Source organism: Limanda limanda, chromosome 2 (genome assembly GCF_963576545.1).
Source record: "Limanda limanda chromosome 2, fLimLim1.1, whole genome shotgun sequence".
Taxonomy (NCBI): domain Eukaryota; kingdom Metazoa; phylum Chordata; class Actinopteri; order Pleuronectiformes; family Pleuronectidae; genus Limanda; species Limanda limanda.
This window is the reverse complement of record NC_083637.1, coordinates 9713343-9816430: the sequence shown is the minus strand read 5'-3', so window position 1 is coordinate 9816430 and position 103088 is coordinate 9713343. Positions and strand designations below refer to the sequence as shown.

The 103088-nt window shown below is 42.5% G+C and overlaps 5 protein-coding genes across 7 annotated transcripts; 1 reads left to right on the top strand and 4 right to left on the bottom strand.

Moving 5' to 3' along the window:
* Positions 1 to 16792: 16792 nt before the first annotated feature.
* Positions 16793 to 25848, bottom strand: tmem154 (transmembrane protein 154). The gene is made up of 11 exons (XM_061093548.1): positions 25752 to 25848; positions 24623 to 24735; positions 24367 to 24519; positions 23592 to 23684; positions 22511 to 22573; positions 22001 to 22033; positions 21641 to 21823; positions 21307 to 21361; positions 21105 to 21181; positions 20660 to 20702; positions 16793 to 17797 (listed from the first exon to the last, which is right to left on the bottom strand). Exons 3-10 carry the CDS (start codon positions 24458 to 24460, stop codon positions 20665 to 20667), a joined length of 636 nt encoding a protein of 211 aa, XP_060949531.1. The 5' UTR covers positions 24461 to 24519; positions 24623 to 24735; positions 25752 to 25848; the 3' UTR covers positions 16793 to 17797; positions 20660 to 20664.
* Positions 25849 to 28402: 2554 nt separating this feature from the next.
* tma16 (translation machinery associated 16 homolog) lies at positions 28403 to 31214 on the top strand. The gene is made up of 7 exons (XM_061089284.1): positions 28403 to 28459; positions 28578 to 28690; positions 29183 to 29220; positions 29947 to 30031; positions 30114 to 30262; positions 30364 to 30406; positions 30767 to 31214. The coding sequence occupies exons 1-7, from the start codon at positions 28457 to 28459 to the stop codon at positions 30948 to 30950; spliced, it is 615 nt and encodes a 204-aa protein (XP_060945267.1). The 5' UTR covers positions 28403 to 28456; the 3' UTR covers positions 30951 to 31214.
* Positions 31215 to 32430: 1216 nt separating this feature from the next.
* Positions 32431 to 44408, bottom strand: LOC133016154 (E3 ubiquitin-protein ligase MARCHF8-like). The gene is made up of 6 exons (XM_061083483.1): positions 44322 to 44408; positions 38676 to 38790; positions 36908 to 36998; positions 34688 to 34868; positions 34450 to 34594; positions 32431 to 32753 (listed from the first exon to the last, which is right to left on the bottom strand). Exons 1-6 carry the CDS (start codon positions 44406 to 44408, stop codon positions 32431 to 32433), a joined length of 942 nt encoding a protein of 313 aa, XP_060939466.1.
* A 15706-nt stretch (positions 44409 to 60114) lies between these two features.
* Positions 60115 to 70791, bottom strand: tmem192 (transmembrane protein 192). Of its 3 annotated transcripts, none has more exons than XM_061089741.1 (6): positions 70737 to 70791; positions 69525 to 69677; positions 68529 to 68790; positions 68323 to 68445; positions 61899 to 62004; positions 60115 to 60758 (listed from the first exon to the last, which is right to left on the bottom strand). In XM_061089741.1, the coding sequence occupies exons 2-6, from the start codon at positions 69657 to 69659 to the stop codon at positions 60644 to 60646; spliced, it is 741 nt and encodes a 246-aa protein (XP_060945724.1). In that variant the 5' UTR covers positions 69660 to 69677; positions 70737 to 70791; the 3' UTR covers positions 60115 to 60643. The 3 variants fall into 3 exon arrangements, with proteins under 3 accessions (XP_060945724.1, XP_060945719.1, XP_060945713.1); XM_061089736.1 differs by having other exon boundaries at positions 70638 to 70772; XM_061089730.1 differs by having other exon boundaries at positions 70642 to 70772.
* Positions 70792 to 71416: 625 nt separating this feature from the next.
* On the bottom strand, positions 71417 to 94475 carry limch1a (LIM and calponin homology domains 1a). Its single transcript, XM_061083473.1, has 22 exons — positions 94308 to 94475; positions 88711 to 88781; positions 88522 to 88591; positions 88310 to 88416; positions 88187 to 88217; positions 87979 to 88089; positions 87142 to 87269; positions 86883 to 86953; positions 85635 to 85830; positions 78163 to 78292; positions 77888 to 78045; positions 77158 to 77788; positions 76247 to 76603; positions 75309 to 75411; positions 75123 to 75148; positions 74518 to 74610; positions 74215 to 74416; positions 74026 to 74125; positions 73787 to 73879; positions 73581 to 73689; positions 73238 to 73340; positions 71417 to 72704 (listed from the first exon to the last, which is right to left on the bottom strand). Exons 1-22 carry the CDS (start codon positions 94473 to 94475, stop codon positions 72679 to 72681), a joined length of 3084 nt encoding a protein of 1027 aa, XP_060939456.1. The 3' UTR covers positions 71417 to 72678.
* Positions 94476 to 103088: the final 8613 nt, after the last annotated feature.

The following is a 103088-nucleotide window of genomic DNA, read 5'->3' as shown; positions in this document are numbered from 1 at the left end:
ATATGCAGGCTGAGATGGTTAAAGCTCCACAACAGTCAGCAAACTGTCTGGAGCAGCTGCGAACTAGCAAGCGGCACAGAGAGTGTGAAAGACACTTCATAAATCAGTGCTGGAATGTAGCCTCATTTCCTCCGTGACCCCACCTACTCAACAGCTTCTTCCTCAGAGTCCTGGACCTTTCTGCGGCAAGCAGCCGAGACCTGAACATCACAATCGTGACACAATCCACAGCTGCGAGTCCCAGAAGTTTAAAAAGAAAAAAAGAATTATTTCCCCTTCAGAACACTAGCTCACATCTCAATCACGCAGAGCAGGCTTTACAAAACAAAACAGCAACTAATGAGAGGAGGCAGAATTAATGAGACGGCCAGTTTCGGGGACATTGTTGATTCAGAGCTGATTAATGTTATTACAACAAAGAAAATCCTGTTCATGCTTTTGCAGATATTTTGATATCAAGCCAATTTCCCTCCCCCCCTTCCGTCATCAAGATAGATGCATAGTGATCTAAATAGGTCGGTTAACATCCAACTATTTTGTGGAACTGAAACCCTGAATGGAAACGCTGATATCAAATTTCACCAAAACTTGGCCGAGGAGGAAAAGTTGGTGCATCAAATAAAAGATGCAACAAAGCTCAATGGAACCAGACAGTGACTCAATTGTGACGTTCATGAACCTCACCTTATTCTGATGCTCTAAGATTAACTGTGGCAGATACAAAGCATCACATGTGTGGAGCCACGTCGAGAAACAAACATTTATATAATATTCCCGTCATTAAGAGTTTGACTCCAAAGAGTTTACTCAAATCATGGAAGTGGACGCAAAAACAATAATTCTAACCTTTTGCCAATTTTCGGGAAAATCTGTTGACATTTTCACAACCTTACAACCTTTAGAACTCGGGTTCAGGATTTTATTTGGTGTGAACTAGCCGAAACAAATGGGGGTCACAAGTATCTGCCACTGTTATTTTAGGGGTCTATGGCTCAAGATTTTGAGAGCCCCTGCCTTCAAAGTAAATGTGGCCTAATGAATTGTTTGGTCATCTTTGCAAAGTAAAAGTAAACTTTTGTGTCTCACAGTAAACTGGTTAGAATGGGATGTGCGTGACTGACTGAACTCAAAACCTCCAAAACAGACACACAAATACGACACACATAGATTTGGACACTAAATATGTTTGTTTGATATATTAATAAATAAAACACTGTAGGGATAGTTTTCTATGTAAAGCATTGCATATTTGATTTGATATTTGGCCTGGGGCCTGATTTGCATCTCATCAACATTCAGCCGGCAGATACGAGGTCACATTAATGCTCCAAGACTAATGCTCAGAAGAAAAACCTCTGAGTGGGAACCGGATATCTGGATCTGACCTTTGGTTTATTTCACAGGAAATTGAGGCAGAATTAAATGTATTTCAAATGCAGCTGATAATAAAGCAGTGGTGGGTAGTTTTTTGTAAATATCTATGAGTAAATTGGCTTCTCCAGGACACAGAGGTCTTTAGAGAGCAGAGCAAGGCCCCGAACAGAAAGAAAGCCGTTCTTGCAGTGAGGTGTCCTTTTTCCAGATGTTTTTGCAGGAGTGCTTCCAGCGCTTCCAGTTGAAGATAGTGTTTGTAAAGAGAAGAAACCAATTTCTGCTTCATATCAGATCAGTCAGATGCAATAACATAAGGTCCCACTCCGATGTCTTAAACATGACATCAGTCCTGAAAGTATTTTTGATACATATAATTATTAAAACAATGTTGAAATGAGGAAGCATCCCATTGATCAACATGCTTCACCGTTTATGTAATTTTCACATAATCTTTTTGCAGCAACTTTAATGTGATGTACCACAGTGCTACAGCCAACTAAATACCAACAAGTGGCTCATTCTGTTCATCGTTTCTACTGTTTGCCAACTGCATTTAAATCCTTATTCAATTTAAGTGCACATTTAGGGCTGGGGTCCAACCACACAATGGAAATTGAAGCCAGATATTACCCCTGAAGAAGAAAGAAATATATTTGAAAACTACCAACATCAGCAAACTGTTTCGTATAAAACAAAGAAGGAGCCAAACCTGTCACCCACAGGGCAGCGTGGGGGCTCCAGGAAAGCTTGCCGATGCTTGGGGGGGGTGCACTTTGTTATCTGCAGTGCCGCAGACCTTCTCCTTTGAAGTGTCGCCGAGCCTCCGACTGAACCGGGGGCAGTGAAAGGTGGACGGTGGCAGTCTAGAGAAAAAATGAAGAGAAAGCAACAAAAGTTAGAAAAGCCACGGCGAGCTATAAAAGACAGCGACATCAGCAGCGGAGAAATAAACAAGACATGCCTGTTAACTTTCATTCTGACAGGCAGAAATAAAAATACACCTCAGAGACCATTGACAGTAACTTTGTTTGGAGGAGAGTGAAAACTTTTGAGGTTACAGCACACACACACAGTCATTTTTTGTCTCCATCTTTGTACATCTTGTTTACAGAGGCCGGGTAATGGGGAAAGCATATGGCGACCATGTGTTGCTGAACGAGCCGCTGCACGGGGAGCGGTTGTACGAGACGCACAATCTGATGGCGAAAGTGAAGAAAGTGAACTGACAGATTGTTCTGCCGGCTCCCTCCGTTCACTGCAACTCTCCCTCAAGGATAATCCTCTCTAATAGACTTAACGGCACTTTAACTGAGCTGCCAGCTGCCTGCAGCCTGCTGCCTGCGTCCCCGGTGGAAAGCCGACCAGGTCAAGTCCGAGGGAGGATATCCTACCATGACAATGCAACACATTCCTATGAACACCTTCAGTTGTTTATCACACTTACTGTATTCATTTCCAAATGATCATCCGTCCTACTCACTGCCAACTTTCATCTAAATATAGACCAGGCAAAAGAAAACAATAGTCCTGTAGATATCAGTATTGAATTTGCCTTCAACCAGGTAAAGAAATCGGATCCAAATCAGCCTCAATGTATTTTGGATGCATTCATATCAGATCTAAAACAAGAAATGAATTAGTAAAAATATGTGTTTATCGAATATTAAAAGCATGATAAAGAATTCATTAATTTCTAAGTCACTCTTTTAGCAAACACTGTTTAGGAATAACTGAATAGCTTTAGGTTATTGACTGTTGGTTGAACAAAACAAAATATGTGATGCCTGGATTGCAGTCACTTCACATTATTGATTTAGCCGAGAAAATAAGTGGCAGATTAAAGGAGAATGATATCAACCACTTGGAGGCAGTGGAAAGTACATCATCACGTATCATCACCTTTGTGTTTGGAGACGGTTGCTCACGTACAATAGTGAGGGAGCAACGTTTCCATTCATTTGAAGTAATGGTTCCAGTTTGTCTCACTGACAAAAGCTGTCTGCTGTGAACTAAACTGACAGCGTGAACAATAAGAGAACCAGACCAGTGAAGTTGAAGGCAGAGAGTTAAACAATGAACCTGTTACAAATGTCAGTGAAGTCAAGGGGAAGCAGAAGAAGCAGTTGATGATTATCTGACTGTCAACACTACTAGTGTCACCTTTCTCCTTCAAATTCAATATAACTACTACCAACAAACACGTGTTTTGTGAAGCCAAGGTGACCTTGACCTTTGACCACCCAAATCTTAGTTAATCCAAGTGAATAGTTCGGCCAAATTTGAAATAATTCTCGAGGCATTGTAGTTTTGTGAAGCTGTTGTGTCCTTTGAACTTCAACCACCAATTCAGTTTCTTTAAATTCAAAAAGGAATTCCCTCAAGATGTTTGTGTTCACAAGAAAGGGACGGAGACATAATGCCTCTGACCACTGGCTTCTGCAGAGATAGAAATACAGATTATTCCCACTTTTAAACTGCCAACTTGATCACTTCCCACAAGATGCATCTTTAAGTAACAGTAAATGTGAACAGAGCTACAGCAGTATCACCAGGCACACACACACACACTACCTACTATAATTTTTTGATAAACTGTAAATAATTCATCTAGAGGGATGAGAATGTGGGCCAGAGAACCGTGATCCACATATCTCTCGGAATTAGCAAACGCAAGAACATTTCTGTGCCGTGATAGAGTTTCACAGAAAAGCTACAAAACATTTCACTTAATAGAACGTATTCAATCTTCAAAGAGACTAATTACAGAGTTTAAGACTTAATTGCCAAAAATTGTTAGGTTGGTTTTGCTCTGTAAACTGTGTTATTATACATTCCCATCAAAAGAAGGACCTATCATTATTTCAGTCACTGGCACCATTAATCACATTTAGTCATCTCGACAAATTTTTGGAAACAATATGAAAGGGCCAGACAATGAGGTGCTTTGCCTGCGTGACAAGGACCAGACAAGGACAGCATGCTACAGGGACTTTAACTTGAATTTGTAAATTAATAATTAGGTCAAGGTCTCTTCATCCTTGTCCACAGAGGACAGAGACTCGAGGTTTTTCTTCAAGGGATCTCATCTGGAACTCATTGAGACCCATGATCTGGTTTATTGCATTGGCAGAATCTGAAATACTAGGACTACAATACGTGTAGCCAAGTGTTGTTTGGTTTTAAGAATTCAAGATATTTTTGATACATCTCTTTCTGTTAAGTTCAACAGATAATCAAATGCAATGCATTATCAGATAGCATGTGTTGCTACCTACAGTGAATTCTGCTTAACTGTGACTCTCCAGCCACAAATCAATCCACTCGTATGAAAGAATCTCTGTTTACAGAAGACAGATTCATATTTGTGGAGAGGATTATCCCAGAGAGATGTGATTAGCATTTTCTAGGATATGGTTAGAAAATATTTTTAGCCTGGAAAACCACAGGTTGGTTGACCAATCAACGAAGAATTCACAGCACTGATTGTTATGAGCTCAACAGTCCCTGGTCGGTACACCGGACAAATATATTCCACACAGTATTTGGTCCAAAGAAATAGGAAAAATATGCTCATCAGAAGAAAGACGCAATGGCTTTTGTCCTCCGATGTAAACTAACGGTGCCGTGTATCCATCATTAACTTGACATGTCACCTCTCGGACCTTAATCAGGCAAATTTCATAAAGACAGAGCGTGAATCTTTGCTTACTTTTCAAGTCATGAGCCTTTGATTGTGTACATAAAACTTTAGTGAAATTGTGATACAGCATTTGGTTAAATATATATATATAAGAAGACAGCCTGGACACGTAGAGGTTTAGTGACCTTTTTTTTTTTTAATCAGCCTCGCCATGGGGCCAGTTCAGGGAACTGCAATGAGAGCTGGTACTGAATGTCCACTTCTCTAAACCGTAGGTCCTCAATGCAGCTATATTCAGTGCGAGAGAGCTGATGAATAAGAGCACTCTAGCAAAAACAAAGTGTGGCAGATAAATTTAAGCTCTGCCGTAACACAAGCACACAATATTGTATTTATTTCAACTAACCTAAGACGAGAACTGGTAAAAAAACAACCTAGGGACTAACCATAAGCATATAAATCCGGGCTTCGTGAACAGACTTGAGGTTCGCTTGTGAGATTTCTAACAATGTCCTCTTGGACCATGAGACAGTGGGAGACCCCTAACCAGGCCTGTTAGAGAAGCCTTCATTCACAAGGACAGCCGTTTCCATGCCAACAGGACCTCTGCTGGGAGAGGCCTCCTTTTTCATCCTGCACCTCCGCTGCAGCCTCAGAGAGGGACTGGTGGGAATCTAAGAGGGAATGAGTTGTGGGTGGCAGTGAACAGATGCATTTGTGTTGAGGCGAGATGGAGACGGTTTGAGCTGAAAGCCGAACACGCAGCCTGTGTGAGGGAAATCTATCCAGTGTCTGGAGATGAATCTGTGTAATTAGGAAGTGTGAAGGTCTAAGGGCAGCAAATAATTATTCTGCTCACTGATATAAGAGAAAACAGAAATGTCAACCACCAGTAATTTTGCTATACCACGGTAGTCTGTGATCACGGAAGAACTAATGAAAATGAATAATAAAGACTGATTTACAGTAGCATTCAATTCACAAGGTTTTAATGAATGTGATGATGCACCTTGCTTCCATTGACAGATATTTAATTAAATAGATTAGCCCAAAGAAGACAGACATTGCCAGCTGTGTCTCATCTAAAAATAACTTCTACGTCATTTAGCTGAATGATCACAAGCAACAACCAAAAATCTAAAATTTGCAATAAGTAATTTCAGTCATTTTCAAGCAAATAGGGAATTTAAGGGGCTATTTTACTGCCTTTGCTTTGACAATTTAATTTTCAAAGTCAAACGGTTATCAGGGGGAAAAAATGGATTGCCAGATGGTTCACATGAAAATGATCATTAGGTACAATCCTTATATATTGCAAAACAAATGCTTAATTAATGCATTAAAACAAACAAAATAAAACATGTTAATTTGTAGTTCAGAGCTAATTCAGTTGGTTTCCAGTCTTTGTGCTAAGTCAAACTAAGCAGCTGTAGCTACTCAGCAAACAGAAGTACAGGTACACGGGGGTCAAACATCCAATTCTTGCTAAGTGAGTGTTTAAGTGCATTCCCCAAAATGTTAGAGAATAATTTGAGGAATCAAGACAAGATCAGAGCATGAAGCCACAATATTTTCATAACTACAAATCTTTGCTCTGAAAAACACAACACAGAGGTTGGATTTTGTCACTTCTAAAAAAAAAACACGTTTGTAAACGATTACATCTCAGAGTCTCTATGCTCTTCGGCCTATAATGGGAGTGTGTGTGTTTGTGTACAACCTACTGTTCTAGTTTAATTACAGGGAAATGAACACGACACGTATTTACAAGGGGTGGAAAGAGAGTGGCTGACAAGGCAAGGTCTGCTCTCTGCAAAAACACCGTCCCATTACATGTCCCCTATAAACATAATGAGCGAAAGGTACTGGAACAGTTATGAGATTGTGCCTGTTCAGCAGCAGAGTAGAACCAAACAAAGAAAGAAAGTGTCCCTCCCAGGACAGGATGAGAAAAAGACTCATCCATTCTACTTTCCGCATCTCTACTCGTATTCCACAATATCATAATTCTGAATTACGACTTATTTTATCACACTTCCCATTGTCCCTGCGCAACGTCTCCAAGCGTTCACCCTATAATTTATGTCACAACGTATCCCTGAGAGATTCCTCTGTGTTCATTAACCAACTCAGAGCTGCACGGCACAGCACTGAATTATTAACATGCTCCTTGTGCCTCACAGATAGAAAGCAGAGGACCATTCACAACAGCACAACCCACCTACGCTCCACTGTACTGTCTGACAGTAAAACCTCTGTGAGAGAATTCTAACTTGTTAAGGGAGAATTTAAAGAGAGGAGGCCAAGAATAGAATCTACTATCATATAATAGTAGATTCTATTCATACGATTGATGATAGCGGAACACATGCAGATTACAGTGTGCAATAAAAAACAAACGTACTCAGTGGAGCATCTTGCAATGTCAAAGAATATGAAAAAAGATCCTGAGTCTGCCCCTTTGTTTGTATACAAAGTTTACTGGGTTCGTTCTTGGCCCAGGTCCCATGCTTCCACCACGTTTCATGGAAATCCATTCAGTAGATTCTGTGTAATCCTGCTGGAAAACTCAAAACGTCTGCTGAAAACATAACCTGCTTGGTGGAGGTAAAAAAATAAAAGCTCGTCCAGTTTTTCCATGAGCATGATTCTACATACAAGTACAATAATGTGTACTCGATAACCACAGGGCATGAAAACTGAATAAATCTAGTATCTTAAGGTCACGTGGACACTATTGAGTTTTGGGAAATTCCAAAAAGTCTAATGATGCTTGTTTTCGCGTTAATTGTTTTGCATGAGCCCGCACCAACACATTGAAATGAATGATTGTGGTAGGTGTTTCACATTTGTCGGTAAAGGAAAGTAAACATTGGAATGGCTTACCGCTTTCAATCAGGGAGTGTCCTACATAAACCAGATCTGTGATCACCTCTAAAACCCAAATCATGCTTCTGTGTCCAAGCAACAGTGCAGGTTCGCAAGTAGCCTCCACACGGAGCCGAGGTTGTGCGTTTGTTTCGAGCTGCAATTACGACGCTGAAGTGGAGGAGGAGGTTCTATGCTGGTGTGGAGCGTCTACTGGTTTCTGGTCTGCTTATTTACAAATTCTCTGGCGTCTCTTTACTTCAGAACAACTGCAGGTGTTTCTAAACAGATCGGGTTGGAGTTGATAAATGTTCAAGAGCAATCTTGGCTAAATTGCACAGTACTTCAGTGATTAGACCACAGGCTCTTTACCGTTGCAATGTTACCTCTATTGAGCCAATTTTAAAATGTCAAATATCTGGACCTCCCTTTAGTTTCATATCGACTGAGGTGAGGTTAAGCCAGAATGCTCATAGAGTGTAAAAGCTAATGTTAGCGTGCCTTACATTCGTGTGGCTTTGTGGCATGCAGCAGCTGCATCATGAAATGTCATGCAGACTGGCACCAGACCACAGATCCCAAACCAGGCCCTGGAAAAGAATAACAGGTATAGAACTGTATTGCATCTCTTAGCCTTGAGAGACAGCTGAGAATCCATGTCACAAGCTTTTCACTTGTGGATGAACCGCGGTGGTTCGGACCAATCAGCTTGGAGGGAGTGATCATCAACAATAACGCTGGCTCTTAGAGAGGATGGTGTAGATCTTGCAATAACATCAGTTTTCTCAGAGCTGAAAAACACTGAAGGCTTTTTTCTCGGCGCTGAAGGTGTTTTTGCTCTGAGACTGGGATCGGTAGATAGTTTAACCAGTCGGCTGCCAAGTATTTTGTGAAAGCGCCTGTCTGTTTCTAAACAGTTTCCACTGAAGGCTATTCAAATAGTGCAGGCTTTGCATCTGACACATCAGGTTACTCTTAAAGGGATAGTTCACCCAGAAAGGAAAATTCACATGTTTCTGTTTACAACACATGGTCACCAGCATCGGAACCTCATCACCAACAGCCCTTTCTGGGTTGACATGTTCATGAGCTTCTTCTATTTCAGTTTTGCGAGGAGATTATCCAGAGATGAGGTTAAGAAAGTTAGTTGAAGAAGTAACAAGGGTCTCTCCTCACAACTCTGTTACGTTCCAAAAAACAGGATGCTGATTCAAACTACTGTAAACGTTCAAAAGGGAAATTAATCAGTACGTCATTACCTGCTTAGCAACTTAATCTGTGTGCTGCTGTTACAAGTCGGCAAAGATCAGTAAAAAAACATAAACAAGGAGAATTTAAGAGAGCTTGAGAAAGGTGAGAAAACAAAAGCCCTATGTATTGTAATGTGTTTGATTTCCTTATAAGGCTTGATAATTATTTCCTCCTTGATGATGTTATCCACTGTTTCCCACAGTTCTACTTAATGATTTTCCTACAACTTTATATTATTCCTGACTTCCTCCTCCTGGTTCAGAATTTTAGCTGCAAGTTCAACTCCAAGGCGTTTCTCTGTCACTTGTTTCAAACAAACCTTCCGCATTCCACACAGTCCAGTAAATAAACATAGTATGTTCCTGATGTAAAAGAAGAGAAGCAACAGAAGAGGTTATAGCTTAACAACATCTTCACAAACATTTGGAGCACCGAACAAAAGTAGGTTGTGCTTTTCTCCATTGAGGTCAATCTTCCATTTCCATCATTTAGTTTTTTTAAGTTTGGAAAAGTTTGGATTAAAACTAGCATTTTAAATCTGAAGAACACAGGAGAAATCCAATATGGTTGCACTTTCCCCAAATCTCTAATAACACAAGATTAAGTGATACGTTTCCTAACAGGGGTAAAATTCAGAGGAATAATGTGGTTGCCCGCAGCGCAATTCCAAAAAATAAGTTTGTGAAATAGTGATCATCAGCAACTATTAGTCTCACTGAAGCAAGATGGTTAAAAAGATACTTTTAAGTGTTACTCCTTAAATAAAGTTCAGTCTTGAGCCACTAAGACGAGTCTTGTCTGTAATGTACACCACCTAGATGCTGCCAACTACTTACGTAGGCGGTGGACTAGTGGCAGAAACTTGGACTATGAGCAGAAAAGGTCTCTGGTTCGTCTCTGGTTCGACTCCACGGAGAAACAACCAAAAGACGAACCTGCTCTGTGTGTCCTGCACCAGATGGGTTTAAAGCAGAGGTTAAATTTCCCTCCTTGCATGAGTGTGCTTGTGCATGTCTGTGCATGTGTTTGGGACAAATAAATGTATCTTAATCTTAACATGCTTAATAACGTGTTTCACTTTGACCTCCTTCATATTTTGTCAATACGAGCTTCAAAGCCAGGAAATCTCAGTGTCCATGTGAGAATGGTTTTGGGAAGGCCCCGGGGTCAGAGAAACAGCAACAGCCAGGACTGTGGGAATGTGAAGCTTTCTGCAAACAAAGTCCAGGATACCCCTCATCTCCCAGTCTCCAAGGCCTTGCAGCAATAATCACAGCCAGAAAAACGGTATTTCATCACACGGATCCATGTGAACAGAAACGGTGCCACGCTCGTCTCAGCGTTGGAGACATCGTTATACTTGTTTTGTCGCACTCGGCCGTTTTATTATGCCTCGACCGTAGAGATTGGAGGAGCAGGTCTCACTCTACATTAAACGCAGCATTAACTGTAGCTGCTCAGTGTGGAGGCGGTAAACTGCCTCGTGTGTTTTTGGAAATCCACACAGTGTCAGACAAACTACCAAGAAGTGTGGTCAATATTAGACACAACAAAGTGAACATCCTCATATACAGAATACCTGCATATTATTGATATGGTTCATGTGTTCTACAGCCTGGCTTTTTAATGGCTGTGGCGTCATGGGTAGCAGCTGAACCCACATCTGTAATCACCAGTCCCTCACCATGTACATCATTCATGCAAGTCCTGTTCAGTCCAGACAACAGACCATGACATTCAGGTTAGTGTCACGTAGGAAATCACGAGGAAATCTGGAACCTTCAAATGTTGGCCTTTTTTAAAAGTGTGTAATCATCAGAGCTGAATCACAGAATCCAGTGGTTGTATAAGTCTGTGACAGGATGCAGGGTTATCAGTGCCTGGCCCCGGTCCAGACCAACAGTGTGACATGTTGACAAGGAGCCCAGATTAATGAATGTGTTAATATGCCACATCAACTCTAAACTTAAACTTGGGTTTACTCCAGACGGTTTTCTTTCAACACGAGTTCCAACAGTTGTGCTCACTTAACAGCCATTACTCCTGCATGATCGTAGTCTGTAGGTTCACAGGCCTTCAAGATGATAGATGGGCTTTGAAAACATCAAAAGCTTTATCAAGCCAACTGTGAAACAAAAAGCTAAACTGAACAAGCTGAGCTCCCAAAGTGGATCTTCTCCAATTACTTTAAATCCAATAAAACAACTCATTTTTCAGGTGCTGAACCAATTCCATTTATTATCTCCTCTTAGAACATGAAATTAATATATTGCACCTTGTAAGACACACAAGTAGAGTTGCAATTAAGCAATAATTAAAGTCGATATTCATTTTGATGAATAGTCAGCACTGGTTTCTTTGTAATCTTTGAGTAAAGTGCATTCTCAGACCTGATAGAAACCATCATTTCAAACTTCAGCAAAGTGCAGGATACATTTCTTGTAAAAGTTACAAACGGCAGAGACAATTTTGCACACAACGGCCAACAAAAGCAATTTTGATACAGCGACGTGTAGTTGCATTTGTAATTTGATAACTAAAGAGAAAGGTATCTGCCTTCTGCCTGTGTGTAAACAGGTGGATTCTGTGGTCAGGCTCTCTGCATTACTCTGACCTTGTGCATTAAAGAAAACCTCCTCTGCAAGTGCACGACTTTCATCTATGTGGTTAAAAACACATGCACAAGTTCTCGGCTTAAAGATGTTGTGTACGAGGCATAACTCATCTTACATCATAATTGAAGACACGGCACAACACACAAAAGACTACTGTTTGTGTTGTTTTTGACTCGTCAAGAGGAACTTCAGGGCCTTGATCTGAGACTCTGGTTTATAGTATCGACTCGGGGAGCAAGAGATGCTCTGTGTTTTTAAATCCTCTCTGTCTGATTTAGAACAAACTTTTAACACGAGAGGTCAAAGGTCATTAACAAGCAACACGATGAAGATAGTTGAGTTCTCCGTGAGAGGAAACGAGCACCACAAGTAGAAAACTCTTTCAAACAGTGATCTAGCTACTGGTGACCAAGTATGTCATCCAACCTGCCTCCACCTTACCTGGGTTTAACACCATGTTAGAGAAATGTGTTAACTCCAACACATTTAGGTCAATGTTTGTGATACTTGTGTTGCATTCAACTGACTTCCAGGCTAAAAAAAAAGACATCATGTAGTCAACTAACACATATAGAGTCACTTAATTCAAATCTATATGGGCAGAATAAACGCGAGACTCTCTCTCAGTAAACCACAATTTAACTCAACCACAGGTAGAAAGCCTTCAATAAGGGAAAGGTGGGATTTAGTTCTGCTGAGCTGTTGCATTAGTTTCAACTGTGTGTACTTATTAAACTGGTCAATCCTTCTTCCACTAGGTTTTGCAGACACGGGAGAACTTTGTTAAATCTTGTCGTCAAGTTTTTCGACAGCACACAAAGGTGTCGGTCATGTTTTCATTCAACCGGATCTACAGAAGTGAGACACACATCAACTTCCCACGGGGTCAACTCGCCTGTGAGCCGCTGAACTTTGGAAACAGAGAACTCACTTTGTAAACTCCCGCCTGGACTTTTATTTTCCCGACTTTTAGCCATTTCAAATAAAAAAAATAGACCTTTGTTGTTGTTTGCATCTAAATGTTTTGTGCACGTTAAACTGCTAACGCTTTGCAGTTTGAAGTCGAGTTTGTGGAGGGAGGAAGTTTTTAAAGGGCTCTGTGTTTGCAAATCCGAGGGATCAGATCCGGGTAAACAAACCCGTGCACGTTCGAATCCACGCAGGCAAACATGAGCCCGGGATGCGATCAGCTACAGGACATTTAAAAAAAGAGCCGACTTCAACTTCTTCACACATCGTGCAGCAGCTCCACATCGGCGTTAGCAATGCTAGCTCGGCTAACCGACGAGCTACGTGCTAGCCGGGGCTAATGCTAGGCCCAATTCCCCCCCAAAGCCCTCTGATCTGTGGTGTTTCATGCTTGAGATGTTCCCCTCTGTGTGTTTACCTTAGAGACGCGAAGCAGCACCGGGGCGGCGGGCCTCCCCCAGGCGAGGGCTCCTCTGGGGGTCGTGTATCCAAAACCTGTACCGGGCTAAAAAGGGGCTGACGCTGGGGGGGTGGGTGGGGGTCTCCGGTGGGATACAACACTGCTCCTGCCTCGTCTCTGGGTTCCCTCACCGGTTTGCACCCAAGCTACCGCGTTAGCACCCCCTGCTAACTAGCCACTCCGGGTAATGCTAACAGGCTAGCAGCTGGAAAACATCCAGTAAAGCGCTAGCGTGAGCCGCTCCGGGAACCTGACGCCGGTGTCCGTGCCTCCTGTGACTGGGATCCTTTACTGGGAAACGTACGGTGACCTCCGACCAGTACCGCAGGGGGGGGGGAAACATCCACAGGGACCAGTGCCGTTCACAGGCTGCTCGACACCCGCCAGCTCCGCTCGGCTCCGGACTCTCCACCGACTCGTGTCGCGGCCGGATGACGTGAAGGTTTTTGTTTGCGAGTGGGCGCTCGAATGTGATGTCACAACATGCGCCCAGGTGTGGTGAGAGAATACAACTGATAAAATACATTTTTAGAGAGATCTAATTTATAGCACAAATTTTTGTTAAGTTATTGTGTATCAATGATTATTATTTGTTATTTTCATGTATTTTTACTTTTTATTTATTTCATTTATCGACCAAAGAAAGCTATTTAAGTTTATTTAGCTGTTTAAGCTTCTGTATAATCTCCATAATATGAATCAAAGAGCATTTTACATTGTGGTAGTTGTGTTCTTACAACAGCCTGGACACTCCCTCTGATCATACAATGCTTATTATTGCATTTACAAGGTTTATGACGAGAAGTCACACAATAATGACAATATAAGGCACAAGAGAGCTGCTTTATCTATATATGTACATTTCAGTTTTTTATATATGGCAAAACATGCCTCACAGATATGGTGCAACATATAAATAATTAATACATACATAATGAATTAAATTAAACCAAACTACGTATTTTTTAGATGTATCCCTTATCGTTGACGTCTTCCATTCACACGTTTGCCTGTTTCTACTGATAAATGGAAACTCCAAATATATTTTAGTCAATGACAATTTTTTAAAAAATTATAAGAATTAGAAGAGGTACACTCCTGAGCAAAAATCTTGCCAGAGGAAAACCTAAACCTGATTCGTCCATACTGAGCCATATTTACTCACAGACAAAAGGAAAAGGAGAGATAAAAAAAGGAAGCAACGGTGGATTAGTGAGCTGCTGCTGCTGCTGCAGAAGTCACTCCTACTGTGCCAGCTATGGTTAGCTTTGGCTCATGGTGATTTTCATGCCCTGTATCTGGATCCTCCAGGGAAAGTCTGAAAGCGTGAGATATCACCAAGCACCACACATATGATCCTGGGAAGTGTGGAATCGAGGCTGGCACCCAGTCAATGAAAACTGAAAAGCAGACCCTGGAAACAAAGGATGACTTTAAACACCTATATTTTGTTATTAAACACAGTCACAGAACGAGTTGAAAGCAGCTGTGGCCGTGCGTGCGTTTATGGAGATTGCTGCTGAAAGTGACGCCGCACAAAAATCCGAACTCTCGTTTGGAATTGGTCTGTAAGTGTGATTTCTCAACCGGCTGTTCCAGTCGTTTTCCCTGTGAAACTGAAGAGTAAAAACATACTGGATATAACTGAGTGTTGTATGTGTTGATGTCAGGGCTGGAGCCAGAGAATCCATATGTTAATAGTTCCCTAAACTCACAGATAGTTTTAATGTGACTTGAACATTAATAATTAATTTGGGCACTTTTTAATGATTCAACTATTTTTTTCATCTTTTTTTAGTTGTTTGTATGTTTGATTCATTTAAAGACTGTTTTATGACCAATGTTTTTGGTAGTTGTGTCTACTTAAGACCCCTTCACACAGGTTACAGCCTCAGTGTCGAACCTGAGTTGTCAGAGGCTTAACACACATTTTTAAGGAGCCTAAATAAAAGAGTGACCTATATTTCATCCGAGTCCCTCCCTTGCTTCTGGGGATTTTAAACCTTCTGTTTGCTAAAAGCTGTTTTGTATCATCCACTCAGGTGGGAATTAAAATATGTTATACAGACAATTGTTGTTTGTTGTATCTCTTGACAGGAAACTAATGAAAGCACCAAGTTTAAAATATACTGGTATTTATACGGTAAAATGGAAAATATTTTATATTATACAGTATCTTATTCATTTAATATCACAAGATAATTAAACTTGTTTTCTCATATTCAGTTCACTTCGGAGAGTTTAAATTCTTCTTCATTATTCAACCCAAATTCTGTTCCATCACATATTTAAAGCATTGCCGTGAAACTCACATTCCTGAGCTGACAGCGTAAAAATGATTTAGAGCGTGTCTTTAAAAATAATAAGAATATATTGTTATTAAATGAACCTCCTCGAAATACAGAGGACATGAACTCCAGTAGCTCTGGTATCAAATGTTGAACAACTGGTGCAAGAGCCAACCTTTCATAAGAGGCAGGGAAAAGTTTCACACGCTTCCAATTGCTCATCACAACTCGGGAGAGAATCCAACTCACAACTATTGTGAAGTCTCTCCTAATGCCACACAGATTCTCACACACACACACACACAGATTCCCTGGTGTATTACGTGTTTCCCTCTCAAAGATTGCCCAAGAACGACTGAGTGTGATGATTGCGACAGACGTACGATGCTCGGAAGGCAAACAAACAGGGTTGCTGGTGTGCCTGTGAAACTGAGCCGATAGTGTGACAGCAATGCCTGCTGGGAAGAGAGCCACTCAGTCAATAGAGCCGGGTGGATTCAGAGAGCGGTCACTGGAAATATGAATGTGTCCGGCGAGGGATAACATCACATCATTTCCGTTCACAGTGGCCAACAGGCCTGTGATGGATTTAACACACGTGTCTCATGTTATAGGCTCAGATTCCATCAGTCTCTGCATTTCCTGCTAGTAAGTGTTTGCCAAAGTTGTTTGTGTCACTGTTTTCATTTGAACCAGTTTGGCTGGAGTCTGTCGCAGTTTGCTGACTTTGCACACATTCAACAAAACCTGGACAGAAAAAAAGATCACCAAGGATTCATCCTATATGAATGTTTCCAGTGTGACGACCCCCTGAGAAGGCCTCTCCCTGCACAAGCCTGATAGGAGGAGCTTGGTCGTCAGGTAGATTCACGTCATGGTCCGGCTGCACGATATTCATAGCGGCATGAGTTCGATTTTCTCCTTTCCTAACTCCTTACGGGTCCTCTCTCCCACACTTTTTTGACCTTGTGACTTTTGCCATCAAGGTCAAGGAACAGTGGTTAGGAAAGGAGATTATTTTAGACTTTTCGACCGCAGCCCTAGTCTCCCTCTCCCCCACGGCTTCCACTGAGTTTGGCTCTGGTTGCAATTTGATGTCTCAATTGAAATTTCCTTTTCATTTCTTTAAAATAAACAAAGTTTTAGCTGAAACTTATGTGTGGTCTTTGTTCAGCTTTGTGAACTCAGTCATCGTCATAGGGTCATGAAGGCCTGAACAAAACCACACAGCAACTAGTCAGGTATCGGTTGGGATATTTCATAAAAGTGGTGGAGTGACAGACCTTAACACATTTTCACTTTGACATTTTATTCAAATGTTCATCAGCAAAGTTAAAAAAAAATACTACAGCCTCATATGAAATATTTACAGAAGGCGCTCCGTGAAAATAATCTCTCCTGGCTTTCTGTATTCCCATATTTACAATGCAACAGTTAGATCAGTGTATCGACTAAATCTGGTGACAAAAAAAAATCTAAGAGCTTTTGTGGAGACACTTCAGTGTTTTCAGTCCGATTCTATGGTGAGATCAAAATCTTATCAGTAACAGCTTCTAGAAAGCTATTTCGGTAACTTATCAAAAAGACTAGGACAGAGAAGGCGTCTGATCTCACACTCTGATATCTCAATCGGCTTCTGACTAAAAACTCCTTCTCGGAACCAGCTCTGCACAGGCATGAAGAAGGAGTGGCCCTCCCTGTCATGCATGCCAACAATCATCAACAGGATATTTCCTCTTAAAAAAACCTGCAGCTGGAGGGAGTCACGCAGTGTAACACAATAAAGAGGCTGTGAGCCGCAGATAAGTCGTCGGCAGCCAGTAGGAGCAGTGGTGTCTGTGTGTGGGGCGGAGAGGAGAGTCGGCCTCATGCGCTCGAAGACGGCCGCTTAGTCTTAAACAGTGTGAATCAGCAGGGGACAGTTCTTTGGAACTGATTCGACGAGACAGAAAATACAGTACATTTCCCTGCTGTAGTACAGTAAACAATAAAAAAACAGGCAAAGCACAGCAGAAGAAATACACAATGGCAACACACCGATCATTGACATTTAAAAAGAGCCAGTGTTTAACACAAGAAAGTCCAGCTGTTGCATGTTGCTCACCACCGCAGAGGATGAGATTAATCTCTCTCGCTGATGGTTTTACTTTAAAAACAAAAGTCATGATTGGGAGTTCCCCCAAAGTCTAATGATGTCGTTTCCAGGCAGTAAAATCCACTCCTGTAGTGAGAAAATGTTGCAGGATTATTGTAGAAAGGTCAAAACGTCCACGTTGTCAACGCTGCTCTGACGAGTGTGTGTCCCCGTGTGGTGGGAGAGCGTCTCTTTGACCTAGAGGTAAACAGAGAAGACAAGGTTTGGGACAGAGAATGAGGGCTGCTCCCTTTAATCGTCAGAAGTTCAAGTATATTTTACTGAAGCTGATCTTCGCCTGTATGTAAAGATGACAATGTGTGTAAAGACAATGTTCGGAGCAAGAGTCTGTCAGCAGATGGAGCCACGTCAGTGAGTTTTAATTGAGGACAATTTAAATGTTTGATTTTTTAGTTTGGCTCACGTCCCGTCCACTTACAGAGGAGGCAGGGTTTAGGACATGTACCGAGCACAGCCACCAGGGGACAATCAAAACCTTAGGGCTTCACTTTTGGGGAGCAGTCATGTCCTCCACCTTCAAACGCAGTCTATGTAACTGACTGACAACCAGTGTTGGGAAGGATACTTTCAAAACGTATTCCGTTACAGAATACAGAATACATGCACAAAAATGTAATCTGTAACGTATTCCATTACATTAACTAATCTGAGTAACGTATTCTGAATACTTGGAATACTTCCGGTTTGTATTGCATTTTTTAAGTGTATGATTGCGGCGTTGTTATAGTCAGGGGAGCAGCAGCAGTTTAAACTCTCTCTCCACCGATGCTGCGGGCCCGCTGGATGTCCGGCTCCCATCCACTCCCACCTCTGTGCCGGTCCCACCGGACGCTGAACCCCCCCTGCGCCAAGGCTGCCTCGCGCCTTGCAGCGATCGTTTCGGCGTCGGGTCTATTTTTTGCGCTTGACCCGAGCGTATCGCTCCAGGAAACACACTGAAAAATGATTTTAAACGATATTGATGACATATTTTATATGATATAAATGATAAAGCATGCATCCCATAGTTTGTATTCCCCTTCTGTTGTCCTGGAGTTTTAAATTTACCAATTTGACCGATCACATTATTAAATGCCCCCCTCCATACAGACACACAAGCAGTCATAAAGATAAAAAGAGAGGGGGGGGGCGGAGAACACGTAATTTACCCTCGACACCCGACATTGAACGGAGCAAACAGCGGAGAAGTTCTTGAAGATGGATGACATTAAATTGGGACGCTGTTGCAGTTAATGTTGGAGCAACAAGTGACTATATGCTTTTATACTTCTGGGTCAACGGGTGATATTATTTTAGCGGCGCTTCAGCGTCCGGTGTGAACCCGGCGTGCCTCGCTGTCCTCCTGCAGAGCCATGACAGCGGAGCTCTGGGAGCGCAGGTCGGTCTTCTCTCACCAGGCGCTGGAAGGGCAGCTTGCGGATCAGCAGCTCCGTAGATTTCTGGTAGCGACGGAACTCTCTCAGAGCCACGGTCCCGGGCCTGTAACGGTCCCGAGCCGGTCGCGGTGAGGCTTCTTCACGCCGCCGGGGTCCGGGCGCTCTTACGGCAGCCCTGGTCTCCAGCTGCTTCCTGGGGGCCTAGCCTCCGGTGGATTTACGAGACAGTGATTAAACTCGTGAAGCAGAGAAGTACCGTCATGTAATCCACTGATTTCAACAATGTAACTGTATTCTGAATACCATCTATTTAATTTGTAACTGTAACGGAATACAGTTACTCATAATTTGTATTCTAAATACGTAACGCCGTTACATGTATTCCGTTACTCCCCAACACTGCTGACAACTAGCTGTGAACATGGTGGCTCTTTTCAGCAAAGCTCATACTTTTTCATATTACAAGGGACTCGTATGTATAAACAGTAATTGTACATGCACGACCTCTTCACTTTCCAAACTAACATTGGGATCTATACCTATGCATGTTAAACACGATATTGTTGCACCTCTCCTGTATGTTACAGAATTTCCTGTTTAACATTTTCAGATGTAGAAGCAAAATTCTGTCACAAAAACCCCTCAAGATGTTGAAGTAGTATAGCATTTAAATAATTGACTTACAAGTTGATTCTCTAGTGTCCCGAACCTGCAAATTACTACTTTTGTTAGATTGGTATTTTAGTTTTTACGCTTTGACCATTTGGTTCATTCCCCTCAACACCCTAAAACAACCAGATTGGTTAAGTTGTGCTTTAAGTTCATTGCAAAGTGACTCACTTTTACGCAGCTTCAAAAAACCTTGTATTCTTTCTGTCTTTCTATAATTTGATGTTGTGATTAAGCTGCTGTGTAACTTCACAACCAGGGAAACACTTGCCGCCGCCGCAGCAGCAGCAGCAGCATCACATGTTGCAACCACAGCTGCAGTAATATCCCTTTGACTTCTGTCCTGACATGTCTTTTGGAACCTCCCTGCTGAATGAAGGTACCGTCTAACCCCTGCACAGCTTTGGAAATAAAACCCAGAGTCTGTGTGTGTGCACGGCGTTGGTCAACAGTTCATGGACCTTGACCTCTCCTTCCCTTCCAGACTATCCCAGGGTTAAGTTTGTTGCGACACACTTCCAATGCGTGCCTGGTGTAATCACTAACAGATGTTAATGTGTATGTGCTTTCAAACAATACCATGTGGGATGACGACAGGGTCACAGTTCATCAGCCACAGCTCTAGTGAAACCAGCTGGAGCATCACAACAAACAGAGAGAGGGCAAACTGTCTTCTTATTACCAAAGTCCACTGTTGGTCCGTGTTGTGTTAGCACTGTTGTGTAATGAGCTGCGTGCAAGAGGTTCACTGTAATACCACGATGTCACCACTATGAAAAACGTATTTTAATCGAAGCAGGCTGTATTCACACCTGCAGGATTGTTTATTCACAAAAAAGCTATTTATCAAGTAAATCCAATAAATATGACTCAGTTTATGTTATTTATCAAACTGTGAATAGAATAGAGTAACATGCAAATGGACTTATAAAGTTAAAAAATATACCTTTCTGGCTGCAAGGATGTTTTTATAAGAAGTGTAAATTATTCTCACCATAATTAGAATCCTGTATGATTAGAGTCCTCTGCAGTTTCACCTAAAACAAGCAAAATCCAGCAAGTAAACCTACAAATCACCAATGGGATTGATCAAATCAGAGAAAGGTTGCAAAGTAATTTTCACAGGAGAGACACAGAATTTATAAAACTGATAAACACTCGGCCCTGCGCTGTATATTGACCTCGTATACAGGAACAGTGACCTCTGCTGGATAAACTCTACCAACTCACGTTATGGCTGAAAAGAACTGACTAATGAAATACAATACAAATGTTGAAAAGGGGTCAAAATAAAACATTACCATTACATTATTAACTATATAAGGTTGCTGGTATAATCCACTGCATGAGTCTCAGCCTAATAAAATGGCTTCTCCCTATTTAATTTCATTCTGATATGTTTTTAAAGGATTATTTTTTTTTTGTTTACAGAAACCTACCATCTTTTTTCATCCATTGGTCCATCTCTTCCATTTCCATCTCCAGTACCGAGGGGACGTCTTCTTCAAACATGGGCCTAACATGCATTTAACAAAAGATCTAATGAGTCAATGAAACTAGGTCGACTAACATGCTTACTTGTTTTCTGACTCAAAATGTAACTGTAAATGGGCCTATATGTTAAATTATCAATACACTTACATTGGCACCTTCTCTGAGCTGGGTCCATCCAGATATGGATCTTCCTTCCTGAGCTCTGTGAGCAGAGAACATGCTTCAGTCACTGTCAAAATATCCTAAAGCTAATTTATTGTATTATAACTATTGTATTGATAACAGATATTCAACAGCTAAGGTTTCTTTTTAATATGACTTAAATAAAACATATATATGAGTTACATGGTTATTGGATCATTTAAGGCATTAACAGAAAATCTGACATATGATAGTTGTCAATTGTCAAATGATAGTATCGTGAAGTTTTCACAAAATGACATTCAAGGCCATATACAAACACACACACATACACACACACCTTGATTTCTCTTGTTTCTGTTCCACTTGCGGTTGAGGAAAATCCCACAAACGATCACGCCGATGATCACGACCACCAGCACCACAAGGACGGGGATGATGATGAGACCCAGAGTGTCGTCTTCCTCTGGTATTGCGGTGGATTCTCCACCACGTGGCTCCCCTGTACCATCTGGTGTGGGTTCTGCAGAGGCAACACACTGGTGATCAGACAGTTATCCTCAACGCAGCTTGAATCCAATGGTAAATGGTGTATGTTCATAAATAATAATGGCAACAATAACACAGTAACGATAATAATAATAATAACAATAGTAACGACTGTCCTGCATTTTATTTTACATTTATAGTCATGGCTCACCTCCTGAGCCTTCTCCGTCATTTCCCTCTGTACCTGGAATAAACAACATGTGAAAGATTTAGATTATAATTATCGAGCGTTTCCAGACTAATGTGCTTGTTTTTCAGAGAGATCTTATTAGTTGTTTTTTAAAGGCTATCTTGTGTTTTTATGTATCAGTATTGTAAGAAGCATATATTGTTCTGTTAAATATACACTTGGAGATGGACCCTTGTAGAGAAGAATGACCCTATAGCACATATCTCCAGTAACACCCAACAGTCCCCTGGAATTCACTCATAGATACTCAACAGATCACAGGTCATAATGAAAGACGGTTCATCATCAGCCATGAGTTTATGTTAAAGAAAGTGACAAAAAAGGTCCTGGCTCCAAACGCATGATCTGGATCCGCACCAACATTGAATAGGTTCTTCCCCACCCCATACCAATCTATTGTTTTAGTGTCATTTTACTCACGAACAAACAAACAGACAGGGGTGAAAACAAAAATCTTACTACAGATCTTACCTGAATCTACTGAGGGATCTGGGTCTGTTGGAGAAGGTTCCTCAGGAGCAGTCGTGGACGACACTATGAACACAGAGAAGCAGATCATCACAATTCACAGTTTATGGATGTAAATCTGGGAAATATCTGACGGCAGAATAAGTCAACTGACCTCAGGCTCTGACCAAGTGTTTGATAATAACTCATATTGATATTTTCAATTCATTAGTTCTCAAGACATATTTCAGCTAGTATCCAGGCTATTAAGTTTTATTTCCCAGCACCAGAACAGAGTCAGTATTTCCTCATTCATCCAGGAAAGGATTTTGACTTATTTCCTTCTGGGGGGGAAGGGGAATTTGGAAAAGATAAATGAACAGTTGACAGGATATAAAAAAAAACATGAAAAATCTGAATGACGAATCCCTGAATGGGACTCATGAATAAAGTGTTTGTAAAAGTTCCACCACAGCCCTGTGGCCTGGGGCAAGTCAGGCAAGTCTCTTTCTGGATCTCAGTGTGAAAACGCCGGCCCTGCCACGTGGAAACAAGAGCACGTCTTCCTCAAACTGTCGCCACAAAGATGGAAGATGTCGAAATCGTGTCTTCACTATCCTCTTTTACAATCAGTTTTAATGGAACAATGTCATTTCCATAATTCATCTTTGCTGCTTTGTTCCTCTATGTTTCTATGTGTGTTCTGGGTGTTTAATCTGTCTGCTGTGTTTTGGTTTGTTTTTTGTTTTGTGTTGTTCGTTCCTGCTTGTATTTGGAAATTACACTTTTTTTTTTTCCACTGTTCAACGAGATGTTGTCTTTCACTATGACCTTCCAGGCTATAATAAAAATAGAACTTAAATAGAGAAGAGAAAGACAGAAAGATTTAAATGTACTGCCCTTTCTTCTTGGAAAGACAGAAAAGGCTGTAACAATCCTTTTTATTCTGCCCTGTTCCCTTCCCAGTTCTACTTTTCTTTGAAACTGGAATTAAAGGGGTCGAACCCGGATCATGAGACATGAACAGACACCTACATGTCTAAAGGCTGTCGGCCACATACACATATTCTGAATTCTTAGATATATCTTAGGATTCACGTCTCACCTGGGGTATCTGGGTCGACATCATCCAGGCTAGAGTCATCTGTTTCTGGAACTTCCTCCTCTGGTGCCTCTTCACCATCGTCTTGACACAGCGCTGCAATGCAAAGTCTCTCATTACTTTATATCCCGTCACTTGGTTTGTTTTAAAGGTGAAACACACAATAACTATTATATTTTTTTCAAAGGTTTCATCTGCCTGATTAAAAAAGATGAAAAATAAACTACAGTGGAGGACAGTAACTCTCAGATCTCACAGGAACTTCCAACTTCCTTCTGCATGATTTCAAACGGTTGCAACAAGAATCTGAACTGTTGGAGTAGTCACACGCTGCATTAAAAAGAGGAGGTGGAGATATTCAACATGTTGAGCAACAGAGTTTTGTCAGGGTTCTCTTGATTCAGTAAAAGATAGTAGATCTTAAACAAGGAGAAGAGGAGTAAACGTCTTCAGTTTTGAGAGTATTGGGTTTAAAGTGAAGTACAGGAAGGTTTTAGCTTCTTAAGAGGTTTGACAACAAGTGGATTGAAGTAAGTTAAAGCTGAACAGGAAAAAAAAAGCGTTGAGCGATTGGGTTGATCGGGCCTTGTTGCTCAAACTTTCAGCTTCTGGTGACATTACAAGATTAGAAGAACTTCCAAACTAAACGTGGTTTCAGTCGAGATGTTAACCTCAAAGCATCAAAGTCAGAAAACCCTGACGACAGCGACAAGGAGGCGAGAAGGGTGTGAGTTTGTTGTGTCTTAATCCAGAAGGTAAAAGAAAGAAAAAGTCCTACCTGTCCCAGTCAGAGCGATCAACACCAGCAGCAGCAGAAGAAGAGGGGTCTTCCCCCGGGAGGCTCTCATGTTGGCAGGTCGAGAGACAGACATAGTGCCATTGTGCGCCTGCTGCGTTCTGTTCTGTCACTGCATCTCACTTCCTGATTTGACTTTACATGTCAAATGGAAGTAGAAGAAGAAAAGAAAAGAAAAAAAACACCCTCACACACACACACACACACACACACCCTGAGATTCACACAGATAACTCACTCGGATGTGATGCAACCGGCTCTGTGCTTGTAGCCACAGGTCGGACGGCTCATCGGCTGCAGCACAGTCACATTCCTGCCGGGGAGGTATGCCGCCCGACAGAGCTGAGCAGACTTAAAGGAAGAAGAAAAACAATTTGAGTTCAGCGAGAGCCAGCTGCTCTGTTATCTCTGGAGAAATGTCTTCTGTGTGTCTGGCTGGTGCCTAAAATAAATCCAAGGCTGTAAAAAAGTGTTGATCTGTGTCTGTTGCTCGGCTCAGGCTTGATCCTACTGTAAGTCAGTGTGTGTGTGTGTGTGTGTGTGTGTGTGTGTGTGTGTGTGTGTGTGTAACGCTGGTGATGAATTGGAGGGTCATGCTGTTGTGATTATCTATGGACAAAGGCTGTTGGCCTACTTTAAAAGACACAACAGTGTTTTCCTTGATCTAACAGAGCGTCTGCAGATAAACTGGCTATTATTCTGTCAGGAAAACATCTCTTAAATCAACCACTCATACACTTATTTTATCAATGGTGGACAGTAACTAAGTAAATGTACACAAATACTATACTTAGGTACACATTAGAGGTAGTTGTACTCTCAGATGGAGATATTGCAGATTTACTCGACTCCATTTGCCTCACAGCTTCAGTCGCGTTTCAGATGAGAGTGTAAACCACGTGTCTCCAGATGTGTTGAAGTTCAGTGTTTGTGATAAACTGAAGAATTAACTGTTTTTCTGATGTGTAGAGAAAATTCTCAATCGACTTTTTAAAACCTCTCTTGCATTGGCTGGAAAATGCCTCATCACAAAGGCTGGAGACTTATAAAATGTGATGGATTGCTTTAGATTAATCTACAACAACAGTGTATAAAGTCCAGAGCTCAACCTCAAACATCTACAGCAGCAATGCAACATACACATTTATGTAGCAGTGATATTTAAACAAAAATATAAGATAGAATAGGCGCTACAGTGATTTTACTTTTCAGCACAGAACAGTGCAGCAAAGTTAAGTAAAGTACAGTAAAGTAAACTACAGTAAAGTAAAGTAAACTACAGTAAATTGTTCATACTTTTACTTGAGTAAGGTTATAAACGCAGGACTTTTACTTGCAGTGGCGAACAGTATTGAAATACTACTTACTCAATACTTCTTCCATTATTGCTTCTTCATTTGAACACAGTTGGCGACCACTTCCCTGAAGAGAGAACATGTTGGCTAACATGTGGTGATTCTTACATGACTCATATACTGACTACAAACTCCTTCAGTTAAAATAAATACAACTTGATTAGTAGTATTAGTATCCCAGGCCTCAGCTCCTCCGTGTTAGCGGATGGGGGCTGAAACATCATGATCGACAAGCCCACTAATGTCAACCTCATGGTGGCGCTAGAGGAAAAACGACAGAGGATAATGAAAATCAGCAGGATACATTCAAACAAGGTCCATTGAGTGGCTGTTCTGGAGCTTTCAATCATTGAATTCCACTGGTTCGTGGGAAGCTTGTCTTCGTATCTGTGTCCATTTATGGTCAAATCCCACATTCCTTTGGTCTTGTGTTTACAGCCCAGCTACGTAAACTTTTAATAAACGCACTGAGGTGTTTGGACTCAAAATGAAGAGTGAACTTGTTGATTCAAGAAAAAAAAGAGCCGGACTGATGACATGTATGTGTTCACACTATCACCCTTGTTTGTTTTTTCGGTGTGATAGTGATCCTGCATTCATTTCAGCACAGGTGGAAAAATAAGTGAATTGTCACGGTTTGGATGAAGGAGATGGACCCAGATGCAGAGATAGTTAAATAAAAGGGTAATTTAATAAAAGTTCTTTAACTAACAAACAAAACCTTAACACTAACACTAAACAGGAAACAAACAAAACAAAAGGAGTAGCACACTGGAAAGACAAGAACAGGAGGAACAAAACACAAGTAAGCTTACACTAGGTTCAGGAGACCAGGACAGCAACCAGAAACACAGCAGGAAAAAAAGCAGGAAAAACAGACAATCCGACAGAGGACAAAGGGAAAACAGAGGCTTAAATACACACAGGGAAGGCAGGGCAATTGAACACAGGTGAAACACATGAGGGCAGGGCTGACAATCACAGACAGGAAGTGAAGACGGAAACACACAAGGAAGAGGGACTACAAAATAAAACAGGAAACAGAAACAGGGTGTGCAAACATGAAAACAACTAGAACAAACACAACAGAGATTTACTAAACAGAAAACACTTTTACAATTAAACTTAAACATAGACTAAAGTGCCAGATCCTGACATGAATATATTTAGTCATGTAAGGACTGTATTTTAAAGGTAAAGTTCCCTACTTTATTTAATGCTACTTTATAATTCTACTCTACTACGTTGCAGAGGAACACTCCCGATCACTCTCTTAATCACACAGGGCTGCTTAGACTGTGGGAAAGAACCAGGGAATCGAATCAGGAGCTCCCTTGCTGTGAGGCGACTCTTCCAACCGCTGCACCACGCGCCGCCCCAATCCAATCCAATAATCCACAACACAGACAAAAGAAGATCAGATGGATTACAAATCCAGACATGAATAAAGATTTGTTTTTTTATTCATTATTCATCACTGTGACCCCTCAGATTCATCTTGTGATCTTCCGGAGTAGCCTAACCCTCAGGTTGGGAACCATCAGGGCTAAACTAACTGTATTGTACTGGTGTTGCCCTTCATCCCGTCTGATCTGTTTAACACATGAACGTAGCGATGCCCGAGGGGCTGGAGGAGACTGGCTGGTCTCACGGAGGCAGTTGGAACTATGAGACTTATCATTATCAATATCTTGTTGTACATGTGAACACAACATCAACTTGTGTTTTACTACTTCACTGTTTGTTCACTTTAAATTCCCCCTTTTCTGTCTTGATCTTGATCATTTCAGTTTTATAAGTCCCTGTTCAATGGCTCATAATGTATCAATTAAGTTTGCATATGTTTATTAATAATGAACCCACATGCAAAAAATATACTTTTTCGGTTTGTTACTGAACCCAAACAATGTGTTGCTGTGCCAATGTTATTCTTTACATGGAGAATAAACAATCAATAAAGACCCTAAATTAATTTAAAAAAAGAAAAATGAAAGCGTTACTGAACTCAATATCAGTCGGAATCTGTAAGGTATTTTTATATGAAAATATAACCATGAGATTAATGTGAATTATCTACTTATTTGATGGTAGTGTAATTTTGGTAAAATGTTTGCAATTACGTTTTTTATTTAAGTCACTGCTAAGTATTATTTTTGAAAGACATGTCAATGTGGTACACCTGTAAACCCAGAGACTTTACATAATAATAATACCATAATGATCATAATCATGTATATACACGTCTATGGTTGTACCTAGTTATAGATAATACACCAAACAGGTTCAAGTTTTGATTCTTGCTGAACAATGGTTTGCAACTAAATTGATAAACCTTACAGACGCACATGTTCGATGCATATTTTTAATAAATTGGTTTTAAGAGAATAATTCAGTTATTATACATTTACATGAATCTGCTTTTAATATGTCTTTTCTGTTTCACTTTACCATAAATCATAAATTATTGTTGAGTCTTATTTGATTTGAATCTTGTATTAATGGCTGATTTAATTTGCCTCTGTTCTGTAATATTTGATCTCGATTTAACGTTGTAACTATGTCTTAAAAGGTTTATTATTCATTATCACGACAAACTGAAATCGGGAACCTTCTTAGTCCTTTCCTGTGCGTACCCGGGCGTCATTTAGTGACGGACCAGCCCACTTCCGGTCCAGTTGTCAACAGAGCAGCACCACGCGTGATCACGAACAGATAAAATGGTAAAACCTCGCGTCTTCCCTCGCTGTGAATCAATTTCTTTCATATTCAACTATTGATACGACGAGTTATGAATGTTTAACGGTGGATTTAAAGTTGGTGACTGTTTGTGTTTCTCAGCCCAAGGCTCAGAAAGGCAAAGTGCAGGCGGTAAAGGAGAAGGCTGTTCACCCGTTCAGCAGGAAGGCGGCCTGGCTCTCCGGAGAGGAGATCCGGCTGAGGAAGAAAGCAAAGTGAGTGAAGATGGAGAAGAGAAGAGAAACATTGGGACAAACGTGAAGGGAACTGGTTTTTTACACCGTTCCCATTGGTGTAAACGTGCCCTTAAAGTTTGACGTCATAACGCTTCAAACCCTGTTAAACCTTTATTTATAATTGGGAACTTTTTTTAACTTGTTGAATTTGGACCAGATCAACAAAGAGATTCAGGATTTTGTTTTTATTGTTTTGACGAAAACACAAAGTAATGCAATTTAGCTGATTACTTTTAGATTTTATAAACAAAATGAAGTGTTCTCTTTAATTAAATGTTATTATTTAACTTAATATTATTCATGTCTAATTTTTAAAAACTGTTGCTTGTTATTTAAACTTTCACTTACTGCCGGGTATGAAATAAATTCAGCGTCTTGCAGCAAATTCCCATTTGCAAAATGAACCTTTCTGAAAATGTTAAAATCCACCGTTTCATGAATTCAAATGATTTGGTGTTTTTTTCTCCACAGGCAGAAAACTGGCAAAGCCTCACGTCTGAGCGACATCGGTAAGCTGGTTCCTTCCTTTCATACTTTGAGCCGTAGATCTTAATACATGTAGCCTTGTTGAAGAGACAGGACCGGGTCTTATGTCCTAGGTCAAACAGTCACAATCCTCCTGCAGACGATATAAAGAAATCTGGGGAGGAGGAAACCGATGTGATGATTTTAACATGTGTTTTCTACGATGGTCTCTAACATCCCAGTTACAGTTCTGTTCACAGCAGTTCAATCATGTGCAATTCTCTGCCACCATCACACATTTAAAACATAGCATTTTACTGCTAGAGTTTCCTTTTACTCGTTTATAATTTTGTTATAAACATTATTTTGCATGTTTTTTAACTTAACAGTTTTTATATCACGTTATTTTAGCTTTGAGAGTTTTTTTGCACGTCTCCATTCCATTTTCAAATTGTGTCTTTTGCACAAATTAAATCTGCCAAACACTGTTTTATCCAATTCAAAACAGACTGCATGACTCTAAAGGCCCAGTTTATCAATTCTTCTCTGATGCTTCACCTGTTTTACACTCTGCACCAAACTACTCATTTTTATACACTTGATAGACATACATGGCTATTTGTTGTGGATAAATCAGACCTTTTTGTGTATTTTTTCCTTCCTTCATTTTTTTTTTTTTTCCTTTTAAAGTATGTTGTGATGATTGTTACGGCTGCATTTGTTCAACCCAGAACAATACTAATAGTGGAACGTCTTCTCTTTTCTCACAGGCGAGAAACTGTTGTGGTTCCAGGAACAGTTGGATCCAGCAAAGACGGAGTACACCAGTAAAGATGCTTGTGACATTATCGAGAGGTCAATAAATATTTTCTATTTGCAAGTTCGAATCGAATCATTTCAATCAGAACATTGCTTGATCGTTTTTTTGTATATTCAGGTACCTGCAAAGATATGATCCTGAGATAGAGCAGATCAAGTTGATTAACGGGATCAAAGGTCGTCAGGGTTGTGTCCATGGAGCCAGAGAGGCCGTCATCAAACAGACCATCGAGCGGGAGCGGGCGCTGTACGATGGGTCGGGATTTGGTGAGTCTTTGCTGTATAAATACACACACACACACACACATATATACACACACACTTATTGTCTGAGGACACGTGACGACGCTGTGCTGTCTCCTTCACAGAGATCCCTGACATCATCAACGCAAAGAATCTGAAAACATTCAGGTGAGTGACATGAACTCAGAATTCTGTGAAATTAGCCTTTTGGTGTCAGTGCCTCCACAGCCGGAAGATTTCAGACCTGAGACCCATGTGTTCTTTTCATTTAACTAAAGGATATATTTCATCTGATTCAGGTTCATTTTAATTTGGGTTATTGCTTAAAAGATTTACCTGCTCTACTGGTTAGAGACCTTAAAGGGACTTTGCTTCTGAGCACGACCTGAATTATTATTTTCCTATGTGTGTTGTATAGATGAGAGATTCTTAACCTTGTGTGATTTAAACTATCAAATCAGCCTTTAAGAATGAAATAACATTTACCTGATGTTAAACTGTTACCTGGTGATTCCCATGTTTTGGCAGAGAGTGGACCGGCAGTCTGAAGAAACTTCCGAACATTAAACTACGAAAGATTTCCAGCAAAAACACGAATAACGAGAAAGCAGAGAAAGCAGAAGAAGAGGATGAAGAAGATGAAGAGGACGAAGGGGATTTGGAAGATGATCAGCAGGAGGACGAGACGAATCAGATGTCGGAATCTGACTAATTCTCTTAACTCAGGACAACAGAATATCCAACACAAAGACTGTTTGTGATGCTCCGCTACTGTCCAGAAGATGGCGCCAGAATCCCACATATTGAAACTTTCCCCCTCAGCTTGTCCTTTCCTAAATCTGCTGGTTGTTTTTAAGGATGTAACTTCAGCCTGTGAGGGTTCTACAGTCAGTGTTTATTACAGAAACAAAATGCATCATATGTAACCTGAATAATTCATTTTATCCAATAAGAGATAGAAAAACATTTTCACAAAGATGTTGAGTTGAGTGCTTTACTGTACAAAGAGAGAATTGTGTTTTTTGTGACATTGTGTGACTCTTGTTAGAAAAACCAAATGAAATTGTAGAAAAATGGACGAGGCCCAGTCACTCAGCGTCAGTTCAAACTCACAAACACTTGCAACCCAGAGTAAAACATGAACCAACGGCAACAGTGAAACTTTAAACTATGTGTAAGTGACAGATGTTGCAAAAGCAAGTGAAACTTCAAACTGTTGGAGGAAAACGTCACTGCGCTACTGGAGACACACAAATTCATAACTTGCATCTGTCAGTCAATAACTTCAAAACATAACTTTTTAAATATTTAGCTTGAACTAAAGATACTGTTAAAATAGGTTCCTCTATTTATAATATATCACTTTGGTGTCTGAAGACCTGATTGTCCAAAGGGAGAGAAGACGTCAGTGCTTCAAACAAAAACCTTTGTTTTTTATCAGCGTCTAAAATCGTCTTTATTCAAAAAGAATGTGTGTGTAGACTTCAAACATCTCAAACTCTTGTTTCTCTTCTTCACTCGTGTGAAAGACGATGAAGAGGAGGCGGCTACATCAGAAAATATCAACATCACGTCTGTATTTCCTGTGCACATGTAACATGAGTGTCAGTTACTGTGCAGCCTGTTAGTCCACTGTCTACATCTGCTCCTACACACAAAGATAAAACCAGATGTAAACGAGGAGAAAGGATTGCAACTGCTTTTTTCTACTACCTATCTTACACATAAATGAGCGGAACACTAAGTGTGGAAAAAGCTTTTTGCATTCGAACAATTCCCTTCATCTCAGCTCTGACGGCTGCTTCTGAGTGTTCAGGACGGATCAGACAACATGTCTGAAACATACTCTGGGAATCAGCCTCCACCTTCAACATGAGTCAGTGCAGTTTTTTTAAAAGTGCGTACAGGAATAAAAAGGTGTCAGGACACCACGTAGGGTCTTTGCACACGGTCCTTGCTGATGGCTTTGTTTCCCTTGACATCTCCTCACTTGTCTTCGGTGTTTCAGTTCGTGGTCACTGAGGAACAGGAGAGGTTCTTTAACTTAAAATCTGTCAGCTGCGTTTTAAGATCAGTGAGCTGAGAACCACAACACACTTTAAGAGTCTAAATCACACATGGTCACTGCCGCTTGTGTAGTTAGAAGTGCGTGGCGTGATTCAGGACTCTGGTGTGCCAGAGAGGAGATGAGGTCAGACGGGGTTGTTTGCCGGTGCTAGAGCCGCCTCCACTGACATGTCCGAGTCCACCTGTGAAGGCAGAGCCGGGACGGGGGCCGGGCTGACCGGGACCTCCACGGTTTCGTGCCCGCCGTTGAAGAGGGCGTCGGCCTGGCCCTGTGGGTGGTGCTGGTCCTTCTCGGGGCAGTTCTGCACGGTGATGATGCGGTTGAAGGCCTTGAGGCGGCGCCACAGCTGCAGGTAGACCTTGCACTGAATGTACATGAAGATGAGGCCGCCCGTGAAGCCGATGGCTACAACGATCAGCTTGGTCCAGAAGGGCCACTCCAGCACACCTGAGGACACACACATACACACACACACACACACACAGCAGCGGTAAGTCGACCTGCAGGACGCGTCATGGATGATGATCCGTGGTGTGTGCGGCGCCGTGCTTACCCTGTGGTGAATAGTACTTCAGAAGAGAAACTCTCCATAATTCCTCTGCAATCAAGATTGAGTGTAATTTCACTTTAGTACTATATAGAAACGGGCTCTATGCTATTTTTTAAATGATATCAAAAAATATATATATTGATGTTAATTACTATATGAAGTGTTTGTTACACTGAACTATAGTTTATTTGGGTACACCAATCTAAACTCCACCAAATACAACCGTCCTGCCATAAATCCCCCGTTCGTAAAGAGTTTTTAAAAAAAGAGGTTGATCCAACTTAAAGATCTTCTGCTGAACTGTTCAATGTTATTAATATAAAACATCTCTGTTATTAGATGTTTACTATTAATACATTTGACTATTTAATTTGTCTTTTTAATGAATTGTATCTATTCTATCTTCAAGCTTATTGTTTACAAATCTGATTAAGTACTTATTTTCCTATGTATTTATACAAGCTTTTATAGTATTTTATAGAATACAGTTCATATCTATAATCACTAACCCTCATCTGGAAGTATAGTTCAACAGCATCATGTATAAATCCTTCAAAATGACAGTTAAGTTGAATCAGCATATCTTTAAAAAGGCTTTGGAAAGAACCTTCATGGAGGCAGGATTTATTGCACAGGATCTATCGTGTAACCTATTAAAACTAATACATTACAATGAACTACTGACCCCTGATTGTCGTCCTACAGTGTGATTACAAGGAGAAAGATACACAGGGATCACAGCACTACACACAACACTGAGCACATCCATGAACACTAACTCACTATAAATAAAAATAAAACACAAAAAAAGGAAATACTTATAACCTAAAAAAAAAATTGAACTTTTTCAAATTTTAAGACATAAATGTAAATATTTGTTGCATTGTTTATTCTGTTAATAAAAGTTTTTAACTGCAAAGATAAACGCAGACACAGATCCATCTGTGAAAGGCTCGGACCGGCTCATTTCTATTGGTCAAGCATTAAATTGGCTGAGCTCAGTGAACACCAGGTAGAAGCTTTCAGCAGCTTGACGTCGAGCGCAGAGGAAACAGTGACGACTGCTGCAGATTAAAACTGTTCGATACAAACACATCAGACTATTTTTAACCACATTACCAGAGACAGACAGGAAGAAAGAGCTTTGTGAAGATTTGGACCTTTGACTGATTCTGCAGATTCGTGATTGAATTCTCTATTATTGTTCAGTGTTTTACCAGCACATGGATGCACAGATATATGTTTCATTTATTTATAAAATGCTAGCATTGAATATTAATATTATTCTAATTCAATTGCATTTCAGCATATGACAAATTAAACCTTTGAAACTTGAGTCTTAAAGGGGATTAAACATTTGCAATCATAGCAACATGTTTATTGGGCCTCATATTCACACACAATATCTTAAGGGAACTAAAGTTGAATGTTTTAAAAAACAAAAACCCCAAATCTTCAATTATACTTTAATTATAAAACAGTTTAATCAAAGATAAACATGATTAAAACTTCTAAGTGTCTTTCTGCATGTCTCTGGTATGTTACTGGGGAGGTGTGGGGGGGGGGGGGGGGGTTGTGGTGTTAAGTACTAACCGTCCTTCCCAAGTCGGATCTCCTCAGCAGTTCTCTTAACCAGGATGTAGACCGACCACAACATGCACGCTATCGCTATCAGGTGAAACAACACCGAGCAGAAGATCTTTCTCCGCTCGCCCGTCGTCATTTGTAGTTTCTCCCACTGGAAGACGGAGGGAAGGATACAGGAGGAGAGGATGAGACATCGGGATGAACAGGAGGATGGAGGTGGAGAGACCTGTGGCTGCGTGCGTACCTTGCGTAGCGGCTTGAGCGACGTCTCCATGATGAAGTCGAACTTGCAGAGTTCACAGCAGCGGGTGTCGGAGGATTTGATCCACTGGTTGAGACAAGCCCGGTGCACGAAGCTCAGGGAACCGGTGCAGCGACAGGGCATGATGAGAGGGAACTCCTCATCGCCCTCACAGTGGCAGATCCTACACACACACAACACACACACACACACAGACACACACACACAAACACACACACACACACACACACACACACACACACACACACACACACACACACACACACACACACACACACACACACACACACACACACACACAGACAGACAGACAGACAGACAGACAGACAGACAGACAGACAGACAGACAGACAGACACAGACACACACACACACACACACACAGCACACACACGTTAGGCCAGCGTGCAGCCACTGTACTGACTCTCTGTCACTATCTTCTCTATCGCTCATGTCTCTATTGGGATCCTGATATAGACAGAGTGAACACAATCACCCACTGACCTGCAGACCTCCGTGTCCGAGTCCACAGAGTAGAGTCGTGGCACGCTCCCGTTCTCACAGCAGTGGTTCTGTGGCGTGGGCACTGACATGTCTCCCCCCCCCGACCCCTTCTCCTGGTATCTCTTGGTGATGAGCTCCTCTGCGTCCTCGGCCAGGGACGAGCTGCCTTCTTGGCTCTGGGACTTGTAGCTCTTCTCCTTGTCTCGGCTTGAGGAGCCTTCTCTCTTGATGGAGCCCCGGCTGCTGTGCCTCTTCTTCAGGCCGCCGCTCTCCTCCACCAGAGGCTGGTTCTCCTTCCCCTCGTCTGAGCCCAGCGACTGCAGCTCCATGACTTCTGTCTTGTCTTCACCTTCTTGACCTCTGTCCGCTCCATCCCTCTCGCGGCTGCTCGCGCTGCGGCGGCGAACTCTCCTGGCTTTCTCCTTGCTCCAGCTGCGGGCTTCCCGACCCGCCTCGTCCTCGGTGGAGGAGTCGGACTGCTGGGCGCCCGTGCAGCGGAGGCGAGGGGGCAGCTCCCTTCGGTTCTTAGAGGAGCGCTCCCTCTTCTCCGCCCGCTCGCTGCGGTCCGAGCTGTGGCTGCGCTCGCTGCGGTCGGTCTGCTCCTGTTTCCCGTTGGTTTCCACGGCGTCCAGGGGAGAGCAGCTGTTCTTCTTGTGGCGATGGCGGCGCTTCACCTGCTTCTTCTGGGCTTGAGCCGACGAGCCCAGAGCCGTGCTGGTGACCGTCATCTCAGAGCCGGGCGTTTGCTTGTTGGGTTTGTGTGATTCAGACGCATCCTCCTCTAAACGCGTCAGCTGGCCAGAGCTTAACAAACACACACACACACACACAAACAAACACACAAACAAATGTATGTGTCAAAACAAAGTGAAACGAGATGGAAAAGGCATGAACGTGCGAACATACATGAGGCAATGCTTTAAACCTGATTAATGACACATCTATAAAGTTGACATTTCGGTCTTTTGAAATATTTCTATCTGCAATTTCTGACTTCAACCTGACTACATAAGCAGGTTAGTTACCATTTAAGATGAGACAATTAATTCTGGTGAATCTCTGGCCTGGTTCTACGTCTGTGGATCCAGATTTTCCTTGAGTGGCTCTCATCGGTCTGTTCTACACAAAGTCACACTTAAGTCAACGATTATTAAATCATTGTTTATTTTTTTGGTATGAAAAAGAAGCCTATATCATGGTGTGAAACTAAAACTGATTCCTGCAGGAGGAATATTTTGCGATTTGTGATTGGCTGGAGACAAAAATAACAGCAGCAGCCTCACATCGGGGTGAGTGAAATAGAGAAAAACCAAAGGTGGTTTAGTCTAAAACTGGAACACAGAGACAGAAAAATGAAATGTTGTTTTTTGAATGACTCAACATGACAAGTGATAAATGGAAATCCAAGCACTCACATACATCTCACGTCCTCTTTTCTGACTCAGTGTCCTTTCAGCCAGTGGATATAATAATAAGCTAAAGGATCCCATTTCTGCAATGAGCCATCCTCCTCTCATCAACTATGGGTGCGTCATTGGATTTCAGCATCCATTTAAAAAAGATTAGGCCCTCGGGGTGCGGCAGACCGTATTAATTCATTCTCCCACTCAGTGGAGGAGAAGAGTGCATGTTAATATCACAGAGAAAACCCGTTGCTGCCCTGGTGCCTGGATTCAGAGAACAAATCATTGTGTCTTACCTGCAAATGTCCTGAGAAGACGGGCTGATGGACGTCTTCGAGGCTGTGGTGACTCCTGTTGTAGAGTTGCTGGCCTGAAACAACCAAGAGACTCAGGATGAGATCTAATTTATTTGTAATTGTCATTTATTTATACTAGGGCTGGGCAAGTTAACTCGTTTTAATCGAGTTAACTCAAGTGATGAGTTAACTCGATTAATTATTTTATCTCGCATTAACTCAGGTTTGATTATTTATTGTTTTATTGTGAAAGTCAGGCTTTTATTTTGTGAAAGTCTGTTGCTGACTGCTGCGGAACAGGAAAAAAGAAAATAATTGTAGGATAAACAACCATGGATAAGGGTACGGAGCTTTTACATGGCCATTTTCATTTTAAAGTTCTTCCAGACGGCGGAGTCGACAGAACCAAAGTAATTTGTAGCCACTGCCAAGGTGAATTTTCTTATCACCGGAGTACTTCCAGTCTAAAATATCACCTAAATGCAAAACACACAGTTGATATCAGCAAATCACTCAACGAAACAGCGAGTGGAGCGAAGCTTCAGCAGACTACGTTAGACGCAGGGAGGAGTATACATTTTTCATAACGAAGAGGATAACATTAATGCCCTGGCAGTGGCATTGACCTTTAATTTTGTATTTGCTTTGATAACATTGTTAAGTTGAGATTTACACTGAATATTTTATTTAACTGCTACTGTATTAAATGCTGATGTTAAAAGTGTTTGCACAACAAATGTTATGGCACTTTTGTTCATATGGCAGAACATTGAAAATAAAATTGCGCTATACACTACTTTTTAATTCATTATTGGATTTTGCGTATACAAATGCGATTAATCGTGATTAATCAGGGAAATCATGCGATTAATCGTGATTAAAACTTTTAATCGTTGCCCAGCCCTAATTTATACATTTTAAACGTTCAATGTGAAATCAAGAAACAAAGCAAACAAAAACAAACAATAAAATCAAACCAAAAAACTGAGATTTGAACACACTTTCAAAATAAGATGTGATTAAAAAAACATTATGTTGAAGTTATACAACAGATTAAACCAGCACCAGCTCACAGTACAGCCCATACATGGCATTATAGATTTATTGTGGCTTACATGATGTTAAGCTGTTGCATATGTACCTGTCATGTATCTTAGCTGTTTCAATTCAAAAATATAAGTCAAATATTCTCTTTCCTTTCAGATCTGAGCAGCGGAACCATTCACTGTTGGTTCAACTTTTCTCATCAGCTCGTTGTTTCCTTTGTCCTGGTTTGTTTTTAACTTCAGCTGGTTTCTAAAGGTTTATCTGAGCTTTTCTACTGGAAACTAGACTGAGACACGTAAGACTCAGCTCACGTGTTGACCTCCAGGTGAAGATGAGGATTCTCTGTGGGTTTGATTCCTCCACAACAGAGGTTGTGCTTTTCTTTGTGTGTCTGTCTCTCAGCCGGATAACTCAAAAACGATGGAACTGATTTCCATGACGTTTTGTGGGGGGGTGGGTCATGCTACACATTACTCGGATAAACACTTTCTTTCACTTTCTATAACGTAACGGGATTGGACATCTTCGTTTTTTCTTAAGAAATAATGCATGGAACATCCAGGCATATGTACAGTACTTATATCTATCTAAAGGTGATATGTACATATACGTTTATCTGAAGTGGGACTAAATGTCAATACATGCAATATGGTGAAAGTGGCCCTTTCCGTTGCACCATTAGTTTCTTCTCGCAATTCAGACTCATCTGAAACGCTGCTACTCTGAACACAATGAACTGTTACCCTGAGTCCGTCCCTTAGAGCTGCCTGATAATCAGTGGTTACCTTGGAGATGTTGCTGGATCGACTCCCTGATCGCCCGGGGGCTTTCCTTCCCTGTAGGGAGAGAGGGAGAGAGATATGGGAAATCATTAGAGGACTCCGACAAGTGTCATCTCACCATCAAGCTTTAGTTTGATCTGCTGTAGATATTCTCAGCACATAATTACATGAAGATGATTCCCATTTGGCAAACTGATTAATAATTTACATCAAAAGTCCTTTCAGAATATTTACATTAATTAAGTAATTAATTAATTATCACCATTATTGGCTTTATCTTTCTGTCAATCTACTCAACAAATAATTCACTGAATTTTTCAGCTTTAATAAAATGTCAGATACATATTGTCGATGATTTCAACATTGGAAACTATCAAGTTCTTTACAAACTCTATTTTCAGTTGATTTACGGAGAATTTCCCCCAAAAAATATGAAAAGGGAGAAATCTGGAAACATCTCACAGGTTTTCTGTTGTTAAAGTAGTGAAATGTATAATTGGACAAAGCAGATTCATGGACTCAATCAAAACAAAAGCAGTTTCCAGTGTTCAGTGTTGTCTGGTTGGAAACGAGCGTGAGAAGTCGTGTGCAGCCACGTGCCCTTGTACTTTCATCGTGACCCGAGCTAAAGCCAGCCAATCCTATTACCTGGTTGTCCCGCTAAGTGCCCGAGTGCTGCTCTGCAATGTGTCTCTATTTTAAGTCAACTTAAAGCACTTTTTCTAGGACTATCCACAGCAGCGATGGTATGAACCCAACTGCCAGACCATGAACTCAGTCGTCAGACATCTGTGGCCTCAATGTGATCCCGGAGTGTCTTACACAAGTTGTGGTGGTGTGGTATGTAAGAGGTGTGTGGGAGTTTCCAGGAACCAACACGGTTAAACCATCATGGATACATGTTTGAATTTGGTTTTCCAAGCTATTTTAAGACACTAACACACTTGTAACCCTGGTCAGCTTGCATTGGAGCAAAATGGATGAAACCTATATCACTAAATAGTTAATTATGTTTCTCAATGTCAATTTGAATCCATTGAAGTTATCCATTGAAATAACTCAACAGAGACGTCTGTTTTTCATTCATGTACAACTAAAATATCCAGATATTATAAAAGAATAGTTACCGTGAAATATATATTTGCATCATTTGACAGTATTTTTATTTTCATAGCATCCCAACCTTGTCCAGCGGTTTGTTTGTATCATCATTAGTAAATGACTTGTTTGAAACTGTGGAAGCTGAACACAATCATGTTTATTGCAGAGGTTTGATCTGTATCGAGTACAAGTAAGAAGCAGAATTTCTAGTTATTTATTAATTGGCCTTAAACTTCAGAAAATAGAATGGCAGTCAGTAGAATCAGAGCATATCTCCGTTTACAGTCATATACACTCAATCTATCAGTCCCCTGGATCTGCCTCCCTCATCAAATCCACTCTCAACATTAATGGATGCTTTCTTGGAAAAGTGTGAATAAAATCGGCTGAGTAGTTTGTATGTAATCCTGCTAACAGGCTAACAACAATGAACCTATTTGAATAGATCACAAAAAGACTCTCGGTCAGAACACGTCGTCTACCTTTCCTCTCAACTGCTCCGTCATCACAGGCTCATATCACCACTTCCATTCCCCTCTCATCCCCAGTCACACATTTGTTAGCGCTGCAATATATCCAGCACATCTCTTCTGCCTTTATTGTGGATATGTGTTAAGTGCGAAAATTGGGTCCAAGCACTTACACACGCACACACACACAGAGATACACACACAGAGCCGTCTAACCTTCCAACAGTGTTGTAATGAGTTGGCAGTGGAAAAAGAACTGAAGAATAGAAACTACTGTAATTTCAGCTGTGAATTATTGTGTATTTAAGGCAGTGAGAGGGTGTATGTGGGATGGATTCAAAATGAAATAAAAAACAGAGCCCATATTCACAGCACAGTGGCTCCATCCATCCATCCATCATCTTTACTGCTCATCCTTTGAGGGCCAGGCTGATGTGGAGGGAGGGGGGGGATCCACCCTGGACAGGTCGCACTCTTCCACAGAGCTGACATATAGAGATTCACACTCACTTCCATGCTCAGGCTATTTAGAGCCCAGTGTGGCTCACCGATGGGATTTTCATTGTTTCCAGTAGGTTATATGGCACAGAGAGTGAGATGCAGTATATCAGACTCTGGCTACACAAACAGAATAATAGGATAAATTGAATGTGTTCATTTGTATATATTTGTTAAATAGCCGCACAGCTCTGTGGCCTACATGGCAAAGAACGCTCAGCCAGTTGTGTCAAAAAGCTTTAATTGAAACAATATAAATAAAAATACAGTAGCCTATATTTTGTACAGTATTTTACCCAAAGGTGTAACACTATCAAAGTTATGAGTTATCCATCTCACAGCTTTTAAATGTGCTGTTTGGGATCTCACGTGGGCGACTTGTTTATTTATTTTTTAGACTTGACATTTAAAGGCAAAGCGGAGCTCGCACAAATCCACCCCCACACAGACAGTTGTGGAGACACTCTGTGCAAATCAATTGATTTAATAAGAGAGACACCGACGAGTAGACTGCATCATCTAAGCTGATCAAGGGATTTGCTGATGGCCAGGTTTAAATCAGTAGTCCTTTCGTGAAGTCAGAGCAAACGCTCAGCGGCCTCCTATGGGTGTCAGGGGGAATGGACACATGCACTTGTGACCTCAGGGGTTTTATCTCACAGGCCAAATCAGAATCAGAATATTAGATCACTCTAAATTGTCATAATATATATATATCAAGATCTATCTTCCCCATCTCGCAATGAAGGTGAATAAAATTCCTACATCTGCACCAAAATGAAACAGTTCTTTCCTGACCTGCACCACATCCTTGAACCTACTTTCATGCAAATTGGTTAAGCAGTTTCTTTAGAATTCCTAGAAACTGCTTCTAAAATATAAAGCTTATTGTTCATTACTGGATTCTACCATGGTCAAATTAGTCTTAAAGGTCCAGAAACTTGAGCACAAGACTATTTCATTAACAGCTTCATCGTCAGCAGGTAAAACCCTGAGGTCAAACAGATGCTAATAAAATTCTAGATGCTTGTATAGTCGTAGCTCAACCTGTGATACGTACATGTATGTTCACAGAGAAGCTGTCCACTATCTACAGGAGCCTCTCTGCATTCAGTGAGAAAACTGGTTCCCCAGGCATTTAGCACAAACACCTACAAGGTAAATGGTCTTGTTAGCTTACATGTTAATTTAATAGCCAACACGTCTTCAGAGCTATGCAGGTGTGACAACACATAAACATGACGGTAAACACTGCAGCTCATGTTTTAAAGTTATAAAGATGGAGCAAAGCTAGCTTCTTCTTTCAGTTTCCAGTCTATTTTATAAGCTAGGCTAAACCATATAGAAACAGAGTTTGCATTCTCTGTTTTCAAGACTTCTTCAATAGAGCATGATGTTCATTTTCTAAATTTAAATCCAATTTAGAGTAAATTGACGATAAAGCAAGGTATGTGTGATTGATAGCTATTACATCCGATGGCAGTTCAGCTCTCAGTCAGGCTCGACCCCCCCTCCACTGAATATGGTCACTTCTGGCGTCATAAAACCAAGATGGCGCTGAACAAAATGCCGAACTCGGGGCTTCAAAACAGACGTTCACAAACCAATGGGTGACGTGATGGTAGTTTGCCAAATTGGATAAACACATCTGGAGTCCAGTGCAGTGATCACACACAGATCACAGTTACTGCAATACTCTCGATGAACAGTTGACAAGACGGCTTCACAACTAAATACATTATCTTCATTAAGACTGGCAGGTTTGAGATGAGTGGAACTGGTGGACTTGATAAACTTGACAATCTGGACCAGATGTGAAAAGAAAAAGGAGAAGCTGCTACTGTATCTGAGGCAAACTAAAAAGCCTTTAGTAAAATAAACAGCTAATAATAGATTGTGCCAACAGCTGCTCAGATAAATGAAAGAGACTGACCCAACACATGCAGGTGCAGAACTCCTTCAAGTAGAGTTACACAGACAGGAATCATCCAGAGATCACATAGTAAAAGAAGCAGTTCTGTTATACCAGGTCCGTGCATAAGCCTCAGCTAACGGTTCAGCTGAATCCCAGCAAACATGTGATGGTCACCTTCCTGAGCCGATCTTCTTCGGCCTACAGTGGGCCTGTGGTGCTCAGCAGAGACTTTGGTGAGTCAGTGTGTGGACGTGTGCATATTTCTGCAGAAAAGATTAGGTGATGTAGCGTGGTACCACGGCTATATTATAGTTCTGTGCTCGATACTCTGGCTTGGGATCAAAAGCACCTACAGCCCAATTTAGACAACCGGCCATGGAGCTGCAGCTGAGACCGTTTCTATTTGCTCAAGACATGTTTTACACAATCTGGGCTTTTAAGAACCTGAAATAAGTGTTTCTTAATGAAAAGGCTATTATCAAACTGAACCTTATCTCCTTCATTCAGTCCGGACCAAAACGTAGCAACATTGTTAACTCAACGTTAACGGTTGTGCATTCATAGATGACAAGGCTTCATATACGTGTTTTGTACTTCAAAATATGCTTGATGATAAAGTATCTGCTTTTGCAATCTGGAAAAGCAGCTGCCGCATTTGTAGAGAACTTTTAAATCCATTACCTGCACAGCCTTTTTAATACGTTTACATAAACGTCCCTGCTGATTGGGCGCCACTGACACACCCACCGAACGAGACAAAATTTAAGTAGAAGCTCATTGCAACACAGGTTCAAGCAAACATGTTGTTCAACACGTTTTGAGATTGAACTTGAACAAAAGTTATCCTCTTTTATGGTGTATTATTCTGTTATCTATTGGTTCTACATCTACAAATTTAACCAAGTCCTGCAGTATACAGTTTGCTCATTTATATTAAGATTATAACAGATCCATCAGCAGGCACGTACACCTTATATATATTATCTATGCATTACAGTCACCTGACAAATCTACACATCTAAATAAATACAAAACTATTGTCTACACAGGTTATCGTCAGTAGATAACTGTAGTGACGCAACCAAACGTGTGCGTGTTAAACATGCAGTCTGTGTTAATCCTCATGGCCTAACGATCTGAGAACCTAAAATCCATAACATGCAACCAGTCCATTTACAGTTAACATCAACGTCTGTCCAGATTAATATAATACGTGCAGTGAAGACTATGAAGACATTTTCTTAAAGGTATTGCGTGTTTTTTTGGGGGCAGATTTGAAGTTTTTACTATATCGGTTTCTGTAAATGGCCAGGAAAGTATTTCTGCAGAACATTGACCTTTAATCTTTTTGGATACATATGTTATCACTTCACTACGAGTAAAAGAACAAAACATGTTTTGTGAGGTCACGTAGTTTGTGCTCAATGCTGTGAACATCCCTCCAGATCTGATTTATCACGCACACATAAACACAGGGTCCATCAAGATAATTGACTGCTTCTGACTAATTAAATAACTTAACATTAGTTCTAAGCCTCAGCTATTAATGTTTTTTCCAACTCAGAGGTTTGACAACAAATTCAAAATTTCCCAAACCTCACCTCGTTCTTGTCTTTGGAGCGAGGAGCACTCTTGCCGTTGTTGGCCGTCTCCTTGGCCGGCACCACAGTTATCTGCTGTACTGGCATGCTGCTGTTTCCAGGCAACACTCCGCCGTTACTTCCACAGCATTCCCGGCGTGTCGCACCTTCCCGTCCTCAGATCCTCGTCCCTGCGTGTGACTCGCTGTCCCATCCACGAGCGGCTCTCAGGGAAGAGAAGACGGAAGACGGCGCTCCGGGGTCGCTCTCCTATCACAGCCGGATCCCGATCATTAAGAGGAGCGGAGATGGAACACGATCAGGTCACCGTGGCAACAGGAAGACAGATCTGGAGATGGTGGGGTGTGAGGTCGTCATGACGACAAGGAAACTCCTCGACGGCGCACACCACCTCCTCCCCCTCCTCTGCCCTCCTGTTGAGAGAGATGGAGAGAGGAAGAGTTGAGATGGAAGCTGAGCAGTAAACAAGGAGGAAGGGAAAGCTTGTGTTCTCGAGGTGTGTGTGTGTGTGTGTGTGTGTGTGTGTGTGTGTGTGTGTGTGTGTGTGTGTGTGTGTTTCTTGAAGGGGCGGGGCCAGGACTTTGTCGTGCTTGCTGGGTAACAAGCACACAGTCCATGAGGATTAGGGCTAAGACTAACCTCAATCTCCTCCTCTGCTGCTAATAAGCTTACACAATTTGTGCACATGGACAGCACTCTTACACACACACACACACATACACACACACACACACACACACACACACACACACACACACACACACACACACACACACACACACACACACACTATACTCCATGAACATTGTGTTAAAAGCATGAAGGCAAATTGATCATCTGACTGACTGTGAAGTTAAAAACCTAAAGAAATCATATGTAAACATGCCAGTGTGTGTGTGTGCTTGTTTGTGTGTGTGTGTGTGTGTGTGTGTGTGTGTGCACGTGTGTGTATGTGCGCACGCCTGTGTGCGTGTGTCTTATTTCAGGTTAAAGGGATTATGATTGATATAACTGGAAAATGGGTGACTTTAAACGATCATTAAACTGAGGTGGGAGACAAACAATTTGTATGATAACATGAATCACATTTCTCCACAGACCTGCAGAGGACAAATAGATCCTACGCGGCCTCTCACCTCTTGGAAGAGTCTTGGTTGTTAGAAACTTCTCCCAGTTAAGAAGTATGGAAGCCAGTGTGACTCTTAAAGCTTCTCCAGATCAGTGCCTCAGTGCAGAACTGTATTGGATCTCTTCAGACGGTTCCTTCAACCTCATGACTTTGATTTTACTGTGAAATGCACCGTCAGCAGTGAGACTGACACACAGGGCTGGACTGGGAGAACAAAACGGCCCGGGCATTTTTTGGCTCAGACCGGCCCACATAATTAGCCGAGCACATCTGCCATTAAATTGACGTAACTTATGTCTTCTAAATGTCTTAAAGTAGCTCATATTAAAAGTACTTAAGTATCAAAAGTATCTGGTGTTGAAATGTACTTAAGTATCAAAAGTACAAGAACTAAAATAAAAAATGCAAAGCTCTTTTTATAGTAGGTCTATACAGACACAAAACAACCCAAAATGTTTCTCCTCAAGATTTATCTCAACTGACTGAAAAATTACAACAACAATATGCATATAATGTATAATTTTACCAATTTTGAACCCTAGATGCTGAGGTTCAAATAGTAATGGACCAGTGCATCTAGAGACAACAAAGAATTAACTATAAACAAGTGCCTCTTGTGTCTGCCCAAGAACATTAATAAACTGCAGTATAACCACTAAAACATTCTGTAAATATCACTAAACATGGACCTCTCATCAGTAGCAAGAGTGATACACAATGCCCCTTATGATAACTCAGCAAAGGGAAACCAGATCTAGGCACACAAAATAAGACACTATCTCTTATCCTATTCTAGAGGAAGTAAAAGTCGTAGCAAGATTTCTGAAGGTGAACCTGCGGAGGGATAGACCAACCCCCCCCGACGGCAAACACGCCACCGGGACCTGCACATCTCAGGAGGGAGGGGGCAGCGAGTGAGAGAGCGAGAGAGAGGTGCGCCGTGGGTAAAGGCGTGCGACGCCAACCTCCGCTGCTCAAGTAACGAGCCAGTTTGGAGAATGTATTGAAAATTGAAAATGTGCGCTCACATGTCTGCCTCCACTCGCTCATCATTGTCGAGTCCTCCTCGCTCGTCTCCCGGCGCACCTGCTGCTGCTGGGCTGGTGAACCCGGCACCACATAGGTCCGTCAGTTTGGCACATTTAGCAGCCTCCACCTCCAGAGACTTCTGCTTTTTTTCCCGATGCTTCTCAGCGCCACCCGGGCGTTTTTTTACTCTTATTATCCATTAAGTTAAGTTTCTGTCTCAGCAGCAGCCAGTCCCGCGACTCCCCCCCCCCCCCCCCCCCGCCCCCGGTTTGTGTTGTGATTGACAGCACTGTCAGGGCTCTCTGAGCCTGTCAGCCCATGATTGATTGACAATGACAAACAATAGACCAATAATATGTGTCGATGCTGGCAACACACTGCTAGCCCTCTGTAGCCAATTGGCCGGCCCAATTGGAGGGAATTTAGAGAGGAAGAAGAGAAAAAAAACAAAAAAACAACATAGCGGACCAGACCGGCCCACATTGGGTCAACGGCCCACCGGGATTATGCCCGGTATGCCAGATGGCCAGTCCACCCCTGCTGACACATGATGTGTGAAATCACTCCAGAGTAGAAACATCTTAATGATGATCAATACAAAAGGGGAGGAACCTTAAGTTCTGTTTACACTACATACAGTATATATATATGTATATTTGTGTATATATGGTCAAGTTTACCAGATTTTTTCTCTCACACTCTGTTGGAACAACTGAATTTCTTCCTAGAGGTGAGAGGTGGTGTAGGATATCTATTTGGCCTGTTTGCCAAAGTCCTCACACGATCTATGCACACACACACACATGGAGAAGTCTAATCAAGGATGAGTAGGTGGTGTAGACAACAGACAGATTTGTTCTTTTGTAGCAACAGGAAAGCTCCCACTGCACATGGGGGTTTTTAACCCCGAGAAAAAAAAAGAAACAAGGTTTCAGTTTCAGAACCACAGCTAAATATAAACGTACAACACCAGAATAATGCACTTCTGCAGTCTAGACCAAACACTACTTACATTCGTACTTTTTCCATCAGGCATTTCTACTGTTAAACTCACAGATACACAGAGGCACTGGACCCATTAATAATTAGGGTTAATACGATCTCACCTGAACTTGAGAGGGGACGAGTAAGTCAGCTCTTCTAAGTGCATTACACACACATAGAGTGAGAGAGTGTGTGTGTGTATTGGTCAACATCTCCGTGTTCCTGCACATCAGGGGTAAGTTATCCTAATTTTGTTTCAGTGTGTGATGGGTTAGGTTTAGATGATGAGGCAGGTGAAAGATTTACTGTCGACACATACAGAGCTGTGGCGGTGGACACTAGTTTGGATGGCATCTCCATTCACTGAGCTGGAGGTGCTGATGATCATGTTCTGTCTCCTGGTTTTCGCCCTCTTCACTATTACTGGGATGTTCAAGGAGGAATGTGGAAACTCAAATGGTACGATCTCTCTCACACACACACACACACACACACAGTCTATGTAGCAGAGTTCTCCTGCTGAGTTCTACAGACTTTAAACTTTACACAGATCATCAGGGGCCTCTCACAGACTCTCACCTCCTCCAGAGAAAGTAAACAACAGGAGTAGAATAACTGATTCCTGCAATAATGCCTGGTGCTGTTCAATTAGTTTTATTTGTCTTATTTATGTTTATTTTATTTATCCATATTACTTTATTTCTTTTCAACAGCACAACACACCTTTGGGGGAGCTACTTAGTACATTTTTTAAATTTTAATTACAGTATTATTATACTTTCTTTTTTATTTCTTTCATTTTAAATATATCCATAATGTATTTTGAATACATATAACAATACATCATTCTTATAAACATAATACATTTACATTATATTTATTCTGATTTATTTTGCATTTGTAGTAGTAGTAAGATTTTTTGTTTCTGTAGATGTGGAAATCCAAAGTGAGTGACCATTTTGAATATTTCCTTTCCTTCAGAAACTAACACACAAGCACGAGGTCAGGAGTGTGCCGCTTGACTCCAGATGAAGAGGAAACTTCTGCCAACTACAGCAAATTCTTCTTCTCTGTTTGTTGCATTATCATGAGGGCTGGTCAGTCAAAGCCTTGGGGTGTGTGTGTGTAATCAGTTAAAAGATGGTGACCTATGAATGAACGTGTGTGTATGTGTGTGCTTAATACAGGATCCAGAGTTGTAACCTTCCAGGATGAGGCATGAAGGTGTGGCCTGAATGGGACAGAATCAATAAATAAAAAACCTGCTGCGGACACTACCTGCTTTCATTGTTCTTAAGAGCGTGTGAATGTGAAAACACACTCATATCCTTTTATTTTGATCTGACAATAGCTGCAGTGATTCTGCTCCTGGTAAGTTCCTTAAAATCCTTGTGACTACTTATTTTCTTGTTTTGTCTCACTGTTTGATTTGCTCAGGACGTGTGTATTGAATAGAGATCACCTGCAGCAGCAGAGAGGAGTTTTCCAAATCTAGGTTAGATGCAAAAGGTGTGTTGATAGGTTTGGAGTCAGCTCCAAAATTAATAGACATGTAATTTGGTTTTAAAATAGACATTTAAACCTGCAGAAGGATGATCTGTTTGTGTTTATTCATACAAGAATTTCAGTGATGCTCCTGACAGATGGTTGTGAGGATTCAACCTCTGATGATTTCAAAATGGAAACTGTACAATTGTGGTTGAAGTAGTTTGTCTGACAGTTTAACCCTTAAACTTTACTGAAAACCAAAAAAGTTCCCTGATAGTTTTCCAATGTATTATTTTACCTCAAACCTGACGGTTTTATTCCTGTGCTTCCAATTCCATTCTCTACTACAAAGCATTTCTTAACTTGATTTATAAAACACAGGATAAGACACTGAGCACTGGACAATTCCAATGTTTCGAACAAAAATGAATCACAAACAGATGATTCTGTGATAAAATACCTGAAAGACACTGAGGAAATGTTCTGTTTCTTAACATTTGTTAACAATAGACTAAGTTGAGCATTACAAGTAGCACTGTAGCTAGACTGAGGAGAGTGAGTCATTTTAAACCAACAACAGTGTTGACGATTGCAAATAACAGTGTTATTGCGCCCTCTGGTGAAGACAACAGGCTGCTGCATCTCAAGCTGTGTATTGCTATGACAACACTACATTTCATGAACATAATGCAAAATGCTTTTGTGCCTGACAACCAATTCTATTTTAATACATGGACTAGATGCATTAAGGTGTAATAACTATATCATCATAAGTTGTTGTTGTTGCTATTATTGGTTATAGTGGGACAAACCACGTGTGTTGTGTTTTTATTAACACACTAATTCCACTCAAACCCCTTGAGCTTTGTGTTGTAATGACATGCCTCTTTTTGTATTGTATAGTTGTGTAGATGGATCTGCCATTCACTGCCTTAGAACTGAGCTTCATCATCATTGCCTTCATCATCTTCTCCCTCTTCATCATGGCTTCAATCTACAACCAGTCACATGAAACCGAGTCAGGTACCAAACATCCTCTGTTCAGGCCAATTCATACTTTCCGTGTTCGCGCAGACACTAACGTGGACGTCCACATGCAACCCAAAACTTGTGGCTGCGAGGTAAATCTGTGAACTATCCATCTCCCATTACAGATAAATATTTAATTCCTGCGGATAAACTTCCTTAAAGGTGAGGATGAAAGTATAAGAGTATTTCTGATTATCCCGCTGCGCACACAGAGTATCAGCTACATCTCGCTCTCTCCCTGTTTCCAGATGCGCCAGGAAACGTTTCATCTCTTATCTAAGCGGTTTCTAAGTTTACCAGGTTGTTATTTAAGAACATATTCATAACTCGTGCCCCCCCAGCCACGTCTAATGATCATATCAGGTATTAGCGATTGGTCAAGGGGACGATAGGACGATGTGACTGAGGTGAGGATCACCCAACACTAACTAAAATGGAGTGTGACTCTGGAAATGTGCAGGTTCATGTCTTCGGATGCAGAAAGTATGTCCAAGTCTTTATCAGATACACGTGGATGAACACTTCTAACGCTGTGACTTGTGTGGATGTTCACTTTTAGACAGAGATCGCTATGGTGTACAGGAGTCCAGAACATTGAACAGACACAAGAGAGTCATCACAAAGGAAGCTCAACAGAAGCCATGAGTTCAGAACTCTCGATCTGCCGGTTTTCATCGAACAATGAAGTTATCACAAGAACAAAAGAGAGACGGAACTCAAAATGGACTAAAGACTGAACACAAGCATTCATTTATACTGTGGTCAACGTCCTCTGACTTTGCTCTCAGGGTGGGAAACTCAAGTACTGTTTTCAACGGAATTATGTTGTACTGCTGTAATCCAAGCTGCAAATCATGTCGGGAATTAAATAAAGACTAATGACTGACAGTTGAAATCTGGAGGTTCTTTGGAACATTCAAGGTTAAAAAAAAACATTACAGTTACATAATACGATGGGAAAGCTGCTTTAATTCTGAAATATGAATGCACCTTTTGAACCGTGTGTTTAAAACTGTGAGTAAAATCCAACATGGATAACTAGGATTTGAAACTACGTCAAACTGCCTCAAATATTCCATAATTTTATGGAAATGACAGCGACCTAAATCGGTCGAGGCTTCGCCATCTATAAAAAACATCGTGGCTGGATCATGATAAAGTGCTGTAGGGACAGGAACAGTGAAAAAATATCTATCGTACATATATAGCTTATTTAGCTTAATAACATAAAAAACTGAGTCAAAATGAAAGTATGATGGGTCACTAGTTGCCGGCCTCCTGACTCTTAACCCTTGCTCTTTAGCTCCATCTGCAGTTCTCATCACATCAGCACTACTGTTGAAAATAACCAAAAACAGATCGAACACAAGCAAATCAAGGCCAAGCGCAAACTTTTTGCAGAACTTTGATCTTTGTGCACTGTTAATAGTTGTATTCACTAATGTGGCTCAATCTCCAGCCTTTCGGAGCCAGGCTGCAGTGCGGAGCCTGGACACTGGGTTTGTGTGTCCATGGAAGCCGCTGTGTCTGGTTTAGGATTAAACAAAACAAAGTGACTTTTGGCCCCTGAAGACCTTGTGGGGCGACATCCTGGGGGGTTAGAGGCTGCTCCCTGTTGAGTTTGCCCCTTGACCCCTGAGCCCTCCGTCACTCCTCCCCAGTCAGCCGTCTAGTTGCTGACACAGAGGGGACGAGGAGCTCCGGGAAAAAGACAGGGTGAATCAGCTGTAGATACTTTTCCTCACAGAAGTGCATTTGAAAAAAGAAAAAAAACGCCCAACTCATTTGCGTTGTGATTCAGGTTGTGTGATGTGTCGTGATGAGATACTATACAATCTGTGTATTGAGTGTTCATTGCTGTTTATGTGTATATGCATCCATTGAGGTCTGTATTGGGCAATTGGAGATAAAGGGAGATTAAGAGTAATTAAGGTCTGGCTGGCTGCGGCCCTCATTAACAGTGAAGACCTTTGGCATAACAAGAGAGCAGCTATCACTCTAACGATGGACAACGAACTGACGCATCAGATCACAATCAACACTCGTACACACACACACCCAGACACCGGACTACACCCTGACAATGTCAGACCAAATGGCGCATCTCTGTTCTCGTGTGTACAATCAAGACAGCTTTGGTTGTATTTTCATAAATCTGGCAATTTGTTGAACAGATTACGACACCACTCACACAAGTAACTGAGGCATTGAACCGAGTATTAACATCACTAAAAATTAATCCAACTTGGCAACACACAAAAATCTTAAATTAGAGTGGCACCAAGTAGAGTGAATACCAACTTGCACAAACTCTTGTTCCCTAAATATGACTGATTATGTTCATCAAAACTTCCAAGTCCAACGTGGATCATGTGTAATTTGATGTACACACATGGTGCTACAGAAATCCCACCTCCAACTAGCCTTGATCGCCTCACACCACAATGTAATAATATTGTTTTTTTTAGTATTATACATTGAAATGTAAAAAATCATATAGAATTATAATCAACAAGAAAAATCGATGGGAAATCTTGAATGGTACTTCCCTGTACTTCATTACCCTGCTACAACTAAAGCTGCCATGTTGTAAATGATACATGTATGGATATTATCAATGTTGTTAAAAAAACATGTATTTTGTAATAAATGCATCATCATATCACTCAACCCTGTTTAAATTAAATACTGTGGAAGTTGCAATAACCAAACTTGAATCCAACTGAACACATTATTTGGGATCATCATGTATGAGCAGCATCTTCCTCAACCAACATGAAAATCAAATGATAGAATATATTTTTGGGATAAATGATGTTTAACCCTTTCAATAGAAAATCATTGATGACTAAGGCTGTTCTGGAGGCCTTCACTTTATGTTCAAATAGCTGTAGCATACAATAATGCCTGACTGAGTGGAAAAGAAACAGTCACTTTATGACCCACTGTCCTTAACCAGTTTTATCAGAGAGGAAGTTCTTTATCTGTGGGTCCTGGTAATAACAAGATGGGAGAAGGAAGAAGAAAGTGAAAACTCAAGAGGGGTGGAGAGGCCGAAGCTTCCTCCGGAGTCATAAAGATCACAGCTACTAGAAAAACTGTGAACACAACGGCAATGAGACCGGCTCTGCAGTCCAGCTCTGTCAGACTCCCTCCTGAGTTACACACTAATCCTAAATGTTGTCAATATTACCCAACTGACACCATTCCACTTTTAGGCTGTCTAATAACTATGTGCCCATCAAAATAACGCTTAAATTGTTCTGCAGCATATTTATTAACGTCTAGAATTGTTATTACTGGATGATGAAAATCAGTAATAACAATTCTAGACGTTAATAAATATGCTGAAATATTAATGTCAATAGGACAACATAAAACACCTCTTGATCTGCTGGTTAGCGTCTTGTTGAATTGGACTATAAATTTGTCTAAAACTACCCAGAGACAAATATGACAAAAATATCAAACATAATCCATGATACTTCTTCCAACTGTTTACTTTTAATCTTTTTCTTTTTCAAAAAATTTTCTAAATTCCAAAAGTTGTCAAATGCTAAATGTTGTCCGTACAGAGGCAGCCATGCAAGAAATTCAACATTTGTCTGTTTTCATTTAATCACTGAACTATGCAATCAAATAATTACTCGTTGAAGAATATGTTCTAAGCCTGTTTTAAATATTTTTGATTATAAAAGTGAGGTAGAGGGGTGTGTCAGACTTGAAACTGCAAAAATACAAATATCCTATGATGAAAAAGAGGAACCATTCACATAGAAGACGCCAATGAAGATGTGGACTTGGAATGACAGGGAGATTAATAAGCAAATTCGATAATTTGAAAAACTCTGTGCTTTCTACTGACAACAGTGCTCATTTAAAAGATTATTCTTTAAAACCGTTTATGAAGCAATTTTACACAACCATGTCTGGTTTAGGTTTCCCTGATGTGAGTTTTTAATGTATCTCTGTTGCTTAATCAAAACAAGACACCTGAAGGCATCACCTTGGACTCTGGGAATCTGAGGGAGATATTTGACCTTTACATCTAAAGCAAATCAAGGTTGCAGACATATTGTTGAGATTTTTCTTAAGAAGTACTGAGGTTTATTATCCAACTACTCGTTTCACACAAAATGTTCACCTTGAAGAGAGTGAGTGTGGAGGGCAGCAGTGTCAAGGTAGTGACGCAGGTTAATAGGAGGCTGCCGTGTGTGTGTGTGTTTGTGTGCGTGTGTGTGTCTCTCTCGTAGGGGAGTGTTTGAGCAGGCTGGGTAATCCCTGTAAAAACGTATAATCCCCAGGAAGAACAAATATTACAACACGCTTGAATCAGTCACAGAATACCCGGTGGGGAGAATTTGGTATGATTCACTTGTTTTCTGTTTTCGGTGCTGAAAGAAAGAAGCAGGGAAAGACGCAGTCACTGGGATTTGGCAGCACTTTGTGGCCAGTGGATACCAGGTGGCTCTGAATGACAATTGGAGCCGAATTAGCATATTCAAATAGGGAAAATAAAAAGTTTCTTAAAGACAATGGCAGCTGATATGCAAAGTTGCAGCTTGCCACAGAAACAAGCTGCATACCTCAGCTGAGTGTTTGCAGCAGGAGGACTGTGTGTACGAGAATGCTTGTGTTTGTACGTGACCCTTAAATCCACCTGGAATCTCTGTCATTGCAAGCAAACATTTTTGCAAACACCATAAAGCAATAAAGGGAACATTTCTGAAGCCACGATGACACCGACACGTACACAGGATCTACAAAATATACGAAAGGAGATTCCAGCCTCCTTTGTCTATTTTTCGGGGCTAAAGAGAGCCGACGGTCCACATGCTTGTTCAAAGTCTCAGTGACTATTTTGAGCCCTGTGGTCCATTAGTGTCCTGCTGCTTCTCTAATCCTCATTCACATGTAATGGCTGACATTTCATCTTAATGTGTTAATTCATTAGCTGGGTGCTGAATGGAGAGTCTCAGTCCACAGAGACGGCCGTAAGCAGACACGCTAATGAGTCCCCACACTTTGCAAAGCCACCGGCGACCGCAGAGCTAATGTCAAGTGAAGTAGGTTCCCCGCTGCAAGAAAAACCCCTTTTACACCAGCAGCTGCCCACCGGCATGACGCTGAGCCAGGTATTGTTTGGATATTTTGATACCACGAAAAATAGCACTTCCGCATGAGAACATTTTGGCTTTCTTGCTCTATGAAATATTTCTTGCACAGTCTAAAACCACTTTTTTATTACACAAAGGAATGGGATTTTTTTTCGATCTTCCAAATAATAAAATGTGCACAAAAACACTTGCATCAGCTTCGCCTCCTGAAGATGTTGTAAAATTTGCAAAATTCTGATATAAATCAAGAACATCAACTCGACACCTGCTCAGCCTACAATACAAGACATTTTAATTACTTTCCAGGGCTGCAGATATGTAAGAGACTCAACACTAACTATCAAACACCATATTTGATTGGTGATTGAAGGACAAGGATTTTTTTCCAGCTTTTGCTACTTGGAAGTTTTAAATACTTTGTACAGATGCGCTGAAGTTAGATACCATGCCTAAAAAAAAAGCTGCTTCTGAACCTAACTGAACCAAAACTGCACTAAATCCTCAAAAAAATACCAAAGATCTGACCCCATTCATCAGATAACATTTGCAACTGACCCACAAAACAAAGAGAGAAATGCGTGCAGACAGACAGAGACGGTAGACGAGGCCCAGACAGACAGTCAGGCTATCGATAGTCCAGAGCATCTCTGGATCCCCTTCAACCAGGTCTCCTGCCCCAAAATCCTTGGTGCAAACACCCCCCCACCAATACCATCTGAAAGCCCCCAGATGTGTGTGTGTGTGTGTGTGCCCTCACTCGGTGCGGGGGTGGGGGGACAGCTGAGGGAGGAGGGATCGGTTTCTTGGAAGGACCTGCTACTTTCAGCTCCGGCTTCTTAAATCTTTGTTCTGATGTTAGAAGCGATGAATCAAAAAATGCCGGCCTCTTCCGCTCTCCTATTAATCACTCATAGTTGTTGCCACACATGCACACAAACACATGCACACACACACACACACACACACACACACACACACACAAAATGCAGCAGGAGAGTGTGTGTGTTCAAGGGGCAGTTGGAGGCTAGGGAGGGGGCTTCCTGTCATTTGAATTGCCCTCTACATGTGGGGTCAATATGTGCAATGCTTAATGAGTGTGTGTGTGTGTGTGTGTGTGTGTGTGTGTGTGTGTGTGTGTGTGTGTGTGTGTGTGTGTGTGTGTGTGTGCGCGCGTGCGTGTGTGTGTGTGTGTGTGTGTGTGTGTCAGGGGTTGAGCTGAGAGCTGCTGTGGGAGCAACACCCCCTCCCCATGCTCCCTCCTCCCTCTAACAGGCTGTATAAAGGAGGTGGGGGGATCAGCACTATTTGTCACTTTGCTCTCAGACACAGAGACAATCGCACTCTCGCTGGACACACAAACACTCAGGACACTCACATTCCTCGGGGACATTCTGATCATCTGGAGAAAGGAGGCTCCTCTGTCCTCGGTGCACTGGACTCTGGGTCTTTGGGACTGAAGGACAAGGAGAGGACACACAACCCCACTGAGCATCATCTGTCCTGCACAGAGAGCAGAAGGACTTCTGGGGGGAAAACCAGCACAACCATTAACTGAGCTCTTCTGAAGCCACACACACCAGTAACCATGAGGATCTTCAGCCTGGTCTACCTGCTCCTGCTGGTTGCAGCTGCTGTGGCATCAGTCTCCTCCACCAGACCAGGTAAGCATCTCCCAGAGCAGCCAGAACACCACAATGGCCGCCAGGTGCTGCCATTGTGGTTCTTATCCAGGAGTGTTTCTGAATCTCAGAGAATCTACTGTACCTAACTTCTTGCTAGGTCAGCTAATTTTAACTAATGCTCATTGGGTTTTAGAGATTGTTTGTTGGTGAGCTTCAACTGACTCAACATTTTTAAAAAGGGCAGTTTTATTTTAATGTAAAAGCATCACAAATGTACTTTACGTCTCGCTAGGTTAGCTAACTTAAACTAGGTTATTTAACTTAAAACCCACCCATTTTCTTTAAAACTTTGGTAATTAGCTTAAACTTGACTTCAAACTTAATACTAAGTATAAAGAAAAAGTTACTTTACTGTAAGAAGCATTGCAAAACTTTACCGTCCAACTTTCCTGGATGACCAACAGTTGTTGGTTAACAGCCGCAGTCCTTAACTAGGTTAACTTCAACTAGGCTAGCCAACTTTAACTAATGCCTTTTGGCTTTAAACGTTTGTATTAAGTTCAAAACTACTCCGATATAGAAATAGAACTGTTTAATTAAATAGTCAAACTTTCCTAAATGGCGGGCAGGTGTCCCTCATCGTCAAACGTAGGCCCGTCAGAGTCTATGGGTTTTACCAGTGGTTTAAATCACTGCGCGATGTTCGGGGAAACTGCAGGTAACCATAGCAACAGTACTTGTTTTTAAGCTATTTCAACGTATTAGCAAATAACTACAAATAAGTCAAACTTTAAATATTCGCTAACATTATATTCAATGGTATGTGATACACTGTTAATGTTCAAACAAAGAAAACGCACCGAGGGAACTTCATCATGGCGGAAGTGCACCATCCACGTACGCTGCCCCCCCCCCCCCCCCGTTGTATTGGAAATAAACAGCTTACTTTAAAAAATCAAAAAAGAAAATATAGAGACGTGCAGTTGAAATTTAAAAGTGTAAATTGTTTGCGGCACTTTTTTTTTGTTGTTGCGTAAATCCAAATTGCGCTTTTACGCGTGGCGACCTTTAAGTGGCCACACAGCTGTTTTTAGTTGGGGGGGGGGGGTTGGGTCGTGATTGGGTTCATGTGATGATGGAGAGGAAGAGGAGAGGATGACTGGGAGGAAGAGGAAGAGGGGATGAAGAGGGGAGGCAGCGCCGCCTGGGGGATCGCACAGCCCCCCCTCGGGTCCCTTTGTCCCCGGGCTGGAAGACGCTCCGGCGCTTTTGTGAGTCTCGGTGTTAAAACGCCAATGCAAATACAAGCCGCCTCCATTAACATGACATGGAGGAGCGGTGCCAAGTGTAAAGAAGCGTAGCTGCAGGCGAGGGGAGCGGGAGGAGGAGGAGGTGCTCACAGGGAGCAGGAGGAGGTGGAGCAGGAGGAGGAGGAGGAGGCCATAAAGTCATCTGGCACTTTAATTCTTCCTGGGCTTGGCGGGCCGCCTGTGAACCGCGGGAGTCAAAGTGGATTTATTAGGGACGTTTAAAAATAATCATGTGTTAGGTCTGGGAGTTCCACTTTATTAGAAGGGGGTCGTTCCTGCTGCTGGTGAATGAATCCAAACAATCAACAACTAAAAAAACAGGAACATAGGCACCTCCATGGTCAGGAGAGGATCCACTGAACCATAACACAAGTTGTCAGCTTCAAAATCACCCAAACTGGAGAATGGTGACTGTGAGAGATGAGGTTAAATCTTATTTTAGTGCTAAATGTGCAATCTGAGACTTATCTAAATTACCTTAACACCTAGGACAACCTGTGAGCTGCCCAACTTACTTACAGACCACAAAATATAATATCTAATACCCCCTATAAAGCTGCATATTTTAATCGAAACGTCTCTTTCTTTCAGATTTCCTCAAACTGAGGAGAAGGTACCACAGACACCACTGCCCACACAGGCGCTGCTTGCCCCTCCACTCGAGGGTTCCCTTCCCCTGAGGTAAGAGAAGCACTCCATGCATGTTTCTGTTTGTGAAGAAAGAGGTTATGAGCCTAGAACAGGACCCTAGTTAGAGCTGGCAGGTGGCAGTTAAGGAGGTGTGTGTGATCGGTGGCAGAGGTGTGTGTTCACGCACCAGTGCAGGGGGGGGAAAGGCTCAGACATAAATCTCACTAACGATGAAGAGGAAGGTTTTAGTGGCGGTACGAGGAGGAGGGGGGAGTTCTCAGCTTTGATTTGGACTCCTGCACAGTCACTTAATCTGTTTTTGTCACACTCTGACCCCTTTCGAATCCAGACACTGATAAATTGTTTTTCCATTACAGGTGGAAACACACGAAGGAGAGCGACCCAAGGAGAGAAATATATAAAAGGACGCGACTGGAAATCCATGGATTGACCCTTGTATCAGGGCATGGACTGAAATGGAGGGGGGGGGGAAGGCCATTTAAAGACTATATGTATATACTATGTATATGTAGCTGTTCACATACGCACAAGCAGCTTCAAGCTTGAGTTTTCATTCCAAAGAAAGAAATGGTGTAAATATAAACCATGATATATATTATTGTATGGCAGTTTGGTGGTCCTCCGATCCTCAAGCACCTTCCCTCCTCGCCTGCGGAAGCCAACGCTGCTTTCACCGTCACGTGAGGAAGCTTCCACTTCCTCCCTGATGAATCCAGACGCTCCACTGAGAAGCTACAGACCAAAGAGCAGGGGGCGTGTCCAGTGACTGCAGCTACGATGAACAGCGCCCACATAGTATTCCTATAAGTGTTTAAAATGCATGTATGCACTTCAAATGTTTATTGAATCACATTTTAAACTTTTTAATAAAAAAAACAAATGAATTTACCTGTTGAGTTTCGTCGTGTGCATTAAAGTAACACCAGACAGAGGATGTGGAGAACTGTGGCAACATGTGAGGATAACAGTTCAAACAAGACTCAGAGAAATATCAGTAAGAGCTGAATAAAATCAGATATCTGTGACGGCATCAGGCTCAGATCAAACAGTGACCCTGATCCCCGCAGCCCTCTGGACGACTCCCAGCAGAAGTCACATGGGAAAGAAGTCGTAAATGCCGCGCTCCCTGCGGAGCTGCGGACGCCGGAGCATAAAGGAATCACAAAGGGGAACAAACACCCAAGGGCTCAGATGACCACCTCGATATTTCGTTAACGTAGATTCCCGTGACTGTTGAAATTTAACACAGAAAAAAGGTGAGGCTGCAAAAAGACATTCACACCAGCCAATGTTGACGCGGCATTGTTTCTAATGTTCTGGCTCTTTTTTACAAAACCTGACACAAGATAAACACTAAACAGCAGCTTCTTACTTGGGTTTCACTTTGTTATAGTGTCAATTCTTCTCCTGACAAAGGTCAAAAATGAAAGGAAATGAGGATATTAAAGATTTATTGGAGCTGGATCACAAATACTCAAAATAACTGACTGAACAAGTAGAAAAAAAAGCTGTCACCACTTTATGTATTTACACAAATTCAGACATAAAAATACCACTTTACAGACACATAACGTTAATTGGGATCTTTGACCGCGGAGAGTTAACCTCTCCCTCCTGCTCCTTCAGTCCCTCTTTAGTGCAGATGATCTCTAAAACAAAGTCGCTCCCTCTCCGCTCCTCTCGCAGTAACAGGCGGCAGCATCCACGGGTCACTGGGGGTCGTAAAAAGAGCGATAAAAACCCCTCACCTCCGATCTGTGACCCATGACTCCTCATCTTCTCATCTTAAACCTTCCTCCACTTTCAGCTCACCTCCTCCTGCGTCATCTGTCCAACTCACTCGGGCTGTGCGCACAGGTGCATTTGCCTATTTCAGTCTTTTATCCAGTGTTTCTCATGGTTTAAGTCTTTTCTCTTGAAGCCACAGATCCTCTGCAGAGAGAAGGATGAGGCTGCGCTGGGGTCAGTGTTGAGCAGTGAGGTTGAACAGCCTCTTGCTCAGTAAGGTGTTGTGCTGCTTCAGGTACTCGATCAGGTCGGCCTGCTTCTCCACCACCTCCTCCAGACTTGAGCCCTCTCTGAAAACAGACACAAACAGCATTTTGGTCAACATATCCAAATATGAAATTAAACCAAACTATGAACTGATCTGCAGAATCTCCAAATAAGCTATGTATTATTTGTCTAAAGGCCGATACAGGCTACATCCATATACTTTTCATTTAAATATGAAAAATAATGATGAACAGGAAATAACAATGGAGAAAAGTAAGAGCAGGGATTTCTTTTCTTGTTTCCAAACATCTTAGTTTTTCTGCATCTATACTACGAGGCTTCCTTTGAGTATTCAAAGTAAAACGAGGCAAGTAGCGTTTCATAATTTTTTAAATGTCGTAGTCTGGATGTAGCAAGAGCTTATTTGTCTGTGCCATAGGTGTAAAAATGATTAAAAACACATTTATGATTATGTGAAATGATTGTCATGTTTTAGGAGATTATACATTATTAACCCTTAGAGACGTGGACAGAGATAAACATGAAGATATTGTATCTTGGTAATATTGACTCATATCTCTGTAAAAATTGTAGTTTTTGTTTCCAAAAAAGCACTAACTCACAACTTGTACAATGAGGTCACTTTTTAACAATGGACAGACATAGAGAAGGTTGGGAGGAGCCTCCTCCAGACAAGGTAGAAATTGGTCACTTTCACTGCAAATGTAAGGGATGCCGTAATATCTCAGTTTGAATTAAATCAAAAACAACATGGACACAAAGCTAATAGAAGAAATGTAAACTCTTCTGGTTTGATCCTGAGAAATAAGTCGTTAAAACTAAAGCATATCAATCAGCATTTGTGGATCAATGCCTCACTCACCGTCCTTCTGTTGTAAAAACTGACTAACCCCAAACACATGGCTCAAAATGCAAAGTTTACTTTGTAGTATCAAAGAAATGCTCCTTCTGTTTCTTTTGAGAAATAGGATGACGATTCAGCACCAAAATTATTGCCGTACTCTCACAAGTAAGGGGACCAAGCCTCAACATTCATTGTGTCTTTGTTTATCTGGGGACGTTCAGTTCAGTCTTGTCGTCAGCATGAAGAAACCTTTCTGTTGTGCCAGTGAGGTCGCTCGGCAGTTTATCCAAACACAAGGCCGACAGACGGGGACTGAGAGGGGCTGGACAGCGTGTGTGGTCCAGTGGAATCTGTTTACCTGAAGCCGGTCTCAGTCGGCAGACTCGTGACACTGTAGTTGTGAGTGTGCTCCTCTTGGCTCACGTCCGGTGCGGCTCGCTCCCCGTTGAACCGCATCACCTTCACTAGAAAAAACACAAACACGACATCTTCAGTCAGACGCACAACCATTATCGAGCAGTGAGAGCTCTCCTACAAACGGTAATCACTCAGGTGAGAAACAGCACACATTTGTTTTTTTTACTGTTTTCCATCCCACTCCCTCTCCTAAACACACACAGGCTGTTATATCCTGCACTTAGCCCTTATGGGCTGCCATATCCTGCACTCAAGCCTCTAATTCTTACACCCTAAACATACACCTCCACAAAAGAGGTGGGGATAGCAGCGAGGTGTGAGTGTCTAGGATACAGTGGGCGAGAGGAGAAGAGCCAGGGGCCAAATATGGATTGAATGTCGCTGCTCTTTGAATGGAGATAAGGTGTGTGTGTGTATTTGTGTGTGTGTGTGTGAGGAAGGGCCGAGGGAAGAGCAGGCTGAGTATTGATAAGACTGTGAGTGTCATTAGCCAGAGGAAATTGTCAGGGAGGTTCTAAAGAGCGCTATCTTTGCTTTGCTACAGTTCAGCATCTCAGGATCCACACTCCAACACAATCCTCAGAAATACTGCACATTCCTGCATAATGAGGCCCTAAATCTGTGTGTGTGTGTTTGTGTGCGTAAATAAAAAAATACTAAGCACGTATGTGTGAGGAAGACATTCCACAGAGTCAGAGAAATGTGGTGGAGAGAAGAAAAGAAGCAGGTAAAAGGATAAAAAGTGACGATAAGCCTCTGTTTGTTAGAGAGAGCGACAAAGAGGCAAACTGGGGTCACATATTTACAACGTATGTAACAGAACAATAAACAAAACCATTACTTCAAATTTTCAAACATAAAGCACACAGATGAGCAAACGTTTCCATGATAAACACACTCAGAATAACCATGTTATGTCAACATTTTGACTTTCCGACAACTGTGTGTGTGTATGTGTGTGTGTGTGTGTGTGTACAGAACTTGGGTTGACAAATGTTTGGCATGTATTGCAGCCTGTTGGAATCATCAGTTTAGTTACACAACATGATGAATTTTCAACATCATTAGAGTTACTATTTATGATAATAGATTTACTTTCATTATCCACCACCATTGACCACTGTGTTGTTTGCTGATTTCTTTTCATATATTTTTACTCTTAACTTTGTAGCCTACGAGCATAATTAAAGATACATGCAAAACATATCTCAAAGCCACTGCAATGGATTTCTAGGATCACTGAAAAGTAAAAGTTTGAACTAGAATTGCCCTCACTAGAGCGCATACCTCCACCAAGGCCCAACAGTCCCCCTGAGTCCCCCCTCAATTTGCAAACGCAAATAGACATCTGTACTTTTCTACATGTTCTTCTTTTATCATTAATTATTTCCTGGGAAATCAATATTCAAAAATGTCATAGATTCGCCCCCTGATCCGGATCTGCACCAGATTCAATGGGTTCTTCCTGGACCCAAACTGCATCCCTCCACCAAAGCTCATGGAAACCAGTTCAGCAGAAAACCAACCAACCAACCAACAGACAAACAAACGGACTGGGTGAAAACATTACCTCATCGGCGAAAGTGAAAGATAGATGTTTCTTATTTCAGATAAGAGTAAAGCGTTTATTTATAGTGAAGCCTCATCTCAAAGACAAATCTCATGTGCATTTCTCCCTCGGTCTGTTCTGGTGCTACAGTTTATTTATGCAGAAATGAGAGCAGCACCCTCATCAAACAAACTAATTGTATTTATGTACCACAATACTTTGTGATATTTGCTGAAGTTATAATGTACCGTTATGTCAAGTAATGTTGAGTTTAACATTTCTGTAAATCAGGTGGTTTTATAGTGTGTGTGTGTGAGTATAACACAAATACAAACACAGTGACGTAATGCAGACACAAAAAAGAGTGAAGTGTTTCAATCTGGTTGCTGTCTGTGGAATTCCTTATATCAGAGCAGCAGGAGAAACAGACATAGATACTGGGAGGGACGGCTGGATGGACGGATGGACGGATGGCGCAGTGTAGAAGAAGTGACACATTTCACACATCCCTGTTAGAGACTCATGCGGCTGGACAGACAGTGCTCAGACCTGGTCTGGTCAGATCTGAGAAGCTTCAATCACCCATCCAGAGCTGCACATTTCCAGGTGATAACAGTGAAGCTGCAGAGGTGCTAACAGCTGATGCTAACGCACAAAGTGGTAAAACGAAGATGGAACGACTGGATCAAAGACTTGGAGGGAAATGGATCCAACAACCAAACTAACTGACTTTCAGTTTTGCATTGAGCAACATTAACACCTCCCAGTTCATCTTAGCATTCTTGCAGATAAAGCCGGCTCCTTATATCATTGAATTACTTAATTTCTGTACATATTATTTTTTGCTTTTATATATTCCATTTTGTTGTATAGTTTTTTCGCTTATTGCTCCTTTACGTTAGATTCCTATCTTTCTCCTAATTCTAACAGTACCTGCGTTTTAAATTTGGTTTATTTTTGCATTCCCTGTAATGTATGTGAAAACCTACTTTGCAATATGTATGATTCTGATTCATGTGAAGGAGAAAATAATCAAAAACCTACTTCAAGGACTATCTCAGTCTTTGCACTGATGAATTGAACTTATTCTCCACAATAAGCAACACATATGTAGAAATATAAAGAATAAAGATAAAAACGAATTGTTCTGTAAGTATTGAATTGTTCTGGTGGACTGACTTTACCTGGACATATATTATTCCATTCAAATCACAATCCTTACACTCTCTTTCGTTTTATATGGAACTGGCTTTGCTCAACATTTCTATTAACAGGTTTTCAAAGAAATAACTAACTCTCAGAGTGGAAATCAACTTCAGAACATAACCCACTTAAATAAATTGGCTGATCAAAATAAATAAAATCCGAATAAATCTGACAAAGTTAAACCAGAGTGACTTTTAATGCTGTGTGTGTTTGTGTGTGTGTGTGCGTGCGTATGTGTGTGTGTGTGTGTGTGTGTGTGTGTGTGTGTGTGTGTGTGTGTGTGTGTGTGTGTGTGTGTGTGTGTGTGTGTGTGTGTGTGTGTGTGTGTGTGCGTGCGCCCTGCAGTGCCTACACTATGTTCTGACCAGGCCGAGGAGAGAGATGTATTCTAAGTTTACTCTTTGAAGGCCACGGCATGGCTTTGATGTGCATGGGGTTCTATAGAGGAGAGAGCATTCATGTTAAAATGAGAGAGGCAGAAACATACAGAAAACCTCAAAGACACACACACACACACACACACACACACACACACACGCACACACTTACAATCAGCACGCACTTCAAAGAGAAGTTGAACGAGGCCTTCCTGTATGGACTTCATAGCTTCAGGCATTATATATCTCCCTCTCGCTCTTCTACAGAGTTTGTCTTTCCCTTCTTGATCTCACTGATGCCAACTTGACACTTTGCATCAGTCGGAGTCGGAGTCAGAGTGTGTGTGTGTGTGTGTGAATAAGTGTTTCTGGGTTAAAAGGTTTGCGCTGCGAGGCGTCGCTCAGTTCGCTCCGTGCCTGACTGCACTGATCTGCGGAGGAATGCGACGGGTGAGCGGAGATACCCCCTCACACACTGGATCACCCTCACTGTAAACACGGGGACAATGTGTGTGAGTGTGTGTCTCCCTCCTTGTGTTTGGGTGGAGCGGGCTCAGGGCTACCCTTTGGCTAGGGTAAATCCTAATGCCTCTTATCTCCTCTCCTTGCCTCCCTGGTATCTTCGCCTCGCATCTGTGCCCTTCAGCTGCCAAACACACCTTTAATATGAATTTCCTTTCAATACACATTCTTACATATCAATATCCTCTGATAGAGCATCGGTAACAGCATTTGTCCTTTAGACGAAAGCAAGGCCGCTGCAGTAACCTTCACCAAACCTTCTGGGCGATTAACACATGCGGAGTCTTTTTTATCACTTTCATATATGTTACAGCATTTCTAAACTTTTACCAAGAACATATTTATTGTTTATATCAAGTAAATAAATGAGAATAGTAATATCAGATGTGTCACAGTGTGTATCCCTGTAGATTAGCAGTTAAAAGTCAAACCCTGGACCTGACAACACGATACTTGAGTATCTGAGTCTTTACTTCTGAGGAAAAATAAAATAAAAATCAGCATTGAGTCACTATGTTAAATAAAAGAAGGAGCTGCAAAATAAATTCCCTGCTGTATTACTAAAACATGCTGAGGTTCCATGTTCAAAGTTTGATTTGCTATTAACATGCGGTCTATTGTACATCAACAAAATTACTAGATTGAATTTTCCTAAATAGTTAAAAAGTTATGTAACACAAAGGATGTATGAAAAAAAGGAGCTGCTTATGAAACTTTTAGACCAACAAGAAAATGTTGTAGTTTTATATAATTAAAAATGGTTCATTATTAAGTCCTTACAGGTCTGATGCAGCATTCAAGCCTACACAGAATATACTGTAAATCTAAAATAATAAAAAGACATTGAGCAGATTTAAGAATCAGGGAATGTTCTGTGAAAATTCACCGTTAAACTGCAGCGACTTCTAATGGCCGATTTTAATCACGTGACAATCGGAGCCTGACCTCAGCTCAACTCATCAGCATGTGCAGAACACACTGCAGATAATTACAAACATCTCCAGTGGAAGCTTTCATGACTTTTTTTATGCTGTTAAGCTCAGAACCCAAACTGATCATTCCGCCCATTAGCTAATTTCTGCTTCGTTATATCAATTTGTCATAGTCACACATTAGTTTGTCATCTTGTCAAATATTATTTAATTAACACAAAATCAAACTGTGTTCCTACAAAAGCTCGAGGGGAAAAAAAGCACTATATGCAACAGGCTTTATCATATTTAGGAAGGATGTCCAAACGCACAATGTAAATTGTCACCACTGCTTTCCCTCGAGATTTTTTGTTAACTAAGCTGTTTTCAGGCCTGCACTGAAAGTCTGGAGATTTCCAGAGGAGCTGTATGTGAGAAGAGAAAGAAACATTTTCTGGAACTTTTCTCTGACACTTTCCTGTTGTTGTGAACGCATCGGCCACAAACAAGACACATAAAATATCCTGCTTTGTTCTTCATATGAGAAGGCAAAATCTTTTCAGGGAGTTGATGCCTGAAAACAGAAATATTCCCTAAAATGCTTTGACTTGTACGACAGCAAATTCAGTGAAACCTCCCCTAACCCTGCTCTTGCAGCATATCAATAAAGCTATCGGCACTTTTCGACAATTTGATCTTAATAACTAGAAGTTTGTTATCAACCTCTGGACCTGAGACAAATAACAGACGTGTTGGTGGAAGAATTAATCAACAAAGTTTGCAGGGAGTTTATATCTGAAGTAAAAAAGAAAAACAGCACATCAGCAGAGAGAGAGAGGGGAAGGGAGAGGGGGAGAGAGGGGGAGAGAGAGGACAGAGAGGTGAATGGTTGATTGTCATGCTGTTGGGTCTGAAAAGGGCAGGGCAGGTATTGTGATGCGAATCTGCTCAGATTGAGAGTGGGGGAAGTGTGTGTGTGCGTGTCGTGTGTGTGTGTGTAATGTAATCTGCAGGGTGTGTCTCTCCATATATCACTACTGATATTACGACCCACATCCACGGGAAACCTGACAGCGTGAATGATGCTGCAACGGCAAAACAAAACCACACTCTGCTTATAAACTGTTAATTAAAATCTGAAAATGGCTTTGCAGTAACGGCAGTTTAAAAGATGAAAAATATAAGATATAATATTAAACATATTTCTCTGTGAAATACTTGATTTCAACATTTAAACCAAATTCCCAGATTGATTGTATTTAAGGAGAGTGTTAGGTCATGTGCTCTCTAGTGCCATTCTAATAAATATTTTTTTTATTTGTAGTTCATGTATTATTATAGTTATATTTTCTCACTGTTTTACATCACTGAGTAATCTTTCAATGCCAGGAATTTTTTATTTTTTTATTTTATTTCAGTGTGTGTCTTATTTAGTGAGTCTCTTGGTTTGAGGTTTGGGGATAGGGTGGAACTGGGTGGGACTTGGGAACCAATGGTTTGTATATATGTGTGTGTGTGTGTGTGTGTGTGTGTGTGTGTGTGTGTGTGTGTGTGTGTGTGTGTGTGTGTGTGGTGTGTGTGTGTGTGTGTTTGTGTGTGTGTGTGTGTGTGTGTGTGTGTGTGTGTGGCTTGATGAAGTGGTCACAAGGGGTTTACGGTCGGCCGTAAAGACTACATGCATGTGTGTGCTGTGATTCCATGAATAAAAAAAAAATGATGCAGTAAAACTTCAACATTCAACTAAAAACGTTCTATCTGTAACCATACAGCGACATTATACTATATAAATTTGTAATTTACCTGCGTAATAGAAGAGACAAGGCATTGCCACCAGCAGCTCCAGCACCAGGATGCTGATCAGAATGTAGGACTGGACAGGCGGAGACAATCTTGCAGCCAGAACAACCAACACTGAAACGTTCCCTGCGAAACACACACATACATTTTCCCTTCAGTATCGCTGCCACCTTGTGGACAAACCTGACACCTACACGAGCAGCTGGTACCTGCAGAGTGAGCGGCGAGTGGCAGGTGATTCAGTCCTTGTGTCTGTCTGTAGAACTGCAGGTATCCTCTCCTCCTGGCCTGCCCGTGGTGGTGCTGTGCGCAGCGGGTGAACACCAGCACCAGCACCCACAAACACACCTTCCCGAACACAATCACACTGTCACCAGTCACTTTGCCCAACACACTCGCACACACCTCCACGTCGCCCAATTTCAACACACACAGCACCGCCACGCACACCGACAACACCACGAACACAACCTGAAAAGAGGAAGAGAGAAGTGGGAGAGAGAACACGTGTCAGACCAGCACATGCTATTATTATACAGACTATTATTATTTGCAGAAAATAAACAGACCACAGAAAGAATTAAAAATAGGATGACGGATTGTTGGAAATGTCTTTACAAGTTCTCCATTCATCATCTTCTAAAAAGGGGGGAATTCAAAAGATAATATGAAATGATTTTAGGGCTGCAATGGACAATTTCTTTTAATTATCAATTAATCTCAGGTGTATTATTATTTCTTAATGGAAAAAGGCCTGTGGCAGTTTCCAAAAGTGACATCTTCAAATGTCCTGTTCTGCCCCAAACCCTGAGATATTAATTTACAATCATAAAGTATTAAACAGAGAATAGCAGAAAAGCATCACAGTGGAGAAGATGGATGAAGATAATGTCCCAGTTTTTTAAATTATTAATAGCTGCCTTTTAATCTATGTCCTCATTACAGCTCTAAATTTCTGTCGCACTGTTGCAGCACTTTTATCAAACTAAAATAAGAGTCTTTGAAAGACAATTTTAAATTCTGTTCAAACATTGGATCGAGCTTTCAGCTGCTTGTGTACACATTCAACACTTACTTTCAGTTTGTTTAGCTCCTCCTATGTTACCCTTTGTACGTTTACACAGTCTGGTTACTGCTGACATAAGGGAATTCTCTCATTAATCTAGTGCGTGTAAACACAATGTGTGTGTGTGTGTGTCACGTACATGCAGCAGAGACAGCAGCGCAGCATAGCAGTGTGTCGGCAGGGTCTGGAACTCTCTCCTGATGGCCGAGTGGAGGGCGTCGGCAGAGATCAGGGGTCCGTCCACCAGAGAATCTTCTTCTGTGCTGCGAGTCATATCTCCTGACGTGCCGGCCTGATGAATGAAAAAACCACATTATTAAACTAGTATAGATAATTAACCAGTCGTGGATATTTCTTGCCCAACTGATAAGGAGAGATATTCTGTCAGATTGTTATATTAATCTATTGCTTGATCTTTCTCTAGAACATTATGAGCGGTAGGCAAACAAATGTTATGGCTGTTGCACTGGATTCTATTACATTGGACATTGGTCTATCAGCCAATAAAAACACATCAATGATTCCCTGAGATCTTGTTATCAAACTGCTAAGACAAAGAAATGAAAGAGTTTAACCATTCGCCTTAATATAAATAACTATATAAACCGTTAATATATGAATTACAAACACAAACACAAAAATCGAACTTGAATTAAGCAGATAAATGTATTTGTTTTGCATAAGAGGTAAAAAATAGGGGCTCGTGTTTTCTGTAATTTTTTTTCTGTAACAAATGTGTCAGTAAAATGTAAGAAAAACAGTGGAAAATGCTTATTTCCATTCAAATTGCTTAGAGAAATATTCATTTTATTAAAAACTAAACAGGCTAAAGAGACAAAACTAAAACTTCAAAGTCTCACAGAGAAATTATTGACCACTTCTTATTGAACCGAATAATTGACCAAATCGACTAATTGTTGTCAATAATCGATTGGTCAAATGTCACCTGACTTAACCGACTGAGAAATAAACTGTTCTCTGTGTTTCCAACAATCTGCCCCTCAACAATAAAAACAATAAACAAAACAGGAAACACGTCTGATAAACCTCGAAATGTATGACAGCAGCTTTTAAAGTTAAATATGTTAAATTCCAGTTAATCTGATCATCAGTGGTAAAAAGGCTTCACTTCACAACATTCAAAACAACCAATTACAGTATTTCCTCTTTTTATTTGTGTCATCTCTTGTTAGCTTCCGGGCTAAAAACAAAATCAGCCACTCGTAGCCAGTGAAATGAAGAAGACTCGTACATACTGAATACAGCGAGCGTCCCGTCGACTCCATTTGTTTTTGTGGTATTTCGACGGTTTTCGACGAAGAAAAAACAACAACAACAAACGTTAGCTTACATGCTATCAACAAGGCACAGACTCCCTGTGTTCACGTTTTCCGGTCCCGATCTACGTTGGTTCCCAGCACATTGGTTCCGGGCTGCGTCACGACATCAGAATAAAACCGGAAGCCTGAAAAAAATAAAAAATAATAATGGAAATCTAATGGATTATTTGCGCAATATATTAGGTATAGAAATTTCAATAAATACATTATTTAAATGTTAACAAGTATAATAATATACTGTAATGATGATATTTTGTTTTCCTGTATGTGAAGTGTTGATAAAATGTCTGTTTTTATTGTACATCATACAAATACACACACACAAATATTGGATTTATATTGATAATAAGAAGAAAAAAGAAGAGGAGGAAGAAGAAGAAGAAGAAGAAGAAGAAGAAGAAGAAGAAGAAGAAGAAGAAGAAGAAGAAGAAGAAGAAGAAGAAGAAGAAGAAGAAGAAGAAGAAGAAAACTCGATGAGAAAAATTCTGCATTTAAAAACCACAAAGCGTTTTAAATGCAGGACTTAAATTCAATACTCTTTATAAAATTAAGTCTATGGATAATTTCACTGTTCACAATCTGATCTTTGTTAGAGCAGTTTTCACGTGTTCACTCCTTTTATTTTGCGTTTATATTTATCAACGAAATCTAAAAGAAAAACCAAAAAACGAAACAGGATTCCCATTTAAAATATTTTATTGATAAACATACACTTGCTATAAAAGACGATGAACTCTATCCCTCTGAGAGATGACGACACGTGTCATGTGTCCAGTACAGAGGCAACAACACAGAGCGGAGACTCTGGGGGCGACAACACTTGTGAACGAGGCAAACGAGGAGAGAACTTCAGGACCCGGTTAACTGATATAATATCTGGAAAGCAGCAAATAACTATGTCATTGGTTTAGCTCATGGGGAAGAGAGAGGGAGAGAACAGGAGGTGATTCGGAGTGGCTGATCCATTTTTTTTTGCTGGTATGGAACTGTGCTTTAAGTCAAATCACATATTGCATACATATACATGCACACACTGATAACACACACACACGTAATGCCAAGACCCAGAGGTCGGCGTGAGTGTGAAATCCCCCTAAACACAAAGTACACTGGCCCTCGCATTCATCACATAAGGCACTGATTCAGGACGCAGTCAGTCTATGAGAATAAACAACGGCTAAAACATCTTAAAGGGAAAATACTTAAAATTCAAAGAACAAGAATTATTATTACTGTAAATGATGCATTGTCATTCCTGTAACATTAATCGTAAAGAACAAAAAAAACAACCCTGTGTAAGTCAGCCAGAGTCGCAAAAACTTAGAAAATATTATGATGTACAACATACAAGAGGAGAGTCAAAGTTCAACTGTTGAGACGACAACAACCTACGTCAAACTCACACTTCGGAGCAATACTCACAATAACTTATATATGTTCTTCTTTCATGCAAAAAAACATAAACACAAAAGCAAAGATGGGTGTGTGATGAGTAAGGCATTAAAATGGTCAAGCTACTTCAGGTGATCCAACCCGAACCCACGAGTCACATGATCGGAGCGGAAGCAGTAGACAGTAGCTCAGGAAACTGTGTTAAGAGACAGTAGCGTTTAGTTTGTAGCGACACATGTTCAGCTTACGACGAAACAGATTCTTATTTGAGTGTATTGACTGTGCAAAGGCCTAAACACACTGGATTCAGATTTATTATGTCCATGCTACACTGAATAACAAGAAGTTGTATACATGTGAACAGTGAGAAGCACAGACGGCTCTGTATGTGCGTGAGATGTTCTTTCATTTAGTCCACGTGTCAGTTCTGCTCTCAGAAAAACATCCATTAAGCTGTTTGTGCATAAAAAGGGACGATTCCAAAGTTCCAAAGAGATTCCAAGCTTGATCCAATCACAGACTGTGAAGGAGACGGTGGAGTTCCAGTTTCACTGCAGCTCATCATAGTGTAGTGGGCTGTCCTCTGCCTGCACACACACACACACCACAAACACACATTTGTAATAAATCTTTTTTTGAGATATCGATTTGACCCAAACTCAAAATGTCCTCTCGGTAATCAGAGAGTGTCAAAAAGGTTTTGCATTCTTCTGAACTCTATTCGAAAATATTCAGGGCTGAAAATTTCTACAAATAAGGATTTCAAGTAATGTTTTTTTTTAAGCTATTTGAAAGAGTACATAGAAAGAAAGCTCATTACCATTCCTCAGTCATTTTTTTTTTTTTTTTTATCAATATTTTTTATTGAAGTTTCAAGTGCATATCAAACTTTATGACGAATTTACCAACATTTTCATTTATATCCCCTCGAACAGCATTCCTCAGTCATTTTAATTTGAAAGTTTAAAAACACACCACAAAGTTACGCATGTCTTCCTGTAAACACATTATTAAAATGAATGTATAGATCAAGTGCAATTTCTATGAAAATAAAATCCAATATAAGAGAGAATCAAAATAAAACAAAAAGTGCTTTCCCCCGTGTGTCATGTTTTCTCACCCCGAGTTGCCATGTAGCACTCGTAGCAGCTCAGCTGGCCGTTTCGAATCCTCACGTCAGTCCCTGCAGAGGCGTCGCCCAGCTGCCCATCACACACTCCACACTGAGGAGAAACACATGGCATCGTTTCAAAGAATTGTCTTAAACCAACCTTCATATGGATAAATATGGTCATATAATAAGCACAGAAGATGAGGATTTTTATTGAAAGTTATATGAATCTTGTAAACGAAAACTTACAAATCATTTACACAGAAGGGAGAAATGGTGCTCCAATTTGAAATAGAATAAAGTATGAAGTTTCCTTATCAGTGTGAATGTGTGTATGAGATTAACACCATACCTTAAAACACTGGATGTGGAAAAACAGTCCCAGTGTATCGATGATCATGGCCGCTCCTTTTCCCAGAGGCTGAGAACAACCACCGCAAAGCCTCTTCCCACTAACACACCTACACACACACAGAGTTCATATTCACATCATTTAAGCCTCAAAGTCAGTCGGCCAAACTTTTATTTGCGATTCCATATGTGTTCATGTGTTATTACCTGCTGGGGGAAGGTGGCTTGGGTGGTGATGATGATGATAAAGAGGAGGAAGACTGCTGCTGTTTGCCTGTTACAACATCATGTGATCCAGACCTATGTTCAAACAACAAGAACCATGATGGAGACACTGCTCACATATTCACAACAACTGTAAGACGGATAAGAAAAATACCAGGAAGCCAAAAACATAAAGACCAACTTCTCACACGTATAAATACACAGAAGGCATCTCGTCGTACCTTTTAACAGCATGTGCCTGGTTTAGCTGGAGGTTGCGGTCTAAGGAGGTGGTCTTCCACAGCTCCTGTTTCTTTGAGGGTTCACCATCACACACAGGATCTACAGAAATGCATCAAAAATTAAAACTCCTTCACTGAAACTCGGAGGAATACAGGGCTGTGCACCAACAGTTCCTGTGTGAATCTCACCCTGGAAAAAATGCAGCTTTGACGCGTGCTGATCCTCGGTCCCCGTGGAGACTCTTTGGCCGTTCTGCAGCGGGGGAGCATGGCCGTTCTCCGTCCTGTTGTTTTGCGGCGCTGACGGAGTCGTCTCTGTCTTGACGAGCTGCTGGTTCAACGAGCCGCTGGGAGTGAGGGGCGCTACAGTCTCCTCCAGAATCCGTCTCTCCTGCAGGGAAGGTAAACGCACAAAGAGGAAGATATAAGACACACAAAGCCATGAAGTATTGTGCTTTCCTTTTAAGTGTCAGTCAGTCTGTGTCTTTGCACCTCCTCATTGTGTTTTCGTTCCTCCTCCTCCACCTCTATCTGGGCTTTTTCCCACTCCTTCTTCAGCTTCTCCTGTTCTCTGTGGTATTGCTCCTGCACAGACACGATGTACATGTTAAGTATATGCACAAAAACACACACACAACTAACTCATGTAGATATACAGTGTATACACTAACGTTCAGAAGAGGCCGTGTCCTCTGTTTTGTAAACATTCACGGAGCCATGCATCTCCACACAATTCCACCAGTGTACCTGTAGGAGGCGCTCCTGCTCCTGTTGCCACATTTCCAGGCGGTTACGCTCCTCATTGGGGTCCCAGACCCAGTGATTAACACGTTTAGCCAAGTTCAACATGGGGGTCTCAATCTACCCAGACCCGACACACAAGGAAATACACACACATACACACAGACACACACATACGCACACACACACACGTACAGGAAATGTGTACAGACCGAAAGGAAAAGAAAGAGAGGAAAGGTAAGAGGACAAGTCTGACTACAGTGACTACAGGAGACAAAGGGTCAGGACAGGGTCAAATTTAAGAATGAGGGAGAAACAGAACAACAAACAAGCTGGAACAAGCCAGAGATACTCACAGTGACACTGCTCTCCTCCGGTCCCTCTGTGGACAGACACACAAAGTAAAACATGAACGACTGAAATACAGGAAACGGTGCAGACATGTGCAGGGGAAAGTTCTGCTGTAAACAATACTTCTCTGAGATTTGAAAGTATAAGTTATAGTTGAAACAGGAGAGGTTATCTGGTTGAAGCAGTTTTACCTGTGACGGTGGGAGAATATTCTTGCATGCTGCTGACTGATGAAGCTGGTGGTTCCTTTTTTTCCTTCGCCGGTGATGCAAACAAACCAGTCGTCCCATTGACCTGAAAGTGAAACATTAAACCAAATGAATGCCTGATAACTACATTATCCCCTTGTTTGAATTTGTGTATTTTCTAAAATACCAAATGTACCATTATCCTGCTTTTGGACGTTGCAGCCAATTCACAAAACACTTTCAAAAACCGAGCATTTTCATTCTGTCCTGTGTTTTTCTTCTTCACCCTCCAGGCAGTTCATGTAAATGCATTATTAAAATCAGCCTGAGGAGACTTGCTTTACATAGAACATCCATCACAGTGAACGACTGAAATGTTTGGGTTCAGGCTCATGTCTAATCCACGGTGTGTCGTAATTTCTAGTACAATTTAAGTTATTTGGAAGTTACCAGATGCACTTAGGCCTTGTTTGTATTTAATACTTTTGCCAAGGAGCTTGTGTTTGGACCCCTGTCCATGGTCTGCTTGTTTTTGTGTTACACAAACACTACTGAGCAAAATTGAAGAAAGAAAGAAAGAATTCCGTTGTGAGAAAGATTTTTTGGTAGTTTTGTTTTTCAGATTTCCCTGACAACAATTCATGGATCGTGATCTTGTGCAACTAAATTCACAATATCCCTTTGACAATGTCCATGTTCGTGCACGTTTTTCCAGCAGGGTTAAAATTTCTTCCAGCGCAGCATGAAGAGAAAGAATTGACAGCTCTCAGGTGTCAGAGGTTTCAGGAAACACTTGAGTGCTCCACGATGGAATTTTCATGAAAACAATTCCCACTCCCATGTGTATTTTCCATACAGACAGTTAACACACTGTGATGGATCATCTTTCTTAAACTAGACTGAACCATCTGCAGTTTGTGGGTTAAAACACAAGATGTTACCTGTTTTATTTCCTGTCCATTACTTTGCTCGGGGTCGAGCGGCTCCACCAGCGTCTGCGTCAGCTCGGTGACAATCGTTGTTGTGATGATGCAGTTTCGGCCTCCAATCAGGGAGCTGATGGCCGAGCCTGAAGAAGTGGTGGACTTCTCTGTCTGCGGAGGTGGAGGAGGCGGAGGTGTTGGCTGTTCTGTTGTCTCCTGGTTTTTCACTAGCGTCTCCTCAGCGGGGAAATCTTTCTCTGTCTGTTTGGAGCTGACCTCTTCAATCTCCCGTGGCGAGTGCTGAGGGGGGGCGGGCGTGGCAGGAGTGGGTAAATCCTCTGTGGCCTCTCCATTCAAACGCACCGACACATCCATCTGATTGGGACAAAGACACAAAGGTCAGGATTGCAAGGACAGTTTGATCATGGACACTTCACTGATCCACTTTTCTTACAAAGAGAGATAACATAAATGACGTTGGCGCTCACAACAATGACAACAACAGCTCAAGCTCGGATCTGTGTCCCGAGTCAAGCAGCCGGTCTTTATTTGCTCCGGCTCAGTTAGTGCAAGTTACTATTAACTAGCTTCAGAGAGAAAACTGCAACCAGCATCACCACAGGCCAAACGAACAGAAGGGATTATTGGACACTGCAGTAGAATAAATCTAATTAAATAAAGCTGTAAAAAAGTCAGCATGGTCTGAGGCAAGAGGAGCAATCGGGAGACAAAGATCTGGGAACTCATGTGCAAATATATAAGTCAACATAGTTATGAGCTGTACAGACACATTATTCAACACACCTTCCAACCAGAGAAATAAAAATGGGCTCTATGTCACAGGGAACAAGGTCGTGGGGAAGAGAAGAAATGATGAAGTATCAGATGATGCTAATGGATGATGGTAATGGCTGACATGGCGTCCTCACCTTGACCGGTTTGTGTCCAGACGGCGTGCTCCTGGGCTGGCAGTAGGGCTTGGCTACCAGCAGGGGCAGCGGCCTGGAGGGAACAGATGGCGGGGAGGGGAGTTGTTTGGTGTGAGGCTTCACTTGAGTGATCTGAGGCGGCGTGTGCTTGGTCTGAGGCTTCGCATCTCCTGTAATCTGCTGCGTGTGATGTGCGGTGGGAGACTCTGTTGGTTTGAACTCAGGTTTGTTCAGTTCTAACAACTGCGGTGGTTTATTTTCTGCATTTGTGACAGTGGTGGTGGGTGTCAGGGAGCTGGTGGGGACAGACACTGACGTCTCTTGTTGAGCAGATGTATCTTTCTCTATGTCTTCAGGTTTCATTTCCCTTGGTTCTGTTATAACAGCAGGTTCTGGTTTGCGCCGTGGTTCTGACGTTTCAGAGTCTTTAACAGCTGAGGAGGTTTTGTGCTCTTCCTCCACCTGACCGGCGTCTGATGGGGGTTTCGAGGTGGATCTGGGCAGTTTCAGGCTGTCCAGTGTTGCATCGCTGATGGTGAAGCGGAGGGCGTAGCGCTGTAAAACCACGGCTGCCTCCTCTGGAGTGGCTGCGTTCCTGTAGGCCTCGCACAACTCCAGCTCTCTGCGCTCCCTGGAGAGGAGGAGAAGGCACAGACACATTTAAGAACTTTTCCTTCTGTTGTGTGTCAAGCATTTTAGGATATAGATTGAAAAAGAATCATCATCTTACTTGTCCTCCACGATCTCTTTGTACGTCTTTATGCTTTTCCTCTTGTGGCCGTCACCTCCCTGCTCCTTCATGCTCTTCTCCATCCTCTTCCTCTCTTCCTCCTTCTTGATCAGTTCCTGTGATGTGCTGCGACGCCGAGTTTTCCAGCGAGCCAGGTCCTGGTTCAGCGCAACAAACAAATACAGGATATAAGACTCTGCACAAGATATATTCCCCTCTACTATTTGAACGGATGCAGCTATCTTTATTCTTTTATAGTGTCATAACTTTCTTACATTATGCCAGTGGTCCTCCTCCTCCTGAAAGCTGTTGAGCTGTTCCTGCATGCGCTCGTGTCGGGACTGGCTCAGCGGTGGTAAATCTCCCACCTCCTCCTCGTTCAGCATGTCACCCAAACTCACACTCCTACACGGGAAAGAAGCAGACACGGTAAACTCATGTGAATCAATGCAGCACATGACCCAACATGATGAAAATTCACATGATCATAATCCAATCCATATAAATAAAACCCATTCAATGATTAAAAAAGAAAACAGCAGAGAAAGTCTAACATGGACACAGAATCAGATGTGGTCAGGTGGTAATTAAAACCTTTATGAACACGACTGATACCAGTCCAGCGAACATAAACACAACTGTATTGTTCTTTATGTTCTGTTCTGTAAGAGCTGGACTGATATTAGTTGTGTACGTTGCCCCCACATCTGCACAGATTAACGGAAATATGTCAGTGATCCATAAACTCATCACAAAGCAGTTAAACAAGCAACAAAGCAAATGAATAAACCATGACTGATCAATCTAACATAATTGTAGTTTAAATGTAGTTTTAAATCATATTTTAAATAAACAAGCAAAATAAAGTCATAACACAATTCAGTGGTGGAAAGAAACCGAGTACATTTACTGTATATGTACAGGATATATCTGACAAACAGCCCATTTGGACGATTTCATGAGTATACGAGTATAATGTTTGTATACATTTGTTTTATTAATACTTTCACAAAGCATCTGAGTACGTCTTCCACCACTGAGAGAATTACATTCAAAATCAACTGAAAAGCAAAATATATTAGTATAAATAGTTTAAACCCTGATGTAAGTAATAACCGCTGAGTTATTGTGTTTTATATTAATTATATTTTTCGAGTGCACTCTTTGAAAACCGAGCGTGCACAGCATGAGTGTGTTGTCGTCATGCAGAGGCTCGTCCAGGTTTGAGCCGAGAGACTTACTTTGTGTCCTCAGACATAAAAGCAACTCGCCGGCTCATCCTACAACAATAACAGAATCAAAGAATGAGAGGAGAGAGTGGGGGGGTGTTATGTCCAAGTGCTACAGTCACATCTCAAAGGAAGAACACTTTATCATTACAGCCAAAACACTTGTGAATATCAACTTTGTGATCAAATCTGGACATGGAAGTGATGACATGAGCACAAAGCTCAGACAGGGATCTCACATGATGGGAGGCAGATCATCGTCCTCCAGCCAGAGCGGTTTCTTTCGTGGTGGCTCATTCACATCCCTTTTTCTCTCCTCCACCCTTCTCTCAGTTTTTGTCTCCACACTCTGCTTTTCCAACACGGCCTCCACTTTACAGATCAGTGCAGCAGCGGCAGCAGCAGGACTGGGTGGAGGGGTGAGTGAAGGAGAAGAGAGGGACTCAGTCAAACCTGCGACTCTCAGGTCTCCCTCTCGCTTTCCAGCCTCCTCCTTCTCCCGCCGCTCCATCAGCGTTGTACACTTGGGGCCGGTTGGGGGGGCAGGGGGTGGTGCCTGACGCTCTGCTGCTACGATAACGCTGCTGCTAAAATCCAGTAACAAGGCCAAGATTACGAAGAGACACGGCTTGAAGGGTAAATCAAGATGGAATCACAGATGAAAGAAGAGTGGCGCTTTCTTCAACTATGTTTTATGACAAATAGATAATGATCAGACCCCAGTGTAGACTGTTTGGTAAATCGATAAACTTGATTATTATTGCTAGTTACTGAAAATAGAAAATTGTTGAGCCAATTTTAAAAAACAAAAACCAATTAATTACATTTATTCAAATCAAAGTTAAGAAGTTATTAATTAATGAATCAATTAATTTACTAAAAGTTTATTTTACAGCTCAACAATTTCCTCGTGAGTTTCCTGTAAATAGCGTTCTGATATTAGTTGGTACTGGTTTTAGAAAAATATGGTATTTAATTGTTCCCCTGTAATTGTATATGTACATAGCAGCTCAACTGAACATTAAAAATGTGATTATATATGTTCTTCGGACAACTTTGAATTTGTTGAGGGTAGAGACTTCAGTAATAGGTAAATAATAAGTCATCATTATTTCAAATAAACTTATCAGGTCATTATTATGTCATTACAGAACTGGTTAATGTAATTTGTGGAGAGAAGTGCAGTTTTCTTTCCTCTGTGATTCAGCAATGATTTACACATAAAACACAAACAACAGTCGATGGCTCCAAACTCAAGTACAAGTCCAAACCGAGCACAAGCTGAGCCGAGCCACGTGAGAAGCAGAGCTGTGACCGTGACGATAAATCAAATCCATCAGTCCTGTGATTCACAGATAATACAAATCCAACCACATCACACACATGCAGCTGTAGGCGCTCACACATGCTGGAACCAGAACAACTACACCATCAGGTCAGAATCAACCAAATCCTCCACAGGGACGTGTTAATGTCAGTAACACAAACCAGAAATCCCACAAACATGGTTAAACCTTTATATCTCCCAGGGAAATAGGGTTTTGTTAGTTTCTGCAGTTAACTAACGCCCCAACCTCTTCATCACTCAGACGCAGTAAATACCTTTCACTAGACATCCTCTCAGCGTGCTTGGGTCTGCTGTGTAGCGGCTTCATTGCCGACACAGGGCTGACCTTGTATTTGACTGATCCAGGTACGGGCAGGAACTGGTTCCTGAACTGATTAGTCCTGGGTGCAGCTGGTTTTTGGTAAGATCCCGTCCTCCGTGCCATCATGTCGTCCTTCTCCAGGTCGGGCAAGGGCTCGTTTTCATCGTACTCATCCTCATCTTCATCATATTCCTGTTCGTTGTGAGGCGTCCTTCTCACCATCATAACGTCAGGCTGTGGTTGAGGTGTTTCCATGTGAAATCTTGGCTGTTGTTGTTGTTGTTGTTGTTGCTCCACTCTGTGAGAGAAACTCTCTTATGATTGAAATAACTGAACATCAAGTTGGAGAATCTCTTTGAGGATGCAAACCACACCGAGCTTGTTAGTTCCCTCTGCACACTGTTAGACACAGTCCCACACAAATCTCAGCCCACCTGACGCCCAGTTTCTTGTTTCTCTCCATCTGCACCTCCTTCTTGTTACGAGGAGCAGCATCGGGAGTGTCCTCCCCCGGTGTGCAGCGCTTGGAGCTGGGCAGAGGCAGGAAGCGGTTGTAAGTCGCTGTGGCTGTGCTTTGTTTATGGAAAACTCCGGCCCTCCTTGCCATCATGTCGTCTTTCTGAAGATCTGGGATCCTCTCCTGCTCCTCCTCTTCCTCCTCCTCCTCCTCCTCCTGTGCTCTCCTTTCGTACTGAGCCAGACGAGCGTCCAGCTCAGCAGGAGTCGCGGCAAACTCAGGGGTCCAGGGTGGGAGACCAGCAGAAGGAGGTGTGGTTTGACTGAGGTCGGCTCCATCAACCTGGCTGTGAGAGCATCACATAAACTTCTAATGCAGCAAGAGAGATGGATAATCTAAGATCACACCTGCAATCACAGCCTTCAAGTCAAAGCACGCTCATGCAGAAAGGCAAAATCGTGTTCAGAACAAATACTGAACTTTCAATGAGATGTGAAAACCTTAAATAACTTCCAGTAAAGGAAAAAACAAATCATAAAACATGCAAAAACAATGCAAATGTCCCGCAACAACAGTCTGTGATGAGATGTTGAGCCACATCAGACACTTTGACCATCAGAGTCTTGTGACAACCTCCATCCACAAAGTGCTGTGATTTCTCACCATTGAATCAATACCCCAAAACCCGATAGACGGGTTCAAAGATTCACTGTTTTGTTTCTCACATACACAAGCAACGTGTGCGGTGGAAGGCAACGCGGCATGCTCCTGAAACTAGTGTGAAGTCAAACAAGATTAGAAAAAACTGGATACAAGATAAAAGCATGAAAAATGATCATATGTCACATTTTAAAGTAAAGTTTGTGCACAAAAGCAGATCTAATAAACAAAGATATTTTAGGAACCTTTAAATATAAAAATTACAGAACTTCTCAATACTGTCCCTTTATTCCAGGATTTGTCACTTTATTTTAGTGCTGTTTAATGCCTCTCTATTTTTGAATTCGTACTTTTTTATTTATTTAGCTAGTTTCTTAAAATTCCTTAGTTGGTCCAGATGTACAGTTTACAACAGCAAGGTACACATGCGTGTGTGTTTGTGTATGTGCGTGTGTGTGTGTATCTTTGTTTCTTATTAAAACTACAAGCAAATCAGTTGAGCGCGCAGAGGTTCATCCAAACTACCTAATTTACTCATTCAAATATGCTTGTTTTCTATGACATTTCTCAAAATGCCGTTGTTAAGCATTTCAATTAAACCGATTAAAAAGCAATGCAGCAGAAAACAACGTCTTTCTTTCCTCAATGCAGTCCATGAAAGTGCACGTAAGCAGGGATTCAAGCCTCTAGAACCTAAGTTGACTCGTACTTGGCCTTGTCCGTACCTGCGTTCCCGCTCTGAAAGCTGGGAGCCCAGGCCAATGGTAGGCATGGCTACAGTTGCCTTGGAAAGGAGTCGTCTTAGCAACCCCGTCTCCTCCCCTTCATTTGATGTGTCTGTGTCTATTGGCTGCTTGATCTCAGTCACGCCCCCAAAGGTCACAACTTTGCTGTGACCTCGTCCAGCCTTTGCTGATCCGCTGAGAGGAGTCCCATTACTTTTCTCCAGACAAGCCTGACACACAGGTGCCGCGCTAGCCTCACTGTAGATGTAACAACCTCACAGATGAAGACACACACAAGTACGCACAAAAACACACACACACACACACAGACACAACAACAGCCAGAAAAAAAAAGCAGGGGGAAAAGAAATCATGAGCAATAGGAGACAAAGGATGAGACTGTGAAGACAAAGGAAGGATGAGGTGGAAATGATGAATCAGGCAGGAAGTGTGGATGGACAGAAAAGGGGAATAACATGGAGATGTGAACTTAAATCACCTCACTAACGTGCACGTTCACGTGTACTATCTACTCTAGGTGGCCACATTTTCCCGTTAACTGCTGCTGCTCCTTTGGGAACACAAACAACTCTTTATCCTGTCTGATGACATCAGCACGGAGAGAAATACAAAGACGTAGCAGTGCCCACAGCCAACAGTCGCCTCTTTTCTTTCTCAGGCACACACACACACACACACACACACACACACACACACACACACACACACACACACACAGTCTCATACCATACACACAAGCCAATTCCTTCTCTGTTTCAATGGCCGTCAAAGAAGACTGAAGAGGCCTGACGTCCAAAATAATGAGGAGAATAAACAAGCAGACGAGGACATGGGGAGACGAGGAGAACAGGGAGACTCAGTCTGGGCACATGAAAAACACAACAGGTTACAAGAGATTTCAGAATGAAGAGAGATGAAAGGGAAAAAACAGTTTCTGATTTTGTTTCTAACAATAAGAGACTGTAAGAGGAGGGAACTATAAAGAGACAGGTCCTTAAATCTGGCTCAGGTAAACTATATTTATGCTGAAGGCTCCTCGTGAGCCTCTGCGACCTTGACACCTTCCCCTGCCACGGTTCAAATTGTTTCTGCAGGTTTCAAGAAGTTAGATTGAAACTTTAAGACTTTTTTAAGACCATAATAAATGCAAATCAATGTAAACTGCGACAGATATAAAGGAATATCAGAGTCCAACTTACACTCAACATAAATGGAGATAATTAAAGTGGCACCATAGAGAGTAACCCTTGAAACGCCCCGTAATCTTGTGAACTACAGGCAGAGAAAGTAGATATCGGTCAGGCTCTAACAGACACACACACAGACACACACACACACGCACACATACACACAACACTTGACATACAGCAGTATGTCAGTGCTTTGTACTGAGTGTGTGCTGAGTGTGTGTTGGGCACCTGGGTTCAGTCATCTTGAGTTTCTCCCACTTCTTCATGTCTGCCTGGCTCATAGAGGCAGAAACGAAGCTCATTGGTCCCTCCCTCTGAGGGAGGGGCCGACTCTGACCCCGCCTTCGAGCCAGGTCGTCCTTCTGCTTGTTAGGCATTGTTTTAACCCTCCCCTCCTCCTCCTCATCCTCCTCTTCCTCAGGGCAAGGGGCAGAGTTTAGGAAGGGGTTGTCTTTGCGTGTAATGATGTCAGGAAGCGCTTCCTTCTCACTGTCCAATCACACGAAGCCAGTGCAGTGGCATCACACATCACGAGTTACACGTCAAAGTGGAGCACACACATCAAACCACAAGTGGCCACAACACCCAGAGGAAAGAAAAGAACAGGAAATGGAAAAGAATATTTAGAAGTGAGTGAGTGGAAATGGAAGAAAAAAGGCAAATTCAAACAAAGGCACACAGCCAACCTGGTCTCTCTCTCCTGCAGTGTTTGCTGGGAGGCCCGGCGAATCCCCTCCCAGCGCTCCTGGTCTTTCTTGCTACATATAGGCGGGACAAACTGTTGCACCTTGGGAGCAACGGCGCTGCCACGAGCTCGCCTAGACGCCAGGTCATCTTTCCGAACATCTGGAACTTTCTGCGCCTCTGCCTCCTCCTCCGCATCCGAGGAGGAATCCCAGGCAGATTTCTGAGAGGTCAAAAAGTCGTTATCCCGGCGAAGGATGATGCTCGGGGACGGTGGCCTCACTTCCTCCTCCTCCACCGTGCTGGAGTTGGGGATGGGATGACGTAGCATGGTCATTTCAGAGATGATTTCAAAATCCAGCCTTCCACACGGCGAGCAAAGGTAGTGACGTGCAAAAACTCAGACTCAGCGCGTGCCCACACAAAATGATGATTAGTTAGCGGTAATATGTGCATTGACACACCAACACCACAGCACTCGCTCAATCAGGGAGCAGCTCCCGTCCACTGAAACCTCAAATCCACCCCCCCCACGGGCCTCTTATCTCTCATGACACCAATAATGAGCAAGCGGTTAGTTTCCAGTCGCTCCACAAATCAGTACGCTATCAAACAGAACTCATGAGGAAACCAGGTTCCGGAAACCAGACACAGCAGCAGTGTGGGATCAAACCACAGACACATTCGCCTTCACAACTTCTTGTTAGTGAACACGAGTGACATCAGTTGAGCCACAGCGACAGCAGCAGATCTGGTGTCCGTGCTCTCTGACCTGCTGTAGCGAACAGCAGCCGGCAGAACTTTAATCCCCATCTTCTCCAACTTCTGCAGCCTCCTCGGCTCCAGCACCTCCTGCGCCACCTTCTCCTCTTCCTGTTTTAGTTTCTCCCCATTGTTCTCGACGGCCCAAGTGACGGTCTTGGCAGTTTTGAGGTGCAGTCCAGTTCTTTTGCTGGACTGCTCCGGAGTGGCTTGCAAGTGACTGGAGAACAGTGTGTGACGGCAGGAAAAGATTAGGTGAAGGGAAAGATAATGGAGGTGTGTGTGTGGTCTGTGTTTTCGGCTCAGTTTTACATATCTACCTTTTCTTTGACTTAGATTTATCGATTCTATTACTGTGTCCGTTGTTTACCTCCGCTGCTCTCCCTCCTCTGTGTGGGGTTTTCGCCGCGGAGCCGGGATGTAGGAGCTGGCGTTGGTTCGGTTGGGAAGAAACTGGTTGAAAGCGATGGAGCTCCTTGACTCCCCGCTGGCAGTCCGCCTGGCCAACATGTCGTCCTTCCTCACATCTGGCCTCCTGCCGTCGGCCTCTGAGTCGCTGCCTCGCCCTGGGCAACAATGAGAGATGAAGCGTAAAGTTATAAAGAGCGAGTGCAGTTAGAACATATGTCAGGACTTTGTTTAACTGGTTATTGCATAATAACCTTTGTAAACACTAAACAGTTATATGTGGTTCTATATCTTTTTCATCTAAAACAGTTTCACCTCTTTCCCAAATTGGAATTGTTCTCGAAATTCTGCATTTTCTTTGGTGAGTAAAACGTCAACACAACGGATGAAACAAAAACTGCAAAAATCGAAAGCACCATTATGCAAACGGTCAGAAATACAGAGAACTTTCTTATCTTTTCCACTTAATCAAAGCATTCTTCAAAATATACTACAATTTGGAGTATAACCCCCCTGTCCATCTTTCTTATTGGTTAATAAATAAACTGACACTGTCTTTGTGAACTCAAGGACATGAGGGGAATTAGTCCATTCCCGGGCCTATAAGAGTGTTTTTCTTGTCACTCTGCTGCACACACACATTATACTGTCAACAAAAACGACACAAACAGGATGCATGTGTTATCCCCTTCAAACACACTCACTGACACACACACACACACACAGACTGACATATGACAGGCAGGATGTTGACCTCAGTCTGCGTTTCCCAGGTCCAAATCTGTGGTGATTGCTACTTAGACCAACAGCTGCTACATCTGGGGCACACACACACACACACTTACACACATACTCGCACACACACATACACACACACACCACACATACACACACACACACACACGTTCAGCTGTTGTCCATAGCCAGCCTGACTCCCCATACCACACCAAGGTTAAATTTCAACATGTTAGAGAACAGTAGTCAGACTATTTATGGATGAGTGGCTTTGTATTTCTGCTTTTGGGAAACATTACACGTCTTTGCAGCCTGTGTGGGAGTTATATAAGGAGATCGAAACCACTCTCATGCTTGTGTGGGACGGAGTTGCTGAGTTTGGCTTAGAATGCAGGAGGGAAAGGTTTGCCTGGTGTTCTCCAAAGGCCAAAAACATTAATTTTTTCCTATTTTAGAGACGTTTATCAGAACCAACCATCAGTGTTGCCTCGGTTCACCACATCAGGGGAAGGACTGTGCTGTGAGCGCGAGCCAAAGGAGTCCAGACTGTCCAAACACAAGAGAGAACAGATCAGAACACATATCACAGCTTCACACAGTAGCTACTGTATCGACACATGCGACATTTTCATTGAACTGCTCATGGCGAATCTTAAAAACAAGAAGTGTGTGTGATGCGTGTGTGTGTGACATGTGTGTGTGTGTGTGTGTGTGTGTCGACAGATGTCTCTCACCTGTCGAGGGAGTTGTCGCGGGTGTGTCGTGGTGGAGAGAGAGACTCGCTCCTCTCGGAGTCCCAGCAGTCGTAGCCGCTGTCTCTAACACTGCGCCTCTGTGGACCTTCGCCTCCTTCCTCAGTCTCCTACGAACACAGACACAACAAGAGGCCCCCGGCTCGCTTTACGTTGTTCCGCCATTTTCAACCACCATAGAACCCATACTGTTTTTTAGTATATGACTGGAACGTGTGGTCTATGTGTGAAATTGAGGATGTAGTTGAGAACCATACTACGCCAATTATCACATTGATGACATGTCATTGTGTCGTATTTGCGTCATTTGGTTTAACCTTTATCTGTTTGCTTCTCTCCCAATGAAGCTCTTGTCATTCACATGTTTTTACTGTTCACACATTGCCTGAGAGTTAACGCATGCAGCACATGTCTCTTGTATAGAGTTACTGTGATGTGCTGTCTGCTGTATATTGTTCTTGACTTATAAATGAATATATAGCACTTTTCCAGTCTTATTGACTTATTGATTGGTTCAGCTTTGCCCAAAATGCCAACTGGAGGAGCTGGGGATCGAACCACTGACCTAGCTAGTGGGCGACCCAGTCTACTTTCTGAGCTTCTAAGTTCTACGTGTTTAATAAGCTTTAGATGGTCACATTATAATGTCCCTGCCTGAACCAGGAGTAGCTGTGGTGTAAAAACAAAAATGTGTTTTCTCCTCTCTCCTGCATCCAGACAAAGACAGGAAATGTACAAATCCTCCCCCGCACCTCCTCCATGCTCTTATCAGTCATTCTGTCTGCCTCCTACCTCCTCCTCCCTCCTCCCTTCACTCACCATCTTCATTTGGGAAAGAAGCCCTTCAAACTCCTTGAGGTTGAGAGTAGGCCCACTGTAGGAGGCACAGCCGCTGGCAGCCTTCCCCAGCCAGAACACTGTGTTCAGCACCTGCAGGACAGAGATGTAGAGTTGGTGCATTATATAAATGCTACACAAACGAGAATTGAAGGTAACAAAAAAAAGAAAAAAAAGAGCAAGAACTCACATTTTTTAGTTTACGATTGCAGTCAGAGTCCCTGGTGAGAGAAGAGTGTGTTACTGCTGTGTGATACTACATTAAAACAGACATGTACAGCAACAGAACCCACAAAAACACTCCACTATTTACTTGAGGTTCGCCCGCATGGACGTGTCCTGCAAGTCGCCGGGGTCAAACAGCTGGGAGCCCCTCAGGCCCAGCTCCTCACAGCCCCGCAGGAAGACTGACAGGTTGTCCTAGAGGAAACCACAGGGGACGACAGACGGAGTCAGAGTTTATCACGGTGACGAACACTGAGCTTTACTCGACTGAATGTGACACTGGGCCGGGTGTCCTCTTACCAGGCCGGCGATGGGGGTGGGCAGTCTGTTGATCTTCTTGACCAGTCCTGGTCTGATTGCACTCAGCAGCCTGTGTGGGTGGAGGAGGGGAGGAGAGGCAGAGATTTACTGAGCCCCGGGGGGAGTTTACGTGTGTTGTTGCTACTTCAGACATCAAAAAGGGAAAATGGAGTGATGTCACAGGCTTACTCGCATAACAGGATGCCGTTCTCCAGCGCGCTGCGGAAGACCTTGTCTCCGAAGCTCTTCCCTGTGACAGCCTGTGGAAGAGGGACAGGAAGAGACAGGTGTTAAAGAGGTGGATTGGATCCTGGGCTGCAGCCAACAGTTATTTAGAATATTGATTGAATATGGGTGACCAGCTTTTGTTTTTTCACATTTCATTAAGCAGAGTGAATGGTGTCACATGGTCTCACTGTGTTCCTGACAGAGGAACCTGCTGCTTCACGGTTCACCCATCCCCCAACATTGAGCTTCAGTAGAAACCAAATCAGTGTGATGCCAGGCCACTGACACAGCTCCGTGTCCTCGTTCCATTTTCCCTGAACGCGCCCACATGCAGGTCCCTGATTTAGAAGCCTCCAGTCACAGCCTGAAAAAGCTGCAGTGTTAACCTCAATCCTCGAACTTGGACTCTGGTTTGTTCGCCTGTCCTGTGCAGGAGACAGGAGCGTCAGGAAGCTAACACTGACACACTGTAGTACCACAACACTCACACTCACTGCTTTCTGAAACTGTTGTGCAACCAGCAGCCGAAGATGAACGGGGAAGAAGAGAGGTTTGACTGATGCTGACTGACATCTAATCCAGATTAGCACAGATTACGGTTAGCGCCGAAACTGTTAACTGCAGGCGCACAGTCTGTCTCCATCTCTGCTGCTCCCTCGTTTACACGCTTCTACAAACACACACACTCCAGCCTCAGCCGGTGAGCCAAGGATCACATACACTTAATAATCTGAAGGTTAAAATACATCTAAATCATTTAACCTTGAAAAATATTCTTCGTCCTTTCTGTTCGCTGTAAATTATTCAGGATTTATATCTTAACTTTGTACCATATGTGTTAGAGGAAAATACACACACACACACATACACACACTTACACACACACACAGTGCATTTGCAGCTATGAAAATAGTCTATTGTTTTTCGTTATATAAATGATGACCAGATGTTTCACATTGGCATCCCCTTCTTCTTCTTGTCTTTCATCAGTCTACTATCTAACACACACACACACACACACACACACACACACACACACACACACACACACACACACACACACACACACACACACACAAACACACACACACACACACACACTGGCACTGGTAGTGTTTACTAAGGTTCGACTCCAGGCTTCTGAAACATTTACACCATGGTCATGCATTATTTACTCAGCAAGGAGAGCATGTACTGTACTGTACTGAGGAGGAGCAGGACTACTTTGTTTTTGTTTTGTGTAAGTAGCGTCCATGGAGGAGGCCGGACAATCAGTGGGTGGAGGTGGCTGACCACTGTGTTTTGTGTTAAATGCTGCAACTGAAATGCAGCAATTAAGACAGTGACCGGTGTGAGTATAAACCTGCAATAAACCGAGGAGCAGGGACTGTCGAGCCATGAGTGTGCATTAAAAAATAAAAGAGGGACCGAGTGTGTGCATGTCTGTAAAATGAGCATTCACGTCTGCCGCAGAGAGTCCAGCCAAGACCCCGGGGGGCATTTCAGCACCCGCGATGGTAATTCGACCCTCTCTCACTCCCTGGTGGAGCACGGCTCTGCTTAGTGTGGATGAATGGCAGCAGCAGCAGCTACAATTTAAACCCTGAGGAGGGAGCACGTGTGGGTGGGGGGGGGGAGCAGAAGTAGGCCAAAGTGCCCTTTGCTCTTATTTTTAACAACTGCAAAAAGATGGAAAGAATGAGAGGCTTGGAAAGTGCAGAGGAAAAGACACTGATGGAGTCAATTGGTAACACTGGTGTTATTTCTGGTACTAAGCACATACTGCACTGGAAGGACAAAAGCCAAGATTTTGCAATCTCAGACCAAAGTGATGAGGAGTTTGTTTTGGTGCATCGTACTGCAAATTACTGAAATTGTTGTTTATCCTCAGTATGGGAGAGTCAGCTACACTTTGTGCTCCTCATGTATTTCCAATCCTTTTCACAGAGCAAAGCATCTGTTTCGCAAAAGTTAGAAAAACCCAGGGAACCATTTTGAAGAAATGTGAAATAGATTTTTTTGCACATTTTATCGATTTAACTCAAAAAGATGAATTGATGAAAGGACTCAAACTGAGGCCAGAGCTTGAACCCTGCTGGGACCATCCTTCCAGTAATGCCGGTCCTGAATTGAAATGCATTACCCTGCAGTAGGAGATGGAGATGAGGAGAAGAGCACTTTGAGACTGACTTCGATGCCACTGACAGAGTTTGCTGTTTTTAAGTTGTGGGGTTGCCAGATGCATTAACCCTGGTTTTAAAGTTATAATGTGCAGTAGGCGTTTTCCACACTAACACCACGTGGAGCTCTACGAGGAGGAAAAGACAACAAAGAGAAAGAAAGCAGAACAAGTGAGAGAGAAAGGCAGAGGGATGAGGTCATAATCCAGATGCATTGTAGATTTGAGGATGAGTTTAATCTGGTTCAGAGTAATTAACCAGAGTAAATCGACATCAGCCAGAACCAGACCCTGGTAGTTGATTTTGTTCTCTGCAAAATCACGTCATGATATTTCAGTTATTTTCAGTTAAATACTTACGATAGAATGTTATTTTCCTACATTTACACAAACACTACATATACAAATGTAGTCACAGTACTTTTTTTCTTAATCTTAGGGACTTTAAGTAAGCAGTATTCTTAACTAGGATTCAAACTATGAAGTAGATCAAATCTGTTCATCCATCCATTATCTATTCCACTTATCCTTTGTGGGTCGTGGGGGAGGGCCGAAGCCGGTCCCAGCTGAACATAGAGCCAGAGGTGGGCTACATCCTGAAGCTAATTCTAACTGGGACTCTTCTGACTTTACAAAAACTTCAGATGTCACTGAGGCTTGAAAGACATGTTGGGGAACAGCGAGTCTGTGTCAACATTATTTCACATTCTCTCATGAAGCTTTAGATGATCCGTGAATCCGAGCTCTCACACACTTTCTCTCACGTGCAGACCCAGCTGGCCGTCTGAGACCACTGGAGTTAATCTGCCCAGGACAGCTGGGACATCTGGCTAACACGCACACAAACACACACACACACACTTAAGCTCAGTCGCACAGGTTATTTATTCCCTGTGTGTCCGGCCCTCGGTGACAGCAGGAGTTAACTGCCACTCGAGTTCACTGTGTTTGTCTTCTGTCTCCGACAACTTTAACCGACTCAGTGTCACATCCAACAGGTTGAAAGCACCTGGGACAGAGTTCATCAGCTCGGACTGAGACGCTCTAATCCAGTGTCATCTATATACAGACAGAAAGCTCTCATCTGTGCCAGCCTCATTTCCTCCCCGGGTCATGTGGTGATGAAATATAGCCTACTTCTCTACTGCCCCCCCCCCCCCCCCCCCTTAGCGACAGTGACACCCGAGAGCCTGCCAATGTTATGTTCCCATGGTGACCGATGTCACCCAACTGGGGTGTGTCCGAGGAGTAGAATGCATAGCTGATCGCCACGAGTGTGTGTGTGTGTGTGTGTGTGTGTACGCTTTGCATAGCCTTACACACACACACTGCAAATGTTGCATGGAGCATGGGGTGGCACGGTTAACCCTGAGTCATGCCCACCTGTGAGCACGTATAAATACACCACTAGAAATAGAGGCAGCCTGACCATTACTGAAAATACCCAGAGCATTAGGAAGGAAGACGACAAAGCACGAGGAACACAGAGCAGATTAAGACTTAGAGGACGGCATTAACCTGCTCCTCTGTGTGTGTGCTCTCTACTGATGCAACACTGGTGCTTTTTAAGAGCTTCCCAAAATGCCTCCATCGCATAAAAAATATTAAGTTTTCCTGAAAATACAGTATTTCTTCATGCAAACAAAGATATGTTGACTCGAAACTCTACCAATTCATAAATATGGTACACTGTAATATATTCACATAATTTTTACATGCAATATCCATTGTACACAATAAAAAACAGATCACCAATCTTCCTTCTAAGTAGTTATTAGTCTCATATTTATTGGTTGTGTCTTTTTTCAGATTTCTTTTATAAATTTGCACTGTTCCCCTTATTTTGTTGTACTGCTTTCTCTTGTACAATGACTGGATAGGCTTTCTATTCTATTCTATTCTATTCTGTTCTGTTCTGATCTGTTGAGGTCAACTGTGATACTTTGTTAGACTATTGTAAGTTACCTTCAAAACATTTAGAGTCCGCCTATTTGTTCATTAATAAGATATTACGGCTTCAACAACTACAATAAATTGATTAGTCAAGTTGTCGGTTATCGGTTTGGATAATTAAATATGTGACATACAATGTGTGACAAACGCTGAACGATAAAAACAAAAACGAATTTGACTCTCGATCCCTGCTGCCTGCAAACTTCAGAGAGACTCACTGCTACAGTTTAGTGAAGTTACATAACTTTTAGAGCTTGTCAGTGTTTTCCACTTTAATTTCACTAAATCGTTTTGTAATACTAAGTTATTTTTTTATTTCCACTATACCGTCATGTTGCAGATCCAATTTTTTTTCCCCACTTACTTTAACATTGCCAGATGGGGCGTTATGCAACAATTTCAGGAGGACTGTCAGGACTTGGCAGAGGTTTGTCCTCTATTGACTTGTCTTCTGCTTCATGTAGCTTGGAGGGATAATGGTGGATTTACTTTTCCTTACACTTGATGTTAGAGTTAGTCAACAGCACTAGTGGTCCCAGAGCACTTTCTCTATCATACATCACTATACGCTGTCAGTACAGCCGTCAGGGGCAATGAGGGGTTCAGTATCTTGCTTAAGGACACATGCGCTAAAGGGAAGACAGGGATCGAACAGCCAAACCTCTAGTGGACGACACGCTCTACCTCCTGAGCCACAACCGCCCCCAAATACACAACCCAGCTTTGTTTCTGCTCAGATTGAAGGTCCAACCACAGTGGACGGTCCAAGCGGCTTGATACATGCATCTGTTGTGGTTATTTGTCAAATAAATCAATATCTATCCTCTTATGTAAAGCCAGTGATAAACTGGTTAGAACCAAAGCTTGTATACAGGCATCTAAACTCCCTGCCATGTACTTCCGCAACCTTTACTTCCCCAGTGTGATATCGTAGTTGGCAGGTAGTTGAGGCAAACTGGGCCATGATGATGGAGAAACTAGGTCACGCTAACGCAGCTCCACGGGCAAATCGTGATTCACCACTCAGGCTTAAACACAGAAGCGTCCTCAGCCCCATGATGGTGGAGGGGCCCGATGGCAGAGGACCACCGTAATTCCATCCCATCCACTGTTGCTACAGTAACCTACAACATCCTAACCCCTGTTTCATAACCATGGCAACCGGGAATCCCGAACACGAAGGGGGCGTTCCCTGCGTGGATACGAAACAACCCGAAAATAAACGAAGACTTTGGTTGCGTTAGTGTTAAAAGTCCCTTTCAGGGTTAGTGAGGGTTTAAGAGTGGAAACTTTCCCCTGAACAGGTGAAGCTGCACCGGGGGGTGTGAGGTGTATTTATACCCCGGCCTGGTGGGAGTGTGTGGCGGTGTGACCCGCTCCTGCCCCCCGCTGTGCTGCCGGACCAGGCCTCGCTAACTTCACTCACCTCGATCCACTTCTGCGCCTCCAGACACGCCGGCTCCGGCTCGGGGATGTTCGGCTCCGGTTCGGGAAGGTTCGGCTCCGGTTCGGGAAGGTTCGGCTCCTCCGGCTCGTCCCGCGTCGCAGGGCTCGGGACGTCTGCTGCTGCTGCTGCTGCAGGGGGGGTCGCCATCTCTGAGCAGGACGGTGGTGGGAGCTTCCCTCGGATGTTTGCTGGTTGTGGTGGTCGTCTTGGTGGTCGTCCCCCTCCCCCGGGCTCTGACGGTCCGTTATCCTCCTCCTCCTCCTCCTCGCTTTCTACCCACAACAACCCGCCTCGTCCTCCTCCGCGAGTCCCGCCGCTCCGACGCCGAGATGGTGGGGGGGGTGTGGGGGGTGGGGGGGCATGCAAACTGCAGCCGAGACCCCGGTGCTGCAACACGAACCGGCCGCTAAATATATAACACGAGTTGCTGCGCGTCCGCCGCCGAAACTGCGTGAGTCTGACGCGTGAGTCTGCGGGTGCTCGTGCACACACAGGCAGCCCGGCCGCGCGTGTCAGGAGACGTGAACGCGCAGGCAGGAATCCATCCATGCGGGGGGGGGTGGGGGGAGGAGGTCGAGAGAGAGAGAGAGAGAGAGAGAGAGAGAGAGAGAGAGAGAGAGAGAGAGAGAGAGAGAGAGAGAGAGAGAGAGAGAGAGAGAGAGAGAGAGATCGAGAGTTAGTGAATGAGAGAGCGAGAGAGAGAAAGAGAGAGAGAGAGATCAAGAGAGAGTTAGTGAATGAGAGAGAGAGAGAGAAAGAGAGAGAGAGACAGAGAGAGAGATAGGGAGAGAGAGAGAGAAAGAGAGAGAGAGAGAGAGGGAGAGAGAGAGAGGTAGAGAGAGATCGAGAGAGAGTTAATGAATGAGAGATCGAGAGAGAGAGAAAGAGAGAGAGAGAGATCAAGAGAGAGTTAGTGAATGACAGAGCGAGAGAGAGAGAGATCGAGTGAGAGAGAGAGATAGTGAATGAGAGAACGAGAGAGAGTGAGTGAGAGAGGGGGGGCAGAGAGAGAGAGAGATGAGTGATAGTTTGCCTGAGCCATGTAAAGTCTACTGGTTTTAAAAATAGTAATCAATAAACAAGAGAAAATACAGCTTCTATAAATAGACGGAAAGACATACAGATAGACAGACAGACAGACAGACAGACAGACAGACAGACAGACAGACAGACAGACAGACAGACAGACAGACACACACACACACACACACACACACACACACACACACACACACACACACAGACAGGACAGACACACACACACACACAGACAGACAGACACAGGCACACACAGACAGATAGATAGATAGAAAAGTGCTATATAAATAATGTTTATTATATAACCGTATAGACAGACAGATTGATTACTGGTTCTCTTCATTTCTTTTTAAGGAGGAGTCAACATGTGAATAGCTTATCAGTTGCAAAGTGGCTTTTGTATTAAATTTCTCAGATTTTTACGTGTTTTAAGTGTTTTTATCCAACATCTGAGTTCAAACCGATTATTTCCGTCATGAATATGTCTGGCAGCAACAAATTATCCATCCAACCATTCATTAATTTTCTGCCACTTATTTGGTATCAGGAGCCCCCCCCCCTCCTCCTCAGCAATATTTTCCAGCGCCCTCCCTGTGGGATCCTGAGGCCTAACCAGGCTGAGAATTAAAACCTCCCCAGCGTGTTCTGTGTCCGCCTTGGGGCCTCTTGCCAGTTGGATGTGCCCTGAAAACCCTCAGATGGAAAGCACCCGGGAGGCGTCCTCATCAGAAGTGACTCCACTTCAAGCTCCCTGCGGAGTGTGGCCAGTGTCTCAACCACTTATTAATTGCATCTCAAGGGAACTGGTCACTTTCTGGATGCTTTGGGGAAATCTGGAACTGCCCAACAACACTCCACAAAGGTTAACTCAGCCATGTGCACAAATCTGTCAGGGTTAGTGCACAGTCAAATGGGTAATTAATCTTGATATAAATTACGATTCGACCTCTCATAGTGTTGAAATAATAAGCACAACACTGGAAGACAACACAAGGACCAGAGGAGGAATCAGAGGAAGAGATGGATGTGGAATCATTGCTTCGGTGTCACGATAACGATGCAGATTCAGATCCATCAGCTCTGGAAGCAGCATGTGAGAAATCTGAGTCTGGTAATAGAAAATATCCAATAGAGGCACAGAGCCAATTACAACTTTATTCTCATTATATTACAATTTATGAGAATAGAACATTTAGTCAGGTTAAATGTGGCCCTAATACTCTGTCGTACTTCATTACCCAGAAACCTGAATGGCTGCTTCCTCGACTGATAAGTCATCCTTCCACCAAGTTTTGTGGAAATCTGTTCAGTTGTTTTTGTGTAATCTTGCTTACCATTGAACTTTCATTATATTTTTATTGATTGAAATTACCATTATCTACCGGCATTATTGCAAACGTGTGTTGCAGGTATGGCCTGCCCCCCTTGAGAAGTGTTGTTGTTGTGTGACGTAGAACCCCTAAGGATTGTGGGTAGTATACCTGTGCATTGTGGGTAGTGCACCTGTGCATTGTGGGTACGGGGCTACATGTGGTGGGGATTACGAGAAGTAGCAGAGCACCTAGTGTGATGAGTGTACGGAGAGAAAAAGTTACAGCACTTGTCCTCCTCCTTAACAACCACGACCGGACGGCTGGTTACCGGCCAGATAACGAGCCTAGACGAACAGTGCGCTCCCAACCACGGTTGCGGAGCCGAGATACCGAGCCAGGAGAGGTAACATCAAGAAAAGAAAAGTTTGGAGCGGATTAGCGGATGAGATGTCGGCGTGCGGAGCTAATGCTAATGGCGGGAGGCCATACACCGGCACGAATCCGTTTCTGGTGGACATCCAGGAGGCTGCCCGGGTTAGCGCGGACATCGCTAACCGGGCGAACGGTGGATGCGCCGGGGATGGCTACAGCACCAACCCCTTCGTGACGTGCATGGAGCTAAGGTTAGCTGCGCATGGAGCGGCAGACCACGGCAGCTGCGCGCCATCACGGGCGCACTCAAACCCTTTCATCACGCCATGAGCACGTGCCCAAGAGCAGTGAGTTAATTGTGACTGTTTAGAGAACACTGCATCCACTTCAGCCTATGCATCGTGCCTTCAGCCAGCCGTGGCACCTTTCACCCCCAGGCATGCCCCAACATGCAACACAGCAGTATGGAGGACATGTTCAACCCAGCTCAGCCGCACACTGTGGAGATTGACCGGTGTGAATGTGGCCAGCCTGACAGGAGGGCTCTGCCTGAACCACGCAGCCCCCCAGCACGTGCAGCGCGGGAGTGTGAGTACATGGACACCAGGGATGATGATGACCGCTATGGAGAGAGAGAAAGAATTCCCACATTACACCCAGGTCAGTTTGATGGGACGGGCTCATGGAAAGACTTCCTTTACCAGTTTGAAAGTTGTGCTAAAGCAAACCACTGGTCAGAAAAGACTATGACTGTTCAGCTTAGATTCAACCTGAACGGCGCCGCGGGTGCCATCGTCCCCAAGAACCCCAGATCTGCTCGGCTGCGCCCCCCCCCAACGGGACCTCCCGCCCCCCCCATGAAGGTCAAGTTAATTATTTATTTTATTTTTTATTTTTTAAATCATTTTAAGGTTACATTTCCTATAAGACAGGTCTATAGCTTGCATTTCTGTCTCGACATGGTCGCGCGGTTAGATTTCTACTCTGCTCTCTGTATCGCGCACGGCGGAGTTCCATCCAGATGCGCGCGCACACAGACACGTGCGCTCACACACAGTTGAGCAACCTCCCACCAGCGGACAGAGAGCATCCGTCTGAAAACATGTCGCATGAAACACCTGAGAAGCAGTTAAAAATATCCGCGTTTTTTAAACGCTCCCAGGTGGAAGATGGTAACACCCACTCTCCTGCGAGTAGCAGCCGGGGTCCGAGTTCAGAGCCCACGTGTTGAACGGGACGCGCAATTCTCAGCGCCGGTCAGCCCGCGATTCTGCTTTCTCCGCTTGTTGTATTTAACCGTGAACGCACCTCGCCTCGCAACTTCAGCCTGAACCATTATTAACCCCGCTGCGTCACTTCCTTCTATCACTGTTTAATCTATTTTCATCGGACCATTGTTCAAAACCGGCAAATCTGACGTGAAAATATTTTTATTATAGACGGAAGTTTCAAAACGGTAACTTAACACAAACGATTGTTATGGTGAAGTGCTCTATTCTAACTAGTCCTGTTTGAGTGCTTTGGTAACAGTGATTTCAGGTGGTAGAGAAGTCGTTATGGGAAGATTGCTAGTAGGATCTCGACTTTTGTCTTCTTTCACTTTATGCGCATGCTCCATGACGTCTTTACAGTGATTTCAACCACTCCACTCCAGCGTTTTCTTGACCGGGCTTTGTGTAGACATAATTACCGGATCCAAAAAAAATCGGATTCCGGCAATCCAAGTTGCGTATGGAAGTCAGTGAATACATACATTACATACATGCATACATAAATAGATAGATAAATTATAGTTCATAGAGAATGAATAGGGGATTATTTCAGTTTTCTTTTTGGTTTTAGGAATGTTCTGTCGAATACGTAGACAGCAGTCCTACAGAAAGGACAAACTGGAAAAACACATGTCTGAACATCACAGAATAGCCTGTCAGCGCCGGTCAGAAATCCAATGTAAAGTTCAAAATCATTAAAAGAAACATTAACATCATGATTCCTTTAAGTTTTTGTGTCCCTGCCCCCCCCCAAGCTGTAAAACCGAGGGGAAACACTGGCCAGTGTTTCAGCCTTTAAAGAGACAGTGGGGGTCGCTGATGAGCGAGCTGCGGAGCCCGCTTACCCACCAACAAAGCTAAGCCTGTAAAAACGAACTTTGGAGAAGTAATTTGCCACAACTGTTCTGGGGTGGGGCATATACAGAGGGACTGCACTTCTCCCCGTAAGCCCAAACTATATGCACCCAGGGCCAGCACAGCTCCGGTTCCTGACTCGGGTACAGTGGTCACCTGCACCAAAGGCTCCAATACAGATATATGGACTTGAACTATGTGCTCTGCTAGACCTCAAATCCAGCCATCCACCTTGCAATTTCTGCAGGGCATCGGTCCTGAGGGTCTGAGAGTCCAAGGGGAAGTCAACCTGCCAGTGCGAGCCGGAGGCAGAGTTACAAACGTGAACTTTATTATGGCAGACACTGCTAACATGGAAGTTATCCTGGGGCACCCTTTCCTGCTGCAGGCACAGGCCAACTTGGATTATGGTCACAGAGAAATCACTCTCTTCGGTGAGAAGATACCTCGCTTCAAGCCCAGCCCACAGCCTGAGGTGCACCTTGTCAGAGTAGCCCGCACCACAATGTTGGAGTCTGGGTGTGAATATATAGTGCCGGGCACTGCCCGACTCCGTCATTCAGCAGCTGGAGAAATGATGTTGACCCCAACCAAAGGTTTCATGGAGAGGCACGGTGTCCTGGTGGCCCGCGTCGTTGTTAAGACCCAGCAACGCACTAACATCCCCATCAGAGTCTATAATCCTGGCCCTGCGCCTATCACCCTGAAGAGAGGGACAGTTGCCGGGGTTCTCCAGCCAGCAGAGGTGTTGGGGGAGCTGGATCCTCAACCGACTGAGGCCCGAGCAGCACCTGCGACCACTGACCTGACAGACATCACAGCTGAAGTTGCCATGGTGATTCCGACAGCAACCTCTAGTGGGGGTAGAGGACACCTGCAGTGATGACCTGTTACATCCAAGCATCAACAGGGTGAGTGAGCTTCCCAACACCAACCTATTCGCTGGTTGGACTCAAGAACAGCTTAGCACTGCCCAGGAGTCTGACCCTGACATAGGACCAGTGAAAAAGTGGATGGATGAAGGGAGAGACAGGCCACCATATGCAGACATAGCACACTGCAGCCCCGCCACCAAAGCATTGAGGGCACAGTGGAAAAGACTTTATCAGAAAGACGGAGTCCTGCTAAGGAAATTCTATTGCACTGAAGGAAGTGAGTTTTACCCTCAGGTCTTACTGCCTCACAAGTATTGCAGCTCAGTGATGGAACAGATGCATGACGGTCCAGTGGGTAGACACTTTGGAGTAGAAAGAACTAGGGCTGCCACTAACGACTATTTTTCTATCGATTAATCGGTCGACTATTTTATCGATTAGTCTTCCTCCTCAAAAATTGAATTGACCATTTCAGTTAACAACAAACTGTATGTCATCGTATAATGCAGCACAAAACTAAATGTAAACAAAGGCTCAAATATTAAAGTGCAAAACTGTAGGTTTAAACTAGCAACTCCAACGTGACAAAAAAGAAAAGAAAAAGAGGGCATATAAGTTAAGTCAGCAGTGCAACTCAAAAAGATATCAAAGTTTCTATTTAACCCCTTATCAAAATAAAAAAGTTAGGTCTGCATATTAAACAAAGTGCAACATGTTTAAAGTATAAGAAACAGTAGTGTCCAGCTCAAAATCCGACTCAAACGTCAGTTAGACATGTGTGTTGTAATGTAAGAATGTCAGCATGTCCACATGTTCTGGACTCAGGCTAGCCCTAAAATGAAAGCCATTGATAGCCTCACTGGTATGACACCATGATCTACCAATCGCTTCACCCAGATACGCCCAACTGCTTGCCATTTGGCCTCACAGAAATCTGGCCTCAGTCGTGGAACTCGTTCTGTTTCCCCCTCACATTGTTCGAGAAATTGCTCCCAGAATGCTGTGTAAACTTCCCTTGACACTCCTGCATCATCTACAGCTTTTTCATTTACAAATTCCATCTTTAAAGTCAAATTCATTATACTGCTGTCCATTAAATAAAGCCAAAAGATCTTGAACAACCTTTATCCTGCAAATTAAAGCCCACCGTGTGCTATGTGGATTTCCTGGGTTGCTGGCTGAGGTTGATGGGGAAAGCTGTCTGCTTGAATTGGAGGGCAAATTGAAATTCAGTTCACCGTCCTGCCAAAACTACAAAACATACACATGACAAAAGCATAGGGGTCAATGAATGAAGCAGAGGCCAAAGCCTCTATCCTATCCCCTTTTGGTATGTTTGTGTAAAGGTCAAAATAATACTCGATCCAATGTTTCGCTCTTTTCATCTTTTCTTAAGACCCTCTCACAAACGGCACACCTCCAGTTTTTAACACAGGCTTTCTATTTTCAATTTGTTTTATATCCCAGGACAAGTTAGCCCCAACAACAGTTGTTATATATTTAGTTCATTATTATTCATCCAATAAATCATCATTTCATGATTTATATTAAAACAGTAAAAAATACAGTGAAAAGTAATTATGACAACACATGATTTAATTTATGTGATGTTGCACTTTTAGACCACAAGGTGGCATTTGGTTATGTGTGCAATGAGATGAGAGAGAAAATGGTCAAAGTTTAGTACCATAGAAGAAGAAGAACGTGTTAGCTAGAAGAAGTCCTTGTTTTTGTGTACTTCTGATAGTCGTTTTTCATCAGTAAAAGATCCATAAAAGACACCAGGATGTCCGGCTTCGTTTTTAATACTAGCTGCAGTTATGTTCCAACATCAGAATGACATTAACAGTTAATTTTTTTTTTTTTTTTTTTTAATATATGTTTATTAGTTTTCCAACAGGTAATACAAAACAAAAACAAGACAAACATTTGGCTCAAACACATATTCAAATCCATACAGGCAGAAGATTCAGGGGTCACGTCCTATGCAAGTAAGAAAAACTTTAAAACAGAGTAAAGTAAAATAAAAGTATACAGAAATAAAAGTAAATCAATTAAAAGGTAAGGCAGACCATTCTGAGCTATGATACGAACCCTCTTGTGAGAATCCTGGAAGCATTCAGACCAACATATGACAAAGGGTTCCCATGTTTTACGAAAGGCATCATCATTGCTGTGAAATTTACATGTCAAATGGTCCAACACAACATATTCAAATACAACCCTTTGCCACTGAGCCTTAGATGGAGCTTTATCTGTGATCCAATTCAAAAGAATACGCTTTCTAGCACAAAAAGCAAGTGTCTGATAAAGTCTTCTTTTAAATTTGTCAGTGATGGACATGTCAGATATACCAAGTAGCAGGTATAGAGGGTTATTATTACTGTTAATAGACAGAATCTTATTAATTTCCTGTCCTATGACCTGCCAAAAGTGCTGTATTTTTCTACAGCAGTTTTGCTGCTGTATTTTTCTACAATCCCACAAACAATGTGTCAGACCACCAGATTCTATCTTACACTTGGGGCACAGTGGAGATGTATCAGGGTTGTATTTATGACGTTGAGAGGGAGAGATATGAACCCTGTGTAGGAGCTTCAGTTGCATAGCTCTCACTCAGTTATAGACATTCAGTATTTTAGCATTTTTCCAAGCATCATTCCAGTCATTATCTGTTATCCTAACATTAAGTTCCCTTTCCCATAAGCCCTTCAGAGAGGAGGTGTTTGTGATGTTATACTCCTTAAGGATATTATAGAATAGGCTAATAGAATAGCCAGATTTTTGCAAAAAGAGCTGTCTCTCTAGGCGTGAGATATCCTGACACTGGAGGATTGAGGTATCCTTCGTGACAAAATCTCTCACTTGCAAATATCGAAAGAAATCCTGTTTTGGAATATCATATTTAGTTTTCAACTGATTAAAAGACATCATGGTAGAGCCTTCAAATAGATTGTGTAAAGTAGATATTCCTTTATTTTCCCAAATCCGAAAGTTATTGTCCAGTAGTCCAGGGGGGAAGTCAGGAATGCATTA

Excerpts from the sequence above, each read along its gene's own strand:
- tmem154 (XM_061093548.1), bottom strand. The coding sequence starts at position 24,460 with ATGTCTGTCTCTCGACCTGCCAACATGAGAGCCTCCCGGGGGAAGACC. Across the intron at positions 21,362-21,640 it reads CAGAAACAAGAGAAATCAAG|AGCTCAGGAAGGAAGATCCA; the intron begins GTGTGTGTGTAT and ends CTCTGCTCACAG. Across the intron at positions 21,182-21,306 it reads AGCTCAGAGAAGGTGCCAAT|GCCCATGTTTGAAGAAGACG; the intron begins GTAAGTGTATTG and ends AATGCATGTTAG.
- tma16 (XM_061089284.1), top strand. Across the intron at positions 29,221-29,946 it reads CTCACGTCTGAGCGACATCG|GCGAGAAACTGTTGTGGTTC; the intron begins GTAAGCTGGTTC and ends CTTTTCTCACAG. Across the intron at positions 30,263-30,363 it reads GTACGATGGGTCGGGATTTG|AGATCCCTGACATCATCAAC; the intron begins GTGAGTCTTTGC and ends TCTCCTTCACAG.
- LOC133016154 (XM_061083483.1), bottom strand. The coding sequence starts at position 44,408 with ATGCCAGTACAGCAGATAACTGTGGTGCCGGCCAAGGAGACGGCCAAC. Across the intron at positions 34,869-36,907 it reads TCTTCTCAGGACATTTGCAG|GATCTGCCACTGTGAGGGCG; the intron begins GTAAGACACAAT and ends GTGTGTGTGTAG. Across the intron at positions 34,595-34,687 it reads CGCTCAAGCCGCTACGCAAG|TGGGAGAAACTACAAATGAC; the intron begins GTACGCACGCAG and ends TCCGTCTTCCAG.
- tmem192 (XM_061089730.1), bottom strand. The coding sequence starts at position 70,671 with ATGGAGTCGACGGGACGCTCGCTGTATTCA. Across the intron at positions 68,791-69,524 it reads CGCTGCTGTCTCTGCTGCAT|GTTGTGTTCGTGGTGTTGTC; the intron begins GTACGTGACACA and ends TCCTCTTTTCAG. Across the intron at positions 60,759-61,898 it reads CCGACTGAGACCGGCTTCAG|AGAGGGCTCAAGTCTGGAGG; the intron begins GTAAACAGATTC and ends GTCTGTTTTCAG.
- limch1a (XM_061083473.1), bottom strand. The coding sequence starts at position 94,475 with ATGGCGACCCCCCCTGCAGCAGCAGCAGCAGCAGACGTCCCGAGCCCT. Across the intron at positions 74,126-74,214 it reads AAAGCTGCATTTTTTCCAGG|ATCCTGTGTGTGATGGTGAA; the intron begins GTGAGATTCACA and ends GCATTTCTGTAG. Across the intron at positions 73,341-73,580 it reads TCCACATCCAGTGTTTTAAG|TGTGGAGTGTGTGATGGGCA; the intron begins GTATGGTGTTAA and ends GTTTCTCCTCAG.